The 144,179-nt window shown below is 38.6% G+C and overlaps 4 protein-coding genes and 1 non-coding gene across 7 annotated transcripts; 2 read left to right on the plus strand and 3 right to left on the minus strand.

Annotated features, from left to right (window-relative positions):
• Positions 1-35,156: 35,156 nt before the first annotated feature.
• On the minus strand, positions 35,157-35,651 carry LOC141617437 (uncharacterized). Its single transcript, XM_074434635.1, has one exon. It carries the CDS (start codon positions 35,649-35,651, stop codon positions 35,157-35,159), a length of 495 nt encoding a protein of 164 aa, XP_074290736.1.
• Positions 35,652-53,255: 17,604 nt separating this feature from the next.
• Positions 53,256-53,792, plus strand: LOC141617438 (uncharacterized). Its single transcript, XM_074434636.1, has one exon. The coding sequence runs from the start codon at positions 53,256-53,258 to the stop codon at positions 53,790-53,792; it is 537 nt and encodes a 178-aa protein (XP_074290737.1).
• Positions 53,793-77,639: 23,847 nt separating this feature from the next.
• Positions 77,640-90,281, plus strand: LOC141623329 (uncharacterized). 3 transcript variants are annotated; one of them, XM_074439442.1, is made up of 10 exons: positions 77,640-77,780; positions 82,558-82,774; positions 85,110-85,136; positions 87,062-87,091; positions 87,165-87,263; positions 87,766-87,883; positions 88,558-88,858; positions 88,964-89,018; positions 89,218-89,283; positions 89,624-89,811. In XM_074439442.1, the coding sequence occupies exons 1-9, from the start codon at positions 77,752-77,754 to the stop codon at positions 89,242-89,244; spliced, it is 903 nt and encodes a 300-aa protein (XP_074295543.1). In that variant the 5' UTR covers positions 77,640-77,751; the 3' UTR covers positions 89,245-89,283; positions 89,624-89,811. The 3 variants fall into 3 exon arrangements, with proteins under 3 accessions (XP_074295543.1, XP_074295542.1, XP_074295544.1); XM_074439441.1 differs by lacking the exon at positions 89,218-89,283 and having other exon boundaries at positions 89,624-90,281; XM_074439443.1 differs by lacking the exons at positions 77,640-77,780; positions 89,218-89,283 and having other exon boundaries at positions 82,469-82,774; positions 89,624-90,281.
• Positions 90,282-92,712: 2,431 nt separating this feature from the next.
• On the minus strand, positions 92,713-93,530 carry LOC141623331 (uncharacterized). The gene has a single exon (XM_074439444.1). The coding sequence runs from the start codon at positions 93,377-93,379 to the stop codon at positions 92,774-92,776; it is 606 nt and encodes a 201-aa protein (XP_074295545.1). The 5' UTR covers positions 93,380-93,530; the 3' UTR covers positions 92,713-92,773.
• Positions 93,531-143,121: 49,591 nt separating this feature from the next.
• On the minus strand, positions 143,122-143,228 carry LOC141624757 (small nucleolar RNA R71). Its single transcript, XR_012534562.1, has one exon. It is a non-coding gene; the product is annotated as a small nucleolar RNA R71 (small nucleolar RNA).
• Positions 143,229-144,179: the final 951 nt, after the last annotated feature.

A 144,179-nucleotide genomic window follows, 5' to 3' on the forward strand; every position in this document is an offset into this window, starting at 1 on the left:
ATAGTTGTTAGCAGTGTTAAGAGATTAGTTGTTATACATTTGTGTTTCTCAGGTGGTTAGTTGTAGTTAGTGTGGGTTAAGTGAAGATGAGTTAAACTTCGGGACGAAGTTTATTTTTAGGAGGGTGGAATGTGATACCTCGTGTTTTGAGTTTGTTTTGAGATGAATCTTCGTGTTTCGAGTTTATTTTTGTAATACATTTTATTGTGTCTAATTGGAAGGGTTGATTGTGTTTAATTGGTTATAAGTTGAAATGGAATTTATGGTACCGAGTTGTGTTGGATGTTGCTGAGGCTCTAAGTAGCATTTTTGAGCGAACTTCGGGACGAAGTTCATTTTAAGGGGGGAAGATTGTAATACCCCGTAATTTGATAATAATTTATATAAATAATTTACGTAATTCGAATAATTAATTAATCGTATTTTATTATAGTAATTGCAAATAAGACGAGAAAGGTAAATGATATATTATGAAGGAAGTACATGGGGTTGTGTGCCATGGCTTAAGGCCAGTTGGTAATTAATTAAAGAAGGGTTTATAAGTTGTGAGTCGGGAATTAATTAAGCAAGGTATCTTCTAATTAGAATAGGAGCGGGTTTCTTAATATGAGTCGGATACTAATTAAACCTAGACTATATAAAGGGACCTAGAAACCCTACACCCACATACATTGACCTAGGGTTGCCGTGGAAGAGAGGAAGAGCATTGGTCGTAGGATTCGCATATCGTCATCGGCATTCAAGCAAGGTAAGACCGTCTTAATTTATGCTTATATCGTCTTAATACTATAAGTTAATATTTGAACACCGTATGGACCACCGTGAACCGTGTCGTTACCCTAAATAGTTGTCCTTGACCGTGGGGATGCTAGTGGGACCACTCGTGGCCGTTGTCGACCACCGTGGGTGGTGGAATTCGCGTCTAAACTAGCGGCTGTCACGAATTTAACACGGAAATTGTAGCTTGTGTGTTAGTCGTATGAGCACGGGGTTTGGGTGGCTGAATAGGTCGGCTATAGGCGGTATTGGTGGTGGTATTGGGGTGGCTGCAGGAGGTGGTTGGTACGGTGAGGTGTCGGGTAGTGGTGGTTAAGACCGGTTAGGTGCTGTTTTCGTATTGTGTCGTTTTGGAGGGGTCTTGGGTGGTCGTGCGTGGTCTTGGCCAGTGATGGGACCACCGTGGGTCAATTTAGGCTACGATGGTGGCCACTGGTGGCAGGAGTGGTTGTTATTGGTGAGTGTTGCGGGTTTGTGATTATTGAGAGCGTTGAATGTTTATTGTTAGTTGTCGTTGTTGTTTGTGTCGAGGGCAGGTGTTGTGGGCCATGAGGGAGGTTGTATTGGTGGTTCTGGTGTATGGTGGTGGTAGCTAGTGGCGGTGGTGGTCGTAAATAATGGTTAAAATCGTGTCTTTTGTATACATTGCGTAGGTATCGAACGTTGTTGGTGTTAGCTGCTAGGGCATGCTTTGGCAGCCATGTGGGGTGGTTGTTGCTGGTGGTAGGGCCGTGTCTAGGTTGTGGGCAGAGGAGGCTCACGGTGGAGACCGGTGGTGGACTGGGTAGTTGTCAGGTAAGAGAGAATTTATGCGGTTTTGGGGGTTGTGTCGTGTGTAATATGTACGAGTGTTGTCGTGGGTTTTTGGGAGATGCGTAGTGTGAATATTGATTGTAAGGATTGATTATTACTCATTACACAATATTATATTATCGGTGTTGTTAGACGGTTTTGGAAACGTGTTTATTTGGGTGTTGACACGAGTTTTGAGAAGTCGGGATTTAAATATAATAATTCCGCATTTATCGTATAATTGTTTTATAATTAGTTTAATTATTTAACACAGGTTGAACATGGGTTTAGTTTGTATAGCTTGATACGGGTTTTGACCGATAATTAAGACGGGTTTTACGTAATAATTTACATGAGAACATAATTAATATAATTAAATTATAATTGATTAAAATAATGAATAATGAATATAATTTATAATTGAATAAATATTATAATTGTTTTAGGTGACGGATTTGTGAAGGATCGATAATCAGATTCGTTGCTTTATTTTCTGGACTGCTTGAACTGCTTAATCGGCTGCTGCTATCTTTGAGGTAGGGAAATACACTTGACTTATTATCGTTGTTGTTGAGTTGTGTTGACTTGTTTGTGTTTCATATGACCAAACTGTGAACGTTGACTTGATTCGTGGCTGTTGATTCATGTTATGATTCATATCCTGGAATGTGCTTGACTGAATTGATCGTATTGAGTATATTATCACAACATTCGGTAACCGGCATGATTCTATGATTTACCAGTTCAATGATATACATATTGTGTTGCATTAATTTCTTGAGCATTCATATGCATTGGAGATGGAGGATGTTGTGTTGACGTGGTGTGGTGATGATGATGTTGTGATAAGGCCCAGGCGGGTTCTGCAGGACTTGCCCTGGTGTCCTCAGCTGCGAGCTGGCAGATCGGCTACGGTCGATATATAGTCTACCGGGGATCGGTATGGCTGGGTTGTACGGGTTATGAGATATGAGTTGAGATGGAGATGGAGATGACGGAGGAGCATGCATATCATACTTTGTTGTTTCATTGTATTCCCTACTCAACCTCGTGGTTGACCCTGTGTATTCGTGAACACCTGTGATGACCCAAATATTGGCGAACAGACTTGACAGGTTTATGAGATAGGATGGGAGCTTGATGGGTGTGAGACACTGGATCAGAAGACTTAGTAGCTAGATCATCATTTAGAAGACTTTTACTTTTATTTATGTTAGTTCTTTTTAATTTGATGTAAATGACGTTTTGTAAAAAAGTTAAGTTAAAGAAATTATGTAATTTCCCTTGGAGTTTATTTTGTTATTCACTACCTCGGGAAACCGAGATGGTAACAGTCCGGTTTATTAGTGAATGTCTTGTTAAAGGCTCCTTCATAAATCGGGGTGTTACAAATACTATATCACATTTCCTTTGGCTTATATCAAAGTCTTCACTTTGATATTCCCATCACAACTAAATCGTGATTCCTTGAACTCTTTAAACTTCTTCAAAGATTTTTCTATTTACCTTATTAAGTGAACACATTAGCGTCAACTTAAATCGTTGGTAAAAGAAAATGATCAACTTATTTTGGATCGATGATTTACAACCTCGATCTCCTTTTCAACCAAAAGGCACGAGACATCTTGCTTTGAATACAAGATACGCATATACCATTAACAATCTAATGGTTTCAAGAGTACTCGATAACTCTTTGCGTTAATCATTCCAAAATTTAAGGTTTAATCTTGGGTTACCAATTTGAGTCTTGCATCATCTTCATGATATATCATTCTAGTTTGGTTTAGAATATAATCACCTTGATAATGGGCTAGCTATACATCAAATCGTGGTGTATAGGGTCACAAAAGTGAAACCTCTTTTGTATCTTAACAAGTTTGTATTCTTATTTAGAGTTTATGTACTTAATAGTCACAATTAAGTACAACTCCAAACCCTAAAACTAGATTTAGTACACAATGACTCTATCTCTCGACTTCGTTGTTGCTAGTCGTCATATTCTAATCATCCTATGTATCAAACATAATGATGAAAACCTCCACTGGTTTCTAATATTGATGAAGTGGTTCTAGCAAAATTTATGTTTAATCAAATAAACATTTAAAGAAGAAGGTCCCATTAGATGTCCCACAACTAACTTGTTGATTCTTCAATAATTTGGGGTAGTTTCCTTTCTAGTGTCCAACATTTAAGACAATGGAAACTTTATCGGTCGGGATTGATAGGTTTAGTATCGTCATTCTCAACAACTTTACCTTTAACATTACCTTGTATCAATTCCATTATAATCTTTACTTCTTGAACCTCGTCCTTATCTTAACGGTTTAAGAGAATGCTCCCACTCATTTCAATGAGTCTTTGCTTTGAGAAGCAAAATTGAATTCATGAAGATTACTCTTCATTTGTTCGTTTTAGTCTTAAAACTTTCATTGAAGTGGTTGCGTTATTTTGGTCAATTTTGATTTCCAACAAATCTAGTTACCAAAATTTGAAACAATTCATTGTAAGTAGATATGTTAGCCAAGAATCAAAAACCTGTTTGATAATGAATAACTTTAATCTATACTCTTTACAAGAGATCCTTAGCAATGGTTCATTTGAGGTTTTTAGAAGAAAATTCAAATTTTGTCTTTAGTTACGATGTTTTAATGGAGATTTGAATCGAAATGATATCGTATATGAATTGTGGTAAAGAAATAGAACAATATGATAACGGAATAGTGGAAAACTTAACATTTATCGTTTTATTAATACTTGTAAATAACAAGTAAAGCATTTACATAGTGACCTCTACCCAACTATGATAAATGATTCCAAGATCCAAATTCATATTAACTTGGGGCACGGTGTGCCGAAATACCCTTTATTAATATAACTCGGTGGATTAACTCTTTAATCGATTCTACTTTTAGAACTCTTGGTCGATAAAATTACATTAATATTTTATCTCTAGCCCGAAACACATCCGGAAATACGTCGTGAATACTTTCGTTGAGTTCAACCCAAATTTCGAATAAATGTGTCCGTGATCCAAACCCATGTCAACTTAGGGCACGGTGTGCCGAAATACCCTTTATTAACATAAATTCGGTGGATAGACATTTATCACCCCACTTCACCAACGTAACAAGGTTTGTCTTACGGTAAAGCCGGCTCAACTCCCTTGCGAAACTGATACTTCATGGGTTTCTAATTTTTGGTAAGGCTAAGTCTCAATTGTTTATTTTAGCGAGAGGTCATGTCAATTTATTATCTCGATTAAAATGACAATGCATGTTTTAGTTGTGGCGATTTAGCGATGCATGCGACATATAAATAAAATGTAAAGCATAAATAAAATAATCCTAGTATGGCCTTCCTAAAATAGAAAAACTATTTAACTATTACATATTCGGAAACCAACTCCATTGGTCCCTTGAACTTCGGTTGAGGCACGCATCTCGAGGTAACACCGTCTTTAATGGATTTCCTTCTTGAGTGACACCGTCTTCAAGGAACTCCGAAATAAATAAATTACATAATAAATTACATAATTTCCTATTATACATTTTTAATTAAAATAAAATAAATCTATTAAATTACAAAACGGTGATACGAGATCACAATAAATTACAACCGAATCGATATTCCCATACATTTCGGGTAATATCAATTAAAAAATAAGGCCATACTAAGTAAAAATTACATAATTCAAAAATTACATAAAATAAAATTATGACAATCATAAATAAAATGCAGCATTATAATATGTATGAACATGCCCAATTTTATGCTAAATCGCCTTTAAGGAGCCAATATCGTATATTACACGGTTTTTACGGATTTGCGTGATTCAACGTTTTATAATCACTAAAATTACATAAATTCATATTTATGCACAAGTTAATTACCCTAACTTCTTAGGACTCAAAAATTAGTCTCCACTAAACATTTGACCATAATTAACTCATATTTCTTATTATTGTTCATAAAAGGACTTAAAATAACAATAAAAAGCTATAAACTTCAAATAAATCACAAAATTTCAAATAAATTCAAAATTTGAAATTTAAAACTTGTGAACATTCTGGAAAAATACCATGACACTCGTAATGTTCAAAAACATAGGTTAAAATTTCGTAATAATATCGGAAAAACTATGTTGCGGTTTATCGGATTTATCAATAAAAATCATAAAAACATGAGAAAAATTATATTCACCAACTTTTCAATTTTAGATCTGAAAAAGATAATAAAATGCAACATGTGACGTTTTTCCTTAGTCATGAAGTATGTTTTAGCAATTTTTCACTAATTAAGTCACTATTTATGCTATTTTTCATCAAAAATCCATAAATCATGCATGAAGACTTCATTATAGCCTATTATTTTACACACATCTTATAAAATTGCATGTGACAACATACTAAATGTCTATGACCAGATTCTAAATATTTCTTACATTAACCTATTTTTCATTTAAATTCGATTTTTAACATGAAAAATCCATATTTCGAGCATAATAACTCATAAAATTCTAAAAATTTCCAGATCATATAAAAATAATATATGTGAAAACATATCCAAAACCCACCTGAAAATTCGAAGATTAGCTAATTTTCGTCCAAATATGACATTTTTATCATAAAAATCACATTTTAATGCCAATATTATATAAAATGAACAATAAAAATCCATAAATTAACCAAAATATCCTAAATACATTTTAGGACCAGAAACGTTAACATGCATAATAATTTCGTGATATTTCATAATAAACACAAATTTATAAGTTTTGTTTGTTAATCATATAACTCGGAAAAACAATAACCGATTTGCATGCAAACAACCTTGTGCTCATGATACCGCTTGTTGGAAATCTATATCTCATATACTACATATTCTTATATGTTTCAAATTAATTTAGTCATAAAATTAATTACTAGATCTTATGCATGCAAACTAAAACAAAAGAGATAAGAAAATCAATTTCTCACCAAATAAATTTCGGTCAAATGGGCACCAACAAGATCTCCTTCTTTTTAGTTCTTAAGCTTTCCAATATTGGATGAACATTCATGGCTTCATAATAGAAGCCCTCCAATTAGTTGCACCCAAGACCATCCCTTAATCCCACAAATAAACATGTACTAGATGTTTGTAATGTAGTTTACCTTAAAATCCATTACTAATACTCATATACTACTTCTAGTATTATTAGTGTTTGATTTAAACAAATTTGATTCACAAAAATGAATTTTGTGAAGAGCAAGAGAGAAGTTTTTATTGTTTTCTTAGAACATAAGAGAATGGTAAAAATTAGAGGAAAAACTCTCTAATAATCATCACAAAAACCGGTGGCCTCTAGTGGTAATAGACCATGATTATTTTTCTTTTTTTTTTTTGTCTTCACAAGACAAATAGGTGTAAGTCTTTTGCATTGTCATGTCACTATCATGCAATTTGGACAAATGAATAAGACAAATGGAAAAAGACAACATCTCACAATGCCCACCAATTTTGGTTTATGTGTGTAATATGGAGTCCATTTTATTTTTTTCAATTGTACAATTGTATGTCATGTGACATGTGACATGTCTTATGTCATGTTTTAATTTAAAATGCATATTTAACAAATTAAATATCATTTATAAATTAAATAAATCATATTTAACAAATTGACTAATAATATAAAATTACTTTCTCATAAAATGGTCATTTAATTACTAGTTAGTATAATTCACAATATCTTGTAATTATAACTAACTTATCATTCTCTTCTCGCGTGTTTCGCAAACACCGATTAATTTTAGTAATATAACTTCTTAAATTACTAAATAAAATCTCATTTAATCACATTATAATAAGATGTCATTTTCTCTCTTATGATAATTTGTTCAATTTTAAGGAATTAATTAATCGGTATACAATTAATTAACCTTTTCAATTAAGGGAATCGTCCTTTAGGTGTGACCTCGAGGATCAATGGTCACCACCGTCGCACGACGACAATAATGTCAAACTCTAGCCAGCCAATCATTACCGATATGTGTGGACCAGTTGACTATATATGTAATGTATCATCCCTTTCGTATTCTTGGTATGAAATTTAATAATGATATTTAAATCATGTGATCGCACTATTGTTGAGGACACATTTCCCAACAATCCTCAGTATCATCGTAAACAGAATTGCATTCAAGATAACACAAAGAGTAAGCAGAACCTGATTTATTCATATTAATGTTTGAGAAAAGTTGAAACAAAGATGCCATCTGATCAGTGGTCAGCGGCGGTAAAGGGACAGTTGTTGAGACATTTCCCAAACTACTGTTACTACTTGAGGCTAAGCTAGGAGAAATAAAGGGAGTGGGGATGACGACAGGAGGAGACTTCCTAGTGACTTCTCTAGACTCCGACTCTGACTTCGACTCTGACTCTGACTCGAATTCATCGTCTTCTGGTTCTCCTTTGAACATCACTTCTTCTCCAGTGGTGAGCTTGAAGAGTCTTCCTTGATTGTTGGTCCACTTGATTGATTTTCTCCATCCTTTCTGCTGGTTCGCGTTTGTTTCTTTGATTAACGCGGTAGGGTTGAAGTGATCGTCTTGAAGTATCATGGTAATGATCTCATCCTGCGCGGCTCTAACAAATCGATCTTCTCCAAATAGTAGACTAACAGCTTGTTCGTCTAAGCAAGGTTCTTGACGAGCTTTGGCGGTAGGAACCGTTTCTGGAGGAATGAAGTAGCAATCGTGAAAGATCTTGATTTCGGCTAGCTTCCTTTCGATATAATGCCAAGGTTCGGGAAATCCGTGAAAGAGTTCTTGATTTCCTTCCCTAACGAAGTATCCATTTAGGGTAGGAAGATATGGTCGCATTTGGACTCCTACGTGCTTACGGCTTTGAACTTGAGCAAGCATCTCGAGAACTTCCTCTTTAGTGGGTTTGTATCCTAGTCCAAGTGGTATTCTTTTTTAGTTGCCTTCCTTGTAGGGTGCGAAGGTGTTTCTTCGGGTAGGGTTCAAAGGCATTCCCGGGAAGTATCCCTGGGATTTGAGTATGTGGTTGACCACCAAGTTGGAGTAGGGATTATAGTATAGGGGTGCCAACTCACTTTCTATGACACTTATGCTTTGAAAGCCCCCAAGTTCGTATACTGGATCCGCAAGCACTTGATTATTTGACTTCTTTTCGATTATTGCCTTAATGGGCGACGAAGTGATCGTCACCACTTTGCCATTTAGTGGGATTTTGATCTTTTGGTGAAGGGTGGAGGTTACCGCTTTGGAAGCGTGAATCCAAGGTCTTCCCAGAAGTATGTTGAAGGAAGCTTCAATGTCCACTATTTGGAATTTAACCTTTCGCTCAAATGGCCCTGTGGCTATGGTTAGGTTAACGAGTCCTACTACCTTTCGTCGTGTACCATCATGTGCGCGAACACCTTGATTGGTAGGAGTCCAATCCGACTCTTTCGTGCCTAGTTTGTATGCCGTTTTCAAGGGTATGACGTTGACCGCGGAGCTATCATCTACTAAGGTCATTGGCACATTCTTCTATAAGCAAATGACAGTGATGTAAAGAGCCAAGTTGTGACTAGCGCCAAAGGGTGGCAAATCTTCATCTGAGAAAGTAATAGGATTACTTAGCTTCGATGATTCTTGGAAGACCAAGTTGACTACATCGTCGGGTGTGGAGTCATGTGCTACATTTAACTTGGCCAAAGCTTGCAGTAAAGCTTAGCGATGTGGGAATGAGCTTGCTACTAATTGCCAGACTGAAAGATCAGCCTTTGTCTTCTGTAATTACTTGAGCAAATGATCAGTAGAGTCATCTTCGTTATCATTTGGTGTGATAACGTTGGTTGGACCATTTTGAGTAGTACTTTGATATGGACGTCCCGAACGAGTCAGATGGTCTACATCTTGGTCTTCACCATTTTGGACTATTTCCTTGATTAGGGAGTGTTCAATGAGATACTCGTCCTCATCATCATCGGCCCATACTCCATTGACTGTAGCTAGTTCCCTCATTCTCATGATCTCGTCCTCTAATTGTGTGATTTGGTCGACTAGTTTATCAACCACGGCGACTATTTCTTGCATAGTAGCGTTTTGGGAAAAGATTAGTGGCGCATGTTCTTTAGGTGTTTCATTGGGGTCATGTAAAGTTGTCACCACATTTTCTAATTCCGAAACTTGCCTATCCACACTCCTTGCCCATGCGATGAAGTCGGCCATTGTAGGGGAAATGGTAGCGTAGAACCCTTCATTCTCGATCGCGTGGATCTCATCTTCGACTGGAGAAATGAGGTGTGAACAATCTAGGGTAGATTCTTCACTTGTGATCACTAGAATTCCAAGAGGATTCTGAATGTTGTTGGGCTTACCTCCCGGCGGTATTGGTAGTTGACCATCCTCAATCATGTCTTGAAGCACATTCTTCAATTTGTAGCATTTTTCTGTGTCATGCCCCTTACCCCTATGATATTCGTAGTATGAGTTCTCGTCCCAGAACTTGGATTTCTTTTCTGGTTCGGGTGTAGGGCCTATGGGTTGGAGTTTGCCTTGTTTCATTAACCTTTTTAGAGCATTGGAGTAGGTGTCCCCAAGATTTGTAAATTTCCTTGGTGGGGTACTCTTCTTGGATGGCTCGAAGAGGTTAACTTCATCGGTCTTGCTAGTGGAGCCGTAAGAAAGACTTGTTGAGCCTTGATATCCTCGACCTACCGTTTTGGACAAGAGCCCTTTACGGATGTCATCTTCGATCCTTGTTCCTAGTACGGTTAAGTCTTTGAAAGTTTTGATGTTTTGGTACCTCAAATGATTTGCATAGATGGGCTTTAGTTTGTCCACGAACTTCTCCACAAGGGTAGCTTCGTCTGGGCGTTCAACTAGTTGGGTACTAGTCTTCCTCCACCTACTTAGGAAGTCGGTGAAACCTTCTTTGTCATTTTGGGTAAGAACCTCTAAAGTGCGCATGTTAACTTGGATCTCAGCATTATCCGCATATTGCTTAGCAAATTCGATCGCGGCATCTTCCCAAGTAACGATCTTCTTGTGTTCTAGAGAGTAGAACCATTGCTTTGGGATGGTGTCAAGAGATAAAGGAAAGATCCTTAGGAACATCTCGGGTTTGATGCCTTTGATAGACATGTAGTCCTTGAAAGCACGGATGTGATTCAAAGGGTTTTCGTGCCCCTTGAATCTAGGGATATCCGTCATGTTGAAGTTGGTTGGTAACTTGCAACTCACAGCCTCATACTTGCGATTATTCTCCCTATAAATGTCATCCCCTTTAAGATACATCAATTGCTCCTCTAAGTATTGGAGTCATTTCTCAGCTGCAGTCATACCCATGAGAGGGTTTTCGTCCCTGAAGTCATTCACGAAGTCATCAACGATTTTACTTTCCCGAGGAGGCAACCTCGTTTCTACGGTATAGATCCGGCCCTCGATGGTGTCAAGGCGAGCATACACTTGGTCTTGAGTAACTTGGAGCTGAGCTAGCGCGGTTAGGATTCGATCATTACCATCCTGGAGTTGATTGAAGTTCACGTCGCTTGTTTCAGGCATCTTGGAAACTGGATAAGAGACCGACGATGAATCAAAACACGATCGACCATTCTAACACACTTACTAAGAAAGAAATATTTTGACTTGGGTAGTGGGTGTGTGCCACTTGTGTCGAGTGAGTTTTTGAAGAAATGACAAGATTTGGAAGATGTTGGTCCTAGTCAACTTTAGTGTAGTTGTAGGAGTGGACTCGAAGTGAGGTTTTGAAATGGGCTTGGGCCCGAAATTTGACTCGACAAATGGACAGAGTTTTGACTCGATTTTGCGCTAATCATTGGCCTTTTTCGAAATTTATACTTTAAAAGGAGTTTGATTTTACAAAAATCGTCATGGTTTCGTTTAAAAATGGTGATCACGTAAGGTACAAACATTTATACAAGCATTATAACGGGATGCTAAGTGCATTTAAAAGGGTTTTGGTTTAAAGGGTGGGTTGCCATACCGAACAATCAAACCCGAAGTCTGTGGAGAGGCTCGTACCAAACAAGAGTAAGGCCGATTCCTAGTTTGTTTCCTCAAGTAGTGAAAGTCCTTGATACAAACAAGAGTAAGCACCATGGTATGGATGACGTCAATCGCTATCCATCCTTAGGCCCAAATAAGAATTAGGACCGTCTAGACGGGACGATTGGTCAAATGGGCTGGGTTGGGCCTAGAAAGGCCGAATGAAACGATCTAGGAAGACCGAGTTATGAAAACCAACAATTGTCTTGTACAAACTATTCCCTAACCTTGTTCAAGTTTCACCCTTTTGGCTACACGTAAGCGTATTATCCCCAGCGGAGTCGCCAAACTGTTGACATGGGCCACGGGGACGCTTGGGAACAAGTGTTTGCATTTGTGGAGTCGCCACCAATTTATTGTGGAAAATTGGAAACCGTTCGAATACCTCGTGTCATGTCAAGACACAAAGTAGTGACATTAACACCAAGAACTCGTTACCCTTAGCATTCTATGTCTAGAATGACTCTCGTGGATGCCTATGAACACGGATGTTCACAGAGATCTGGAGTAAGGGGTGAGGGTACGTATTAGGAAGCTCTTTTGATCGAACACCTAATCCCGCCCGCCTCGATAGCGGCCTCTACTAATGATTAGGGAAATTGTCTATACTCGATATATTGTCGATTATATGCATGCAATGCAACATCCATTAGATTAATCCTAGCATGTGAAGAATTAATACTAAGTCGGTGAACACGTAATTTAATCATACAATTGGGTCGAAGTTGGAATTAAGATTCAATTACATGTGGAGACATACAAAGAAATGTAATAAAGAAAATTACAATAATAAATACAATACTTACAACGGATTAATTGATTTATGTCGAAAATACCTTTAAAACGGATAATTTGAGAAAAAAAAAAGAATAAAGTAAATAAACGAGCAGATTATTAATGATAATACGAATAATAGTAGATTAATACGTAAGCTACAACTAAGTCAAGGCAGAAAGGGAGTTCAGGGACAGAAATCAACCTGGAACAGGCGCAGCAGAGTTGTGCCTTATTCCATGAAACACAATATTACGGTAGATATTTACTTAAAATATTAATTTTAATTAGGAATAAATATCCAGAGAATTCTAGAACATTCCGAAATATTCCGACTCGGCCTTTAAACGGTTTTTTGAAAATGAAGCGGGTTTTGACCCGGACTCCAAATGAACTCTAATTACTGTCAAAACGACCAAATCGGTGCGTCGATGACGACCAAGAGGTTGACTCGAGTGTTTGAGCTATCACTTGACGATGAACTTACGGACTGTCATAAATCGTTCCGCGTATCAAACATGCGGTCCAATCATCACTGGGTGGTTGGCGGGAGGTGTAGAAATGAGGTATCTACAATCAGTCATCCCCATCAATCCACTAGTAATTTATGTAAGTTTCCTTGTATCTGTTTTTTCGAATTTGTTTGTAGTTTAAATTTTTAAATTGATGATTGCTAATGTTGTCACACAACTATGAAAACGCGGTTTACTGACGGGAAAAATTCGTCAGTAACGGCCTTTTTCCGTCAGTAATTCGCTTTCCTGACGGAAATTCCGTCGGGAATGCGCGTCAGCGATTTTCGTACTAAAATCGCGTTCCGGACGGCATTTCCGTCAACAAAAATGAATTACTAACGGACCACTGACGGATAACCTGCCGTACAGGCTCAGCACATGACTGACGGAATTTCCATCAGTACAAGCAAATAGTGACGGTTTTTCCGTCAGTATTGTGACACGTGGCAATAATGGCGGTTTAAATGAAAATTCGAAAATTTGCGCCTCTGACGGAAATTCCGTCAGAAAAGTGCTCTTAGGTTTGACTATCCTAACGGAATTTCCGTTAGGATTGTGACACGTGGTAATAATGGCGGTTTAACTGAAATTCGAAATTTTGTGCCTCTGACAGAAATTCCGTCAGGAAAGTCAACTAAGGTTTAAATTTCCTGACGAAAATTTCGTCAGGAAACTCAACTAAGGTTTAACTTTCCTGACGGAATTTCCGTCAGGAGTATTAAAGGCAGTGGCTGGAAACAGCAGCTTGCTGCCCAGCCACGATGCCTATTTGCATCGTTTCAAATACAACCAAAACCTACAAAACACATACAATCGTCGACCGCCAAGCGAGAACCATTTTCATGTCGACCACAATTGCGGGAATCAAGAGAGGCAACAAAAGAAAATTGAACGCAATTGGAAAAACAAAGTTCTTTACATAAAAAGCCAGTCAAATTCGTACAATGTCTTACTAATTAAACATAAATAAGCAATGTCTTTTCATACTCCCTACTAGACGACAATACTAACCTAAAGGCTCAACAAAACCATCACCTCCAAACCCTTGCCCGTCATCCGCATAGTCGTCTCTACCATGTGGAGGGAAACCTGAGCCCGTGTTTGGGGGTTGCGATGACTGCATATCAGCCCAAGCCTTTTGTATTGCTGCCATTTGTTCGGCATGTTGGCGAACAGTTTCTTCAAGAGCTAGTCGAGCGGCTCTCTCATCATTCATTTGGGTGGAAAGCTAGGAAATCATGCTAGGAGCATAAGAGAAAGATCGTCGACCACTTTTGTTACAAGGAGGCCTATACCACACTTTGGCCTCCTTTTCTCCGGTCCCAAATAGCCTAGACTTCCTGTCGAAGCCCTTGACAGTCTTGTAGTATGCCCGGATCTCGTCTGGAGACTGTCAAGGTGGCAATGCTTGACTCGTCTCCTCCTTGTAAGCACTCCGAAAACACAAACAAAACCGTCAGAAATGATATATATATATATATAGAGAGAGAGAGAGGTGGGATCCGGTGAGTCCACCTAAATATTTGAGTCCATGAGTCCATAAAACAATATCACGCACTATACACAACAATATCACGATTTTTTTTTTTGAAATAAAAATTTTTTTTCGAATTTTTTTTTTCGAAAATTTTTTTTTTTCAAAATTTTTTTTTTTCGAAATTTTTTTTTTTCGAAATTTTTTTTTTCAAAATTTTTTTTTAACAATTTTTTTTTTCCGTGTAAGCTGTGATATTGTTTAGTATTACTTGTGATATTGTATTACAAAACAATATCCCAAAAAAAAAATTCAAAATTTTTTTTTTCGAAACTTTTTTTTTAACTGATTTTTTTTTCGTGAAACCTGTGATATTGTTTAGTATAACGTGTGATATTGTTTAGCATAACGTGTGATATTGTATTACAAAACAATATCACGATTTTTTTTCAAATTTTTTTTTTGAAAAAGTTTTTTGTCCAGCTGTGATATTCTTTAGTATAACGTGTGATACTGTAAGCTGTGATATTGTTTAGTATAACGTGTGATATATATATATATATTACGTTCTTTCTAAGAAAAATATTACCGTTATTTTGAAAAAAATAAACATTAAATTGAATATAAAAACTTACGTCTATCTCAATAGCTCGAGGATTAATCCACTTGCCCTTCTTATTTTTCTTCGCCTTCTGAAACAACTTGTACGAAGTGGCCTCTTCACCCCGAAAGTAGCATTAAAACAAGTAAAATCAAGTATATTCGCCAATCATTTATATTAACCACTTTTTAAAAGCAATATATACAATACTTACCAATTCCTTAAAAGAATCGGAGAAACTCTTCCGACCTAGAGTGTGGGTGCCCAATGTTTTCCCCTCCGTTCTCCAAATACACAATATAGAATAAATAATTACTCCATATATGCATTCAGAGAACATTAAAGGAATTGTCATCGAACTCTTTCCTCCTTCACAAATCACAAGTACATGTTTACTACCTAAGTGACTTGAAACGTACAAAGACAGTCCCAAAACGGGGACTATTCAAAATTACCTAATATGAACAATAATTTTAACAATATTAAAAACAAAACATACAACAACTATTATCCTCATAATGTCAATTAACAAAAACTAACTAAAAATCTACATTTCAATTAACGAACATTTTACATTTTATATAGGTAATCTAATTAACAATAATTCCAATTTTTAACAACATTATTAACCCTTCACAAAATTTCACAACATACATTTAAACAAAATGGGATTCTAACCTAAGTCAACATGCATCAACAACAACAATAATTTCAACATCAATTACAACAATGACTACTATCCTAAATAAATTAAGCTTATTAAACAAAAATTAATTAAAAGGAGATTAAAAAAATACCTAATTAACTTCACAAATAATTAAAAAGGAAGAATGAGAAAGAAGGTAGCTGTGGGCGACGGCTGTAGACGGCGGAGCACAAAATAAAATGAAAACAAGAAAAGGAAAAAGAAAAAGAGAAAGGAGAGAGGAAGGAAAGACAAAAGAGATTACCTAATAGTGGCGGTGAAGGCATGAAGGTGGTAGCGGCGTAGTGGTGGTGGTGGTGGTGGCACCGGAAGTGGAGGAGTGTGGTGGTGGTGTCGGGTTTTAGAGGGTTAGGGTTAGGGGTTTAATTGATTTGCGGGAAATTGATTGGTAAAGTGTGGAGGGGAGCAGTGTTTGTGTTTGAGTTAAAGGAATGTCTGACGGAAATTCCGTAAGTTGTTTTCTAAATTTCTCGGGATCCTCACGGGTTTTCCGTTAGAATTAAGGTATTACTGACGGAAATTTCGTCAGATGTTCAATAACTGTAAACAGATGGAACCCACCACAATGTGTGGGAAATGTCTGACGGAAATTCCGTCGGTATTATTAAACTACTGTCGAATTTTTCGTCACATACTGTTGTGGACACGGCCACCCGCGCCGCGCGCTTCCGCGCCTCATGCACCTGCGGGTTGGTTTCGAGCCGGCGGCACTTCTCCCACAGAACTCTGACACGAGACCGAGGCACGTCATGGACCGTTAACAATTTAAAAGGCATTGAAACCAGTGAAAGGTTTGACAAGACAGCGTTTGTGGAGTCGCCACCAATTTTTATAGAAAATTGGAACCGTTTGAATACCTCGTGTCATGTCAAGACACAAAGTAGTGACATGAACACTAATAAATCCGTTACCCTTAGCATTCTATGTTTAGAATGACTCTCGTGATGCCAATGAACACGGATGTTCACAGAGATCTTGAGTAAGGGGTGAGGGTACGTATTAGGAAGCTCGTTTATTTGAACACCTAATCCCGCCCACCTCGACAATGGCCTCTACTAATGACCAGGAAGTTGTTTATACTCCATATGTCATCAGTTGTATGCATGCAATACAACATCCATATTTAAACCTAGCATGTGAGATTAGACTAAGTTGGTGAACAAACAATTTAGCAATCAATTTAAGGTCAAAGTGGGAATTAGATTAATTACATGTGAATTGCCAAATAAGTAAATCATACATAATGAATGAATTGCAATAAATGAATTACAATTGAATTACAATGGATAATTGAATTTACGTCACAAGTATGCTTGAAAAAGGGATTTGAAAAGAAAATAAAAGAAAAAGAATTAGAAGGAATATGAAAATATGTCGAATTAGCAGTGATAATAAGGATAATAGCAGGTAAAAACCTAATTAGAAAGCCTACGTCAAAACAAGACGAGTTCAGAGGCAGAAACCACCTCAGAACAGGCGCAGCATCTGCTGCGTCCCTTAGAAGAGGCGCATCAGTTCATGCGACTATTCTTGAGTTGGGTTCTGACTGTGAAAGTCAGACTCGTTAATTGTTATCGTTGGTTTGTTGATTAGTATTGATTATTGATATACAACTCGAGTGAAGGTGATTTAGTCAGATTATATGCATCGGAAACCGTCATAAAGCGACAAAAACGAATCAAAATGAAGTATTACAAGTTAGTTATTATGCGATGTCGGAAACGGGTTTATATACAAACTTCAAATTAGAGACGGAAATTAAAAGATAGAGCAGAATTAAAATCATATATCAAAGACGAATTCAAGGGACTTGATATGAATAAATCGAGCCTCTTAAATCCGGGTTCGAATTTAATGACGAAAACTCGCAAATATCGAAGTATAAGGGATTTAAGTCGGAAAAGATTTGAAAAGTATTTTATAAAACAAATTTGTAAATGAGAAAGAATGAAAACTGGAAAGGAATAAGAAATAAACGGAAGAAAAACCTTCAACTAAAACAATGAAGAAACACGAGGAAGAAGAAGAAGAGCAACAGTGGCTAAGCAGCCTCTGGAATAGGCAAAGCAAGTGCTGCGACTGTTCCAGAAAGCGCAACTGTTGTTCCGTTAAAAGGGTATTAAAACATGATTTTTGAAAGCGGTTTTAAGTATATTTATGACGTAAACTCGTACATTAATTGATACAAAATAAAATACAATAAATAAATTGGGATTTACACCCTCAGAATTACATGTTTGACGAAGCAAGATTAACTTAGTTGTCGTATTAGTGATTGCTCGACTCGATGTAATATGATAGTGACCTCTAAAGAGGATCTAGAAAAAGTTGATTAAGTTGATTAAAGCGTAGTGGTCAAATTGGTGTTCATGCAAACGTGACTGGTACTCAGAATGATCTGAGCTTACGTGGTCGATTGATCAAGCACGTAGGCGTTGAAAAGCAAGATTGCGGTCTTAGAATGCAAAGGGAAAAGAGAAGGGCGTGTTAGAAATCTATATCTCTTTACTTGACATATTCATATATGTGATGATTTTAATTTAGTCATAAAATTAAAAGATGATCTTATGCATGCAAACAATAAATAAAAGGAAGAAATCATCAACCCTTACATTGGAATTTCGGATTATTGGGCACAAGTAAGATCTCATTCTTACTTGTTCTTGAGCACTCCAAATGGAAGAACAAGGATTCAAGTGGAGAATCCCTCCCAAGGATTTATACCCAAGGTAAACTCTTAACAAAATTAATATTATTATTACTAAAACAATATTAATTTAACTAAAATGACCCAAAATATTTATTTTTGGCTCTCTTAATTCGGCTAAGAGAGGAAGAAGTTTGGAGTTTTTATTTCTCTAGTTTTCTTAGAGAGCTTACTAATTTCTTACACTAGAAATATTGTATGAATATAAATGATAATAGAGCAAAAACTCTCTATTTGGTCCTTCACAAAACCGGTGGGAGGAGAGAGAGAGGGAGCCAATGCATGCACAAGGTTGTCTTCACAAGAACAAGTAGGTATGCATGGCTAGTATTAGGCTAATATGATCATGTTTTCCACTAACTCAATTAACATAATATATTGCTAATACTACCCCATTATTTCGGTCCAAATAGATAAAATGGACTCCATTTTATTTTTGTCAATTTGTCAATTTGTCACATGTCATATGTCACATAAAATTGTTATGTATTTTTAACATATTAAAAATCAACGCATTAATAAAAATACGTCATATACAAAATCGACTTAGTAATTCATAATTACTTGTACCAAAATAATTTACCAATTATAAATCACAACATCTTGTATTTATAATAATTTATTCATTCAAATGCAATTGTTTCCTTAAACAATAATTTCATCTAAGTAATAAAACAATTCGATTACTTAGACTGTATCTTATTTAATCAAATTTCAATAAGACACGTAAATATTAATTCCACAATCGTCCGTCAATTTTAAGTAATTTAATTGACCCGTTTCATCATACGATCAATTAAATGATCAATTAAGAGTGTTACCCTATAGGTATGAACTAAGGGGATCAACTGGTCACCACCGTTGCACGACAGTAATGTCAAACTCTAGTCAGCCAATCATTACCGATATGTGTGGACCAGTTGACAGTAAAACAAAAAAAAAAACTTCCCAATTGTATTCTTTAAAATGAGACTTAAACATGTGATCATCATGATCAACAGTTGTGATCGCATTATTGTCGGAGGACACATATTCCAACAATCTCCCACTTGTCCTCGACAAGTGTGCGTCACCAATTCTCTTGTCCTATTACTATTTCCCACTCAATGCAAGGTGTCTTTCAGGTCGTACTTGCAAGTGATCATATCGAGAGTGGTTTCCTCGATCTGGAGAATAACTGATTGACCAGATTTATCCATCATGGATTCATTCCGAGCGTGGCCACGCATTTCCAGTTCATTACTCCTCGAGTGGCCCTGAGATATTGTTATAATCCTGACTAGGGGTGGACAATTCCTATCGCACTCATTCCCTTCGACTAGCTATAGCCATCATAACCCAAAATATGCCCATTTGACCCCATTTACAAAGGTCGTAGTAACACAAATCAAAGTTAATCTGAAACAGTGCCATCTTAGGCGAATAGTCTTTAGTCAAAAGAATCGACTCATAAGAATACTATAGTAGCTCTCGCCACGACCAGGCTATATAAATTTGCCAGAACTCTATAAGCGGTCATAAGGCCCGACAAGGTGTTCCTAACAGTCTGCCTATGTGATCGACTAGTCATTCTCATATGACTCCATGGCACTTGAACTTGTCATCAATCGCATCACACTCTAGTCACTTCGAGACGTCACCTCATACAAGTGACTATGGGCGAATACTATGTTAATCCGTGTTCACTTTAACGGTGTTCAACTTGTCACTACAACCCGTTTGGATATAACAATGTATAACGAAAAGATAAAAGACAAATTCGATTATGAACATGAACAAAAACAACACTTTTATATCATTTCAAAATCTAACATAAACTTGGTACACGTTTAAGTCCCATGGACGAAACATGTCCATCATGCTTAGCATCGATAAAGGCTTGGTGAGCGGATCGGCTATGTTGTCATCCGTCCCAACCTTACAAATCGCAATTTCCTTTCTTTCAATGAAATCTCTTATTACATGATATTTTCTAAGTATATGTCTAGATCTATTACTAGACTTTGGCTCCTTAGCTTGGAAGATCGTCCCACTATTATCACAATAGAGAGTGATGGGATCATTGGCGGTAGGTACTACTCTTAGACCTTCCGTGAATTGCCTGATCCACACACTTCCTTGGCGCTTTCGATGCCGCAATGTACTCACCTCCGTAGTTGAATCATGATCCAGACTTCCTTGAAGCTTCTCCAGCTAACGGCACCACCATTGAGCATCAAAACAAAACCAGGTTGTGATTTCATATCATCTCTATCCATTTGAAAACTCGAGTCCGTGTATCCAGTAACACGTAGCTTGGTGTCTCCTCCAAACACTAAGATAGAATCCTTAGTTCTTCTCAAGTACTTAAGGATGTTCTTGACGGCTATCCAGTGACTCTCACCTGGATTTCCTTGATATCTACTCGTCATGCTCAAGTCATACGAGACATCGGGACGTGTGCATATCATGGCGTACATGATTGATCCAACAGCGGAAGCATAAGGGATCATCTTCATGCGTTCAGCATCATGGGGTTCGGAGGGAGATTGAGTCTTGCTCAATATAGTCCCAGTTACCATAGGTACCAAACCCCTTTTTTATCTGTCCATGCTGAACCGTCGAAGAATCTTATCAATATAAGACTCTTGACTTAGTGCCAATATCCTCTTGGATCTATCTCTATGGATCCGGATACCTAATATGCGTTGTGCTTCTCCTAAATCCTTCATTTGGAAGTGGTTACCTAACCACTTCTTAATAGAAGACAACATTGGAATATCATTTCCAATGAGTAGTATGTCATCGACATACAAGATTAGGAACACAACATTGCTCCCACTAAATTTCATGTATAAACATGGTTCCTCAACACTTCGAGTGAAACCATTCTCCTTTATAACATGATTGAACCGATGATTCTAACTTCTAGATGCTTGCTTAAGACCATAAATGGATCTCTTAAGCTTGCACACTTTGTTAGGATTCTTAGAATCAACAAAACCTTCGGGTTGTATCATGTACACCTCCTCTTCTAAATGCCCATTTAGAAAAGCGGTTTTGACATCCATTTGCCATATTTCATAATCATGAAATGCGGCAATCGCTAACAAAATCCGTATGGATCTTAGCATGGCTACGGGGGCGAAGGTCTCATCATAATGGAGACCTTGGATTTGGGTAAATCCTTTTTCCACTAGCCTAGCTTTGTAGACATCATCATGTCCCTCTATGCCATTCTTGACTTTGAATATCCATTTGCATTGAAGAGGTCTTGCCCCTTTAGGCAAATCTACCAAGTCCCAAACTTGGTTTTCATGCATAGAATCCATTTCGGACTTCATGGCTTCAAGCCATAAGGAGGAATTTGGACTAGAGATTGCAGCCTTGTAGGTGGCGGGTTCGTCACTTTCTAAAAGCAACACATCGAGTGTTCCATCTTCTTCGATAAGTCCCACATATCGATCGGGATGGCGAATAACTCGGCCCGTTCTTCTAAGAGGAGGAGGAATAACCGGGTTAGACGACGAAGGAACTTCTTCTTGCGTCTCTATCTCGGTTTGTGGCTCTTGAACTTCATCAAGTTCAAAATTTCTACCACTCTGTCTCCTAGAAATAAAATCATTTTCTAGGAAGACAGCATCTCGAGACACAAACACTTTGTTCTCTTGAAGCTTATAGAAGTAATAGCCTCGTGAGGCCATGGGATAACCTACAAAAATGCATTTTTCGGATTGTGGTGCCAACTTATTATCATTTTTAATTTTGACATAAGCATCACAACCCCAAATTTTAATATGGGATAGATTTGGAACTTTTTCTCTCCATATCTCATATGGAGTCTTTTCAGTTGCTTTGGTTGGGCTTACGTTCAAAGATTTTATTGCGGTTTGAATCGCAAATCCCCAAAACGAGTTCGGTAACTCGGTTTGACTCATCATAGATCGAACCATATCAAGTAGGGTTCGATTTCTCCTTTCGGCAACACCATTAAGTTGTGGTGTTCCGGGTGGATAAGTTGTGATATAATACCACAACCTTTCAAGTGTGAATCAAATTCAAGGCTAAGATATTCTCCACCACGATCGGATCGTAGTGCCTTAATCCTTTTGTTCAATTGGTTCTCTACTTCGTTTTGAAATTCCTTGAATTTCTCAAACGCTTCACTTTTATGTTTCATCAAATAGATATACCCATATCTACTTAAGTCATCGGTGAAGGTTATGAAGTAGTCATAATTACCACGAGCGGTGATACTCATTGGTCCACACACATCGGTATGTATGAGTCCCAATAGTTCACTTGCTCGCGTCCCTTTACCACTAAAAGGATTTCGAGTCATTTTGCCAAGAAGGCAATATTTGCATGTTCCATATGATTGAAAATCAAATGGTGTAATCACATTAGTTGAAATTAATCTTTTTATGCGATTCTCGTTTATGTGACCTAATCGACAATGCCAAATGAACGATTCATTTGGGTCACTTGTTTTGAGTTTCTTTGATTGAATGTTATAGATATCATTAATTGGATTTGAGGTTTCTAAAATTTAAATGCCATTGATGGAAGAAGCTTGGCCTATAGCCAAATCATTCCTTGAGATAGTACAACGATTGTTCGTAATGACAAAACAAAATCCATCCATGTCTAGCATAGCGATAGAAATAATGTTTTTAGAGAGTGTAGGCACATAAAAACAATTATGTAAATACAACTCAAATCCATTAGGCAAAGCTAATACATAAGTTCCTTTGGATTCGGCCGCTACTCGAGCTCCATTTCCAAGGCGCAGATCCACATCTCCTTTGCTAAGCCTCTTCACGTCTCTTAAACCCTGTAAATGATTACAAAGGTGAGAACCACAACCGGTATCCAGTACCCATGTCTTAGTGGAAGTATAATTTATATCAACAACATAAATTTCCTTAGGAATTTTACCTTTTGGAACGATGATTCCTTTCCTTATATTTCGCAAATATACGGGACAATTCCTAAGCCAATGTCCCATGCCATAGCAATAATGACACTCATCATCAACTTGCTTGAAGTTTTTCATTTTCTTTCCCTTCTTCTTGAACTTTTTGCCCTTTGAAGCAAGAACTTGATTGCTTGAGCTCCCACTATTTTTGGCATCTTTATCTTCCAGAGACAAAGATCCTATAGATTGTATGAGGCGGTCTTCCTGAGACGGGCTCACACGAGATCTAGTAGTAGTAGGTGGTCTAGTAGAAGTGATGAAGTTAAGGTTTCCATCCGAACCTATCCCAAAATGAAGTTCTCTAGTGGTGTCGAAATCATTGTTGGAGCAAACGTCGTCAAAAACATTGTGGTATGACTCAATAGTTATCGGTGCGGTAGCGTTTGATGGATTCATTGTAATGAACTATAAATATGGAGGAAAAGGAAATATTAACATTTGTCTTTTTAAATCATACTTGTAAATAATTTTAACAAGATATGAACATTTATATAGTGACCTCTACCCAACTATTATAAATGATTCCAAGACCCAAATTCATATTAACTTAGGGCACGGTGTGCCGAAATACCCTTTATTAACATAACTTGGTGGATTAACCTTTTAATCGATTCTACTTTTAGAACTCTTGGTTGATAAAATTACATTAATATTTATCTCTAGCCTGAAACACATCCGGAAATCGTCGTGAATACTTTCGTTGAGTACAACCCAAATTTCGAGTAAATGCGTCCATGATCCAAACTCATATCAACTTAGGGCACGGTGTGCCGAAATACCCTTTATTAACATAAATTCGGTGGATAGACATTTATCACCCACTTCCCCTACGTAACAAGGTTTGTACCCCGGTAGGGCCGAGTGCACTCCCTCGCGAAATAGGTTTTCATGGTTTCTACTATTTGGTAAGGCTATGTCTCAATTAATTGTTTTAGCGAGAGGTCATGTCAATTTATTATCTATCACGTTTTAAGTGAACTAAAGCGGTGAACTACGATAATTCTAATTGACACGGTCGATAAACTCGATTAAAAGATAATGCATGTTTTAGTTATGGCGATTTAGCGATGCATGCAACATATAAATAAAATGCAAACATAAAAATAAATCCTAGTATGGCCTTCCTAAAATAGAAAAACTATTTAACTATTACATATTCGGAAACCAACTCCATTGATCCCTTGAACTTCGGTTATGGCACGCATCTCGAGGTAACACCACCTTTAAGTATCTCCTTCTTGAATGACACCGTCTTCAAGGAACTCCGGAATAATTAAATTACATAACAAATTACATAATTTCCTATTATACATTTGTAATTAAAATAAAATAAATCTATTAAATTACAAAACGGTGATACGAGATCACAATAAATTACAACCGAATCGATATTCCCATACATTTCGGGTAATACCAATTAAAACTAAGGCCATACTAAGTAAAAATTACATAATTCAAAAATTACATAAAATAAAAATATGACAATCATAAATAAAATGCAGTATTATAATATGTATGATCATGCCCAATATTATGCTAAATCGCCTTTAAGGAGCCAATATTGTATATTAAACGGTTTTTACGGATTTGCATGATTCAACCTTTTAAAAATCACAATAAAATACATAAATTCATATTTATGCACAAGTTAATTACCCTAACCACTTAGGACTCAAAATTAGTCTCCACTAACTATTTGACTATAATTAACTCATACTCCCTCCTATCCACCCTTTTTTTCCCCTTTGAAGTGGGCACGGAGATTAAGGGTGGGGAGTATAATATTGGTAAAAATATGAGTGGGGTTTGGTAATTGGAGAGAGGTATGAATAATTATGATTAAATATTAATAAAAGAGATGGGTGGGGTTTGGTTATTGGAGAGAGGTAGAGATAATTAGAATTAAATATTAATAAAGTATATAGTGGGGTTTGATGAGTGGAAAGAGGTAAGAGTATAATATTAATAAAAACTTTCTCAAAAAGGAAAGGGGAAGAAAACCTGAATAATCCGTTTTAGGAAATAGGGATGAAAAGAGTGGATAGGAGGGAGTATTTTTTAAAATTGTTCATTAATGGACCTAAAATTACAATAAAATCATATAAACTTCAAATAAATCACAAAAAATTCAAATAAATTAAAAATTTGAAATTTAAACTTATGAACATTCTGAAAAAATACCATGACACTCATAATATTCAAAAAAATTAGGTTAAAATTTCGAAAATTTTCCGGAAAAACTATGTTGCGGTTTATAGAGTTTATCAATTAAAATCATAAAAACATGAGAAAATGTATATTCATCAACTTTTCAATTTTAGATCTGAAAAAGATAATAAAATGCAACATGTGACGTTTTTCCTTAGTCACGGAGTATGTTTTAGCAATTATTCACTAATTAAGTCACTATTTATGCTATTTTTCATCAAAAATTCATAAATCATGCATAAAGACTTCAATATAGCCTATTATTTTACACACATCTTGTAAAATTGCATGTGACAACATACTAAATTTCTATGACTAGATTCGAAATTATCTCATATTAACCTATTTTTCTTCTAAATCCGATTTTAAACATGAAAAATCCATATTTCAAGCATAAAAACTCCAACAATTCTGAAAATTTACAAGTCATCGAAAAATAAAACATGTGATAACATATCCAAAAATCACTGGAAAATTCGAAGTTTAGCTAATTTTAGTCCGAAAATGACATTTTAACCATAAAATCACATTTTTAATGCCATTATTATATAAGATGAACAATAAAAATCCATAAATTAACCAAAATATCCTACATACATTTTAGGACCAGAAACTTTAACATGCATAATTTTATTTCGTGATATATCATAATAACACAAATTTACAAGTTTTATATGTTAATCGTAAAACTCGGAAAAACTATAACCGATTTGCATGCAAACAACCAAAGGCTCATGATACCGCTTATTAGAAATCTATATCTCTTTACATGACATATTCATATATGTGATGATTTTAATTTAGTCATAAAATTAAAAGATGATCTTATGCATGCAAACAATAAATAAAAGGAAGAAATCATCAACCCTTACATTGGAATTTCGGATTATTGGGCACAAGTAAGATCTCCTTCTTACTTGTTCTTGAGCACTCCAAATGGAAGAACAAGGATTCAAGTGGAGAATCCCTCCCAAGGATTTATACCCAAGGTAAACTCTGAACAAAATTAATATTATTATTACTAGAACAATATTAATTTAACTAAAATGACCCAAAATATTTATTTTTGGCTCTCTTAATTCGGCTAAGAGAGGAAGAAGTTTGGAGTTTTTATTTCTCTAGTTTTCTTAGAGAGCTTACTAATTTCTTACACTAGAAATATTGTATGAATATAAATGATAATAGAGCAAAACTCTCTATTTGGTCCTTCACAAAACTGGTGGGAGGAGAGAGAGAGGGAGCCAATGCATGCACAAGGTTGTCTTCACAAGAACAAGTAGGTATGCATGGCTAGTATTAGGCTAATATGATCATGTTTTACACTAACTCAATTAACATAATATATTGCTAATACTACCCCATTATTTCGGTCCAAATAGATAAAATGGACTCCATTTTATTTTTGTCAATTTGTCAATTTGTCACATGTCATATGTCACATAAAATTGTTATGTATTTTTAACATATTAAAAATCAACGCATTAATAAAAATACGTCATATACAAAATCGACTTAGTAATTCATAATTACTTGTACCAAAATAATTTACCAATTATAAATCACAACATCTTGTATTTATAATAATTTATTCATTCAAATGCAATTGTTTCCTTAAACAATAATTTCATCTAAGTAATAAAACATTTCGATTACTTAGACCGTATCTTATTTAATCAAATTTCAATAAGACACGTAAATATTACTTCCACAATCGTCCGTCAATTTTAAGTAATTTAATTGACCCGTATCGTCATACGATCAATTAAATGATCAATTAAGAGTGTTACCCTATAGGTATGACCTAAGGGGATCAACTGGTCACCACCGTCGCACGACAGTAATGTCAAACTCTAGTCAGCCAATCATTACCGATATGTGTGGACCAGTTGACAGTAAAAAAAAAAAAAAAAAAAAACTCCCCAATTGTATTCTTTAAAATGAGTCTTAAACATGTGATCATCATGATCAACAGTTGTGATCGCATTATTGTCGGAGGACACATATTCCAACAGGGCGGACACTCGCGTGAAAAATATATGAGGCGGAGGCTTCTATTTATACTAATCACACGGAGGAATTATGGAAAAGGTAGAAATAGGAAAGAAATCCGGAAGAAATATTGAAACTGGAGAAAAAGCAGCCCAAGAAGCGGCGCAGCTGGAACTGCGACCTTTCCAAGAGGCGCAATTCCTGCTGCGTTTTCTCTTGGGCAGTTTCCTCCTCAGCAAGAAAGATTTCTGCGGTTGATTTTAGGAATTAGGGAAAATGTAGGCTTCCTAATTTTGCAAGCTAGATATTTCCCTGATAATAGATGAAATTTAGGAATATTACTCCGGAAAATTCTAGAATATTCCGACTCGGGTTTTAGACGGTTTTAGAAAATGGAAGCGGTTTTTGACCCGGACTCCAAATGAAATCAAATTACTTTCAGACTGTATCGGCGCGTAGATGACGACTATGCGGTTGACTCGACTTTTTGAGCTATCACGTGTCGACGAACTTACGAAATGTCATAAATCACTCCGCATAATCAGACATGCGGCTCAATCATCACTGGGTGGTTTGCGGAAGGTGCAGAAACGAGGTGTCTACATAGCCCCCACTTTGACTGAGGCTTGGACAAGGCAAAAGTCAAGGTATAGCCTCCAGGTCAATCGAAGATTACAACCTGAAGACTATGGCGACGCGAGGCAGCTCAAGGGGTCTGAGCCAAGAACCTGTCGTCGGGAAAATTTTAGAGTCTGTCGACTATCAGGGAGGGTCGGTTAAAGTCCATTAGACTACGTAAGGAGGCTCGCCAGTCATAAGAAAAAATCATACCTGAGACATCCCTAGGTGAAACGGGACTGAAGGCGCTTCGGCAACACTCTTTTGTCTGAAGATGACTTGATGTCTGAAGGCATTAGGGGTTACAAGGCTTCTGAAGAGAACTTCTTAACTCTTCTGAAATTACTGATAGGCTTATCTCGATGCAAGAAACCGCTAGGGACTAAGGCATGACTTTCTGAGAATGCTTGCATAATAATTGAGGTGGATCTTTCCGAGAACTGATGAAGGATGATTGACTTGAATTAAAGGCGAGGCTTTCCGAGAAACGCTGAATAATAATAATTGACTTGAAGGAGGCCGATCTTTCCGAGAACTGCTGATAGATGATTGTAAATTTTGGTCGAAGAATACATGGGTTGTATAGCGGTAATAAACTTTCACTGGGGGACAAAATATTGCAACCGCTAGGGAGAATGTAGACAAAACCTTCCTTTAATTTCCTTTTAATTCTTAGAAATGATAGAACCGCTTATAAATAAAAGATCATATAGAAGCATGAAATAATAGGCTGCTTTGATCTGAATTATGAATTGAATTGGAATGGGAGGGATCATTTTGATTTGAAATGAATTTTGACTTGAATTGAATTTGGAATTTGACCTGAATTTGAATTGAACTTGGAATTTCGAATTCAATTTTGAATTTGAACTTGAATCGAATTTGAATTTTTGAATTCGAACTTGGAATTGGAATTTTGAATTTGAACTTGAATTGAATTTGAATTTTTGAATTTTTGAATTTGAGCTTGAAATTGATTTGATTTGAATTTTAAAAATTAAGTTTGGAATTTTGAATTGAACTTGAATTTTTGAACTTGATTTGAAAATTTTGAATCGAATTTGAATTGAATTGAGCTTGAAAAATTTTGATTTTGAATTTGAAATTGATTTTGGAATTTTGAATTTTGAGTAGAAATTTGGATTTGAATTTGAATTGATTTGAAATTTTTGAATTGAACTTGAGTTGAATTTGACTCGAAATTTTGAATTTGAATTTGAACTGAACTATTAATTCTTGATTTGATTTGGAAATTGAAGTTTGGAATCAAATTTGTAGAGATAGAAACGATGGATTGTTTTGATTTGATATATCATTTTGATTTGATTTGGATTAGAGATTTGAATGAAATTTTGAAATTGAATAAAGGATTACTGTAATCATTTCTGCTTTTCAGCCATGGGTATACTCGTACTTCCCTGGCTTCCCTCCCAAGAGGGTTGCGGATGTGGCAAGAGAGTATACCGTAGCCAGAGACTGGATCGTGTGTCGGCGCCAGAATAGCCAACGGTCTTCTTACGGCAACTGTAGGAGGGGTGTCAACGTTGTGCAGCTTGACAGTATAAGCATTTTTTCTAGCTTTCGATTTTTACTTGTTTTGAAACAATGTCGATCACAGGAATGACCCCTAGTATCCCTTTCAGTGGGTGTCGGGACCTTGGGAGGACTACACTGGCGCTCCAGCTTTCGTAGCCGACGTTCTCTGACCTAGGAGTTCGAGTAGGTTTCTTCTGGCGACGCCCATTGGACCTATGTGGTACCTGGGTGAGCGATTGGCTCGACAGTGCCTCCGTGACGCTTTTGTGTATCCCATCGATCCTCCACGGACGATGTTTAGGGAGCCTTCAGATGCTGAGAGGACGACGGACCTCGCAGGAGCGAGTGATGATGCTCTCTTCCTTCCCGAGCTTGAGTAATCGAAGTTTGTATGGAGGAGCCTGGCGTACTGGCCGATCGTGGTAAGTATACCTTCTTTTGACTATTTGAAATTTGAAATCACATACTCGAATATAGCTTGGAAATGACAATTTTATCTCGGCAGGAGATCGAGGTGGCGGGCGTCGAGCCCCCAGCTTTTCCCGAGACACTTGAGTACCCTGGGCCGGCTGGTACGATGTGCTGAAGGAGATTCCGTCATTTACTGAGGCGCTGACAGAGGCTGGACTCGACGAGTGGCAGCATGTCGTGAGGAGGGTACGCTCCCAGTTTAGTCTTGTTCTCTCTTTTTTTAAATAATTATGTAAGAACATGGTTTTATTCCTTGTTTTATTATTGAAATGCAGGTGGCACCATTGAGGCACGCGGAGTTGTGGCGGATGACCAATCTACTGTGGAGGCTCTTTCGAGTGGCCCGAGTCGGCAGGTATGAATCTCCCTTTTCTCTTTCTTGATATGTATGAATATTTGAAGCACTTTCGGAGTATTTGCCTTCTCTTGCTTTGTTATTTATAAATTTCCTTCCTTTCAGAGGGAGCGCGAACTCGAGGAGTCGCGTTAGGAGACGACTTGCTTGTCGAGGGAGCTGGAGGTTTGAGACGCTGACATTGCCATCCTTGAGGCGATGGTGGCTGAGTTGAGGGATCGTCTAGCTGATCATCACGGCTAGTCTTGTATTTTTGTACATTTTATGCTTTCGGGCACGAGCTCGAATTTTGTTGTACATATGAATGTTTTGTTTTGTATATGTCATGGTCTGCGAGCAATTTGTTGATGATGTTGGGTGTGAAATATGTTGGTACTTGCAGGTTAGCTTAGAAATAGGTTTGGCATTTTGACGGTTTACGCCTTCATGCTGCCGAAATTCATATAGAAAAATCAAGCATAGCACTTATAGCATGAGAATTTGGCTTTAAATAGCACAAAATGTAACTTGATCAAGTCGAAAAAAGAAGAAGATAAAAAAAAGTGCCCTATTTTAGTGAGCAAAATGAAATGACTTGACGCGCGACGGATAGTGGGAGTGCTTCTCCCTAAAAAAAAAGAAATAAAAGAAAAAAAGAGTTTAGAAAATTTTGAGACGAGTGAGGGATGTAAATGATTCCCCAAAATTAAAAAAAAAAAAGAATAAAAATGGGTGTAAGTGTGCATTTGACGAAATGTGAAATGACGATATCATCTCGAAAAGCGAACCTGCATTGAAATAGGATTTCGCAACGAGTCCGGAATAAGTAAGGAAATAAAAAATTCCGTATATATAAAAAAAGCATATTCCTATAGGAATAGAAAGTTTAAGCCAAATCCGGATTTAGGAAAGATCTTCGCGGAAATTGCAGAAAATCGAGCTCGGGAAGAGGCGCAGCATGAGCTGCGGTGTTTCCAAAGGGCACAGCATTTGCTGCGTTTTCTACCCAGGTGTTCTCTTCCCGATCGATTTTTGGAATGGCCGAATAGTATAAATAGAGGCCTCGGTTTAGCTTCTATTCTCACAATTCTCCCTTCTATTACTCTGTAATTCATCAAATATAATATTTCTCTCAAAAAAGATTTTCAAGAAGAAAAGGATGCTTTCGAATCCCGACTCAAGGAATGGACCAATGTGTTTTCAAGCGCGGAGAAGTATCACATGGGTGTTTTTGGATCCGTCATCATTTTTAAACAGGTGAAAGTGGTAAGACCGTTTCTTGATGCTTGTCTTGAATATTGGAATCTGGAGTATCATGTTTTAGCCTTTCCTAGAGGTGAAATTTGTCCTTTTCCTGAATAATTTGCAACAATTGGAGGATGGGATACAGAAAGTCTTCCGGCTTTACCATCCAGGTTCCAAGGGTAAAAGAATAAATTTAGGGATCTTCTTGATTGACCTAAGTTGAAGTTGATCGTCTTGTAACTTCCAAGGGTGTACGGATTTTCGATTTTATGGACCGCTTTATAGATAGGGAGGACCCTTCTATTTCTTATGCTACGAGGCGCAGAGCCTTCGGGGTTTTACCTTCTTCACTGTTTTGTCTTAAAGGGGCATGTTGACGCGGAAATGAGAGGTAACCCGCGATTTTTGGGTATTATCGAGCAAATGGAACTGCGACGGCTTACCTGCTATTAGGAGAGACTATCTTAGGGTTGGATAATCGGAAGGCTAATCGTGAGTTCCCATATCTTGGAAGTCCTATCATCTTACAGGTAAAATGCTCCCATTTATTTCCTTTTTGTTTCGTTTTTTTTTAAGATGGGGACATTGATGTTTGTCTCCTTTTTGCAGATTTGGCTGATGGAAAGGTTACGACTGATCGAGCCCCCAGTTGACGTGCCTGTATATCGATCGTGATGAGAACGAGGTTGTATATGGTTGATTTCACTCGGGTTTGCAACTATGGGAGAACAAACTAAAGAATGAAGGAGGTCTGCTGATTAGATGGGTTGTCCCTTGGTGGCATCTCAGGGCATTGACAGGAGTATCATCCCTGGATCCTTCTTGATCCATTCGTATCCTAGGCTTGGAGTTCATGATCCATATTTTCCCGGAGAGGCTAATGAGGCAGGTTGGCATGAGGCAGAAAATTCCCAAAGCTTGACACTGTTCCACAGGTGGCTTTGGCGCATACATCTGAGACTTGTCGTGAGTGGGCTTTGCGCTGGACTTAAAGAAACATGTGGTTTATGCCTGTCCCGGTTGGTTCGTTGTGGGTGTCAAATTCTTATTTGCAGTGGGTCAAGGCTAGAACCTTGGAAGGGCGCGAGAAGTTGAGAAAGCATGAGCCGATTGACTACAAGATCCGCGAAGTAGCGAAAGAGAACCAGAAATTCTTGACCGAAGAAGAAGAAGAAGCTGGATTCTGAGTCGTCCGCCTGAAGAAGAAACCAAAGAATGCTCCTGTTGAGAAGAAGATTGTAGATCGAAATGGAAAGACTAGGCCTCGAGAAAGACCACTGGTGATTAGGTCAGAGATAACGCAAGAGCGTCCCCCTCGATGTCAAGACAAGAAGTATGATAAAAATGACAAAGGCAAGGGGAAGATGGAAGAATAAAAATAGCCTAAGTCTTTATTTTATTTATAATTATTAATTATCATTTGTAATAAATGGCCGAATGTTTAGAATCCTAGCCTAGCATCTTATTTCTAGCAATTTTATATTATTTGGCGTATTATTAATAGATGAATAAACCGATTGTTTTCAGTTAGGAACTTAAAATCAATTCCCTTTTTATTCTTTCGAATTCCAAGTGCCAAAGCAAATGTCCTTCTATTTACATTTTTTTGATTAGAAATTGATTAGGTTGTATCCTGTGAAGGATTGCCTACGTATTCATTGAAAATGAAATCAAACCCAAAACGTAGTTCGAAATAGAAAATGTAAAAGAATAAATATTCGAAGCAAGAGCTTGTAGTGAACATAGGGAATAAGAATGGTGCTTTACATACTCTTAAAAACGCAATTAAGTCATGTTGATGATACTGAAGATGAAATAAAGAAAATGCCAAAACGCAAGAGCGAGGTGGCATGAATCTCGAGGTTTGGCCGGTGCCATGTATTTCTTGTCGCAAGAGCGGCATGTGGATCCCGCATGGCGCATTTCTAACTTTATTCTAAGGGTAATATCGCTTGAATTGGTCTAGATTAGTTGGATTTGAAAACTCATTCCCGTCTAAGTCTGTAATTCTAACAACACCCCCTGAGAACATAGATTTGACTAAATAAGGACCATCCCAATTAGGTTTGAATTTTCCCCTTGGGTCGACTGGTAGAAGAGCTCGGACAGATTTAAGCAATAGATCTCCCTCTTTGATGTTCCGAGGTTTGAGTTTCTTGTTGAAGGCTCTCCTAATTCGTGCTTGATATGTTTGAACATTATGCAAGGCACGTAGTCTTCGTTCGTCCAAGAGGACGAGTTCTTCATATATGTCCCTATTCCATTCTGCTTCCGGAATTTGGCTTTCGAGTAAAATTCATAGAGACGGGATATCTAGCTCTACTGGTTATACGGCTTCCATGCCATAGGTTAGATAGAAAGGCGTAGCCCCAGTGGGCGTCCTGACTGAGGTTCGATATCCCTATAATGCGAAGGGTATCTTGCTAGGCTAGTCTCGATAATTATCGATCATTTTCTTGAGGATCGTGATGACATTTTTATTTGATGCTTCTACTGCACCATTAGTCTGAGTTCGGTAGGGCGAGGAATGATGATGCTTTATTTTGTACTTGGCCAACAACTATTCAGTTTCGGCTTGAAAATGGGACCCGTTGTCACTGATTATCTAATGTGGACACCCATATCGACAAACGATATTGGTTTGTATGAACTTAGCCATATGCTTGGATGTCAAAGCATTATATGATGCTGATTCGACCCATTTTGTGAAGTCGATGGCTACCAAAATGAAACAAGGATCACCCGTCCCAGCTAGAGTGATCTTCCCGATGATGTCAATTCCCCACGTGGAAAACGGCCAAGGAGATGTCATTGTGTATAGTAGATATGGTGGAACGTGTTGCACATTCCTAAAGATCTGGCAATTGTGTCAATGCCTTACGTATTTGATGCAATATGTCTCCATCGTTGTCCAATAGTATCCTAAACGCATGATTTTCTTTGCTATTATTGGTCCACTCATATGAGGACCGCATTCTCCATCATGAACTTCTTCCATAACTTTCTTTGCTTTTGAATGATCAAGACAAAGCAAAATGACGCCGTGTGGCATTCTTTTGTATAACTCCCCTTGATTTAGGACATATTGAGATGCTAATAGGCGAATAGCTCGTTGTCCCCCCTTATCCATATCGGGTGGGTATATGTCGTTGAGCTTGTAGTTCAGAATGGCTTGATACCAAGAATCCTCTTGATTTTCGTTTTCATCGATGAGAAAATGCACATAGACTGGTTCAGACCGTCATTCAATACATAACGGCATCTCTATCATGCTATCAAGCATGTTGATCAAGAATGCAAGTTTCGCAAGAGCGTCTGCAAACTGATTTTCCTCTCGAGGTAGATGTAAGTAAATGACTTGGTCAAAGAATTGAGCCACTAGATCTATCTTGGCTTAATATGGCGCAAGACTTTCACTTCGTATTTTCCAAGACCCAATGATCTGATTGATGATTAAAGATGAGTCGCCGTAGACTCGAAGTCTCTTGATGCCTAAACCAACTGCTGCTTGTAGACCGATGAGGCAGGCCTCATATTCTGCCGCCTTATTAGTTACCTCGAAGTCGATTTTGAAAGAAATTGGTGTATGCTCGCCTTTAGGAGAAATGATCAACACTCTTATACCGTGTCCTCTTAGATTGGAATCCCCATCAAAATAGAGATCCCACGATTCTGCATCGGTGTGCAAATTGTCTTCATCTGGAAATGACCATTTATCTATTACTTGGGTGTCATGGATGAGATTGTCTGCGAAGAATTCGGCTACCGCTCGTCCTTTGATGACCTTCAGAGGTAGGTATTTGAGATCGAAATCTGAGAGCATCAAAGTCCACCTTCCTAGACGCCCATTTAAGACAGGCTTCTCAAAAATGTATTTGACAGGATCCATCTTCGAATACACCTTGACGGAATGGCTAAGCATATAATGGCGTAGCTTTTTGGTTGCCCACACAAGAGCGAGGCATGTCTTCTCAAGTGGTGTATACTTAGTCTCATATTCCAAGAACTTCTTACTAAGGTAGTAGATAGCTCTTTCTTCCTTCCCGATGACTTGCGCGAGCATAGCCCCCATGGTTGTCTCTGTGACTGTAAGATACAGAGATAAGGGTTGATCTTTTTTTGGTGGCATTAGAATTGGCGGTTTAGCCAATATTTTCTTGATTATGTTAAATGGCTTTTGACAATCGTCGTCCCACATGGTGTGGTCTGTTTTCTTGAGCTTCTTGAATATATGCTCCCAAATCATAGTGAGCTTTGAAATAAAACGACTATATTGTACTTTGCCCAGGAAACCCCGAACTTCCTTTTCTGTCTGTGGTTGTGGCATCTCGATCAGAGCCTTGATCTTGAATGGATCAATATCTATACCTCTTTGACTGACTACATACCCCAGTAGCTTGCCGGAAGTGACTCCAAATGAACATTTCTAAGGATTAAGCCGTATGTTGTACTTGGGCAATCTGAGAAAGAACTTGCGAAGGTTGGCGATGTGACCTTGCCTATGTTTGGACTTAACAATCATGTCATCGACATATACTTCTACGTCTTTGTGCATCATGTCATGTTACAGGGTAGTCGCGGTGCGTTAATACATTGCTCCAGCATTGATTAATCCGAAGGGCATAACAGTGTAGCAGTAAGTACCCCATTGAGTGACGAACGCTGTTTTATTCATATATTCTTCAGCCATTTTGATTTGGTTATACCCCGCATATCCGTCCATATAAGAGAGGAGTGCGTGATCCGTTGTATTATCTACCAATATATCGATGTGTGGGAGTTGAAAATCGTCTTTCGGACTGGCCTTGTTTAGGTCCCTGAAATCAACACAAACTCGGATTCGCCCACCCTTTTTGGGTACGGGGACTATATTAGCCACCCAGTCTGAGTACTCGTAAACTTTGATGAACCCGGCTTTGAATTTTTTGTCCACTTCCTCATTGATCTTTAGAGCCCATTATGTTCTCATTCGACGAAGCTTCTGTTTTACGGGTTTGAAACCTGATTTGATTGGGATTCGATGTTCTGCAATATCCCTGTCTATCCCTGGCATGTCCTTGTAGGACCAAGGGAAGACGTCTTTGAATTCGTGAAGAATGTCGATGAAGTGAGCTCTTTTATTTAGGTCCAGGGTCGTCCCTATCCTAAGTTCTTGGGGTTCTACATCTGTCCCTACGTTGATAGGTTCAGTATTCTCCATAACGGGTGCCCCTTTACCCTCCTCTAGTATTTCTTTAATTATGTAGGGAGGTAGTTCGATTGAGTCTAGGTCAGGATTATCCTCAATATCTTTATAAACAGAATTGCAATCAAGGTAACACGAAGAGTAAGCAGAATCGGATTTCTTCATATTAATGTTTGAAAATAGCTGAAACAAAGAAGCCATTTGTCCTGTAGTCAGTGGCGGTAAAGAGACAGTTGTTGGGGCATTCTCCGAACTATTGTTACTAGACGATGCTAAGCTAGGAGAAACAAGGGGATGGGGAGTGACAACAGGAAGAGACTCTCTAATGACTTCCCTAGACTTAGACTCAGTTTCTAACTCTGACTCTGACTCAGATTCGAACTCGTCGTCTTCTGGTTCCCCTTTGAACATTTATCCTTCTTCAGTTGTGAGCTTAAAGAGCCTTCCTTGATTGTTGGTCCATTTGATTGACCTTCTCCATCCTTTCTGCTGATCGGCTGGGTTCGCATCTGTGATGAGTGTTGCGGTATTGAAATGGTCATCCCGAAGTATCATGGTAATAATCTCGTCCTGGGCTGCCTTAACGAATCGATCTTCTTCGAATAAAAGGCTGACGGCTTGCCCGTCGAGATAAGGTGTCTGACGATTTCTGACGGTAGGAACCGTTTCCTGGGGAATGGAATAGCAATCATGGAACACTTCGATTCCAGCTAGTTTGTTGCCTTTGAACATCAAGGTTTGGGAAATCCGTGAAAAGATTCATGGTCTACTTCCTTGACGAAGTATCCATTCAGCGTAAAGTGATATGGTCGCATTTGTATTTCTCGATTTTTGCGATCGTGGACTTGAGTAAGCATTTAGACGGCTTCGGATACGGTAGGCTTGTATCCTAAACCTAGTGGTATCTTCTGGGAATGGCATTCTTTGAATGGTGGGAAGGCGTTATTCCGGATAGGGTTTCGTGGCATTCCTGGGAAGTATCTCTTGGATTTGAGTATGTGGTTGGCCCCTAAGTTGGAGTAGGGGTTGAAGTATAGAGGTGCCAATTCACTTTCCACAAGGTTGATGATTTGAAATCCTCGCAATTCGTGTACTGGATCCGACACGACCTGATTGTTGGACATCTTTTCGATGACTGCTTTGATAGGTGACGAAGTGATCGTCACTATTCAACCATCTAGAGGGATTTTGATCTTTTGATGAAGCGTGGATGTCATAGCTTTAGAAGCGTGAATCCATGGTCTTCCTAGAAGTATGTTAAAGGATGCCTCAATGTCTACTATTTGGAAGTTGATCTTTCTTTTGATTGGTCCAGTGGCTATAGTAAGATTGATGAGACCTATCACTTTGCGTCATGTCCCATCGTATGTGTGAACACCTTGATTAGTTGGAGTCCAGTCCGACCCCTTCATGCCTAGCTTGTAATCTGTCTTTAGTGGTATGACGTTGACTGCGGAACCATTATCCACTAGTGTTATGGGTACATTATTTTTGAGACATGTGACCGTAATGTATAAAGCTAGATTATGAGTGACACCAAAAGACGGCAAATCTTCATCTGAGAAAGTAACTGGGTTACTTAGTTTGATTGAGTCCTGGAGGACTAGGTTGACAACATCATCTGAAGTAGAATCGTGTGCTACGTTGAGTTTTGCCAATGCTTGTAGCAAAGCTTGGCGATATGGAAATGAGCTAACAACTAGTTGCCAGACTGAAAGATCATCCTTCGTCTTCTGTAGTTACTTCATCAAGTGGTCAGTAACTGAGTCTTCTTTGTTTTCTATTAGAGATATGACATTCCCATTTATAGCTGAATTATTTGTTTGCACTGGAGGGACATTTTGATATAGGCGACCAGATCAAGTTACGTGATCTATGTCAAGATTTTCCAAAGTTTTGACCAAGGGATGTTCTTTGAGGTAGACATCTTCATCATCTTCGTCCCAAACGCCATTGATAGTATTGAGCTCTTTGAGGTATAGGATTTCGGATTCCAGATGGATAATCTGTTGAACCAAATAATCAACTACCGTGATGACTTCTTGCATTATAGACTCACAGGATAGGGTAATGGCCATTTGCGTGGCTCTTGGTGTTGAGAGTTTTGACGTTCGCAAAGATGACACGACATCTTCTAGTTCAGCGACCTCATTTCTTGCCCATGTGACAAAATCTGCAATAGTTGGTGCAATGGTGGAGTAGGCTTCTCCATAGTCGACCATATTGATCTCATCTTCGACTGGAGAGATAAGGTGTGAGTAATCCAAGGTGGATTCCTCATCTGAGATCATTAGAATTCCAAGAGGATTCTTTGTATTGTTAGGCTTACTTGCGGGAGGGATAGGCAAACGTCCATATTCAATCATGTCTTGGAGAGCATGCTTTAGCCTGTAACAGTTTTCTATGTCATGTCCTTTGCCACTGTGATACTCCCAATAAGCATTATCGTCCAAGAATTTGGTCTTCTTTTATGGGTCAGGTGTAGGTCCTATTGGTTGGATTCTTCCTTGCTTGATCAACCTCTTCATTGCATTCGTGTATGTGTCAGCGATGTCGGTGAACTTCCTTGGTGTAATATTTTTCTTGGATGGCTCGACAAGGTTGACATCGTCGGTCTTGCAAGTGAATCCATAGGAATGACTTCCAGTTGATGTTGAGCGTTGATATCCGTGTCCTACGGTTTTGGACAAGAGCCCTTTGCGAATATCGTCTTCGATTCTCGTACCTAATACTGTTAAGTCTTTGAAAGACATGATGTTTTGGTACAGCAAATGATTTGCATATATAGGCCTTAGATTGTCCACGAACTTTTCCACAAGAGTGGTCTAGTCTGGACGCTAAACAAGTTGGGTGCTAGTCTTCCTCCACCTACTTAGGAAGTCGGTAAACCCTTCCTTTTCATTTTGGGTAAGAACCTCTAAGGTGCGCATGTTGACATGAATTTCGGCGTTATCTGCGTATTGCTTAGTGAATTTGATGGCAGCATCGTCCCACGTAGAGATCTTCTTGTGGTCTAGAGAGTAGAACCACTGTTTGTGAATAGTGTCGAAAGATGAAGGAAAGATCCTTAAGAACATCTCTGGCTTGATGCCTTTGATAGACATGTAATCGTTGAAAGCACGAACGTGGTTTAGAGGGTTTTCGTGCCCCTTGAATTTTGGGATGTCAGTCATGTTGAAGTTGGTTGGTAGTTGGGCATTTACTGCTTCATACTTTCGGCTATTTTCCATGTAAATGTCATCCCCTTTGAGGTACATCAATTTCTCTTCTAAATATTGGAGACGCTTTTCAGCTTCGGTGAGGATTGGGGAAGAATCATTTATGAATGGTGGAGCGTCGTCATTGTTGAGAATAGGTTCCTCCGTAGGAGAGAGCTTTGCTTTTACAGCCACTATGCGATTTTCGATCATTGGGAGGCAAGCATAGGCGACGTCTTGACTACGCTGAAGACAGAGTAGCGTGGCCAGGATTTGACTATTACCATTTCCTTCGGGATCATGGATGCTTGATGCGCTTTCATTTGTTCTGACCATCTTTGGCTGAATATAGGAACCGATGACGAATCAAGACACATTTGACTATTTTGCACACTTACTCAGACAAGACTCGTGGATTGACTAAAAAAAGAGAATAAGAAAAGACACGTGTGTGTCACGTGAGTTGGAAGAAAGTTGATTTTGAAATGTTGTCCTAAACAATCATTGTGTTGTCGTAGGAGTGTTGACTTTGAAGTTTAAATTTTTTTTTTTGATTTTTTTTTTTTTGAAATGGTTGAGACATTTTTGATATTTTGACAGAGTTTTCGACTTGATTTTGTTGATTTTGAGCTTTTTAGGCCATTTGAAAGATTTGCATTTTTGTATTTTGAAGAAAGATGTTTTTGAAAATTTCGTCAGAGTTTTGTTTATGAAAGGTGATAACATACAAGTTATAAACATAAACATGAGCACTATAACGGTATGCTGAGCGCTTTTAGAAGGTTTTGGTTAAAAGGGTGGGTTGCCATACCAAGCCCTCATACCATGGTCTGTGGAGGGGATCGTGCCAAACAAGAGTCGGGTCGATTCATAGTCCATTCGCATGAGTAGTGAAAGCTCTTGATACAAACATGAGTAAGAATCGTGGTATGGTTGACGTCAATCGTTATCCATCTTTAGATGTAAATAGGAATTTGCACCGTCCAGACGGGACGATTGGGCGAATGGGTTGAGTTAAGCCTAAGAAGGCTGGCTAAATGACCTAAGAAGATCGAGTAATGAAAACTGCCAACTGTCTCATATAAACTATTCCCTAACCTTGTTCAAGTTTCACCCTAGGGAACACTAGACTTAGTCTAAGTGTATCATCCTCGGCGGAGTCGCCAAACTCTGGACACAGCCACTCGCGCCGCGCGTATCCGCGCATTGGTTTTGAGGCGGCGGCACTTCTCCCGCAGAACTCCGGCGCGACGCCGAAGCACGTCATGGGCCATTACCGATTTGAAAGGCATTGAAACCGGTGAAAGGTTTGACAAGCCTGCATTTGTGGAGTCGCCACCAATTTTAATGGAAAATTGGAACCGTTCGAATACCTCGTGTCATGTCAAGATACAAAGTAGTGACATGAACACTAAGAAATCAGTTACCCTTAGCATTCTATGTCTAGAATGACTCTCGTGATGCCAATGAACACGGATGTTCACAGAGATCTTGAGTAAGGGGTGAGGGTACGTATTAGGAAGCGCATTTATTCGAACACCTAATCCCGCCCGCCTCGATAGCGGCCTCTATTAATGATCAGGGAAGTTGTTTATATTCGATATATCATCAGTTGTATGCATGCAATGCAACATCAATGTTTTAAACCTAGCATGTGAGATTAGACTAAATTGGCGAACAAACAATTTAGCAATCAATTGAAGGTCGAAGTGGGAATTAGATTGATTACATGTGAATTGCCAAATAGGTAAATCATACATAATGAATGAATTGCAATAAATGAATTACAAGAAATAAATTACAATTGAATTACAATGGATAATTGAATTTACGTCACAAGTATGATCGAAAAAGGGATTTGAAAAGAAAATAAAAGAAAAAGAATTAGAAGGAATATGAAAATATGTTGAATTAGCGGTTATAATAAGGACTATAGCCGGTAAAAACCTAAATAAAAATCCTACGCCAAAACAAGACGAGTTCAGAGGTAGAAACCACCTCGGAATAGGCGCAGCTTCTGCTGCGTCCCTTAGAAGAGGCGCATCAGTTCATGCGACTGTTCTTGAGTTGGGTTCTGACTGTGAAAGTTAGACTCATTAATTGTTATCGTTGGTTAGTTGATTATTATTGATTATTGATATACGACTTGAGTAAAGGTGATTTAGTAAGATTATATGCATCGGGAACCGTCATAAAGAGACAAAAATGAATCGAAACGAAGTATTACAAGTTAGTTATTATGCGTTGTCGGAAACGGGTTTATATACAAATTTCAAATTAGAGACGGAAATTAAAAGATAGAGCAGAATTAAAATCATATATCAAAGACAAATTCAAGGTACTTGATATGAACAAATCGAGCCTCTTAAATCCGGGTTCGAATTTAATGACGAAAACCCGCAAATATAGAATTATAATGGATTTAAGTCAGAAAAAATTTGAAAACTATTTTATAAAACAAATTTCTAAATGTGAAAGAATGAAAACCTGAAAGGAATAAGGAATAAATGAAAGAAAAACCTTCGAATAAAACAATGAAGAAACACGAGGAAGAAGAAGAAGAAGAAGAGCAACAGTGGCTAAGTAGCCTCTCGAATTGGCACAACAAGTGTTGAGACTGTTCCAGAAGGCGCAACAGCTGTTGCGTTTCTTATCGACGGTGTCTCTCTGCTGTTCCGTCAAAAGGGTTTTAAAACATGATTTTTGAAAGTGGTTTTAAGTATATTTATGACGTAAACTCGTACATTAATTGATACAAAATAAAATACAATAAATAAATTGGGATTTACACCCTCAGACTTACATTTTTGACGAAGCGAGATTAACTAAGTTGTCGTATTAGTGATTGCTCAACTCGATGTTATATGAAAGTGCCGTCTAAAGAGGATCTAGAAAAAGTTGATTAAAGTGCAGTGGTCAAATTGGTCGGTCATGAAAATGTGACTGGTACTCAGAATGATCTGAGCTTACGTGGTCGATTAATCAAGCACGTAGGCGTCGAAAATCAAGAGCGCGGTCTTAGAATGAAAAGGGAGAATAGAAGGGCGGACACTCGTGAGAAAAATATGTGAGGCGGAGGCCTCTATTTATAATAATCACACGGAGGAATTATGAAAAGGGTAGAAATATGAAAGAAATCCGGAGGAAATCTGAAAACTGGAGAAAAAGCAGCCCAGGAAGAGGCGCAGCATGAACTGCGACCTTTCCAAGAGGCGCAGTACCTGCTGCATTTTCTCTTGGGCAGTTTCCTCCTCAACAAGAAAGATTTCCGCGGTTGATTTTAGGAATTAGGGAAGATGTAGGCTTCCTTATTCCGCAAGGTAGATATTTCCGTGATAATAGATTAAATTTAGGAATATTACTCCGGACAATTACAGAATATTCCGACTAGGGTTTTAGACGGTTTTAAAAAATGGAAGCAGTTTTTGACCCGGACTCCAAATGAACTCTAATTACTATCAAAACGACTGTATCGGTACGTAGATGACGATCATGAGATTGACTCGACTGTTTGGCTATCTCATGCCGATGAACTTACGAAATGTCATAAATCGCTCCGCATAATCAGTCATGCGGCCCAATCATCACTGGGTGGTTAGCGGGAGGTGCCGAAACGAGGTGTCTACAACCTTTTAGGGCCATTGACTTTGTCAACGCGCCAATTTTATCGACGGTTTCTGACGGATGAATTGTCAGGACACCTTACTGACAGTAATTCCGTCAGAATTCCGTCAGTTTCCCGTGTTATCTGACGGCTCTTTTTTCTGTCAGATTTTTTGTCACTATCGCGAGTTATCCTAGTAGTGTCAAATTGATTTGTAATGTTTTATAATTGATTGTTAACCTAATTTCTGGGTTTTCCATTTATGTGTTTGTAATTGCTTGGCATTAAACTAGGTTAAATTTGGGGATAGACTTACCTTGAGGATGAGGAGGTCTACAAACCAAATTGGGGAAGATGAGTGTAGATACCCGTATCCGTTGACATTGAAATTTACAGAAATCCCGACAAAACACCCGATGATGATAGGACACGTGTTTACTTACATCGCTCGTTAGCGGATTTCGTTTTGTGATGCGGGACAAGCGTTATTTGTCGGTTTTATAATTTAAATGAAATTTAAATTATTTCGAAATAAATAAAATTTATTTTATCGTTTAAATATTTTCGAGTTTATTTAAAATTTAAAGCTTTTATAATTTATTTGAAAAATAAATTATTCTTCAATGTTTTTATTTTGAATTTATTTGAAATGAAATGTGTGACGGTTTCGTGTTTTATCGCTTTATTTAATTTGAAAAGTTAGATTTTTCAAGCGGTTTAAACGAGGTTTTTGAGACGGTTTTAAGCTCGATTTTTGAACGGTTTTGAGCACGAGTTTTGAGATTTAGCTTTGGTGCAAACCCTTCCCCATAGTCCCGGGTTCGATTCCCCATACCACTACCCATCCCCCTCCTTTTTCTTCCCCAAACCCGACACCCAAACAACCCACCTACAACACCCCTTCCCCTGTTTTTCGAGCCCAAACCCGACACCCAAACCACCACCTAACCCAGCCTAGACCACACCACCACCTAGCCCACTAACCCAACATCTATCCTAACCCAAACCCACACCAAAACCCGCACCAAACCCGCAACCCCTTCCCCCAACCCGTACCCTGTTTTGCCGCGTCAAAACAGGAGGCAACCCGTCCCAATTTCGACCCCCATCCAAGACCATTCCCTTCCCTCATTTCTCTTACTTATTCCCCAAGTAAGAGAAGATATTTACCCCATCCAAACAACTCACGAAATCTCTCCAAAAACCGAACATAATCTCCTTCCACATTTCTTTTCAAAACCAACATTATCTCTTCCACCTTCCATATTTCGACCAAAGTCTCTTACCCCTTCCATAAGCCAACTCCTAAGCAGCCAAATAACCTAACCCTAGCACCCTAATCCCGTTTCCTATATAAACACACACATACACACCAAAAAAAGGGACGAAAGGACACGGTTTTGAGAGCACTCGAAACCCTAGAAATTTCCCTCCTTTCTCACGTTACAAAGCACCCCTAAACTCCTCTCATACCCAGAAACAAAGCACAAAGTTCACACAAAACATTAGACGAACATTAGAGCATCGATTTGCTCTCTTATTCGTATTCTCTCGCGTTCTGGACAGCTCCTGTTCTCGTCCGTTTTGAGTCATTTTACATTCGTTTTTGGTCTGGTTTTTTGTTAAAACTCAAATCTTTGGAGTTTAAGGATTCGATAATATCTTTTGGATTTAAATTTGAGTAAGCAACGAAGTCACAATCTTCATTTAAAAACCGCTGCACAAAGTGCTTTTTACACGAGAAATTGCATTTGTTTTTCGAAATTGATTTTGTTGAATTGTTTCGATATTTGTTTTACAATCGTCAAAGACGCGCCTTATAAGAAACACTTGTATATGGGATCCCGAGTTGTGTCCAAGTCTACATGTAAGTTGAGGGTGCACAAAATCCCGTCTCAATTCCTTCCTTTTTCTCGTGTATGCCGCGGCCTAAGGCCCTTTTTGTTTTTTTTTATCGTGTTTTAATTATCGTCTCATGTTAGTTAATATGTTTCATAATTATGATGCTAATAATGGTTTAATTGTTGTTTAGGATTTGTTAATCCCATGCTTAGTCTTTCAATTTATGACTATAACATGTTTAGTTAGAATAATTATCATGTTTGATATCATATATGAAATAGTTTGCAATTGTATGACGATAACATGTTCTAAATTAATTAAAATGAAATTTTAGTTAGCTTAATTCATTTTTACATGATGTGCATTTGCCTAATTTTAATTACGAAGTAATTAGATCGTATTCACATGTTAGATTTGATTTATTTAATTTATGATGCATGTATGTTTATTTGTATCGTTATCATTGTTAAATCGTAACTTGGCCAAGTTAATATGTAGAATGCATGTTAAATGAATTAGACATTCATAGGTCATACAAAACCCGACATAAGATTTAAATGATTTTCTTTAAAGAATTTAATGAATTCATCTCTTCTTATGACGATTTCTCGCTAGTTGAATTTCGCATGCTTAGCGTCCGATTCATGACACTCGATGATTAGAATAGTCAATTTTGACCACCCGTTTTGGCCGTGTGATGCCTCGGCCTCCGTGCCCTTTTTATCTCGGCCTTTGCGCCACTTTGGTTCGGTTAGTTTTGTTTTATTTATTTATTGCGGTTTTATTTCAATTGTTATTGTTATTTAATCGTTGTAATTATTTCGTTATCATTTTAAGCAATGTAATTTGTACTTTAAATATGGGTCTAGTTAGTCCTTTATTTTGAGTCAAAATGATTTTATAAAACATTTGTTTTAGTTGGTTAAATTGAAGTATTTAACTAATTAAATCGAATTGAGAGCACAAAATGATGATGAGGCCAAGGATGAAGTCCATGTGAGCCATGGCCTGGCCATATGGCACAAATTTCGAGGCCTAAGTATTTATCTAATTAAATCGTGTGTCAAGTATCATGTTTAGCAATTGTATTTATATCAAGTTGTATCTTTAATTCAATTGTTTGCAAATTGAGTCGACAAGAATCGTCTGGGTTGAAATAGCTTAGCTCCCCAATGGCTCCCCCACTCCCATCTAAGCCATGTTTGTGAATGCCTGTTAGCATAGCTCAAATCAATCTCACATGCTAAATCACTGGACAAAGTAGATTAAATTCATTAAACGATTAGAAACCAAGATCACAAGATAGGTTTAAAATGGTGTTTTGCACTCTCATACAACAACCGTAGTCTTGTCCAATTAGCCATCATAGTCCCAAGTAGAGGTCGTTATTGCAACGGGCGGGGGTGGGTGTTTTATTAATGAACTTCCCGTCACGTACTTTCAACAACGAACTCAAATCTCATTTTCAAAAATGGTTCCCAAATTTCCTTCAATTTGGTGGCGACTCCAAACGATTTTCAATCTCGTGGATACATGAAATCCCCACATCCACATTTTGGCGACTCCGCTGGCGAGTTGTAACTTGAAAAGGAAAATGATGGTGAATAGGACTAACACTATGATTCGTTTTGCATACATACATTACCCATTTGAGACTTTAGGAGGACCACCTCACCCATTGGGTCGATTTCAATGGTTAGGAGGTGACGTCAACTATGCCGATTTAAGAATCAAGATGGTACCGCCGAGATCTTTAAGTACTTGCTCTTACCATGTTGCACACTTCTGCTTATGGGAGGCTTGACTTTCTTTGATAAGGTGGATCATTGACATAGACCCAATTAGAGGAGTGACCGAGACTTAGAAGAGTCTAGGTTCATGCACGATTAATATGCGAATGCTTATGTGCTATGTGATCGTCCTCCATGCTTTTTTCGAAAATTTCAAATTGTTTTGTCAAACCATTTTTTTTTTCGAAAACCGTCTTCAAATCAAACATGTTTTCAAACTCCAAATGCTGCCGAAATAGATGTAGGTTTCTCGACCAAAATGAGCTTTTTATAGCCAGTATGTTGCCAATTTAGAATCTCATTTTTCAAATCATCCTTTTTCAAATCAATTCCGAAATGATTTTTCACCGTTCCTGAGCATAGAATATGTTTCGAGTCAAGTCAAATCATGTCGTAGGTTCAAGTGAACCGTGTCTAATACATGACCCTAGTGGGTCACACAATTCACCTCTTGGGTCCAAGTCAACCGTGTTGACCATTTGGTCAAAGTCAAACCACCAAACGTCCAATTTAGGCCACCTAGGACGTTTTCCACAGGCCCATGAACCATGTTTGGTTCAATCACGGGTTAGTCACCCCGAGTCGGTGTCAAGTCTAAGTCAAGAAGTTAGTTGAGTCGAGTCATAGCCCTTGTTAGGTCTAGAACCCTCTCCCGTGTGACCAATTTACAAGTGAGCCATTTAGCTCATTTCCTGGGTCTAGTTCTGTGAGTCGAGTCCTTATTTGTGCAGGGGATTTTGATTCGAGTATTGATTGGTTCAAGGTTTTTCTTGTAGAAAGGCCACCTCAGACTCGAAAGAAAGCAATGGAAGCCGCCTTCACTAAGCTGAGTGAAACTGTGGAGTTGATGATAGCTCGATTGGATGTTATTGCTGAAACGATGAGTGGGAAAAAGTTGTACCCGCCCCATCGGAAATATCTGAACTTGAGAAATGAATAGAGCTCACGCAAAGTTGACTAAAACTCTCGGAAAGTATCCGCTATGACCCTCCGGCCCAGGACCACCATCGGTCCAAAAATCTCTTTGAAGGAAAAGTACTTGTGGGTTGCCCAGAGTACCTTCCAAGCCCGAAGAACGAGTTCGATTTGGGTATTTCGGTATCGACTGCACACCATACATTCACCGGAGCGGGAATGAAATCCATGGAATTTGGGATGATAATGAAGATGATATCTACCTTACCAAAGGAGCGATTGTCCTATGAACCCGAGATGAAATCTTGAAGTTAAGGAAGAATGTCCTTGAATCCAATCATTTGACTCGATCTGGGGGCCCCTATCGAGTTGAGAAGGCAAGCCATACTTCTATCGCCAAGGATGTTCTAGATAATGGACCCCCAAAAAAACCTACTTTAGTCGAGGCCCTTAGTGAAGGGTCAACCTCAAAGGCTTTCCTCATTAAGCAGCTCCAAAAGACTAAGGCTGATGTCTCCATTTGGCAACTAATCTTAGCTCATTTGAACACCGTCAAGCCTTGATGCAAGCACTAATGAACATGACCATATCCCCAAGTACCACTCCAGGATATATGGTGGCTAACGATATGACCCAACCGTGGCTCACTAATGCCATGACCTTTTCAGATGAAGACTTACCTCCATTTGGGCCAAAGCACTGTTTGTCCATGTATTATGCGGTGCTGTGCCTCCAAAAACACATCCCAATGACCCTTGTCGATGATGGGTCAGCTGTCAATGTCCTACCATTAAGAACTGCCCACGTGTTGGGCCTGGGAAGAAAGACTTCGCTTCAACTAACCAATCGGTTCGGGCATTTGACGGGACGATCCGTCGGGTATCCGGAATCATCGACTTGGTAATTCAAACATGATCCATTGAAAGGAAGGTGGGTTTCCAAATTATCGATGTAGCCTCATCATTCAATCTGTTATTGGGAAGGTCGTGGATCCATGCAGTAAGGGTCGTGTCCTCCACCCTATACCGAAAGATCAAGATCCCTTTCAAAGATGGAACCATCACCATTGACGCCACACCCATCGTGGTGGCCGGAGGGCATGATCGAACCTAACCCCAAGTTAGGAAACATATATCTATACACAAGAAGTCGCGTTTGTGAGACAATTCTCAAGACGGGAAAGTACTTCGGGTTTTTTATGTACCCCCGAAGGGAGGAAACGTTCGTGCTAAAACCAGTCGTCTCAAAAGGAACAACATTTGGGCTTGGATATGAGGCCGTTGAAAAAGATCTTTTGGCAAAGAAGAAGAAATCGGTCGAACACCGAGAAATCGAGATGGAGCCATACCTATTGACGCTAAATGGGTATTTCGTGAGGGCCGGAGAAGATGAACCATTTTTGGACTTTCCCGAACCCATTTACGATTGGAAGAATAAAAGGATGGTTCCTGGAATTGAAATATTCCAAGACTATTACTGCATCCTCGAAGACGTACTAGCCGTAGTACCAGAAAAGAATGATTCGACCCCTATCAAAGATGGGAGGGCACTGAGTCTCCTCTTCGGAGAAGAAAGAAAGAGGGTAACGCCGAGCGAAGATTTGGTTAACATGATCCTTCAAAGTGACAGGTTTGATCCATCTACCCTCATCACTGATGTAGATCCTAAGAGGACTATTTCAGGATGGCGGAAAACTATTAAATGGACCGATAATAGAGGACTCCTCTTCAAGTTGACTACGGGAGAAGGAGAAATGTTTAAGTTGGATGATGCTTCTGAGTCTGAGTCTGAGTCTGAGTCCGAGTCCGAGTCCGAGTCTAATAAGAGTCATAAGTTTGAGTCTAAGGAGTCGGGTGTCGAAGCCCTCCCCTCCCAAGTCTTTTCTTCCAATGCATCCTTTTTTAATTCTGGTATCCTGGGGCCTGTCCCGGGTACCTATTTTGTCTCGCCATTGACCTCTGATCAGTTGGCTCAAATTTTAGGGCACTTCACGCAGTTTCAAATTAATAATAATAAGATGAACTGGTTTGCTTACGACTTGTTTTATTTACATTGCAATTCAATTTTTGAAAATAATTGTTATAGTAGTGACATTGAGAATGAGGCCGAAGGCGAACAGGTTGAAGAAGAGGAAGAGGAGGTAGAACCACCTCCACAATTGGGTAAAGGGTTAGAATAATATGACCAAACAAACTCGAAGATCGAAGATACCGAAACTATCAACGTGGGAACCACCCTAGAACCACAGGAGCTTAAGATAGGAACTACCTTAGATCCCGTAGAGAGACAAGGGTCCGTTGACCTTTTGGGTGAGTTCAAAGATGTTTTTGCTTGGTCTTACAGAGACATGCCGGGAATTGATAGGGAAATTGCAGAGCACAGGATCCCGATTAAACCAGGGTTCAAACAAGTAAAGCAGAAGCTACACAGAATGCGTTCGGAGTGGTCTTTAAAGGTTAAAGAAGAAATTGATAAACAACTTAAATCCGGGTTCATCAAGGTGTCAGAATATTCGGATTGGGTTGGCAATGTAGTGCTAGTACCGAAAAAAGATGGTAAGGTTTGCGTGTGCGTGGACTTTCGGGATCTGAACAAAGCTAGTCCGAAGGACGACTTTCCATTACCTCACATCGATATCTTGGTTGACAATACCGCTAATCATGCATTACTATCTTTCATGGATGGATATGTCGGTTATAATCAAATTAAGATGGGAAGGAAGATATGAATAAGACAACGTTTACGTCACAATGGGAACCTATTATTACACAGTAATGCCTTTCGGTTTGATAAATGTCGGGGCGACGTACCAGAGAACCGCAACGACGTTGCTACACGATATGATGCACAAAGAAGTTGAATTTTATCTCTATGACATGATATTCAAGTCAAAGGAACCTAGTGGTCATCTTAGGGCGCTACGAAAATTCTTTCAAAAATTGCGAAAGTACAACATGAGACTGAATCCGCAAAAGTGTGCTTTCGGAGTCACCTCTGGCAAACTGTTGGGTCATATCGTTAGCCATCGTGGCATCGAATTAGACCCATCAAAGATAAAAGCCATTATGAAAATGCCCCATCCCGAGACGGAAAAAGAAATTCGAGGTTTCCCGGGAAGAGTTCAATACATAAGCCGTTTCGTCGCGAAGTTGACGATGATTCGTGAGCCGATCTTTAAGAAATTGAAGGTCGAAGAACACGTTATGTGGGATGACCAGTGTCAGGCCGTGTTCGATAAAATAAAGGAAGTGTTGTCTTCTCCACCAGTTTTAAGCCCACCAGTAGCCGGCCTACCGTTATCACTATATCTAACTATTACGGATACAGTAATGGGGGCTAAGTTAGCCCAAATAGTTGACAAAGAAGAAAGAGCTATTTACTACATCAGCAAAAAATTCTTAGACTATGAAGTAAAGTATACACCTCTTTAAAAGACATGTTTGGCCCTAGTGTGGGCGACGAAGAAATTAAGACATTACATGCTTAGCTACAGTGTGAGTGTCTATTCCAAAATGGATCCGATAAAGTACTTGTTTGAAAATTAATGAAAAACCAGTGCTAAATGGAAGAATGTTGAGATGGACCCTCATGTTATCAGAGTTCGATCTAAAGTATGTACCTTTGAAGGTGATCAAGGAAAGGGCGGTTGCCGATTTCCTCGCCGACAATCCAATCGAAGAAACATAAGTCGTTGACACTTGGTCATTTCCCGACGAAGACGTGGTTCACGTCGAGAATGACGTATGGGATTTGTATTTCGATGGAGCATCGAACTATATGGGATATGGAGTGGGCATTCTCCTTATCTCGCCAACAGATGAACACGTGCCCGTGTCCATCAACTTGGATTTCAATGTCACGAACGCCGCTGAATATGAAGCATGTTTGCTTGGTTTACGCAGTGCTCTTGACTTAGGTGTGAAGAAGTTATTAGTACATGAGACTCGTCCCTAGTGATCAATTAAGTGGGTGGGTCATGGAAAATTAAGAGCCGAATTTTGGCCCTATATCAAACCAGAATCGAAGAATTGGAAAAGTATTTCGAGCATATCCGATATGTTCACCTCCCGACAGAGGAAAATCAGTTTGCAGATTTGTTGTCTAAGCTAGCTGCCCTGATCAACATTCCCAACCACATAGATAGTATGCCAATATGTGTCGAACGAAGATCGTCACCTGCCTATGTGAATGTAATCGATGATGTCGAGGAAGGTAAAATCGAACCCTGGTACACAGCCATTTTAAAATTCAAGGAAACAGGAGAGTATCCTCCCGACCTTGGAACGCGTGGGAAGCATGCTCTGCGAAGGTTATCAGCCCAATTCATAAAGACCGATAACGGGAAATTGTATAAGAAGACGACTCAAGGTGTTTTGTTGCGATGCATCAATAAACCGACAGCTGAAAAGGTTATGGAGGAAGTCCATGACAGTGAATGTGTGCTGCACATAAATGCCCATATGTTAGTCCGTAAGATCATAAGGCTTGGTTACTATTGGACAACGATGGAAACAGATTGTTGCAAATATTTCAGGCACTGTCACAATTGTCAGATATTCGCAAATGTACAGCATGTGGCACCTTCTATGTTATACACAATGACGTCACCCTGTCCATTTTCAACCTGGGGAATCGAAATCATTGGAAAAGTAAACCCATCAGGAACTGGAGGGCATTGTTTTATCCTTGTTGCAATTGACTACTTCATGAAGTGGGTAGAGGCTAAGTCTTACAAAGTGCTAAAAGTAAAGCAAGCAGCACAATTCATTCAGAACGACATCATTTGCCGGTAGGGAGTACCACATGAGTTCATCAGCGATCACAGAACTCATTTCCAAGCCGAGACCGCAGTTATACTTGAAAAGTATAAGATCAAACACCACAAGTCATCAACTTGCCGCCCTTAAACAAATGGCGCAGTAGAAGCTGCTAATAAAACAATCACGGCCACCTAAACAAGATGTCTGAAAACTATAGAGAGTGGCAAGAGAAGATACCCTTCGCGTTATGGGGGTATAGAACTTCGATTAGAACAGCAACGAGTGCAACGCCGTATTACTTGGTATATGGAATGGAAATGGTTCAACCAATTGAGCTGGAAGTACCATCTCTAAGGATCCTACTAGAAAGCCAGGTTCCAGAAGCAGATAGGGTTCAAGCAAGATATGATTCACTAGTCATGCTCGATGAGCGACGTTTGATGCGCGATGAGCGACGTTTGAACGCATTGCAACATGTCCAACTCTACCAGAAAAGGATAGAGAGAGCTTTCAACAAAAAGGTGAAACCAACGGGAATTAGCGAAGGAGACTTAGTTCTCAAATCGGTTAGAGCTCTGTTACCTATTGACCCGAGGGGTAAGTTTAAACCAAATTGGGCAGGCCCTTATTTGATAAAGACGATTTTGTCAGGAGGCGTTGTTCGGTTAACAGATTTGGATGGGAAAGACTTCACAAATCCTATAAATTTGGACCAGCTGAAGAAATTCAATCCTTGATGACCTCATTCTAAAATGTTATGAAATAATTTTTGAATTGCAAATGTTTTTAGAATAAGTTGTGAGTTATTTGTCAACACTGCATGAAATATTTTACGTGAGAACTACGCACTCAGTTTGATTCTGTTGCAAAGCAGATACGTAGGCAACTCTTAGTAAAGAGTACAACCGAAACATGTAAAACCAAAAATGAAATTTTTGATGCAGAAACTAGGGATTTCTAATAAATAAAAAGTTTTTATTTATTCTAAATTCTGGGCGAAGCCCCTTACAATATTTTTTTCCAGGTGAAGCCCATCACACATAACTAAAAAAGAAAAGGACACAAACAGTAATAGTAATAGTAGATAGTAATGTCGAAGACTACTCTTTGCTACCCTCAGCAGGGCCGCATGCCCCATCACGACGAGACGAATTCTCACCCATCATCATGCGGGCTCTTTTCTTCGGAGGAATCATCAATTCTTCACGAGGGCCCAGTCTGTCTTTCACACTAGGTCGAGGACCAAGTCTTTCAGCAAGTGTCAACCCACTTTCACTCCTCGAACCTAACCTCTTCCACACATCTGAAACCAAAGAGTCAGTCCTAGGAGTCGAGTCAGTCTCTGTTTCGGTCCTAGATGAAATCGGGGTCGTCCCAGTAAAGAATTCTCGGTTCTTCTCCCCTTCCTTGTGATATTTGTAGTCAACAGCTTCATCCTTGTAAATTTCCCTCCGGGCCTTGAAAGAGGGCTCGATAGTCCATTGCAAATAAGAGGGTGACACCCAACTAGAGGCAAACGGCTTAGAAATATGCCAAATAGTACTCCGAGTCCAGGACTCCAACCATGCGTTACACCTCGCGAGAGTCACTTCCTTGACTTGGCCTCGAACAGGCTCAATGGCAGGAATCCGTTGTTGACGACCGACCTATCAAAGAACACGGTCGGGGTAGATATATGTGGACCACTCCAAGCCCAAGAGAGTGAGATGTCTGGTTCTATCAGTTTCAGACAAACCAGCAACTGCAGTAAGGCGGAGCCAAGGTAAGGCCCATCTAACATGTAAACCAGCATTAGTAGAAAGCTGTTGTCGCCAGAAAGGCTTCTTCTTCCCAGTAGCAAACCAACGGTAACGAGAAGTAAAGCTTCTCACCTCATATATATCCGGAGCCTTCGCTGGATCAACCAACGCGAGTCTCTCACATAGGCAGATTTGTGAAAAAGGGCCGAGAAAATGAATCAAACTACATAAAATGATGTCAAACCCACTGAAAAGAAAGGAGGTGGGCAAAAAAAAAAAAGAAAAAAAAGAAAAAAGAGAAAACGAAAAAAAGAAAAAAAAACGAAAAAAAGAAAAAAAGAAAAAAAGAAAAAAAACGCTGCAAAAGAAAAAGAGAAACAGCAGAAAAGACATACCTGTAGAACACGTGTTGACCCAGTATAAGCCAGGTTTGGGTTGGCCTTCCGAGCATCTAACCCGGCAATAATTTCAGCGAGAATGAGCCAAGCTGGGCTCCTACGTTGCTTCATCTGTTTAACAATTCGAATGAATTCCGCTTTACCGTAACAAGTTGGTACCTCAATATGCCCTTCAAAAGCATAAAGATGAAGCATAATCAATCCAAAAGCTATGCGACGGGACGCCGTAGGAATCAATGGGTCGTCAGCACGAACAAATTTCTGAGCAATGACGAGTAAGTTTACTCGTTCCCCATCGATGAAGGCACGTGTCTCATCACGTGACAAACCAAGTGTGGACATGGGCCACCTGCGCGCCAAGCCAATCTGTGGACATGCAGCAGTCGGAAAGTCATGCTCGGTGGCATAAAAATGCTTTCGACCGGATCGCTTTAGATCGGTCGGTTTCGTCTCGGCAAGGGTCTCGAAACGATGCAAGAGATGTTCGGAGTCGCCACCAAGCATTTGTGGGATGCTTGGAACTCGTTCGAATCCACTTTATACCTAGGTCAACCAAGGAAAAAAGCTGTGTTTGACATAGGTACTAAAGATACGGAGTCGTCCCTCTTTAGCATCCTATCTCTAGAATGACTCTCGTACGCCCTGGATAAAGTCGTCCACTCTCCAAAGTTTTTGAGTAAGAGGTGAAGGTACATATTGGGAAGCCCTTTAATCGGACACCCAATCCCGTTCGTGGTAGCGGCCTCTACTGATCGATCTTGGTTGGTTAAATGCAAAAGTTGATAAAACGGGTAAATGCATGAATGCGCATCCACAAGGTTGAACCTAACATGTGAGCTTTCTATGTCGGTTGTTTATGTTGGAGTATGTGTCCTCAACAATAGTGTGATCACATGATTTAAAATCATAATTAAATCTCATAATAAGAATACGTAAGGGATGATTCATTATATAGTCAACTGATCAACATTAATCGGTAACGATTGGCTTGCTAGAGTTTGACGTTACTGTCGTACGACGGTGGTGGTGAGTTAATCCCTTAAGGTCAGACTTATAGGATGATGCCCAAATCAGTAAAGTTGATTAGTTGTATATTGATACAAGTTAATTAATTCCTTAAATTTGAACAATTCATTTGTGAGTGAGAATATTTATATCCCCTATTTACTAAATGAATAGGCAACCTCACAATTTTTCCCTCCAAAAAGCATCTTTCTAAATAAGGTAACTAATAACACTTATGTATACATTAACTAAGTAAGGTAACTAATAATCATAATAATTTATTTCATTAACATATTATCTTTTCATTAAAATTAATCTTTTCATCAAATTATATTTTTTTGACTAAACTATAATCTATAATCTTTTAATTAAAATATTTTAATAAAAAAATTGTATCAAACTATGATTATTAAATATTTTACTAATTCTATTATTTGAAAATGATTTGACTCATATACTATGTATAAAACAAAATTATAAACCTTTTTAATTACTTTCGAGACAAAAAAAAATGAGAAAATTTATAAATTGGAATCATTTAACTTTGCGTTATAAAAAAAGATATTATGTACAAAAATACATTTCAACATGCTACTCAATTCTTTTAATTAATTTTCAGTTTCAACTTTTTATTTCTCAAAGCAAAATGCAATGATGAGAAAAATGAACAACTAATGAGATATCACTATCATATATCTAATTTAGTAAAAAAAAATTATAAGTCGTGTATAAAATTAAATGCACGGGGTTTAACCTAATTATGTAATATAAAAATAAAAATTCTATAAATACCGCGTATTTATTGCGCGGGATTTAAACTAGTTTATTATAATTTGATTAAATAAGATTTATTTTAGTAATAAAAGATTTTATTACTAAAATTGATTTTTGTTTATGAAGCAATAGAGATAAGAATGAATGGTTAATTATAATTACAAAATGTTGTGAATTATAATTATATGACCCATTTTATTTATGTGATCAAGTATTACTAGACAATTTGTTATATGTAATTTGATTAATGTAAATAATGATATTTAATATGTTAAATATGCATTAGAATTAATTAAAGACATGTTACCTGTTACATGTGACACATTGTGTGACAAATGACAAATTGACAAAATAAAATGGATGTCCATTTTATGAATGGACCGAAATGGTGGAGGAAATAAGGGTTAGTGGGTTGTTTATTTATTGAGACTAAATAAGCAAAATAATTACCTAGTCTAATAGGCATGCATACCTATCACATTGATTAGAACAATTGTGAGAATATATGTGCATAGGTCCCCCAAAAGGGACTCCTCCCCACAGGTTTTCCCATTCTCTTTTGAAGAGAATTTGTTCTCTTATTTTGCTCATACATTCACATGCAAAACCTCTCTCTCATTCATAGTTTTCTTTCTCTAAAACTTGAGAAGTTTTAATCTTGATTGTTCAATGATACTACTAATATTATTAATGTAATATATGAGTATTAGTAGACTACTAAATAAATATCTAACAAGTATTATTTAGTAGTGATATGGGCTAATCTTGGGTGCATCTCTTGAGGAGGGTTTCTACTTTGAGACCAAGGTTGGAGGATCTTCCATTGACATTTAAGCTCAAGAACAAGTGAAGGTAGGAGACCTTACTTGTGCCCATTTAGAATCATTTAACAATGTAAGAAACATTGTTTTCTTATTTTATCTCTTATTTAGTTATACATGCACTAGATCCTTAGAACACAAATTAATATATTAATTAGTTCACCATTAGAAGAGTCTAATAATAGGTATATGAACCTAACAGTTTATCCAAATATCAAGTAATTGATGTCAAGTTGGATTTAGTGTTGATTTGCATGCAAGACGGAAATTAAACATCCATTTACCGAGTTAGGTTTATGGTGCATAACGTGATCCATTTGTCTTAGAAAGGCATTTTGCAAATACAATGTAAAAGAGGCAGATTTGTCATCTGATCCGTCCTGTATTCGGGTTAACCGAAGTCGGGATCGTCCTAGACAAGTGCTGGAAAGGAACCAGGGTCTGCATCAGGCTGCCTATTGAGGCACGAGCCGTCAGGCGATGCAAGCAGGCTAGTCCTGGTTTGAAAACTTGAAAATGATTGGCCTGTTTAGGCGCGAGTCAGCAGACTGTCCAAGAGACGTCTTCTGGCTGTTAAAATATTTGTAAAATAGTTTGTAAAGGCGGTGTTTGAACCCGTCTTTGTTTGAAAAGGTCGTTTAGACCGCTTTTGTGTTAATATGAGGAACGGGACTTGAATAATCATCATTGTTTTGACAATATTCGATGTCGGGTTCGGTTTTGCAAGCTTGACATGAATAGTTTTGAAAAATGATTATGAACTAATTGTATTACGTTCATTTGTTTGTAATTAGTCAATGTTTTTCATCATACTTGGGTTAAAAACCGACATGGTATGTAGAACCAAAGATGACTTTGTATTTATGACTAATATGTTTGTTTTGAAATGTAAAGAAATGAAATAAAAGGTTTTAAAATACCTTTTAAAAGTGTAATTAACCAAATATTATCACCGAAACACGGATTTAACCGTCATGGTATGAGGAACCAAGGGTGAAAATGTTTTATGGTTAAAGGTTTATCACGAAAATGATTTGAAATATTTGAAATTGTAAAAACCGATTACAAATAGGAGATGAAATAAAGAGGAAATATGAGAGCAAACACGGCTGAATTAAGGCCTGAGAGGGCATAAAGGCGCGAGTCCCCCTGCTACGCAACCAGCCCCTCTCTCCGGCCAAAATCCGGTTTTGGCTCATCTAACCTATATTTGAATCATGTTATGCATGTTTTAGCATGTTATAGTCATAAAATAGATAAAAACATGAAAGAAAAGGATTTTTTACACCCTCATACTTACATGCTAGGCTTGAGACGAGAAATCGACGAAAGTGTAACAACTTGTTAGGTCGGAAAACTCGGTTGAAAACCGTTTTAGCAATGTAAAGAGTGTTTTGTTAAGTTTAGTGATGGTGTAGTTGGTCGAGATGGTCGGTCAAGTGATTTAATGCACGATGACGGTACCAAACAATGTGTATGGCTTGTATTTTCGATCGCTAGGTCAAAAATACATGTCGGTTTGTGACTTAAAAAGTCGAGTCGGGAATTTTAAGGGAGATGTGAGGAGGCGGACACTCGCGTACCTTCAAATGGTGGCATTTGAGGGGTATTTATCGGAAAATGGGTGGTTGTGTGCGTTTTGAGCGACGTGACCGCATGGGCTACTCGAAGAGGCGCGAGCCATTTTGCGGGTCTTCGAGCTGTCTTGTCACTATCACGCAATTGAAATCATGATCTATTCTATCCTATGTTTTGGATGACATGATTTATACTTGACCATTTGAGTATTCCGAGAATACTTAACATGGAAGTTTTGAGAAGTTTGTTTTTTGTGTTTGACTCGTTGTTGGAGTCGGGATTTGAATTTTTTAGTCGGTTTTTGGTTCGGTGTCGGTTTTGACTCTAGTTAGTGTCATTGCGACCCCATCGTCGTGCATTAAACACTCCAGGTACTTTTGAAAAGTTTTGAAATGTTTTGTTTTCGAAATCGTTTTGAGTTTTTCGACGTATAGTTATATAAAACTGTCGATTAAACGCTGCGATTCCTAAGCATGTTGTAGTCCGATAATCATCGGGTGTTTCTTGGAGACTCGACAGATACTGAGTATCTACAGAGCCGCCACTTTTATTGAGGCTTGGATTGGGTGAAAGTCAAAGTATAGCCCCCAGGTCAATCGAAGATTACAACCTGGAGACCGAAGCGACGTCGAGGCGGCTCGAAAGGGTTCGGGATAAGGACTTACCGTCGGGAAGGGCGACGCCAAGGTGACTCGGTGATACGAGTCAGGGACCTATCATCGGGAACAATTTAGAGTCTGTCGACTTCCCGTGTGGGTCGTTTAAAGTCCGTTAGACTGCGTACGAAAGCTCGCCAGACATAAGAAAGAGTCATACCTGAGGTATCTTCAGGATATGTCCTTGAACTGTTTCTTGCTTGCGGGCAAAGGCTCGCCAGCCGGGTTGCGGATATGATGGGGCTCGCTAGCCGCATTGAAGGTGTGCGTTGTGAGGCTCACCAGCCATGTTGAATGTGCGTTATGAGGCTCGCCAGCCATGTTGAATGTGCGTTGTGAGCCTCGCCAGCCATGTTGAATGTGCATTGTGAGGCTCGCCAGCCATGTTGAATGTGCGTTGTGAGGCTCGCCAACCATGTTGAATGTGCGTTGAGAGGCTCGCCAACCATGTTGATGTTACGTTTTGAGGCTCGCCAGCCATGTTAAATGTGCATTGTGAGGCTCGCCAGCCATGTTGATGATGCGTTTTGAGGCTCGCCAGCCATGTTGAATGTGCGTTGTGAGGCTCGCCAACCATGTTGATGATGCATTTTGAGGCTCGCCAGCCATGTTAGATGGTGGTGCGTTTTGAGGCTCGCCAACCATGTTGAAGGTCGAATGATCAACTTGTGGGAAATAGTCGTGTTAGACGGGCTTATTTCGAGAGGTTGTTGAGTTAGTGGGCTCTGTGAGGAGGTGTCTGATATGCTGCTGGGGAATTTCGGTGTTTATATTGGATGTTTGTAGTGCCGGAAAGAGATGGGCTTGTGAGCCTGGCTCCTGCGGACGGCGGTGATTTTGAATCTCGAAGAGAGGTAACGGTTTTTATGGCCGTTTGTTGGAAGCTTGTAGAAAAGGGCAGATGTGTGTTCTGCTATTTGATGTGTGTTTGGGGGACAACGGTTTAGATTCCGTCTTTCGGTGATTTAAAATTTGTAAGGAATAGTGGATTTGAATTTCACTTTCCATTTGAAGGTGTGACGGTTTTTAATGCCGTTCATTTGAAATTTGAAAATAGCGAATTTGAATTTCACTATTTGTTTTTGTGATTTGAAAATGTTGGTGAAAATTTTGTGAAAATAGTGAATTTGAATTTCACTATTTAGTATTTTTGCTTGAAAATGACGGTTTTTAATGCCGTCGTTGAAAATTTGAAATTTGTGGAAGTAGCGAATTTGAATTTCACTATTTTGTATTTGTGATTTGAAAAATGATGGTTTTTACTTCCGTCGTTCTTGGAAATTGTGGATGTGGTGTGGGAATTAGGCCAAAGCCCAAAAGTCCGCTGAATAAGCAGGGAACACCTCATTGAGGCGCGAGCCTTCCTGCGAGGGAAGGGGCTTCCCTTTTTCTGTAAAAAGACGCGAGAAGGCTTTGCTCTTCATTTCCTTCATCTTCTTCGTCACAAACCCGATTTCGACCAAAAAAACGCCATTTTTTATCTCTTTCCTTGCTTGCTTTCATGCTACAAACATCATGTCATCTCAAGGTATGTCAATCCTCTCGAATCCATTTGAATTTGTTTGTCTTTTTGTTGATTGAATTAGGGCGAAACCCTAACCCTTCGAAAATCAAATTGGGCGTTTTTGTTTAGCCCGTTTTTGAGTGAAATTGATGATTGCCTTAGGTTAGAAACCTGTTTAGGAGAATAGGGGTGCTTTTAGTTTGCATTTTGGTCCCCGTTACCGCTCCCTAGGCTCGAAAAACGTGAATGAGACGGAAAATCGTCTTATTTCACAATGTCGTGTTTGTTTGCTTGAGTTGTGTACCCCACTAGGTTGCGTTGTAGTTGGGGGAGACCGTCATTGCTATATTGAACCTTCGTTGGGCGTTGTGGGCAAAATTTGAATTTTTGCATTTGTGAGACGGTCTTATGTTATATTGAACCTTCGTTGGGCGTTGTGGTCGTATTTTGAATTTTTTACCTGTTTGTGCCCGAATTGGCGTAAAATTGCCTTTTTGAGCTGTGAAAAATACCCAGTTGAGTCGGGAATTTTTGTTGTTTATTTTTGCGGACCTTGTGTGGGTCTTGAGGTGTTGGATGATTTTTATGATTTTGTCATTGTTTTGACTCGTCTTTTGCTTGAAAAGAAGGGCGAGTCGTTTTTTGTGCGATTTTGTGAAGTGTTTTGCTGGATGGGTTTGGGCGGGTTTGCCCTTGTTTTGTTTTGTACTTGCAGGTGGTTTGTTTTTATGGATTTTGTCCATTTTATGCCGTCGTAATGCCGAAATTTCGGTTGACGTTTTTGTTTTGTCCTGATTGTAGGTGAGTGTTCTGGGCCCACTGGATCTGTTGCTGAGGCTTTAGAGCATGAGGATGATCCTGGAGGAGGAGAGACAGTTATTGCCTTGTCCTTGTCGAGTTGTGTTTCTTCCTGTAGGCCTTTGTCCAGCCTTTGATCACATGTTGATCATTGGCTGTTGTCTGCAGAAATTTGGACATCTGATGGTTGGGGGTTAACACCAGTGTGTCGTTCTACGTTGTCGTTTTCAGTCGTCATTGAATTCTGATGATTGGGTTTCAACATCGGGGTGGCACCCTAAGTTATGGCTCCTCTTCATTGTTGAATTCCGACGATTGGGGGTTAACGTCGGAGCGATGCACTAAGTCACATTTCCTGATTGTCACGGCATCCGAAGTCTGCCAGGCATTTTCTCCTTTTTTTGTCACGGAGTAGGAACGAGGTATTACCGTCATGGTAACCACCTATGCTTCCGTTGTTGCTCCTTTCTTTCCCGTGTTGCTCCCTTTCTTTTCCGATCAGAAGGGTACGGAGTGCTTAGTTCGGTAGGTGGCGGATAGCCCCCAGTTCATTGTTTTAGGCCAGTGTCTGTATGATAAATACTTGTACTGGATCTTGTTTGTATGGTCACTCGTTTGTATCAAACATGTGTCGATCTATTTTGCGTGAGGTGGTTTGTATATATATATGTTTTTGGTTTGTAGTTTGTTTATGTTTGGCTTTTTTGTGTTGTGTTTTGGAGAAGCACGGTCAGCGGATGATTCCCCTTTACTTTGCATTTGTTCCTGCATCGTTAGTGTAGAAAACAGGCAACAGGTAGTAGGTATGCACACACGTAAACACGCAAAAGCGTTTGATGAGAACAAAAATAACCACAATGACTCGAAGTTGAAAATTGAAATTGAAATTTTGAAAATTCAGCGACAAGTCATCACGTTTGGATTTTTCGAAATAAATTGTTTTGATATTTCGAGAAATTAATTCGTGTTTGAATTAAATTGCGTCGAATTTTACCGAAAAATGATTTGCGACTCGAAAAACTAAAACTCAAACCATCGCGGATGAATTTTAAAAGAGATTTTGCGAGTGTATTTGATTTGATATTTGTAAAATCAAGACTCGGATTTGTAAGAGTTTGAATTTTTGAAGAAAATTGATGTCGTGTTATCAATTCTCGATTTTTGTGGAAAATGCGAAAAAGCGAAAAAAATTCGAAATTTTCGACTAACATGGAAACGATCCGTTTCGGATCGGACGACTTGCCCTTCCCCCTTAAAAAAAGAGGAGAAAAACACGTATGTTTAAAGCTGCGTCATGGAAACCGTGCCGGATTTCGTAAAACGCGAAAACAAGGAAATGTGAGCGTGAGAAAACACAAAAATTCCCGGATAGGCCCGAAGAGGCGCGAGCCTTGAGGCGAGAAAAACTAGGTGTCAGGAAGAAACACAACTTGATAGGGACAAATCAAGGTGCGGATCCTGAGAAGCAGCCCATTGAGGCGCGAGGCTATAGGCGATGGAAATGAGCTTCCCCCTTTTTCGGAAAAAAGCGCTAATTGTTTTGTATAAATAGGGACGTTTCTGCTTCATTGTTTCATCATCCGAAATACGAAAAACATCTCTACGAAAACCTTTCTTCTTCTTCCACAAAATAATTCATGGATACTTTCGAAAATAGGTTGCGACATTGGTGTCGGGATTTATCGCCTTCCGAGAAGTATCAACTCGTTGTAATGGGAGTTGGTCAATTGTTGGTGCTTCGTCAAGTCAAGGTGCAATCCTCGTTCCTTGAAGCATGCTCTCGGTTTTGGGATTCGAAACATCATGTTTTCGTTTTCACGAAGGGTGAAATTTGCCCTCTTGCCGAAGAAGTGGGTGCCATTGGTGGATGGCCGGGTTGTACTCCAGTGCTTCCTCCGACTCGGTTGTGTTACAAAGAGAAGTTCCGTTCAATATTGGGCTTATCAACAAGCCAAGTGAACTTTCTCCTTGCTCCCCATGGTGTGGATATGCTGGCTCTCATCAACATTTTCTAAAACCGGTTGGATGTTAATGTCTCGAAGATGGCTAGGAGAAGGGCTCTTGCCTTTTGCCTAGTGCATGCATACCTCCTTATCGATGCCTTGAAGAAGGAGGGGTCAAAGTGGTATGGTAGTATGACCCTTGTGCATATAGTTGAGCAAATGGAACACGGTTGGGATCCATCATGGTTGGTGCTTGGCGAGGTCATCCAAGCTTAGGATAAGAAAGGCTTTTGTGGAGAAGCTCCTTTGTTTGGGTCCCCAAGGATCCACCAAGTGTGGCTCTTGGAGAGGTTAATGTATGTAGAGCCTCCTGCCGATTCTTCTTCTTACTCCTTCTGTCACCTTACTATGGGGAAGAAGTTGTACTCGGATAGTTTTGCATCCACCGAGGCCTATTGGACCTCAAGATTAATGGAGGAGGGTGGTCCTCATATCCGTTGGGTGGCGCCATGGTGGCACTTGAGGTCCTTCACGGGGTTGCCCGCTTTGGCCGCTTGTTCTTGTTCTTTGATGGTGGTGGGCTTGAAGGTTGCTTCCTTCATTTATCCCGAAAGGCTTATGAGGCAAATGGGGCGTCAACAAAAGGTTCCCGCTCAAGATACTCTCGTCCAAGAGAGTGTTTTTCGAAACTCGGAGCTTGTGGAGGTCTTCGAAAGGTGGTGGGCCACTCGGCCGATTTGGGAGGTACCAAACCCCGTTGCCACGACATGAGGTGACTCCTGCTTATGTCAAGTGGTCAAGAGCTCAAACCTTAGAAGAAAGGTCCAAGTCTCGTAAAGACGAGGTTGTTGACTTGAAGTATAGGGAGGTCGGCAAGGCCAACCGTGCCTTCTTTGACGATTTTGCCGATGATGTTAGCCCGGATATAATAAGGCCACCGAAGAGGAGAAGCTCGGGTCCCAAAGAGGTAATGGGCTGTGTTTGGGCTCGACTTAGGCCGATTATAGGGTCTTGCAAGAGACCGGAGGCCGTCGCCGTTGTAGATCCGTTGAGGATCCGTTTTGGAGAAGAAGTCCAAGCGAGGCGGGCCAACAAGAAGAACAAAGGGAAGATGTACCCCGAGGGCAAAGGCAAGGGTAGAATGGAATAATGAAGACCTCCATTACCCGTTTTATTATTATGTTGTAGTAGTGTTGTGAGTTTTTATTATGTTGTACTAGCTATGTATTGTGTATTTTGTGCTAGCTTTACTATGTGAGATATCTTAGTCGACATTCTAGCTTTGACAAGTTGTAGACTTGCTTAGCTTTGTTTGTTGTCAAATTTATAATCCTTCTCGTTATTAATTAAATAAGAGGATTGTTTGTGTTAAAAGAAATTGTGAACGCTTGTTATTTCTTCCATCCATCTTGTAAAAGGGTAATTCGGTTTGAATCATCCTAAACATTGCACTTGTGAAAGGGAATTTTTGTGGGAAGGGAGAAAGGCTTCTTTTTGTATTTTGTGTGGAAAAGGGAATGTTTTTCCTTTTCTTTTCTTTTTTTGAGGTTGATATGGGTGATTTTTTTGTATGGGGATGGTTGTATCCTTCTTGTGTAAGAAAGGACTGCCTACGTATCCGCCTGAAAAGGCGAAATCAAACCATGCTCGTAGTTCGAAAAGTTTTGTAAATTTTGTTTGGGTGTTGTGGTTGTATCCCTCTTGTGTAAGAAAGGACTGCCTACGTATCCACCCGAAGAGGTGAAATCAAACCATGCTCGTAGTTCAAGTTTTGTTAATTTTGTTTGGGTGTTGTGGTTGTATCCTTCTTGTGTAAGAAAGGACTGCCTACGTATCCACCTGAAGAGGTGAAATCAAACCATGCTCGTAGTTCAGGTGTTTTGTTTGAGTGCAAATGGATGTCGCCGATCAAAGGCTGTTTGAAACATGGCAAGGTGTCGTAACTTAGACTCGGTGAAACATGCAATTTCAAATCTGAATGCGTTGAGGAATTGAATTGAAAAGGATATTGTGGTCACTAGTTGTGAAACTAGGGAAAGGTTTGTGGTTACTAGGGTTCAAGGGTAGTATTTCTTGAGTTGGTCCAGGTTGGTCGGGTTTGTGAAATCCTTCCCGTCTAGGTCACTCAGTCTCACTGCGCCCCCTGAAAGTATTTTCTTGACCAGGTATGGCCTGGCCCAATTGGGTTTGAATTTCCCCCTCGGATCGACGGGTAAGGGTGTTGGAACCGACTTGAGGACTAAGTCGCCCTCTCTAATGTTCCTGGGTTTAACTTTTTTGTTGAATGCTCGTTGTATACGTCGTTGGTATAGATGGACATTGTGCAAGGCGTTGAGTCGCCGTTCGTCTAGAAGCGTGAGTGTTCGAACCTTTGACGAGTCCATTCCGCCTCAAGAACTTGACTATCCAGTAGGTGCGCAGAGATGGGACCTCCAACTCTACTGGTTGAACCGCCTCCATACCGTATGCTAGGTAGAAGGGTGTGGCTCCTGTTGGTGTTCGAATGGAGGTTCGTTATCCCCAAAGTGCGAATGGGAGTTTGCTCGGCCATTCGCGGTAATTGTCTTGCATCTTTTTGATAATGGTGACAAGAGTTTTGTTTGCTGCCTCAACCGCTCCGTTGGTGTGGGGACGATCGGTGTCGCTTGATTTTGTATTTGTCCAACAAGGCTTGTGTTTCCGCCCGGAAGTGGGAGCCTTGGTCGCTGATGATTTCATGGGGTACCCCATATCTGTAGATGATGTTGTCCTGGATGAACTTGGCCACTTGTTTGGCGGTCAAGACTGCATAGGATTGTGCTTCCACCTATTTGGTGAAGTAGTCGATGGCGACGAGGAAGAAGCAATGCCCTTTGGTGCCTATCGGATTAACTTTCCCGATGATGTCGATGCCCAAGGTCGAGAAAGGCCAGGGTGATGTCATGGTGTATAAGAGGGATGGTGGTATGTGTTGTATGTTGGCGAAGATTTGGCAATTGTGGCAATGTTTGACGTAGTTTCTGCAATCGGCTTCCATAGTGGTCCAGTAGTAGCCTAACTTCATGATTTTTCGGGCTAGCATCATTGCGCTCATGTGAGGGCCGCATTCTTCGTCGTTGACCTCCTCCATGACTTTTTTGGTTTTGTGGTGATCAATGCAAAGGAGAAGAATCCCTTGGGGTGTTCTTTTGTATAGTTGTCCTTGGTTTACCAAGAATTGTGATGCAAGTAAACGAATGGCTCTTTGTTCTCTTGTATCAGAGTTAGGAAGGAATTAGTTTTTGGTTTTATAGTTGAGGATGGCTTGGTACCAAGGTTCGACATGGTTCTCCTCGTCGTTGTTGATGGCGCAGATGTGAGCTGGCTCGCTCCTTCTTTCGACACAAAGAAGTTTAAAAAGGTGCCTTAAAAAAGGATTTTGTTTTGAAAATATGTTGAAAATATGTTAATTAAAACATGTTGATTGATGAATTGAGTTGGTCAAACGGGTCGGTCGAATGCACGGCGACGGTACAAAACAAAATGTGTAAGGCTTGTGTTTACGATCGGTAGGTCATAAACACGTGTCGATTTTGTGACTTAGGAAGTCGGGTCTATAAGTTTAAGGGAGAAGGAGGGGGCGGACTCTCGTGTGAGTATTGTGTTGTATGAAGGGTGGTATTTATAGAGAAATGTGGGGAGGTAGGTTGGTTGAGTTTGCTTAGAGGCTAAGCAGACACCCTAAAGAGGCGCGAGCTACCTTGTGATACAAATGGGTGTATTGTCCCTTTCAATTTGGACGTGGCCTTTCCTCCATCCATTTTTTGGTTAGTAGTATTGAAATGAGATATCGTGTAACAATATGGGCATCTAATAAGATGATTTTGGTGTTACTTGGGGTAGGTAATTTGTGTGCTTGACTCGGGTTTGACCCGTATGAGTCGGGATTTGAATTTCGAGTCGGTTTTTGGCTCGGTGTCGGTTTTGACTCTAATTAGGGTCATTTTAATGGAAATGACATGATAAAGACATTTATGGCACTATTTTCAACATTCGAGAATTGGTTTGACTCGGTTTGACTTAGGTTGACTCGAGTTGCGGGTTTTTGAGTCGGTTTTTGGCTCGGTGTCGGTTTTGACTCTAATTAGGGTCATTTTAATGGAAATGACATGATAATGGCATTCATGGCATCATTTTTTACATTCAGGATTTGATTTGACTCAGGTTGACTCGAGTTGCGGGTTTCTGAGTCGGTTTTGGGTCCGAAGACTATTTTAACTCTAAATAGTGTTATTTTAATGCAAATGAAGTTAGAAAACTTTTGAAACCATTTTTCATATCCGAGTAGTGCATTAAACCGTCTCATGTATAGCCAATCCACGCACGCATATCAAAAACACGTTACAGTCCGATCATCATCGGGTGGTTTTTGGAAGGTGCGGATACTGGGTATCTACACAAAGGTCTCGAAACGATGCAAGAGATGTTCGGAGTCGCCACCAAGCATTTGTGGGATGCTTGGAACCCGTTCGAATCCACTTTATACCTAGGTCAACCAAGGCAAAAAGTGGTGTTTGACATAGGTACTAAAGATAAGGAGTCGTCCCTCTTTAGCATCCTATCTCTAGAATGATTCTCGTACGCCCTGGATAAGGTCGTCCACTATCCAAAGTTTCTGAGTAAGAGGTGAAGGTATGTATTAGGAAGCCCTTTAATCTAACACCCAATCCCGCCCGCGGTAGCGGCCTCTACTGATTGATCTTGGTTGGTTAAATGCAAAAGTTGATCAAACGGGTAAATGCATAAATGCGCATCTAAAAGTTTGAACCTAACATGTGAGCTTTCTATGTCGGTTGTTTATCCAAATATCAAGTAATTGATGTCAAGTTGGATTTAGTGTTGATTTGTATGTAAGACGGAAATTAACATCTATTTACCGAGTTAGGTTTATGGTGCATAACGTGATCCATTTGTCTTAGAAAGGCATTTTGCAAATACAATGTAAAAGAGGCAGATTTGTCATCTGATCCATCCTGTATTCGGATTAACCGAAGTCACGATCGTCCTAGACAAGTGTTGGAAAGGAAGCAAGGTCTGCATCAGGCTGCTTATTGAGGCGCGAGCCGTCAGGCGATGCAAGCAGGCCTGTCCTGGTTTGAAAACTTGAAAATGATTGGCCTGTTTAGGCGTGAGTCAGCAGACTGTCCAAGGGACATCTTCTGGCTGTTAAAATGTTAGTAAAATGGTTTCTAAATGGGGTGTTTGAACCCGTCTTTGTTTGAAAAGGTCGTTTAGACCGCTTTTGTGTTAATATGAGGAACGGGACTTGAATAATCATCATTGTTTCGACAATATTCGATGTCGGGTTCGGTTTTGCAAGCTTGGCATGAATAGTTTTGAAAAACGATTATGAACTAATTGTATTAAGTTTATTTGTTTGTAATTAGCCAATGTTTATCATCGTACTCGGGTTAAAAACCTACATGGTATGTAGAACCAAGGATGACTTTGTATTTATGACTAATATGTTTGTTTTGAAATGTAAAGAAATGAAATAAAAGGTTTTAAAATACCTTTTAAAAATGTAATTAACCAAATATTATCATCGAAACACGGATTAAACTGTCATGGTATGAGGAACCAAGGGTGAAAATGTTTTATGGTTAAAAGTTTATCATGAAAATGATTTGAAAGATTTGAAATGGTAAAACCGATTACAAATAGGAGATGAAATAAAGAGGAAAGATGAGAGCAAACACAACTGGATTAAGGCCTGAGAGGGCATAAAGGCGCGAGCCCCCTGCTACGCAAGTAGCCCCTGTCTCCGGCCAAAATCCGGTTTTGGCTCATCTAACCTATATTTGAATCATGTTATGAATGTTTTAGCATGTTATAGTCATAAAACAGATGAAAAACATGAAAGAAGAGGATTTTTAAACCCTCATACTTACATACTAGGCTTAAGACGAGAAATCGACGAAAGTGTAACAACTTGTTAGGTCGGAAAACTCGGTTGAAAACCATTTTAGCACTGTAAAGTGTGTTTTGTTAAGTTTAGTGATGGTGTAGTTGGTCGAGATGGTCGGTCAAGTTATTTAATGCACGATGACGGTACCAAATAATGTGTGTGGCTTGTATTTTCGATCGGTAGGTCGAAAATACATGTCGGTTTGTGACTTAAGAAGTCGGGTCGAGAATTTTAAGGGAGAGATGAGGGGGCGGACACTCGCGTACCTTCAAATGGTGGCATTTGAGGGGTATTTATAGGAAAATGGGTGGTTGTGTGCGTTTTGAGCGACGTGGCCGCATGGGCTACTCGAAGAGGCGCGAGCCATTTCCCGGGTCTTCGAGCTGTCTTGTCACTATCACGCAATTGAAATCATGATTTGTTCTATCCTATGTTTTGGATGACATGATTTGTACTTGACCGTTCAAGTATTCCGTGAATACTTAACATGGAAGTTTTGAGAAGTTTGTTTTTTGTGTTTGACTTGGTTTGACTCGTTGATGGAGTCGGGACTTGAATTTTTGAGTCGGTTTTTGGTTCGGTGTCGGTTTTGACTCTAGTTAGTGTCATTGCGACCCTGTTGTCGTGCATTAAACACTCCAGGTACTTTTGAAATGTTTTGTTTTCGAAATCGTTTTGAGTTTTTCGACGTATAGTTATACAAAACTGTCGATTAAACGCTGTGATTCCTAAGCATGTTGTAGTCCGATAATCATCGGATGTTTGTTGGAGACTCGATAGATACTGGGTATCTACACCAAGGAAATCACGGTACTTTTTAGCCCATCCCTTCTAAAAGTCGAGAATAACAGGAGTTAGCCCAATCTTCCAACCTCCTAGAATGGCAATTTCTTCCGGAAAGGGACAAATCTCTCCTTCTGGAAAGGCAAAAACATGATGGGTAGGGTCCCAGAATTTTAAGCGCTCGTTAAGAAAAAACAATTTCTGGCAAGACCTGCCTCAGCGGGACTAGTTGTTTCAATCCCGTATCAGCAAGTATTTGAGATTCCAATCCTTTGAAATCTGAGGCCCAAGATGACATGGTTTTTCGAAGAGAATTAATGTTTAACAAGAAGTTTTTATGAAGAAAAGAATATGAAGTGATGGTTTACCTCTTATTATGATCTCCTTATATAGGAAAAATAAGGGGAGAGTTTTAACAAGGGTTTTAGGAAACCCTTGCTTGCCGCCCAAGTAACACGGCCGAGGGCCTTAGGGCGCGGGCCTCCGGGCTTCCTCATCACCCTTTATGGCTTGTTGCGCCAAAGTTCGTTGTCACGGGCTTTCTTTGTGTTTCGCGGGCCAGAATGGCCAATCTACATTTTTTTATCCCTAGCGAGTCCATGCTTGAATTAAAAAAACCGTACACACTTACGGATTTTTTTTTTTATGTTTTACGGATTATGTCTTGCCCATATAATTTACGGGTCAATCCCCGAGTCAGAAACTCGAAGCATATCTGCCCATCTTTTCTATGAAATTTCGGAAACGTCAAGTCCGGGTGAAGCCCATTTTCAAAAAAAAATGAAATTTTAGCTCTGGGCGAAGACCATGTTCAAATGAAATGTTCTGGGCGAAGCCCGTCACCATATTTTAGCTACGGGCGAAGCCCGTTTTCGAATGAAGTGGTTTCGGGTGAAGCCCGTTTTCAAATATCAGTTCCGGGAGAAGCCCATTTTCAAAATAAAATGTCAATCCCTGGCGAAGCCCATCTTCATATGTCAAATCGGGTCAGAAAGACAATTCAATGTTTTAGTTCTGGCCTCAAGCCCATCCAAATTTTAGCCATGGTTTCCGAAAGTTCGGGATAGCATTATGTGATTTCTGTAATGATATATGTCCAAGTTTTAGCAGGTACGCTTCAGCTAGGCGCCCTAAAGTCAGAAACTTTAGACCCAATGCAACTGGGGGCTCTGTCGCTTTCCAGCTCCAGAGACCGCCATAATGATGAACGGAGAAGTCTCCACCAAGTAAAGTAATTCGTGTTGGGTTGCTAAAATGAAAATATTCCCCGGCAGAATGCAACCAATGATATTACAACAACGTTGCTCAGATGTTGGGCACTAATGATGAAGAATCGCAGCTCAAGTGAGCTAATGCACATGCAACTCAAACAGTATATACATCATGGAGAGGTATCTCCAAAGTATGACGACAACCTCCTTTCAGAAAGCTCCGTTTTGGGCCGAGACTGCAGAATGCCAAGGCTAAGGTATGCCTAACTACGATGCGGGTTTGATTCTGTCACAACGGATACGTAGGCGCCTAAGGATAAGACTCAATTCACCATATATGCAAGTTTATGGGTCAACGACCAATGATGACAATTTGACGCAACAGAAGCAAGAGTTAATCCCCAACAAAGTTTCGGGTATGATCTCTTCTTATAGCTGGCGAGCTTACATACGCAAGTCTAATGGACTCTAAACGTCCCGCGGAATCCTCAAGTCGAGAGGGACCTGAGGTATGCTTTGACTTTCGCCTTGTCCAAGCCTCAGTCAAAGTGGGGGCTCTGTAGATACCCGTAATCGTCGATATTGGAATTTATAGAAATCCCGAAAAAACACCCGATGATGATAGGACACATGTTTACTTACATGGCTCGTTAGCGGATTTCGTTTTGTGATGTGGGACAAGCGTTATTTGACGGTTTTATAATTTAAATGAAATTTAAATTATTTCGAAATAAATGAAATTTATTTCATCGGTTTTCATATTTTCGAGTTTATTTAAAATTTAAAGCTTTTATAATTTATTTGAAAAATAAATTATTCTTCAAAGTTTTTATTTTGAATTTATTTGAAATGAAATGTGTGACGGTTTCGTGTTTTATCGCTTTATTTAATTTGAAAAATTAGATTTTTCAAGCGGTTTTAAACGGGGTTTTTGAGACGGTTTTAAGATCGATTTTGTAAATTTTTAAAAAGTTATAAGAAGTATTTGGTAAAAAGCACGTCCCAAAGTAGAAATTAAAGAAAAAAAGAGTGATAATATAAAAATAGACAAAAAAGAGAAGTGGTGTGATAATTAAAAAATATTCGTAACAATTGATTATGAGAAAATTAAAATATATACAAATCATTACAAAAAAAAAAATAAACATTTCTCGAAGAAATATTAGGAGTGCTAGAAGAAAATATTTGATGGAAAATAAAAAATGATTTAAAGGCTTGAAAGCATTCAAAGTTGAAACAATGGTTTGGAGAATGATCATCGGATTCCAATCAAAAACCATGCAAAATATTTACTTTGATCCACATTAAAAGATCCAATTTATATCCCTGGAGCATATAACTTCAACACTTCCATTAAGACATTTGATTTATAATCTGTTTGTTGACTAAGATATTTGATTTATAATCTGATTGACAAAATACAAGTTGAAGAGTACATGGAAAACTAATAAAGTGCACGAAAGGGTGTAAGACAATTTAGTACAATTTATTAAATTTGTCAATTAATATTCCAAGGGTTGAAATATATAATGTAACATGTCACCAATAATTAGATATTCATACTAAAATTTGATATTGCGCATACACCATAATAATAATAATAAAAAAAAAAAAACTCAATAAAAATGAAAACTATATTCAAGTCAAAAGATAATTGCAAAGAAGTTCCATAACCATTATTTCCAGATTTCATGCAATGTTTTGATATGTGAGTATGCCATCCTCCTGCAATTTTAATACAAACCCAACAATAATAATTAAATATAATTCTAACTCTTAATTAATTCAAAACACAATAAGAAAAAAAAAAAAGCTAAATAATTCAATTGGTTATATATGCATACTTTACCCACCAACTTTTTAGATGAAAATAAAAAATAGAATTGTTGTAATATTTATATAAGAATTTTTTTGTAATTAATTATCTAATTAATTTCAATAATTTATTTGATAGAAGAAGAATATTTTGTGAACTAAGGGGGAGATAAAAAATTATGGTGAAATAAATACAAAGAGTAATAATTGTGAGTAAAAACCAAAAGACCATCTGTTAAATAGAAGAAATAAAAATTAAATGAATAGGTAGATTGATACCAAATTTATGAGAGGAAAATAAAGAGTATGTATTAATTTGTTTTTTGTGTTTGCAACTAATATTTGTTATTTTGTTTGTATTTTATAAGTATGTAACACATGGTATTTAGAGATTACTTTTAATTAGATAATCAAGTAATTAATATAATTGAATTATTATTAACCAATAGAAAAATTACATAAAAATAATAATTAAATATGATTCTAACTCTTAATTAATTCAAAACATAATAAGAATAAAAAAATTTAAATAATTCAATTGGTTATATATGTATACTTTACCTACCAACTTTATGGATATAAATGAAAAGGAGGATTGTTGTAATATTTATGTAAGAAAATTTATATAATTAATTATCTAATTAATTTCAAGAATTTATTTGCTAGAAGAAGAATGTTTTGTGAACTAAGGGGGAGATAAAAAAATTATGGTGAAATAAAGACAAAGTATAATAGTTGTGATGAAAAACCAAAAGACCATTTATTAAATAAAAGAAATATAAATTAAATGAATAGGTAGATTGATACAAATTTATGAGAGGAAAATAAAAAGTTTGTATTAATTTATTTTTTGTGTTTGCAACTAATATTTTTTATTTTGTTTGTATTTTATAAGTATGTAACACATGGTATTTATAGATTACTTTTAGTTAGATAATCAAGTAATTAATATAATTGAATTATTATTAGCCAATAGAAAAATTACACGTGGATTAAAATTAAACGTTTTAAGTAGGCTTTTAACTATATTGTATAGATATGATGAAATAGTTTGCAATTGTATGACGATAACATGTTCTAAATTAATTAAAATGAAATTTTAGTTAGTTTAATTCATTCTCACATGATTTGCATTTGCCTAATTTTAATTACGAACGAAGTAATTAGATCGTATTCACATGTTAGATTTGATTTATGATGCATGTATGTTTATTTGTATCGTTATCATTGTTAAATCGTAACTTGGCCAAATTAATATGTAGAATGCATGTTAAATGAATTAGACATTCATAGGTCATACAAAACCTGACATAGGATTTAAATGATTTTCTTTAAAGAATTTAATGAATTCATCTCATCTTATGACGATTTCTCGCTAGTTGAATTTCGCATGCTTAGCATCCGATTCATGACACTCGATGACTAGAATAGTCAATTTTGACCACCCGTTTTGGCCGTGTGATGCCTCGGCCTCCGTGCCCTTTTGTCTCGGCCTTTGTGCCACTTTGGTTCGGTTTGTTTTATTTTATTTATTTATTGCGGTTTATTTCAATTGTTATTGTTATTTAATCGTTGTAATTATTTCATTATCATTTTAAGCAATGTAATTTGTACTTTAAATATGGGTCTAGTTAGTCCTTTATTTTGAGTCAAAATGATTTTATAAAACATTTGTTTTAGTTGGTTAAATTGAAGTATTTAACTAATTAAATCGAAGTGAGTGTGCAAAATGATGATGAGGCCAAGGACGAAGTCCATGTGAGCCATGACCTCACCATATGGCACGAATTTCGAGGCCTAAGTAGGCTAGTTTGTGTCGTGTGTCAAGTGTCATGTTTAGCAATTGTATTTAGATCGAGTTGTATCTTTAATTCAATTGTTTGCAAATCGAGTCGACGAGAATCGTCTGGGTTGTAATAGCTTAGCTCCCCAATGGTTCCCCCACTCCCATCTAAGCCATGTTTGTGAATGCTTGTTAGCATAGCTCAAATCATTCTCACATGCTAAATCACTTGGACCAAGTAGATTAAATGCATTAAACGATTAGAAACCAAGATCACATGATAGGTTTAAAATGGTGTTTTGCACTCTCATACAACAATCGTAGTCTTGTCCAATTAGCCATCATAGTCCCAAGTAGAGGTCGTTATTGCAACGGGCAGGGGTGGGTGTTTTATTAACGAACTTCCCATCACGTACTTTCAACAACGAACTCAAATCTCATTTTCAAAAATGGTTCCCAAATTTCCATAAATTTGATGGCGACTCCAAACAATTTTCAACCCCGTGGATACATCAAATCCTCACATCCACAATGAGGGAGAAAGATATAGATGAGAATGAATGAGGAGATGAAACAAGCTGAGAAGTATGTTAAATAAAAGAAAAAAGGAGGGGCAAAATCGTCATAAATTTAATGGCTTAAAGGAAAAAAAAAATTGAATTTTGACGGAAATATGGCCTGAAACGGATTTTGGTTGCAAAATATAATCTGAGCAATTAATTTGGGTGTAAATTTTTTTAAAAAAATTGGCGTGGGAGTAATTGTAAAAAAGTGGATTAAGTGGGGTTGTAATTGATAATTTACTCTTATTATTATTATTATTATTGTTGTTGTTGTTGTTGTTGTTGTTGTTGTTGTTGTTGTTGTTGTTGTTGTTGTTGTTATTATTATTATTATTTTTTTTTGGTCCAAAGTGCATTATTATTATTATTATTATTATTATTATTATTATTATTTTATTATTACTATTATTGTTATTACTATTATTATTATTATTATTATTAGATATCTATAAAAAAAATATAGCTTGAAACACAAGCAAAGATAATGAAATACTTCCTTTATATAAATTACTATGTTCTTACACATTGCCTAATACATAAAAATAAAAAGTAAATCACATATTACTTTTTTTTTTCTAATCACATAGTTCCATATTTTCATTTTCCTCGTCACTTTCTTCATCTTCATTTAAGCTCACCTCGTCAAATCCATTGCCTCACCAAATGGTTTTAACTTTTAACTATGTTATTTCGCACCTTGTACATAGCTTTTTTCCGCTTCTTATCAAATAATGTTTTTTTTAAATAAAAATAAAATAAAAATTTAGAATAATAACTAAGCTCGTATTGTTTATACAACCTATTTGAATGAAAGTCGTATTTACTCGACAATATTATGAAACTTCTAATTTTGTTTAACTTTTAGAGCTTAATTTTTCTAAACAGAACTTAATTTTACTGAATTTAATTTTGCTGAACTTAACTTAACTTATAGAAGCTGAACTTTTCTGAATTAAACTTTAATTTTGCTGAACTTAACTTAAAATTTTGCTGAACTTAACTTAGGCTGTGTTTGGCCTAGCTTGTAAAAGTGTTTTTGGACTCAAAAACACTTTTTGGCTAAACACATCATTTTCTAAAAGTTAAATAAAAAATTCTCAAAAGCTAAAAATCCATATCTTTGCGCATAGAAATAGAAGCAGCAATTTGTTACTTCTGCTTTTGAATAACACTTTTGAAAAATTAAGCTTGAAAAACAAAAATTCATTTTTGAGAATCGAGGCCAAACATGCTCTTAAATAGGGTGACTTTTAAGTCCAAAAAAACCGGGCCTAAATTAGTCTTATAACCGATTCGAAGAAAAAAGCATGAAGATGACAACATACTTACATACTTCACCCAATTCAAACGTTTACACTCCTGAAAAGCCCAAATCCACTGAGAAGTCTTTCACGAGTTCATGACCTCGACCCGAAGAAAACCATATAGGTGTTATGAAATATTATTATATGGATGTCCATATCTTAGAATACTCTAGAATATATTGTCTTATAGAAACCTTCTCCCATTGTATTGTATATATATACCCTTCATAATGGAATAAGAAGACAGCTTTGTCTCTACTTTCTCCTCCCTAACTTCTCTCTACTATTCTCCATTCTCGTTATTTCACAACACGTTATCAGCACGAGTCTTAACCGCCTGAGCAAAAAGGGATCTATACTCTCATCTAAGATATGATAATTAGGAGGCTCGTAGCAGGTCTTATTTTATTATTTACCCTAATTCAAGCATGTATTCCTTTTCCCCGAAAGGTACGTATCCATATATACATAGTCATATTTACCTTGTGACTTTTCTTTATATTCATGAAGTATTGTAGTCCGGCGGCCACTTTTGTTTGCATTAAATTTCTTAAACTTGATAAAGAAGTTTACCGTGTCCTTATTTTAGTTTAATACAGTGAGTTATGTCTTTATACATGTGTGGGATGTTTTATGAATTAAATCATCAAATAATGCTATATCACTATATGGTTGCCGCATCATTATATTGAGATTGAGGCTGGCTTGTTATAACTTGGTTTGGATAATTTAATATGACCATATGAGTTGGGACTTGGGATAAATAATTTGATATTTTGAACGTGTATTTTGTTTCTTCATATATTGAATTACAGTCGGTCAATTTATAGTTGTGGTTGTTCTAAATTTTAGCAAAAGTGTGGTCTTGAATTAATACAAGAAGGAGAAATTCATTATAATGCATAATAAAGGTACTTACCAAATATTGATTGTGATTTGTTCGGTTATTGAGAGGATACTCACCTGTCACCTAAGTTTAACTTTCGGAATAGAGAAAAAAAAAGAGTTGAACAATCATAAAGACAGATTAGTCCAACAAAACAAAGTACCACTACAACATAAATACTAATCTCGGGTACTTCCTTTTGCTATTAAAATTCATGATTTCATGGCATCTGGTTTTGGGGTTTCATAATTGTTTCACCAATTGGCAAATCAATAGATAGACATGGTTTGAGATTTGTAATTCGTGATTATATGAATTATTAGTATTAGTTAACCTATGCCTAATACTGACAGTGTATTTGAATTCTGATAGATGCACATGTTCTATGATTGGATTACATGATTGGAAAATAATAATTTCTATATGTGATTTATGGTTTAATTGACGGTCATGTAAATTTGATGCGTATAGCGTGCAATAACATTAATTATGATGGTATGGTATTGAATTATTCAATCTTACATTAATACACGACGTTGATACTTTGTATCCAGTACAATATATTCATATTATATAAGTGTAAGTGGCCAGAAGTCCATGTCTATGAGTATATGAACCGGCTGTTCAATTTAAAGCGGTCTTTATGAAAGACAAATTTATTTGCGAATTAATTCTTATTCACCTGAAATTGAACAGTATAATGAGATATGAAATATAATGAGATTGAGATATGAAATTTGATTCATTCTTTGAAGTGAATGTGACATCTCATAAAGACTCTATCTGTAGCAGATATCGAGAATATGGCGTTATGATAAGCCTAGCATTGCGGCCTTAATTGAGCCTAATAATGTGGCATTTGATGAGCCAAGTAAAGAAGCCTTAATTGAGCTTAATGATGTGGCCTTATTGAGCCAAATTCGTTCATTGAAAGAAATGAAAATATCTCATAAAAATGAATATCTCATGAAAAGTCATGTGAGAATATGAGACTCGTATATGCAAGAGTTTCATATGAGAAAAGAAAAAATGATATGCAGCACATTGAAACACGCGTTGTGATAAGCATGCATATGTCATAATTGTATATGTTGACGATTATAATTGTTGGTCATATGAAAATACTCAAAGAGTAATATATTCGCTATTGGAATATTGACGAGTCTTGCTTACTTATATGAGACACTTATTGTGTCCTATGTCAGATGTCACATCATTTATCTGGCCGGATTCTTAGAAATTGACATGAAATAATTCAGATGTGACATAGTAAGGCCATCCGGGTTCTTATTATACCCGTTTTGATAAACCTGAAGTTTATCTTAAGAAAAATATAAGTGCTGAAACTCTCTCGTGTAAATTTATTAAAGGCAAGACATTACACGAAGACTGAGTATATTTAATATTGGAGATCACAGTTTGATTATTATATGGAATCGTTAGTCTCCGAATTGGGCATTGTGATTCAAAGACACTTAAAATCCAATCGCATTATATGTTACTCCCCAAAAGATTTTGTTAATGTACAAAAATGCCCATATAAATTCTTATCGGTGATATGAGAAATTAAGGTCTAAGGTGGTTATGGTTTTTACCACCTTAGGGGGAGAATGATAAGGAAAAGCTGGTAAAAACAAACAAGTAAATTATCCCCAGTTGAACCTGAAGTTCAGTGGTTTGTTTTCAATATGAAATACATCAAGTAGAGGTTCACGGAATTAGAAATGATGTTATTCATTTGATTATGAAGATGTATTATGATACCACTTTTATCACCTTATCAAAATGTGATATGTTACATTAAAATCTATGATTTAATTATAGACAGTTTAACCCTATATGTGGTATAGCGAGCTATATATTAGTCATAGAAAATATATGTAATGAAAATTTAGATTCTTGCCAAATTGAACAATAAAACACACGTGAAATATAGTGTGAGAGTCATATCGGTTCACATATTTATAGTAATAAGAAAATGGCAAGTTTGGCAGTTGGTACTCCTATGGAGTAAATAAATTTGGATGTCCCAAAAGTGACATAAATATCTGAATGATAATAGATGGCCTATATAGAAAAGGAATGGTACCAAATATATTCAGATATCACTGATTCAGTACTGACAATATCACGAGATGTTGAAATTATATATCGATATATTTAAGGAACCGATATGCATTTGCGCGCGGAATATAATGGACTGGATAATGGGGATCTTATAAATAAGTCCAATTTTGTTGTCGACACATAATCAATGATTATGAATGAGCTCATGGACCTGAAGTCCATTCATTGACATGGAGTCAATCGAAATTATGAATATTGGAAAGGAAACTGTATAGTTTGCATTATCGAGTCATTATCATGTGCATATAGAGAGTAAGTTTATCATTGCATATTAGTTTTAATATTTAATTTATTATTATTGCATATTTGTTAGCATATGTCATTTAGAACTTAGTTTCATATCATATATGCATGCACATGTTTCATAATATATAATTTTGAATGGATAATGATGGAAAGGAGAAATATATTTTACTCCTATGAGGATAGCTCCCTGTAGGAGCCTCTTATAAATGATCATCAATTTTTAATGGTTGATCAATTGAGTTATTGAAAACTCATGATATATAAACCTCTACTATACGATTGAAAGATATCGTGATTAATTCCAAAATGGAACATCAAAATTCCTATAGAGTTTATTTGAAAAGTTATTGTCTCAACCTGAAGTTTGAGATATTGAATGAGCTTTTTGCTAAGCATGTGAAATTAGTTTATGGTCCAGAAGTACCATAACGATTAGAATAATGTAGTGGAAATTTACAATGGAAAATGTCAATCCATACATATATGGTTTAGCAAATAAAATCGCTCAAAAGTATTGGATGATTTATTCAATAAATATTGGATTGATTTTTCTTAAGACAAGGATTAAGGAATGATGGCTACACTCTTTTTCCCTTCGACTAGGTTTTTTGTCCCAATGGGTTTTTCCTAGCAAGGTTTTTAACGAGGTAGCACTATAAGCGCATTATTACGCTATAGTCATGATCATCATTATTGATTGAGATGACAAATTGTTTTAGACATATAATGTTATGTCGTTTGTTGAGGAGCAACTATATCACTATTGCGGAAGTATCAATTGAAATGAAGATCCAAGAGATAATGAAATGATTATATCCAGACTGTGAAATCTTAAAGAAATATGATATCGAAGCGGTCATGGATTTCTATTGAGTGAAGATTCAAGTTTATCAACCACAATGGGTACTACTTCAACGATCATCAAGAAGCAATGTCAAAGCATGAATCATTTTTAAGATACACCAAGTTATGTAATCATCAGGGGGAGTAAACACGCGCTGTACTCTTTTTCCTTATCCATGGTTTTGTCCCACTGGGTTTTCAATGGAAAGGTTTTAACGAGGCAGCTATTATTATGCGTGTTTGAAGATTATTGTACTCTTTTCCTTTCTACTTCCTCCATTCAACTCCACTCTACCTATTTCACTAATGTGCACTATTCACGATTGTGTATTCAATTTCGATTTTCTCTCGATACGTAAGTGGAAATATATTCATGTGGTATCTTGTTTGATTCGTCTTTACGAGTACATTAAAAATATCTAACTTTTATAATTTTTGCAAATACGTAGCTAACGATATTTAGCGCGTAAAACACGCATTGGCAAACGTGAAAAAAGAAAGTGGTAGAGTGGAGTTGAATGGAGGAAGTAGTATTTTTTCCCACAGGGTTTTCCTAGTAAGGTTTTTAACGAGGCATGTTCTTCAGTAATGGACATCCAAGGGGAGTGTTATGAAATATTATTATATGGATGTCCATATCTTAGAATACTCTAGAATATATTGTCTTATGGAAACCTTCTCCCATTGTATTGTATATATATATACCCTTCATAATGGAATAAGAAGACAGCTTTGTCTCTACTTTCTCCTCCCTAACTTCTCTCTACTATTCTCCATTCTCGTTATTTCACAACAATAGGAAAGAAATACTTTCGCAAGACTCAGGATTCAGGAACAATGCGCTCTTAGCTATTTGGGGTTTTCATTTGTGTTTACCAATAATAATTAGGAAAATGCAAGTAATACCCAGATTCCGATATTTGTTATTTGCACGAAATTCCCTTAATTTTTCACAAGTTTCTTCATTCCATTCTACTCCAATTTGCTACGACAAAAGGAAGAAAAAATCGAATTCTGTAAGTTTTTCTATTCTAAGTTCTTTTTGGATTTTAATTTTGAGCATTTTAGCTTTTTTTAATGCTATAAATAGTTTTTTGATTGCTTAGTACTTTAAATTTAATCAGAAGATGAAAAAGTTGGGATCTTTATGTTACATGAAGGATTGTGAAATCGTTAATCAGTGATGAGGTGATCACCATTAATGAAGAGGATCGCCATTGTTAGAGCTTGAAGCTAAGGTGTTTGTTGAAGTGTTTAGTGAGAGAAAGTAGTGAGATATTGATGACACAGAAAAGGTAAATAAAATGAGTTGTTATTGATGAATAATTAGCTGTACAATAGTCAGACTGTTTATATACATACAAAGAGTCAACTATACAATGAGTCAATGTAGTAAACTAACTACCTTAATCTTCATAAGGATTTAGCTATCTGGGTATTAATTATTGGAGTTATTGTACAGTTATTGGGTGATTTGTATTGCATTAGATTTAACTGGGTAAAATTTGATTAATTTCAATTGTTGTGGATGCTGTAATCAACTTTTAGGCTGCTTAGCTTCTTAATTGGTTGAGTAAAGGATTGTGATATTATCGATATTAGTTACTCCCTCCGATTCTTTGGAATTGTTCCGTTTACTTTTGCACAAATATTAAGGAATGTAAACTGGTGTGAGTCGTAGTGGGACTCACCATGGCAACATTGAGCTTTAGCCGCGCAAAACATGCTCAAAATAAAATTCGAACAATTCCTCAAACGACTGAAAGTAGAAATGGGGTAATTCCTAAGAGTTAGAGGGAGTTCCATGGAGTTTGAATTTCATGTGATTGCGAGATAGATTTAGTTTAAGCAAAAGAGTGGAGTTTTACTGTGTTGGTTTTATTTTTAGTTTGAGGTTGGCATATGAAATCTTTTTTTGTAGGATATACTGTTTTTGGTTCCTTAGTTCATGAAAAGATTGTGTCAACTTTTAATGGACTAGTATAAGTGAGGAAATTCTAAATTCATTCGTTGTTAGAAGTTTCGTGTTTGAACATCCAATTTTGTTAACAGTTGTGGATGACTATTGGATTAAGAGTTGTATTAGCTGGTGTCTGCTGTGAAATTTGGAACATTAGGATAGCATGTGTGTACCTGTATTTTTATTCAACTGCTTTGCTTGGTAGAAGTTGGTCTTTGGTCCTCTTGTTGAGAGCTGTCTTTGATGCTGTGGAAGATGGCTTTCCTTGTTTCTCTTTACTTGTGAGGCATCTTGTGTTCTTAACGTGTAGCACACAAGCTTTCTATTGAATATCTAACTACCTGTTTGGTGCTGAAACAAGATCCGAAATTGTATGTTATTCTTACAATGGAACTTCATGAGAAGAAATATGGTATTGGAGATGGTGGTGTGGTGGGAAAAGATAATGTTGATGACTGGACTTGAATTTAATGTTAGTATTGTGTGATTCTTTGTAACATTTGTCTTTTCATCTGAATCTCTTATTTCTGATCTCTTCCAAGGATTTGAATTACATTTTCCGCTTGATTTTTCTTCACACTCTTTTTTTGCCTTTTGCTTCCTCTCTTCACACAATTTTTTTTCCTTATCTTGCTTCGTTATACTCCATTGTTTTCCCTCCAGTTTTTCTTTATTCCCCGTCTCACACTAATGGTTGTATAAGCCAGTTCATATTGGCCAACTCCAAATCATTTTGTGACTAGTGTTTTATTTTTACAAAGTTTTGGCTATAACCAGTTGGCAACCCTACGTTTTTATTTATCATCTATTTTCTCTAATTGCTTATTAAAATCCAATTCTAGGAGAGCCCAAGATTTACTACTATCTGGTTTTTGAATATGATGGAATAAAAAAAAGCGACTCACTTACAGGTCACTCTTGCGTAGTAGTCAGTCGACTCCCTCAATTTGCGACACCATTTTTGTTAATGGCTGTCCAAAAACAGCTATTGTGTGTTTTTAACACTAGGGTAAGGCTCTGTACATCTGGTCTCCTTACCTCGACATGAGCGGGAACCTTCAAGGCACTTGGGTAATGGTGTTGTTGCTGCTGCTTGTCTAAGCTCCCCTGTTCGTGTGCAATATAGGAGTGTGTACTTTGTTAAAATTTGAAATTTTGTTTGCTGTTTTCCCTCTTCCAAATCAGTTTTTGAGTTTCATCTAAACGTTTGTGTTGTTATGCTAAATGTTTGATAAAAGTAATTGAACTATTCCTGGTGCCTATATTGTCTTCTGTATGGTTCCTTTTTTGCGTTATTGCTTGTGCAGTTTTGGTGAATTATATTCTCTATTATAAGATATTGGAAAAAAGACGTTTTGACTAGTGTGTATTTTTGTTCTCCGTCATTCCAGGGTAAAGGACCCCAGGTGCCCTCAAAGGTATGTGACTTCACACTTGGTTTTCATTTGATTCCTGTTGATTGCTAACGTGCACATGTTTTATTATAATCCAAAATCACGCCAAATTTTAACGTACTAGTATAAGTGAGGAAATTCTACATCCATTCGTTGTCAGAGGTTTCGTGTTTAAACATCCAATTTCGATAGCGGTTGTGGATGACCATTCGATTAAGAGTTGCATTAGCTGGTGTCTGCTGTGAAATTTGAACATTAGGATAGCATGTGTACAGTGTACCTGTATTTTTATTCAACTGCGTTGCTTGGTAGAAGTTGGTATTTGGTCCTCTTGTTAGAGCTATCTTTGATTCTTTGATGTTGTGGAATAGGGTTTTCCTTGTTTCTCTTTACTTGTGACATCTTGTGTTCTTCATGTGGAACACATGAGCTTTCTATTGAATATCTAACAGCCTGTTTGGTGCTAAAACAAGGTCGGAAACTGTATGTTATTTTTACAATGAGATTTCATGAGAAGAAATATGGTATTGGAGATGGCGGCATGGTGGAAAAAAGATTTTTGTTGATGACGGGACTTGACGTTAATTTTAGTATTATGTGATTCTTTGTAATATTTTTGTTTTCATTTAAATCTCTTATTTCTGATCTCTTCTAAGGACTTGAATTACATTTTCCGCTTAATTTTCTTCACACTTTTTTTTTTTTTGTTTGCTTTTGCTTCCTCTCTTCACACAAATTATTTCCTTATCTTGCTTCGTTTTACTCCATTTTTTCCCTCCACTTTCTTTTATTATTCCCCGCCTCACACTAATGGTTGCATAAGCCAGTTCATATTAGCCAACACAAATTATTTTTGGACTAGTGCTTTGTTTTTAGTATTTGATGTTATTTGAAATATTTAGTGTGTTTATTTAATTTTTAAAAATTTATTTGTTCTTTTCGGATTTATTACACCTTTTTACCAAAAACATTCTTATATATTAATACTTGGTTCACTTTTAAGGTATTCCGGACCCTTAAATTTTACTTCGGTTTTCAAAATTGTTTTAATCTTTATTCTTGATTTAAATTCTAAGTTTTTATAAAAGAAATCCGAACTTCGATTTTAAAACCTATAAGTTTACCTTGGTTTTTGTATTATGTTTCACTCCCTTTTTGTTTTTCACTTTTCCTTTTCTATATTTTCGCATTTTAAGGTGTGCATTCAACCATGAACGGTTCTAAAGGATGATTCATGTCAGCCGACCCCAAATCATTTTGGGATTAAGGCTCTGTTGTTGTTGTTGTTGCTGCTGCTGCAAAGATTTGGCTATAACCAGTTGGCAACCGTGTGTTTTTGTTTATTATCTATTTTTTTTAATTGCTTATATAATAAATGCCAATTCTACTAGAGCCGAAGATTGACTACTATTTGGTTTTTGAGTATGATCGAATAAAGCAATGTGACTCTCTTACGGGTCACTCTTGTGACATAGTAGACTCAAATCACGACACACATTTTGTTTATAGTCATCCAAAATTTATTTTGCGTTTTAAATACTAGGGTAAGGCTCTGTATTCTGTACATTCAGCCCCCTTACCTCGACATGGGCGGGAACCTTCTAGGCACTTGGGTAATGTTGTTGATGCTGCTTATTTAAGCTCCCCTGTTCATGTCCAATATCGGATTGTGTACTTTCTAAAAATTTGAAATTTTTGTTGCTGTTTTCTCTCTTACAAAGCAGTTTTTGAGCTTCATCTTAAAGTCCGTTTTTCTATGCTAAATGTTTGATAAGTAATTGAACTATTCATGGTACCTATATTGTCTTCTGTATGGTTTCTTTTTTCATACATTCTTATTTGCATTATTACTTGTGCAGTTTTGGTGAATTATAATCTCTATTACTATTATAAGATATTGGGAAAACGACGTTTTGACTAGTGTGTGTTTTTGTTCTCCCTCATGCTAGGATTTTAACGGAGCTAAGGTGTCCCCAAAGGTATGTGATTCACATTTGGTTTCATTTGATTCATGTTGATTGCTAATGTGCACATGTTTTTATTATAATCCAGAATCACACCAAATTTGTGACTCGTCTAAAGCGTGCTGATAATAAGAGAGCCCTTAAAAGTCTCTTCTCTCTTTATGCAGATCCAGGGACCACTTTTCAGGTACTGCTCTTCAGGTTGTTAATTGTTGTTTCTCCAAGGATTTATTTTTAGGACTAAGATCAAGACAGTTGCTATTTCTTTATCTCCGCTGTATACACAATGTGATGCATTTATGTACTTCTATTACTAACATCTCTGCTAGTTGCGAGTCTAAGCAGGTTTGTTGTGTTTATATTCCTCATATTAGTGAAGTTTTTTTTTTAATCCATGATGCTTTTAGGATTTAATTCTTATGATTGGTAAGTTCTGCTTTGGATTTCTTCTCTCAACTTTCTGCTACGAAATGAAAAATTCATAATGATTTAGTTCACTTGTTATTATTTCAGCTCTGCGACTATTTACTGTTGAAGTGTTGATACATTTTACATAACAATTCTCATTATCGGTCATTGGAAAATACTCTTTTATTTTAACATAGGGTTAATGTTGCTTATATCCAACCCCTCTTACCTCGCCATAGTTGGGAGCCATTGGGTCACTAAATCTGGTCATTCTCTTTCAGAATGACGATCCGTGGAAGATGCGTGGTAGAATAAGCTGTGACACAGACTCTACTAAAAAAAGGCGGCCGAAATCAGAGCAGGAACGCGCTGAAAAGATCCATAACCAGAGGATGAGGCGTAAGATATACTGCTTCAGTTTCTTCATTTCGTCTTTTGTGCCTAGCACCATCCAACAAGTGCAATTGTATTTATTTCTCTCTTCAATGTGTTGTTGGGCCCGTTTACTGTTTTTCCAGTAGTTTATTAATGGCCAAAGCCACTAGAGGAAGGCATATGCCAACAAACAAAACTGAATGAGAAAACCAAACAATAAAGCCCGACAACCTAACTCATAAATCATAATCAAAGACTCGTCCAAACACAACAAAAACCAATTATAACGACCCAAAAGAGAACAAATACAACTTCTTCTCAAGGCTCTACAAACCAGCTGAAGATGTACAAGTATAACATGTCAGTGACTGCCAGCCTTCTTAGCCAATGTCCTTGTTATATTTCATATATTGACATCAAAATGGTGTTAAACATCGGCTGCAATAGCGCATAACGACTTATTTATGGGTATCGTTAGCTCATATTAAGTCACTATCGGCTGCACTTATCGCAGAACGACCAAGATTAAGCGGTGACGACTGATTCTAAGATCAATTATCAAACTGAGATTTTATGCCGTGCTTCATGGTTCTTTTCTGCAACTTTGCACGTCGTGCCCAATCCTTGTTTTGTTAAGATACATATGTGAATTACTTTATGGAAAGAAAGTTTATTTTGATAAGTTTGATGCTACATAGGCAAGTTCCGGAAAAAATATCATGGTGAAGATGATGATCCTGAAACCATCTTTGAAGCAACTTTGGGAGGTAGATTTTATACATGGTCTTTTGAATCCAGCAATGGATCTTCTCGACGTTCAAGTCCTCGATTTGACTGGAGAGATGCCTTTCGTGATACTAATGCCAGTGATAAAGGATGGGATACATTTAATGAACCTGATTATAAAGAGAAAACATGCAATGTAGGATTACCCAAGGATAGAGCATTGCTTGGTCTATCACCTAAGGGTCCTCTTCAGATGAAAGATGTGAAAAATGCGTATGACCTTTTCTGCTTTGTATGGCAATACAAGGAATTTCGAGTCATGAATGATTAAACCTACCCGCAACTCTAACCAGTTTTGCCTATCTTCCTTTCTTGCAGTTTTCACCTGTCAGCGTTAAAATGGCATCCTGATAAGCATCAAGGACCTACACAGGTTAGCATTTAAATGTCTAATAGGCTCTGTAACAACCTCCCAATTATATTCTCCTCATTAGATAATAATTGTCACCCGGTGTCAACTTTGACCAACATTTTCTCACTACCGCTACAACTATGAAAATGATCTTATGAAAATAGTAGTTTTGATAAGTCGAACATGATGAATTTTACATTGAAACTTTACAAATATGTAGATATTGGTCAAGTTTGACATCTTTTGACCACCAAAGTCAAATGAGGACAATACAAATGGGATGAAGGTAATATTTAGCTTTAGAGTTCGAGCTTGGCTCCCTATTTTTTTTACTAAAGATGTGTACCTCAAATTTATCTCTTTGTTCTTTGGTGTTAAATAGTAGCCATTTGATGCAGTTTTCAACGCTATTTTAGTTAAGGGTCATCCTTTAACCTGCCCTTTCTGGAGCCTTTTAAGTTTTAAGTCGGTGGGTGTAATGTCCTTGTTGGTTTCTAGGATATCACTTCACGATCTCAAAGTTACAATGCATCTCCTCTGTGATTCTTAACTTGTACATCAAATCTAAGACTTGGGACATAGGTTTCTGATCTCCGAAAGGTGACTGACTACTTTGGTGAGTGCAGGCAGCAGCTGAAGAAAAGTTCAAACTGTGCGTCAATGCCTACAACTCTTTGTGCAGTGCATTGTCCGAAGCCTGACTTCATTATTCAGTAAAGTAGTTGAAGACGTTTGACCTGGAAAATTTCGTAGGTACGCTTGATCTACCATGGTATTGTGCTATCTTACACCCCAGCTAATAAGAAAAACAAAAGTGTAGAACTTGGGACGCTTGGTTGTCTACAAACTAAAGATGTCTTAGCCTAATGTTTCTTATTAGCTAGTGTTTACACAATACCTATGAATTTTCTAAAGGCACATGTATCTTAAATAACAACTAGTCTTGCTATAGACGGATATATCCGTCTATAGCAAGAGACGGGTCAAATACCCTTAAAGTGGTGACATTTTTGGGTCCCACTACGCAAGTTGTTGTTTGTCTTATGCGTAATATGGTATGTTACTTGACCCGTCTTTAGTTATAGACGGATAGTTCCCGTCTATAATGAGATTTTGTGCTTAAATAATTTATTTCGAGTTCTTTCATGTATTGTTTCTGGGAAGCTAGAAAAGAACATGAAAGAGGATCTACAAGGGCCCTACCGTGAGCACTCAAGAAGTATTGGCGAGGTTGAGTTGCATTTTTTTTTTTCTATTTAAAAGAAAAAAAAGATTGATGCTTCATTTAGGAGTTTTTATGTGCTTCAAACGATATCCGTACTTTTTTATTGAACTGCTGACCCAAAGCCAAACTGGAGCCTGTTACTTAGGCCTGAAACTTCCGTGTATTATTTCGTACTCGTAAGTTTATATTTGCTCCTCTGTTCCTCGGTCAGGACATTTAAACACTTGTAAATGTTAAGAGATTCGGACTCCACCGCCCGTCTTGATGCTTCTCAGGAAAGGCCCAAGGAGACTCTTTGTATATTAAGCACTCCAATCTACAATGGTTACACACATGCTAACATAATCTATGCTAGACAGAAGTATTCTCCCCATCCTGGCTATTTGTTATCTTTGATTTTGGCACAAAGACTAAGGAAAGAGGAGGATGCCAATTATTAGATGAGAACTTGAGAAGTGGACCAAATTGAGAGTGTCATTGTGAATGATCAAATTGTCCATCAAAGACATTTCTTAAATAGAAAGGTAAATAATTGACTGAGATACCCCAAATGGAATCAACATTTTATTTTGAAGACTATACACTGTATTAGTCTAGATTACGATAAAACAAAATAAAATGATTTACAAAATTTGAATGTGATTCTTTTTATTTTGAAGTATGCAATTCTCAACTTAGCCTGTTATCCGGAGAAAGTCTGGATGTTAATGTGAACATAAGCTATACTCAACCCCTCTTTAACTCACGATATGTGAAATTCCTGAGGCATTAGAGTAATGTATATTAAGTTTAGAATCATGCGTGTGGAGGGTTGGGAGGCCAGATATAGTGTCGTAATAGTCTCTACCATCCCGAAGCTATGAATGCTCTAAAGAAAAGTACTTGTATGAATTGTTCAAAATCGTACTCGTAGTTGAGAGTAACAGGTTGGGATGACAATGGTTTGAGTCGAGGTAAAATTGTCAGATGCTAAACCCGTGTGTGACCTGAAAGGGTCCAATATGTGTGTGTCACAAAACCCCTTTGAAATAGTTAAATTTGATGAATGTTTGTAGCTGGCATTCTTTGTCTAAATGCAAGTAAAGTTGAACTAGTTGGACAGAGTTAAAGGTGAAGACAATTGATAATTTGTTAGCATGTTGAGTAAACGTAAGAGTTCCAAAACTAATATCACCATCAACCAGCCTAATAAAATTTTGTGTCAATGTAAGGTCCCACTTACTCCCACTAGATTACATTATTACTGCCGGAAACTAGAAAACAAGTAGAAATAAGCGTTCCCCTAGTTTTACCCTAGTCATGGGCAGAAAGGTAAATAGTTGAAAAAGATTTACAAAGAAAGCTTTTAAATAACTATTCTTGAGAATTGAAGATGGATCTCGTTGTGCTGAGTGCTGACATAATTCGACTTTTATTACTTTGTGTAATTAAAAAGGAGTACAGTTTAGTTTAACAGAGTGGAGTGGTCAAAGCAGTCAGAACTCAGAAGAGAAGATGCCATAGGATGCAATTCAATGGTTGCTACAACATTTACTCCTATTACACAGTACTTACTTACTTTTCCATCCTGAGTATTACTTCTATTGAATATTGATTGTAAAATTGACAACAGCTATCAATTACTCAGGCTTTCAGTCTTTACACACATGCTCTTCTCGTCAAACCTCTTTCTTTTACGCACAGTACTTGTACTTCTTTCCTATTTTCAAGTACCCCCTCTTTAATACTTCTAGACAAAGGAGTAAATGCCAATGTTTAACTCACTTATTTAGGAGCTAGAAACATGGAGATTTTAACGATTTTTTCACATTATTAATTACGTAGTTACGTTACTAAATAATCCTTATAAAACCATTATATAAACGAGCCTTAAAAAGTTAGAGCGAAACTGAGAGTTAATTTGTTGTTTTGTTTCCACACTTTAATAATTTAGTGTATGCATAACCTAAATTATTTACCAAGGTGAAAGAGTAACTTTTTTTGGTCGTTTATACAAAGTCCCAAACATGCCTTCAAAATACTTGAACAAGGTAAATTAATTCACAATTGAAGACAAATTACACACAAGACTATAGAAATGGACGCCATCTTATCTTACTATCTCATCTTTTTCTACAAGGAGTGTTTCTGGAGAGACCATTTCCTTTCGGTGGTCCAAATCGTATTCTGGTATCATCGAACGGCTCAAAATTTATGTGTAAAAATAAAGAAATAATGAAGTTTGGTGGGAAAAATATTATTAAATAATCCTTATAAAACCATTAGATAAACGAGCCTTAAATTATAAATTATACCAAACGAGAGGAAATGGATAGAGAAATGGAGAGGATCCATTATCTTTTTCTACCAAACGAGAAACTCAACAATTATACTCCATACTTAGTTCTGGGCCATGGGTCTAATGGCCGCCCTGTACTTAGTAGTTAGTTCCGTCCCTGATCACATTAATCACATTACACTACAACTACAATCATGAACATGGCAAAAATGTAGTATAAAAAATTAAACTCATTACTTAAAAGATAAATATTTACAAAATTTAATTAAAAAATCAAAAACAAAGGATAACAACAGAAGAAGAAACCATAACAGCATAAATCAAAATCAAAAACCCAAAATAAAGACCCCAATTCCTCTTAAACTTGCCAAAATAACTCTCATGTGGTTCTTGATAATTAATCTCATAATCCTCCCCATTAACATAAACCACCTCATTACTATTACCATTATTAATATTACCACCATCTTCTCCGTCAACATAAAAGCGTCCCAATTTAAGTTGACGGAGTTTATCCGTCGCAAGCCCAAGCGTCAGTTTATGACAACGCCGCTGATACTTAAGCCCATTAATGCACCTCAGGGTTTGCGCCACGGACACGTAAAAGATCAAGTGAGCTAACGAGAGAATCGCGATTGGGACCCAACAATGGCGGCATTGTAGACGTGGGCTTAGTGATTGAGCTGCGAAAACTACCGCAAGAAATAAGAAAAAGTGGTTGAAAAGCTTCCAGAGTTGTTTCTTTTGAAGGTCTACAGCTCGTTTTTTTTCGAGGGTTTTTTCGAAGTGGAGTTGGATGATTGTGTTTAGGGTTTGAAGTGCGGTTTCTTTTGGGATTATTGTTGTGTGGTGTTGGGGTTGGGGTTCGTAGTCCGCCATTAATGGAGGAAAAGAAGGGAGAGAGAGAGAGAGAGAGAAAATGAGGGTGTAGAGTGAAGTGTGGGTATGTAAAAGAGTAGAGAGGAGGCAAGTGAGTGAGACTGTGTGAGAGTTGGTGTGATTTGTGGGAAAATGTTTGAGTGTTTTGTTTTGAGAGTTTGGGATAATAGAATCCAACGGCTATAAATGTTGGGATCACCGTTTTGTGGGCTCCGCATTCTTGTCATCTCACTATTTTCGGTGCAAATTAATCTTAAACCCATCATCTTTTACCGTAAATTAATAATTACACCTTTTATATAGAGTACTAATTTTCTAAAAAAAAATAAAACTACATTTTATAAACTTTTTAACAAGTTATTCCCCTCAAATATTCTTAGGTCAAAAATTACACCCATTTTCACATTTTAGTGACATATTCCGTCAAAATTTAAATTTCCTGTTTTAAACCCTAATTTTATGACGAAATTGCCCTTCAAATATTTTTATATACTTAACTCTTCTCTCTCCCTCGTACCCTTCAATTCATTCATCAACTTCAATTCTCACCTCAAAACTCTCCCCTCTTCTCATATATTCCCCCAGTTAAGGTAATGTTCATTTTTAGTGGGTTTTTTCACTTTCTTTTGTGGTGATAATCTTAAGAAATTAAATTAATGATTGACTTAAGCAACTAACAAGAGAAAAACGAAGGCTGGACTTTTAATAAATTCCTAACAATGTGGAACGAATGTGGATGGTCGACATTTTATGTATTAAACAGCCTGTTTTACAAGATAAAATGAGGAGCATAATTGCAAAATTCTAAAGCACAAATGACAACAAGTGGACCCTCTTTTGTCTCTTAAAGAAGTCAAGACAGTTAAAGAGCAAGACAACTTCACAAGGTTGTTGCCTCACGCCTCAATTGCTGCCCAGGAGTCCTTTTGGACTCTTGTGACTACTTTTTAGGGCTTGCTTGGAATGTGAGTAATTATTAAGGGAGTAATAGAGCTAAAATGAACTATAAAACGGAGGGAAAGAATGAGAGTTGGAGATAGAAATAGATAGAAATGGGGAATATAGTGTAATAGTCACTTTATTAAGGGAGTAATTGTTCCCTACCTCTTCCCCCAAGTAATACATTACCTCCATATGGAGGTAATAATTCCTCTCTCACCTCCTCTTTCCACCCTCCATAACCACCACAAAGCACCAATCTCCTCTTATTTCTTCTTATTATAACTCTCATTACTCCTTTAATAATTACTCCAATTCCAAGCAAGCCTTTAGGTGTAACTTTCAGCTTTGTATTTTTGTTTTGTTGTCCTTTTAATTGTATCCCTTGGATTTGCTTTAAAATGAAGGGTCAAGATGTATTTAGAGCCTCTATATAAAGAGCTCATATCCCTTGTAACATTTCAGATTTGAATGAATGAAAATAGGAGGTTTTTGAAAACCCCAAGTCTTTGCTTAGTGCTTAGACATTTCATCTTTGCTTAGTACGAGAGAACCTCCATTTGCTTAGTGCTTTGGAGCGGAGTTGAGTCCTTGCTTCGTGATCTTGGACGAAACTACTCCTAGGCTTAAACTTGCTTCGTATTCTTGTTTAAGTCATATCCTTCTATCTTTCATTTTATGTTGCATAAAACTCACACAAATAAACCCCCAAAACAACGCCCTCAAAACTGAAACAACACTACACAAAAACAGCCTGTTTTCGACCCTATTTTTGTTGTATTGTTGCACCGTGTTAGTTGGGTTTGTTGTTGGTCGTAGCTCCTCCTCCGTTTATCGAGCGCTCATGCTAACGGGAGGGAGAGGACAAGATAAACAGTTTTCGGGACTGTTCTATCCTTAGCTTGGTTTTAGGTTTCTTTTGATCTTGTTTTTTTGTCATTTGTAACGGTCTCGGGTAAGGTTGCAATTGTTTCAGTTTTTGTTGTCCATTGGTGGTTGTTTCGAACTCCTTTTCGGACCATCTAGGAGGGCTTCGCCGTTTTAGTCCACAATGGAAAGGGTATGTTTGGGATTTGAGATTTTATTATCGTATCCCCAATTTGCAATCCCACATCTGTTTGTTATGCCGCAATGGTAGACTATTCTGTTTACTCTCTTGAATGATCTCACCAAATTTGATGTATGATCAGATTTGATGTTTGATCAGATTTGATATGAGCCTCCTATTTCAAAATAAACAGAATGTTTCAGAACCCAAAAAAGTTTGACAAATTTTTGGGTATCGTTTGTTTAGAAAAGAACCAGGGTTACCAAATTATTTTGTTTAATAGTTGAAAAACATTCAATTGAAGTATTAGTGTGGACAAGGCCCTCGGGAACTGCGTCCGCGGGATCCACACTAGGCATAATCGACTCGAGGTTCTTTCGAATCGAATTAAGCATTATTAGAGTCGCCACCAAGTTTTATGGGAACTTGGAACCGTTCAAGTCAACTTTACACCTTTCATCGAAAAGCATAAAACCAATCGACTACGAGTGATTAAAGATAAAGACTTGTACCCTATATCACTCGATTTGAATGACTCTCGTAATCCAATGGTATTTAGACGGATCCACAAACCATAGATCTTGAGTAAGGGGTGAGGGTACGTGTTGGGAAGCCCATAAGGACACCCAACCCCGCCCGTCAATAACGGCCTCTACTAAGTCAAGTATCGGATTTCAAACAAGGTCATAGCTACTACGATATATGAGATGCAAACATCGTTTTAACCCTAACATGTGAAGTTTCTATGTCGATTTAGATGCAACTAAACTAACTTTGTCAAAGTTGTAATTTAGCATGTGGGTTGATTGATCTAAGCAACATATAAACGAAAGCAAACAAGGCTTAGGGGGAATGGGGGAGCCGTTGGGATCTATCCTATTACAACCCAGGCATTTCATGCCGACACAACGAGAAATAAATTACAACTCAATCTAATTACAACAACTATCGTAATTACTTTGACTCAGATTACAATACAAACTAACAAAATACAACTTAAATTATTAAGTCTTAATAAACGAAACAAATGTAAACAAAAAAAGCTAAAGCTAAGTTAGACTAATTAAAGATGTTAGCCGAATTATTAGTTAATAAACAAATTAGATTAGAATTAAACTAATTAAATTAAAATAAATAAGTATAAAGGCTTGAAATAAATTAGGTACAACTTATTAATTAAATTGAACCCAACTTATTAAAATTATTCACCAATCCATATTTATTAAAATAGGATTAGTAAACAATTAAAGAAACAAAAGAAGAAAAGAAACTAAAACTGGCAGACCCGTGCAGTGCACGGATCAAAAGTCAGACAGACCCGTGCAAGGCACGGTTTTTGTAGAAAAGCAAAGTTAATTATGTTTTAATTACGAAATCAGTAAAATAAATTACGAAAAAATTCATTAAATTAAATTTACAGATTTTGAACCATAAAAGATAATTAAAACGACTTTTAAAAAATTAGAAATAAATAAAACAAATTAAAGGTTAATTAATTACAAATTGAATTAAATAAATAGGAACTAGGTTAGGTACAATTCTAAATCGTCAACGAGTGCAAATGGAAAGGTGTTAAGCACGCACTTCCATGCTAGCGAGAAAATTAGTGAAAGGGAAGATGAATTCAATTAAGTTACAGAATCGTTAGTTGATTTTAAAGCTTATGTCGAAGCCACCTATCGTGTCTAATTAGGTTATTAAATTGATCTAATGTCATCTAAATAAGTTATATGTTAACAATCAGAAGTCATACTAACATGAAACGGGTCCTAAGGTGGGTCGAATTGGCCGAGACAAACAAAGGGTCAAAAACGAGGAGCGAAGTTAGAAATTCGTTTTATTTATGCCCTACCTTGAACACGAGGATATGTAAATGAGACGGGGGTGTACGACCGACTGATGTAGCGGTTTCTTTTCCCATCTCAAGTCAACGCGGGTGTTCATGGCGGTACTTTAACTCATACTCGGACTAAACTAGTTTCATAGTTAATTTAAACGATAAATAAAAAGCGATAAACAAACAAAACAAACAATAAGAAAAACAAACATAAAAACGAAATAAAAAAGGAGAAAGAGGAGGATTTGATGCACCCTCAACCTACATGTATCGTTGACACCGTCTTGGGTCGTAATCGATGGTAGATTTTATTTCGAGAGGCCGTCGTCGACGAACAAACAAAGCAAACACGCGTTTTTGGCAAATCTGGACAGCAACTTTCAAACGATGATTTCTCCCTCGTTTCACGATGAAAATTCGATTTAAAAGATGTTTTGAAAACTAGAAAGAGAGGAGAACAGAGATCTTAAAGCAACCCCTGCTCGTTTTGGGATATTGGGCACGAAAAACGAGCACAAACAGAATCGACAGATAAGAACAAATCACGAAAACAGAGTGTATAACACTCTGTTTTTCGAGGGATTTCGTGTACTCTCAAGGGCAATTTGGCTTGTAAATCTTTGTCTAATGTGTAGATGGATGTTATGTGGTTAATTAGGAACAAGAAAATCGAGTTTTGATGGAGGTTTGAGGGAGGAACGAATTGTTTTTCGAGGAGGACACACAAACAGTTTCAGTTTGTATGTCGGTTTTGTGGAGGGATTTTGAGAGGCAATTAGGGTTCGTTTCTGAGGTTTAAAGCTTGTGAGTGATGGTAGGATGTGGGGAGAACTTAGAGGAATGAATGTATGGTGAAGGGGTGGTATTTATAAGGAGTTAAAGTAGGGCAAAAGGGGGGAGAGAGGCAGACGGGCCTGCTGAGCATAGCTGCTGTCCAGCAGCTTTGGGGGGTTTGAGAGGGGTTTTCTTGGTGATTAAGCTAGGATAATATGGGTAGGATACTAGGGTATGGGTTAGGGTTAATGGGTACGGGTTTTGGTGGTGTTTGGAGCGGGTTTTGGGCTCGGGATTGAGCTGCCAAAACAGGGGGGCTGCTCGTGTATTGCGGGCTGTTTGGGGATGATTTGGGATGGAATTTTGGGCCGTGGATAGGGGGTTCGAATTGGGGTGGATGGGTATTGGTCTAGGTTGGTTAATGTACTCGAGATTCGTGCCAATTCGTAAAGAAAACGGGCTCAAAAATCGAGCTAAAATCGAGCTCAAAAAACATGTTTAAAACGAGTTTTCTTCGCTTTTCAAATCGATTTTTCAAATCAATTAACCCATTAAAATAAATGACTTTTCAAATCAAATATACTCATAAAATGATTTTTCAAATCAAATATTATTTTATTTTCAATAAAATAAACTTAAGAAAATAAATTCAAAATAAAATAAAATAAATTGAAATCACCTAAAAAACTTTAATTTAAATATCATTTAAATTAAAATACTCCGTCGACAACGCTCATTCTACATCGTAAAACGAACCCAAATAAATGACAATGACAACTAAAAAAATACATGTGTCCTATCATCATCGGGTGTTTGTCGGGTTCTCTATAAATTCCAATATCGACGGATACGGGTATCTACAATTAGTTTGGGTATTTTGGAATGAGGTTGACAGGTATTGAAATTCCTGTGAAAACACAGTGTTTTAGAACCCAGAAAGTTTGACAAATGGGAAAGAAGATATGAATTTACACAGGGGCAAAACGGTCCTAAAAAAAGATTTTTCACCTGAAAATATAAATTGGTGCAATTTTTTAGGGGAGTAATTTATTAAAAGTTTATAAAAGGGAGTTTTTTTTTAGAAAAGTGGTATATAAAATGGTGCAATTTATTAATTTACTCTTTACTTAATCTAGTCTAAGTGGCCCCTTTCCCCTTCCTTTTTTTCCTTTAAAAAGAGTTGAATTGAACTGAATATATTAGAGCTGAATTGATCTAAATTGAAGTAAGAGTACGTTCTGTTTTTTCTGGCTTATTAGAGCTGAGCTGAACTGAATTGTATAAAGTTGAACTGAACTAAATTGAATGAAACTGAATGAACTAAGGTAGTGTTTGGCAAATAAGAATTCATTTTGTTTACATAAATATAATTCCAGAAAGTTGAAATGGAGATATTCAATTCCAATTCCCAAAAGTTGTTTGGTTATCCCATGGTATTCAATTATAGATTTCAATTCCATACTAGTGTTTGGAAGACCCTTGGAATTCATTTGTTTTTCGAAAATACAAGCATTAATCTTTAACTCTAGTATTAATCCACAGCAATCTCACAAATTTATCCGAGTCAAATTTTAAATCCTACAAACTTAGAGGTACATAGTTCAACACGAAAGCTTAAAGCTGATTGAGAACTGGAACAATTTCATTGAATTAAGAACCCTAATATCATCTCAGTATGCACCCCCATAAAATCCAAATTCCACAGCTAATCGACTAATCATTAATCATAAGAGTGTCAACAAATTAACAAATTAACAGATACGACTACGAATCAAATTAACAGATACGACTACGAATCAAAGCAATTGATGATATTCCTTCATAAATTCAAAAAAAAAATAATAAAATGAAGAATCATGGACTAAAAACGTTCAATATCGGAACTACTTGATTAGCACTATGTTCATTGGAAAATAATCATACACACAGTCACAAAAGTGTGAAAATAACAGCTAATTGATTGTGTGAACGATAATCAACATGATCGATAATAATAAGGCGAAAATGAAAAAGAAATTGATTCATACCTGATGCGAAATCAGCAAGAAATCGTAAAGATTAGGGAAGAAATAGGAAAAATTAGGGTTTCTGATAATTAGGGAAGAAATCGGCAGAGAGATGTGAGAGTTTTAGAGAGAGGCGGTGTGGAAATGAAATGACGTGGGTATGGACGGGATTTGAGAGGGCTTCTATTTACTCTGGGCTGGAATTAAGTGGGATTTGGGCTAATTCCATTTCCAATTCTTTGGGACAGCTAAACATTAGAATTGGGCCATTTCCTAAATTTAATTCCAAATGAGAGTTCCCAAACACAGCATAAGTTAATGAGAGCTGAGTTAAACTGTAATAATAATAATAATAATAATAATAATAATAATAATAATAATAATAATATTAATATTAATATTAATCACCGTGTTTAAAATTGACATGTTTTCATTGAGATGATAATGGTGAATTTATAAGAATTTGAACTTGAAAGTCGTGACTTATTCGTGCATGGTAGTATGTTCTAATCAATTGAAACAATTCATATGAGCAAAAGTCCATCATTTTGAAAGTATTTTTGTTGATGAATTGTTTATAGCATGCTAATTGTTGATTAGCCACATTTTCGGTTTCTTGGTGATTTAATTGGTGTCTATTACTCTCTCAAATTCAGTAAAGAAGAGTAAACAAAGTGTTCAGATACATTCTCTGAATGTATACAAATACTCCCCGTTCCGGTCATTTTTATCCTTTAATTTTGGGCTTTTGGCACAAAGACCAAGGAAAGAGAAGATAGCCAATTACTAAATGACATGTGGATGAAATTGAGTTTGAATGATCAAATTGTTCATCAAATGCAATCCTAAAATAGAAAGGACAACAATTGACTGAGACAACCAAAAATGAAAAAGGACACCAAAAAACCGGGACGGAAGAGGTAGAATTTAAACTATAAGGAGTGAAGTATCATTCAAGGGTAAGCATAGAAACTCTGTATTCCTCGACGAGGTATCTCACTGGATATAAAGGGATTGCATTGAAACTTAGTATTACTACATTGCCTCTATGAACACAAGTAGTTCGATTGATCCGGCACTGAAACACACTCAAAAAAACAGGATTGAACCATGGGCGGATCTAGTGGGAGGAGGGGGGGCCACCATGAACTTTTAGGGATAAATTATTTATAACTAACAAAAATAGGCAATAGATTTATGTGGTTCAGTTGGTAAGTTCTTTAGTTGACTGTTGGAAGGTCCCAGGTTCGATCCCTGGTGCCTTAAGTTTTTGTTAAATAATTTTTGGTTAAACTGTGTAATGATCTCAAGGCCCATCTCGTTAGTAAGCTTCAATTTATATGTAAAAAATGTTCCTCCTAGGATTTGAACCCTTGACCTCGAGGTTACATAACATCTTCTCTACCATTAAACCACTTATGTTTAATGTTCTTTTAAATAGGAGATATTATTCATTATTAATTCTGATGGGGCATATTCTGCACCCGCTGACCGAGTCAACATATTGAGCAAGGTCAAAGATATCTACAAGCAAGTCAACGACTTAGACAACCTAACCGACGCAACCCGTCGGCCTGTCTCTTGGGTCTCGGCTGGGACAACTAGCCAGCCGGGACACATATCCGCGTACTCATATCCAAGACCCCTCGGCGGCGAGTCAACAGGGCCCGCCGGCCTGCCATGGGTCCCTCGGCCGAGGGTAGATCAGTCTTTCCACCTGCTAGCCACTTGGCCACTTGGCCACTACGTGACAAAAGGTGAAAGTCTATAAATACTCCTCAACCCTCATTGAGGAAAGGATCCACAATTTAACCTAAGAATCACTATTCATCTGGTAATATCTTCCTTATCTCTCTACAAAATATACTTCGCCAAGTAACAACAACTTATCTCTTTAAGTCTACTGACTTGAGCGTCGGAGTGAGTACGCTCGGCCAAAGCCGAGCCCTCAGTTTGTTCATTGTTTCAGGAGACCGAAAGGAGGATTCAATCAAGGACGTCATTCTACAAGCACGGGTGGTAACAAGTAACTGCTCTGGAATTACACCCAGAACAATTGGCGCCGTCTGTGGGGAAAGATACTAGAAGCTAGTCACATTCATTCCCAAACAAAAAAAAAAAACAACACAAAACAAAAACCCACCCAAAAAGCTAAGAAGATGTCGAAACAACAAGAAGTATTCGTGACCGACGAAACCGAATTCTGCCAAGATGATACCGTCCACAGTGCAGGGTTGCGCAGACCCTCCACCGCCGAGTAATTCAACCGGAGTACGGGATGCCAATAATACAGACACGCCGCACGCCCGCCGACCAAGTCACCATCATGGGACATGTGGTTGATGCAACTAAAGCGAAGCTACTCTGGACCTAATAGGTAGCACGCCGGCTCACACTGTCACTCCGACAAGAGCGGCGGCACCCGTCCGGGAGACCAGGGCCAGAATGTGACTCGAGAGACTTGAACGACCTTTGGAAGAAGCCGGCCTGTCAAGACGCAGGGGAGCCCCAGTGCTAGTGGTAGACACGAGTCCTTCCCGCACTCGCGGGAGGACGGCGTCGCCGCGGCAAGACCGACGAGGCATGCCCCGGAGGAGTGAAAGAAGTCCGACTCACCGAGTCGAAGAAGGAGTCCGACTCGCGCAGTCGGGAAGAAGCCCTTCCCGCCACGGGGAGAGGAGCCGGACTAGGGATGCGAGGAGCCGATCGCCGCGTGTCATTCGACACGTGGTCGACGACCCCTCAACCCCTACGTCCTAGAGGTCCCGTGCCGACTAAGCTAAAGTTGCCACCCATATCGTACAAAGGAGAAAGCGACCCAACCGACCACGCCGAGGCTTTCGAGTCTTACATGTCGGTATGGGAGCGACTGATGAGGTTTGGTGCCGAGTCTTCCCAACGACCCGGCATGGGATGGCACAAAGTCGGGTACAAGGGGTCGCCCAATGGGTCGATATCTTGCTACGGCGACCTAAGGGACATATTTTTGGCCCATTATTCCTGCAATAAGAGGAGGGCCGTCGAGACATCGGATCTCGGCTATCAAACGGGAGGGAGGCGAGTCTCTCCGAAGCTATGTGAAGAGGTTCGACGCCAAGGTTCAGCAGATTCGTGAGTGAATAGCGAGTGGCGGCCTTCGCAGCGATGAAAGGCCTCCCAAGAGGGGACTTAAAAACGAGCTCATCAAGTGCGGAGGCTCCGAACTTAGACTCGCCGGGAAGATGGCCGACCAAGCCATTAAGGTGGAGGATAACCACAAAACACGGGTAGGCCCCGGCGAGGCGGGCACTCGAGAGTAAGAGCGCCGGGAGGACAACTCGGATGAAAGACGCCGTGACAACAATAGGTCACGGTCCCGACAGTCCGCCGGGAAATGAGAACTCGGCGGGACGGGGAGTTCGGGGACCGTACTACCAAAAACGGTACAATGATCACACCCCCCTTGGTTGTATCTGCCGAGGTCTTCGCCCCGAGCAAGAACGAGGGTCGAAGTGGGAAAGGCCCCCGGCCGAGGGGGACGGTGACACGAGCCGATCGTGAGTACCACGGCCACACCGGTCACCTAACCGACAAGCTAGAGCATCGAAGAATGCCATTGAAGAGCGATCCGGAAGGGAGCCTCGGCAAATATGTTGCCAAAGCCCAAAAGGCGATGCGGCGGCTCAAATAAAAATCTGTCTTTGAACGGATAGGAGTAATCCATGTTGTCATCGGGGCAACGAGAACGGTGGGTCCGCTCATGGGCACAAACGGCACCTGAACGAGCTGTATCAGGCCATCAACTTTGTGCCCAAAACAGCGATCCCCGCTTCCAACATCCCCGATATGACTATTGGGAAGAAGGACTACGAGGGAGTCATCGCCCCTCACAGCGACCCACTCGTAGTCCACTTGGACATAGCCAACCACTGGTCAAAAGGTGCACGATTGACACGGGCGCCTACACGAACATCATGTTCAGAGAGTGCTTTCTCAACCTCGGTTTGAAGGTTGTGGACTTGAGCCCCTGCACCAATCCGTTGTACAGTTTTTCCGGGGCCGGCCTGGTACCCCTGGGGTCAATCAGGCTGCCAGTGATGTTCGGCGAGGGGAATGCGGCTAAGAATGTCCTAGCTGAGTTCGTGGTCATTGACGGCTCGTCCGCCTACAACGTTCTCATAGGCCGAGTCACTCTGAGCGAGGCCGATGCGGTAATGTCCATCCGGGCCACGACAACGATGTATGTCTCGGACCGGGGAAGCGCATAAGCTCGTCTCAAAGGACGAGAAGGACGAGGTGGTCAACGTCCGGATATCCGCGAGGGTGCAACATGCAATCCCTCAAAGTGGCAAAGAAGTCCGAGAAGGGAAAGAGCCCATCCTTACAACAGGAGGGCGACCACATGGATGCAAATCGCGTCGGCATGGTCGAGGGAGCCGAGGCGAAGAGGTGGAAATTGACCCAGGGCGCACCGTAACTATCGGTGTCAACCTGGAGCCAAAATTCAGGGCCGCTCTCCTAGACCTGCTGAGGAGGAACAAAGGCGTCTTCGCCTACTCACCATTGGAGAAAGCATTGGAAAAATTTGAGCAATCCGGCAGGCTCATCAAATGGGCAGTAGAGCTATCCGGCTTCGGCATTCAATACAAGCCGAGGCCCTCGATAAAGGGGCAGGCACTTGCAGACTTCCTTGCCGAGTGCACTTACCAAGAAGAATCACACCCCGGGGCATGGGAAGTATACACCGACGGGTCCTCCACGGCGAACAGCTCAGGAGCCGGCATCCTTATCATCAGCCCAAACGGGGACGAGTTTGAGTATGCCTTGAAATTTACCTTCTCGGCCTCAAACAACGAGTCCGAGTACGAGGCGGTGATAACTGGAGTCGAGTTAGCTAGAGCCGCCGGCGCAGAACACATCATTTTGAAAATAGATTCACTTTTAGTGGCTAATCAAATCAGGGGAGAGTACGAGACTCGAGACGACGGGATGGTAAGATACCTGGAAAGGGTAAAAGCTGACACTTCTAAGTTGAAATCTTTTGAGATACACAATGCATTCAGTGTCCGAGAACAACCGAGCCGACGCTCTCTCAAAGCTTGCCGATTCGACCATCAAGAATGTCACCGAACCGTCTTTGGTGGACATCGGGAATGCCAAGAGCATCACTGAGGCCGTCGGCATGGTGGGCAACATAGAGACCGAGACGACGTGGATGACTCCGATAATGAAATACAAATTGACAAATGAATTACCGGAGGACCGCAGTCTCTCGCAGAAGATAAAGAGGATCGCAGCAAGGTACTCGGTGTTTGAAGGAGAATTATACAGGAGGTCCGTGACAAGGCCACTCTTGAAATGTGTCGGCCCGGTACCGACGCGGAGCTATATGTGAGAAATTCACGAAGGCATCTGCGGCCATCACATGGGGGCAAGAACACTAGCCCACAAAGCTCTCCGAGCCGGCTACTTCTGGCCCACCATGCTTGCGGATTCAAGAGCCAAAACCAAAAAGTGCAACAACTGTCAAATGCATGCTCCGGTGATACATGCGCCATCCCGAGACTGCGGCCGGTACTTAATCCCCTTCCTTTTGCACGAGTGGGGATGGATCTACTAGAGCCATTTCCAACGGCATCCCGCGGAAGAAAGTTCTTGATTGTCGCCGTTGACTACTTCACCAAATGGGTTGAAGGCGTAGCGATACTGCGAAGACGCGGCCGTAAGAAAGGTAATGCTGGGAAAATGTCATAACTCGTTTTGGGTTACCCCAAGTCATGGTATTCGACCACGGCCGAGAGTTTTGGAGTGACACAATAATGACTCGGGGTTTGGAGGGACTTGGTATCAAATTTGCATACTCCTCCGTCTGCCACCCACAGAGCAACGGACGGCGGAGGCGACCAATAAAACAATCCTCAGCGGTTTGAAGAAGACAGTTGAAGACCTAAAGGGAAGATGGGCCGATGAACTACCCGGCGTCTGTGGTCCCCTGTGAACCACGGAGAAAGAAGCAAGTGCAGTCCATTCCACTTAGTCTACGGGTCCGAAGCGATCCCGCAATTGAAGCAACGGTGCCGAGCATTCGAACGGCTACCTTTAACCGGTTGAAAATGAGGAAGGTTTAAGAACCTCCCTATACCTGGTCGAAGAAAGCCGAGATACAGCACGCCTCAACTTGGCAGTATACCAAAACCGAATGAGAAGAGCCTACAACCGGAGAGTCCACAAGAGGGATTTGAAAGTAGAGGATCTAGTCCTAAGAAAGTCGGCCGCCACCAACAAAGGAAACATTCATGGTAAATTGACGGCCAACTGGGAGGGTCCTTACAAAGTGGTTGAAGAAATGAGGCCGGGTACATACCGGCTGACAGACATGGAGGGTGTGCCTTTGATGAGCCATTGGAACACTGACAATCTAAGGAAATACTTTGTATAGCGGCGGAGGTGTCCAAAGCAATTGTTGGCACCCCGACGCACGTTTATATCTAATGAAGAATCATCCAAGTTTTCCATCAAAGTGTTTATCCCCTCCGTAGTCATATCGAGGTAGACGCCACGGCCCAAGCCGGGCAGCCATCCCAAGAAGTAGACGCTACGGCAGTCACTACCAGCGCAGTTGATACTCGCGAAAGCGACCAACATGCCTTAGGAACGTATAAGTACAGTTGAGACGCAATTCTAGCCGCCTCGGCCAACCGAAGGCCTGGTAGAGGAAGCGATCAATATGTCTATAGATACGACATTTGTCGCGCCAGTAACCTCTAGCCGCCTCGGCCAACCGAAGGCCTGGCAGGGGACACAACGGTCGATACGCTAACATGTTCACAGCGGCGGTTGGGAATCGCAAATCTGACGCCTCGGCCAGACCGAGAGTGAAAGAGGAAGCGACCAACATGCCAACATGTTTTAAAAAAAAAAAACGTTAAACACAGTTGAGATACGCATTCTAAACTGCTTCGGCCAGGCCGAGGTAGAAACAAAAGAAGCGCTCAATTAATAACGTAAGAAGACAACTCAGACGAAGACAAGAAAAGACCTCGGCCAAGCCAGAGGCAAAATAAACAAACTCTTATTAAAAACGTTAACAGATTACAAGTGAGGAGAATACAGACGACGGCCGTCCCCATAGGGATAAGCCAAAACACAACCTACCAAAGTTTACAAAAAACAAGGAAAAGAAGAGCAAAAGGTTACAGACATATCATTTAAGCGCCAAAAGATGGCAGGGAGGAAAGGCTTAATAATTGGCCCCCGAACAACTGAAGCTATCCGAGATGCCGGGGGAACCTGGTGACAACCGCCCGTCTCCCTATGCCTTCTTGCTTTGTTGCTCGCCATCAGCGACGTTAGCAGCATCATCCTTGGTAGGCGACCCAGAAGCCGTCTTGGAAGCTTCAGCCTTAGCAGCCTCAGCTGCCTTCAGTCTCTCAGCCTCCTCCTTGGCCGCCTTAGCCTTCTCAGCGAGGGCTGCCTTCTCCGCGGCCACCTCTTCCTCCTTCTTCACCCCTGGCCTCCTCTTTGGCCTTCTCCTTGTGGCCTTCTCCTTGGCGTCAAGCTTGTCATCAAGCATCTCGTCAAATTTTGGCCACGGAAAGGAGCCATCAAGAGGAAAGAGCTCCCCAATCACTTCCCTGGCGGCTTCCTCGGCCGGTCCGTGTGGGCACACATGTTGGGAAGAATCTCGCGTTGGAGCGTCTCAATGTCCTCCACCCTGCGGGCGATGATAGCGTCCTTATTAGGACCACCTTCCCCGGGCCGAAACACGGACCTCCACTCTTCCCTCCGCTTGGCATTAAAGTTGGCGACTTTTCGAAGGTGGTCACGCTCCCAGCGCCTTAGCGGCTTGGCCGCCGCGGCCTCGGCCTTGGCTCTCTCGGCGAGGATCGCCTTTTCAGCGTCCTCCCTAAGTTTTCTCTCAGCACGGACTGCCTCTTGACCTCGGCCTTGGCCCTCTCGGCTTCCTTGTTTGCGTCGAGTTCGAGCTGAGCCGCTCGAGCTGCGGGGCGGCTTCAAGAATGGCCTTCTCTTGCTCCACAATAAGAGCACCGGCCGTATCGGCCCATTTCGACAAACATCCTGGCCAAGCTTAGGCCCTCCGACCTAACCTGGATGAGGGTAGGCCGAGGAAGGAGGTGACGACGGTGGCATCTTGACCACTTGCCGCGCGAGTTTTCTTCTCGACGCCGTTCAACAGTGTGCCGGTAGACGACGGCGGTTGATCTACAAAAAATTCAATCAAAGCATCCGTGTCAACATACATGGACATACCGAAGAGCTGTCGTCATCGGAACGCCTAATGAACCAGGTTAAGTCGAGCCACGGGATATATCTGTACCATGCTTGGCCTTCTTGCTCGGAGGACGCATTTCCTTGCGCGCGATAGTGGCAGCAGAAAGCGAAGCATTAACGGCGGCGGTAGGCTCTTTCCTCTTACGGAAGAGAGGGTTTCCCCGCCAAGGTGACCATCTCCTCGGCGGTAATATCAACGACCTCGCCGTCTCTTTCGGGATGAAGGGATGGGAGGTGGGCGATGTCGACGCCGTCGCCGCCGAAGACTTTGTCTTCGCGTTCGGCGCGGCATGTTACCAAAGCAACCTTTGCCTGGGCCACCGCCACATTTAAGCCCTTGGCCGATCCATGAGATCATTCGGCGACGTTCTGCGATCACGAGCCAGGGCCTTTGGATGCAAATCAACGACTGTCTTGTCCTTGGCAAGCCCCATTCTCCGGAGGATATCCTCAGACAGGTCCGGGCCAAAATGGTCTGCAAAGGAAACGAAACAAGAGTTAAGTGAAAGACCAGAAACATTGAAAGCAGAAATGGGCCTCACACCGACCCCACTCACCTGTGCTAGGGCGGTATGTGGCCGGCGTGGCGCAGCGACTCATCCGAAGAATGATCTGCGTCGGGGAATCCATCTCTTGGCACCCCATTCTTCTCCGCCTCAAACAGCCTCATCGCTTGACTTCTCATCCGCATTAAGAGGGACCTTCTTTGGCGTCCATCTTAAGCTTACTCCGGGTGACCCATTTGTCATGCTCTGCCTTACTCTCGCACCGCAAATTAACTTGGTCTTTGGAAGGACCGGGGGCGTGGATAGTCATCCAAGCACCTCAACGTACACCCACCGCTCTTTCCGGTCCTTGCGGGAGGAAAGCTTATCAACGGAGACGTAACCCGCCTCCGTCTGCACGCTATACCACCCAACGCGACCAGGAAACGACGGCCGAAGGTGATGAAGCCGACGGAATAAATTAACCGTCGGGACCTCCCCTTGAAGAGGCGAGCCACACAAAGCCGACTATGGTCCTAATAGCCAACGGGTGCGGTGGGCCACGGCGGCGTTCATGGCTCTAATGATGGCCATAACGTATTCATTCGGCGGAAACCGGAGCCCGTACTCAGTGTGGGATGTATACGCCGGTGCAACCGGGAGGGCAGCGTGACGGCTGACCCTCCTCGGGGATAACAATTTTGTATCCCCTGCCGAAGTAGAAATGGCCCTCGAAAAGTGTTTCACGGAGCAGTGGCGAACTTATGGGTCCGGCACGGTCGGGCGGAGACCTTACAGGCGTCACCGTGATCCATGATGTACTGCCTCCTCTCATTAGGACGAGTCCTTCCAACATCATCACCGTCATCATCAACATCATCATCATCCTCCCAATCCTCCAAAGCTTTTGGATCAACTTCGGGAGAAGGAGACCTAGGGCCCCCAGACCTTATCGGGATGGCGTCTAGTATCTCCTCCTCATCAAGACGCGACGGGGAACCCCCCGACGTACGGTTACTAGGACCGGCATCAGCAGAAGACATGTTCACAACAAAAACTTAAAAGTTAAAAGTTGAAAAATTTGTTTGTTTACCTTGAAGGAAAGTGATGCGCCGAAGTAACAATTCTGATAACTAGAGAGAAGTTTTCGTCAAAGAGGGCTAGAAAGAAGAAATTTTTTGAGAAAATGAATTTGGAAGGCCAAATTCAAGGGCTAACTCTCCTATTTATAGGGCAAAGCCCACTCAATCCGACCAATCAGTGCAAAGCCCATGAAGCGTCAACCAATCAGCAACGGGACACATGTCAAGCATGCAGCCATGGAAGGTCAATCGACAAATAGTTACAAAACTTCTTCAACACGCTCCTTGACAGAATGCCAATCGACGTATCTTTTTCAACACACCCCTTGGTATCTACTTGCCAAACGGCCCGCTGATTCAACCAAGCTTGGCAGCACCGGCTGGGGGCAATCAAAAGCACACGGCACTCACAACCTCGGTCCCGGCCAGCGCCACTTTCTTTTCCACATCTGATGTCCATTACACATCCATGTGGAGGGGGGATATGGTACGGCCTAAGCAGAACCAAGCCGAGGTAGACAAAGCCGGGGCAGAAAATTTTTACATGCGCAGAATATAAGCTCAACACACATCGGAGCCCATACCACGGCATAGACTACGCTGGGGGCAAATTGATGGGGCATATTCTGCACCCGCTGACCGAGTCAACATATTGAGCAAGGTCAAAGATATCTACAAGCAAGTCAACGACTTAGACAGCCTAACCGACGCAACCCGTCGGCCTGTCTCTTGGGTCTCATTTGGACAACAACTAGCCAGCCGGGGCACATATCCGCGTACTCATATCCAAGACCCCTCGGCGGCGAGTCAACAGGGCCCGCCGGCCTGCCATGGGTCCCTCGGCCGAGGGTAGATCAGTCTTTCCACCTGCTAGCCACTTGGCCACTTGGCCACTACGTGATAAAAGGTGAAAGTCTATAAATACTCCTCAACCCTCATTGAGGAAAGGATCCACAATTTAACCTAAGAATCACTATTCATCTGGTAATATCTTCCTTATCTCTCTATAAAATATACTTCGCCAAGTAACAACAACTTATCTCTTTAAGTCTACTGACTTGAGCGTCGGAGTGAGTACGCTCGGCCAAAGCCGAGCCCTCAGTTTGTTCATTGTTTCAGGAGACCGAAAGGAGGATTCAATCAAGGACGTCATTCTACAAGCACGGGTGGTAACAAGTAACTGCTCTGGAATTACACGCGGAACAAATTCCAAAGTACATTTATTTCAAATTTTAATATTTCAGAAGAAAGTTCAAAATAAAATACTAATTTTTAAACTAAAAAATTATTAAATTTAATTATTTTTCAATTTTTTGGGAGGAAAAAAAATCCGTAATAACAAAATGCGGTTTAAAATAAAAAATAATGTATCGGAAAAAAAATTGTGCCCCCTTTCGATGAATTCCTGCGTCTGCTCCTGGATTGAACGACTCGGTGAAATTATAAAGGGTAATTTGATAACTTTTACCTTGAATAACTTAAATTTTCAAATATTATACCTAAGATAACTTTTTTTCAAAACTTATACCAAAAATCTTATTTTCTTCCAAACTTAATACCAAATCCCAAAAAATAACTTGAAAAAACGGTTTTACCCTTACTAATTAGTCCACCCATCCTTTATCCACCCCCTTTATCCTTTAACACCCACATCCACCATAGCCAACACCACAACACAACTTTCTTCCCCGCCGGCACCGCCACCAGCCCCATTGGCAGCGCCCCATCATTGCCAGCGAACCCCTCTAGCTCCACCCTCATCCCGTCGAACACCCTATCCCCACAAACAATCTTCTTCTTCTTCGATAATTATTAGGTGTACAATAGATTTATAACTCTATGTTATGTGAGTGTTGCTGCAAATTATTATGGGGACCAATTAGCCAACGTATGTGCAATAATGAGCGTAATTAGTTGTGTGCTTAATTATTATTGATGCATTGGTGAAGTATGACGGTCGATTAGATTGCCATATTTGAATAGTGCAATAATTTGCTAATTAGTTGCAATTAAAGCCTCCTTTACCAACAAATAAATTACTCCGTACCTTTTAGTCTGGCTGTAAATAACTCTTACGGAACAGATATTGGCGTATCCAAATGGTTCATATGACAACATGCCATATAGGGTGTTCAACGGGATTGAGGGTAGAGCTAGAGGAGGCTGCCGGCAGGTGAGTAGTGACAGGCCGCCGTCGATGGGGTTGGTGGCGGTGGCGGTGCGGGCGAGGAAAAAATTGGTGTCGTGGTGTTTGCTATGGTGGATGTGGGTGTTATTTGTGTAATGGGTAAAAGGGGTTGGAGAAATGGTGGGTGGACTGATTAGTAACGGGTAAAACTGTCTTTTCAAGTTTTTTTTTTGAGATATGGTATTAAGTTTGGAAGAAAATAAGATTTTTGGTATAAATTTTGAAAAATAATTATGTTAGGTATAAGATTTGAAAAATTGAGTTATTTACGATATAAGTTATCAAATTACCCAATTATAAATGATGATTGATACTAATAACCCAAGTTTAAAGTGTACCATTATTACAACCGCCCTTATAACCCCCTTTATGCAAAAAAAAAAGGTTGCCTACCGAGCAAACTGGTGTCAATGTTACAGAATCGTACTACTACTTGATTTTACAGATTTGAAGTATGGAACTATGAAAAACAAAAATAATGCTCTGCACATTGTGTTTTGTGTATCATAGTTGTCAAATTGTAAGAACTTTACTTGAATTCAGCTAGTGTTTTTCACGATGGCTGAAAAATTTAAGTGTGCTAAAATACTACGGAGTAACATTGACAACGTGTGGAATCACGCATCTAAAACAAACCTCGTGAAAAAATGTAATACGCGTCTCTGAATGCTGAAGATTCCATATTTCCATACGTGTTGCTTCAGTTGCTGCCCCTGGTCCATTATCAAACAGGTGAAAAAGTTGAAACTTATATCTAATGTGCATTTCAAATGGGAAGAACAAAGCAGCTAAGAGCAACTATAACCTCATAAAGTGTCTCCAATGTAAAGAATGAATATGATTTGTACGGAGTATTGAATAAGATGATTAGAAGAGTTAGAGGAGACCAGTATATATACAATAAGTAGGTGCTATATCTAAGCTAACTAATTACTAGAAACTAGGTAATAAATTTACAATATAGGAGATACATTTGACTATTAACAAAAGATAATAACAAGGAGATTATCAAGGCTTCAGTTGAGGAGTTTGACTCCGAAGACATGACTCGGTTTGAGACGATAGTATATTCTTAACAGGCTCCCGCAAGATAGACGGCCGAAGAGAGAGTCAAATCTTGGATGCAAGTGAGACAAACCGTGGACGAGCTAATGGTTTTGTTAAAGTATCAGGAAGCTGATCATCACCATAAATATGTTGACTACGGATAGTACCCTTGTGAACTTGTTCTCGGACAAAATGAAAAGCCAATGCAAGATGTTTCATCCGAGAATGAAAAATTGGATTGGTCGAGTAGTTTGTAGCACCGAGATTATCGCAAAATATAACAGGAACACTGGGCAATGTAACGTGCAATAATTCAGATAGTAACGATTTTAACCAAAGCATCTCGGACGTGGTATCTGCAATAGCTCGAAATTCAGCCTCTTTAAAGGACCGTGACAAGACGCACTGCTTTTTCGATGACCACGAACTAGGATGTTGACCAATAAAAACAATAAAACCAGTGGTAGATAAAAAATCAACACGATCATTGGCCCAGTCGGCATCACAATAAGCATGAAAATTAAAGGGATTTTGCCTGCGTAAATGAATGCCATGATGTATAGTACCTTTTAGAAAACGAAGAAGACACTTTAGAGAACACCAATGATTAGAGGTCGGATGAGTAAGAAATTGAGCCAATTTGTTGACGGGGAATGCAATATCCAGCCGCGTGAGCGACAAGTACTATAAGCTGCCTACAACAGCTCGATAATTCGTGGCATCAACAACGGGTAAATCATCTTAACGGATAAGCGGAGGATGAGAGAGCATGGGAGTCGTTGATAGACTACAGTCAAGCATGTCGAAGCGAGCAAGAATATCAGAAACATACTTGGACTGATTAATATGAAAACCAGTCGAGGTGGGTGTAACTTCCATGCCGAGAAAGTATGATAGAGGACCTAAATCTTTCAGCGAGAAATGGGTTGAAATAGCCTGTATAAAACTGGCTACTTCAGTTGAGTTCAGACCTGTAATTATAATATCGTCAACATAGACAAGAGCAAACAAGCGAGTGTCAGTGCGATCATAAATAAATAGCGAGGAATTATAGATAGAGATTTGAAATCCATAGGAAAGAAAATAATTCTTCAACTCAGTATACCAAGCATGCGGTGCTTGTTTTAAACCGTAAATAGTTTTACTCAATTTAAAAACATGATTGGGAGTATCGGTATTTGCAAAACTCGGGGGTTGAACCATGCTCCTTGGAGAAAGACATTATCAATGTCAATTTGACGCATGGACCAACCGTTTGAGACAGCAAGTGAGAGGATGAGTCATATGGTAGGAGGCTTAATAACTAGGCTAAAGGTTTCGGTGTAGTCAAGGCCGAGGCGTTGGTGAAAACCCTTGGCTACAAGACGGGCCTTATGTTGCTTTAAAGAACCATCGGGATTATATTTGATACGAAAAATCCATTTGCACCCAATAATATTTTGAGCTTGATCAGGGGGAACAAGAGTCCATGTTGTGTTGCGTAGGAGAGCATCATATTCAGCTTGCATAGCAGCTCTCCAACGAGGATCAACAAGGGCTTGTTTGACTGTATTTGGGGTAACATAGGTGGAGGGAACAGTTGAAAGTTTGGCGTATTTTAGGTTTGACTTTCAGATGTTATTGGAAAGGCGGGTGTTGTGTTGGGGAGGAGGAGCAGTAGATGTAGTGATGACAGGAGGAGTTGAGGAAGGGGCGGCAGAGGAGGGGGAGTTCGTCTCGGGTGATGGGGTGTCATCAGGGGAGGTAGAGGACGGAGAAGGGGAGGAAACAGAGGAAGAGGGGGCTATGGTGGTGATAACGGGAACAAGCAGAGGGCACCAGTCGGAGGGAGTCATGGAGGAAGGAGCATGAGATATTTTTAATAGGTCAGGATAGGGAAATTGATCGTCAATAACCCGAACATGACGAGAGGTGTAAACACGGGAGGTGAGGGGGTCAAGACACAGATAAGCACTCTGGGTTTGAGAATACCCAAGAAAAACACATTAAACGGATCGAGGTTCGAGTTTATGACGAGTGTAGGGTCGTAACCACGGGAAACATAGGCAACCAAAGCTTTGTAACTTGTGAATATTCGGTTCTTTGTGGAATAAGACGGAGTATGGCGAACAATTATGAAGGGTGGGTGTAGGGAGGCGATTAATTAGATAGACGACTGTAGAAAAGGCGTAAGGCCATAAAGAGGTCGGGAGATGAGTATGAGTAAGCAGCGATAGACCCGTTTCAACAATGTGACGGTGTCTTCGCTCAGTAAATCCGTTATGCTTAGGAGTATGGGGAGGGGAGGTGAGAAAATTTATGCCGTTAGTATGTAGATGTTGGGTGAGTTTAACAAATTCTCCGCCATTATCGGAGTAAAATTTTCGGATTAGTTTATTGCAATTTTTTTCTATAATAGCACGAAATTTGATAAATGTTGGAGCAGTGTCGGATTTTTGTTTAATCGGATAAAGCCAAATGTAGTGGGCAAAGTGATTGACGAATACGATATAGTATTTAAATGACTCGGGTGAAAGGATGGGAGATGTCTAAAGTCGGAAAAAATTAAATCGAGAGGAGCAGACGATTGTAAAGAAGATACTGAAAAGGAGAGTTTATGACTTTTATTTATATGACATGAAATACACTGATCGGAATTGGAAATACATAAATTGAACCTAGAATTTAGAAATTGCATAGTTGTATTGGAGGGATGACCTAGACGATGATGCCATGAAGCTTGACCAGGTGTGATGGCTATGTGTGTGTGAGGCAGAAGAGGGATCCAGACGTACATTCCGTCAATTAGATGCCCTTGAACAAGAACCGCTCCCGTCTGAATGTCATGAAGAGCAAAAGAATCGGGTAAGAATTTAGCAAAAACATTGTTATCGTGACAAAACTGAGCTATGGAAAATAATTTGCGAGATATTGTCGGAACAACAAGAACATTAGAAAATAAAAGTCATCAGGGCCTTCATAAGGATTGTGGATCGATAGAGTATTTAAGTCATTGGTGATATGATGAGATGCACCACTATCGAAAATCCAAGAGCGCGGGGGCTGAGCATTGGAATGAGTGGCAGTGTGTGCTTGAGGACGAGAACCTTTGTTTTGGAGGGTGGGAAATACAACATTCGAGTATAGTTTTTAAAGAGAGGGCAGTCCGAGGCCACATGCCCAACCTCATCACAGAAGTGACAACGGCCCCGGTGCAGCTTGGGATAGGATGGGGCTTGAGTCGTTGATTGCTGAGCAGACCGATTATGGTTGTTGTTATAGGCGGGTTTTCGTTGATAGGAGAGATTCTAGTTTTAGTTGCGGGAGTGAGAGGATACATGAGCGGAGGGCTGAAAGTTGGTGTTAACGGGTTCATTTTTGGCACGGAGTTCATGTTGAATGAGTTTTTCATGAAGGGCTCAAAGGATATCGGTGTATCCCTTGCACGAACGGCTTCAATGACTGATCGATATTTGTTTTGATCAAGGCCATTAAGAATAGTGTTTTTGATGTCCTCAGCATCCATCGAGTGCTCAAGTTGAGCGAGATCATCGGTGCAAGCTTTGATGGATGTCATATAGTCGATAATGGTCACGTTGTCGGTGTGATAAATGTTGGCAAGACAGTCTTTTATTTGGAGTTGGTGACCACTAGAGGAGTTGACAAAGGTCCGAGTAAGTGTGGACTATACCTCGTGTGATGTGGTGTCATTGACAATGAGGCCAACAATGGGGGACGAGAGAGTGCTTGTGAGGGCACCAAGGATAAGTTGGTCTTGACAATACCAGGTTGAGTAAGCCGTATTGGGTTGGATGATCGTGTTAGCGGCAGGAGGTACGAGTGCAACAATGATGGTTTTAGGTGGTGTCGGGTTTGTACCATCAAGGTAGGAGAACAGGTGGAGTCCGTTCATGATGACACGCACTTGAAAATGCCATTCTCGGAAGGTCATCGTATCCTTAAGTTGGATACAATTTGGAAGAGTGACAAGGGTTAAAGGTGATTGGGCTCGGCTGCATTGATGAGTTGAAGATGATGGTTGGCCATGGTTGAAGAGAGAAGGGACTGAACAATTAACCGAGAGAACGAATACGAGGTCGAGATCGGGAATTGTTTTATGATCGTGAGGATTGGAAGACTTGTGATACCATGTAAACATTGAATATGATTTGTATTGAATAAGATGATTAAAAGAGTTACAGGAGACTAGTATTTATACAATAAGTAGGTGCTATATCTATGCTAACTAATTACTAGAAACTAAGTAACAAATCTATAATATAGGAGATTGATACTGAGTTTGTCGTACTCCTCGATATGCAAAAAATATTTATAAACTCAATACCAGACTAATGAATATAGTAGGGTAAGGAGGTCGATCCACATAATAGATGGTGTGTTAGAAATGGGTTATAAGTCTCGGTCTTTGTTTTAGTCTAGTCGGTCAAGAAGATTGAAGTGATTTCTATGCTAAATTCTAAGCTAAGAACATGAAATAAATGAACAAGTAAGTTAAACACAATGAGAAGAGACTACGGAGTCTGGGTCACCCAAGTAGGAGGGGTCTAGTCTAAGTCGATATATAAGATAGAAAGAAGGATGAAATATAGGTGTGTCTCTATCTCTCGTTACGAGACGGTCCGTGGGTCAAGCCTAGTTGAACTCTCGCCCTAACTCGTCCTAACCCACTTATCTAGTGCGGTCTAAGTAGCCTAGACTCTCGTCTTAGACGAGTTAAACCTAGCAAGGAAGAGGCCAAACTCTCGTTTAAACCATTCTCCCAAACATGCTCAATACACAAGACAAGAGGCAAACATCCAACAATAAACACTATCAAAAGAAGCTAAGAATATAGGTGGTTGTCTAGAGAGAGTCTTGACCTCTCGGTCTAAGAAATACCTTGGATCAGATCTAGCAAGCTCTCGCTCTTTATTAGATCGATTCCTAATAAAAATAAGCAATCAATTAGCCAATCCCAAGCTCTCGCTTAAAAGGATAGCCAATATGGAGAGTAGAAGACTCAAATTCTCACTTAAGCATTTCTACAAACACTTGGCATGCATGAGATTATAGACAAGTTACCCATAACGAGTAGCATCCAAATATAACTCAAATCCAACCCATTAATCCCACAAGAGCTTCCCCTTAACCCTAGACATACACTACTCAAACATATTAATGAAAAGGGAAGCAAAAGATGGACACTTTAACATGTGAATAACAAGAGGAAACTTAATATAGAAACAAGTAATTGAGCAAACCATAAACATGTAAACAATTGAACAAAGTAAATTAAGATAAGGATTATACCAATGATGAATAAAGGAGGAAACTTGGTTGAAAATACTAAGGAATGAATCTCTTCCTCCTTCAAATTACAACCCACTAATCTAAATATAAACTATTGATAATTGTAGAACTTGCATAAACTAAAGAGGAATTAAAGATTAATTAAATAAAGATTAAAGCTTGATTAAAGGAGGAATTGATAGATTAGATAAATTAATTAGGGTTCTTACATATTTGAGAGAATAATAGAGAGACTAATTATCTAATCTAATGGAGTGTCTAATGTAAGGTGGTGTTGTGTATTGGAATAATAAGAGTGTGTTCTTTATACTAGTCTAATAATCTAATAATAATAATAATAATATAATAACAATAATAATCTAATAATAATAATAATACTAATACTCTCCCTAAAACAAGAAGACATGAGGACACACCCATCTTCACTCAATTATAAAACAAAATAAAGGCAAAAAGGTAAAATGGCGAAAAACAGCAAGGGCCGCTAAGCCGGTCCTCCGGCCATCGGTGCTATGGCCGGCTGGGGATCTCCTGCAAGGTTGAGTGATTTATTGGTGGTGTGGGAGCTGTTGGAGGTGTCGGCAGCCAGTAATCCGTCTCGAAGTGCACTTGTGATACGAGATGTGTTGCGAGCCGGTTGGCTGGCCACCGGTGACAAGGCCGACTGGGAGTTCTCTTGAAAATGAAGGGTGTTTTATATGTATTCCCAACCGGTGGTGAGGGCGGCAGTCGGTGGGCCGTCTGGGAGAGCAATATTAATTTCCAAATAACTTGGTTTTGATTCCGAGTTCGAAGATGTGTGAATTCGATGGTGGTTGTCGATGTTGCTGCTGCTTGTGATGGTGATTGAATACATCGACCATGGTGGTGAATGGAGTTGCAGGTTGCTGATGGTGGTTGATGGTTATATATACACGGTGAAGGACAAAATGTTGGTGTTTGTGGTTGAATTGATGGTGATGAATCATGATGACGATGGTGAGTGTGGTGATGAGGTGTGTGGGGCATGGTGGTTGCTGCTCATGGTACGGAGTGTAGGTGCAGGTGGTTAATGGCGGTCTGAAGTCGAGCTGCTGCTGGTGTTTGGAGGATGGTGGAGCTGCTGGTTGTTTAATAGGTGCGCAGGTGGACGAAATTGGTGAATTGTTGTGGTTGATTAATTGTGGTGAAGACGTGAGGCGAACTCGGGTTTTAATTCCAAGTCCGGGATTGAAGATGGAGATGAAATGGTGTTAATGGTGAATGATGAAATATGGTGTATATAGTGGGTGATGAACAGAGGATCTGCGAATTGGTGATGGGGATGATGATGGCCAATTGCCAAGTCAATGGTTGACTTTTCGTCTGGTTTTCTTGCCTTGACCCGTCCTTCAATTTCGTCTGGACTCAACTTGGCTCGTGCTTCCGTCTCATTATTCCGTTAAACCTACAATTCATAATTAATGAATTAATAATTATACTTATATTATAAAAACCCGACTAATTATTAAATATAACTAAGACGACTAATTATTACAAATTAGTAATTAAATGAGCTATTTAAACATTTAATCACGCAAAATCGAGTCGGAATAAAGTAATAGGACGGGGCTAAATCGTCCTAAATTCGGACGATATCAGAGATACATTTGACTATTAACAAAAGATAATAACAAGGAGATTATCAAGGCTTCAGTTGAGGAGTTTGACTGCGAAGACTTGACTCGGTTTGAGACGATAGTATACTCTTAACATCCAAATTCTCATCACTAAGCATATAAAAAGTGCAGACCTCAGTACAATATCTTTGGTAATCGATTACCACATGAAAGCATCTCACAAGTCTTACAATCTATATCTATATCTCTATAATAACATAAAAATCCTATCTTGAGCACCATATTGTGACACGTGGCGGTCTTAGGATCTCCAAGAAATAAGTTATTTTTAGCATTTTATTTAATCCTACAATTAATAATTAATTAAGACGTCATAATCAATTTTACTTTTTATGTCTCAAATCCCTAACTCTTCAACTGTCTAGCTATTTATCAATAATTATTTCTTTTCCAAACATTAAACGTATTGTACAAGTGAAATAATGGGTGGAGTTAAAGCTTTGGTTAAACGAAGAGTCATCTGTACAATAATATAAAAAGGCTAGATTGAGCAGCTAACTAAACGACACGCGACGGTGTTGGAATATGTGTCCTCCGACAATAATGCGATCACAACTGTTGATCATGATGATCACATGTTTAAATCTCATTTTAAAGAATATAATTGGGAAGTAATATTTTACTGTCAACTGGTCCACACATATCGGTAATGATTGGCTGACTAGAGTTTGACATTACTGTCGTGCGACGGTGGTGATCAGTTGATCCCCTTAGGTCATACCTAAAGGGTAACACACTTAATTGATCATTTAATTGATCGTATGGCTATACGGGTCAATTAAATTACTTAAAATTGACGGACAATTTTGGAAGTAATATTTACGTGTCTCATTGTAATTTGATTAAATAAGATACAGTCTAAGTAATCGAATTGTTTTAATTACTTAGATGAAATTATTGTTTAAGGAAACAATTGCATTTGAATGAATAAATTATTATAAATACAAGATGTTGTGATTTATAATTGGTAAAATATTTTGGTACAAGTAATTATGAATTACTAAGTCAATTTTTTTGTATATGACGTATTTTTATTAATACGTTGATTTTTAATATGTTAAAAATACATAACAAATTTTATGTGACATGTGACATGTGACATATGACAAATTGACAAAGATAAAATGGAGTCCATTTTATCCATGTTAGCCGAAATAATGGGAGGATTAAGGAAAGATTATGTTTATTGTGTGAGTGGTAAGCATAATGATTTCCCTAATACTAGCCATGCAAACCTAGTGGTCATTGTGAAGACAAACTTGTGCATGCATTGGGCACTTCCTCCTCCTTCCACCCGATTTTGCATGAGGAGAATGGCATGAGTTTTTCTTCTTATTTTTACCAAATATACACTACAAAATACTCTAGTGTATTATTCATTCACAATCCATCTAAAATTAGAGTTTTAGAAAAATAAAAACTTCCTTCTCCTCCTTCTCTCTTGACCGAAATAATAGAGAGACCAAATAATATTTTTGGGTCAATTTTTATACAAAAATTAGTATTATTCTAGTAATAATAATATTAATTTTATTAAGTTGTTATCTTGGGTATAAAACTTTGGGAGAGATTCTCTACTTGAATCCTAGTTCATCCATTAAAGGAAGCTCAAGAACAAGAGAGTAGGAGAACCCTCTTGTGCCCATATAAACCGAAAACTCAATGTATGATGAAGTTTTCTTCCTTATTTTACTTATTGTTTGCATGCATAAGATCACCTTTTAATTTTATGACTAAATTAAAATTATAACATTATGAATATGTTGAGTATAGAGATATAGATTTCTAATAAGCGGTATCATGAGCCTTGGTTGTTTGCATGCAAATCGGTTATTGTTTTTCCGAGTTATACGATTAACATATAAAACTTGTTAAATTTGTGTTATTATGATATACCACGAAAATAATTATGCATGTTAAAGTTTCTGGTCCTAAAATGTTTTTAGGATATTTTGGTTAATTTATGGATTTTTATTGTTCATCTTATATAATAATGGCATTAAAAATATGATTTTATGATTAAAATGTCATTTTCGGACTAAAATTAGCTAAACTTGGAATTTTCCAGTGATTTTCGGATATGTTATCACATATATTATTTTGAGATGACCTGTAAATTTTCAAAATTTTTGGAGTTTTTATGCTCGAAATATGGATTTTTTCATGTTTAAAATCGGATTTAGAAGAAAAATAGGTTAATATGAGATAAATTTCGAATCTGGTCATAGAAATTTAGTATGTTGTCACATGAAATTTTACAAGATGTGTGTAAAATAATAGGCTATATTAAAGTCTTTATGCATGATTTATGGATTTTTGATGAAAAATAGCATAAATAGTGACCTAGTAAATAATTGCTAAAACATACCCCATGACTAAGGAAAAACGTCACATGTTGCATTTTATTACTTTTTTCAGATCTAAAATTAAAAAGTTGATGAATATAATTTTTCTCATGTTTTTATGTTTTATTGATAAATCCGATAAACCGCAACATAGTTTTTCCAATAATTTTACGAAATTTTAACCTAAGTTTTTGAACATTATGAGTGTCATGGTATTTTTACAGAATGTTCATAAGTTTAAATTTCAAATTTTGAATTTATTTGGAATTTTGTGATTTATTTGAAGTTTGTAGCATTTTTAGTGTATTTTTAGGTCTATTAATGAACAATTTTAAGAAATATGAGTTAATTATAGTCAAATAGTTAGTGGAGACTAATTTTGAGTCCTAAGAGGTAAGGGTAATTAACTTGTGCATAAATATGAATTTATGAAATTATCGTGATTATAAAACGTTGAATCACGCAAATCCGTAAAAACCGTGTAATATACGATATTGGCTCCTTAAAGGCGATTTAGCATAAAATTGGGCATGTTCATACATATTATAATGCTGCATTTTATTTATGATTGTCATAATTTTACTTTATGTAATTTTTGAATTATGTAGTTTTACTTAGTATGGCCTTAGTTTTAATTGGTATTACCCGAAATGTATGGCAATATCGATTCGGTTGTAATTTTTTGTGATCTCGTATCACCGTTTTGTAATTTAATAGATTTATTTTATTTTAATTACAAATGTATAATAGGAAATTATGTAATTTGCTATGTAATTTATTTATTCCGGAGTTCCTTGAAGACGGTGTCACTCAAGAAGGCGATACATAAAGACGGTGTTACCTCGAGATGCGTGCCATAATCGAAGTTCAAGGGACCAATGGAGTTGGTTTCCGAATATATAGTAGTTAATTAGATTTTCTATTTTAGGAAGGCCATAGTAGGATTTATTTTATGCTTTGCATTTTATTTATATGTTGCATGCATCGCTAAATCGCCATAACTAAAACATGCATTGTCATTTTAATCGAGTATATCGACCGTGTCAATTAAAATTATCGTAATTCACCGCTTTAGTTCACTTAAAACGTGATAGATAATAAATTGACATGACCTCTTGCTAAAAATAAACAATTGAGACATAGCCTTACCAAAAAGTAGAAACCATGAAAACCTATTTCGTGAGGGAGTGCACTCGGCCATCCCGGGGTACAAACCTTGTTACGTAGGGGAAGTGGGTGATAAATGTCTATCCACCGAATTCGTGTTGATGAGGGTTTCATCGGCCATCCCGTGCCCAAATTAATGTGAATTTGGATCATGGACACATTTATTCGAAATTTGGATTGACCTCAACGGAAGTATTCGTGACCGTAGTCGCATGTGTTCCGGGCTATAGATAAACATTAGAGTAATTTTATCGACCAAGAGTTCTAAAAGTAGAATCGATTAAAAGTTAATCTACCGAGTTATATTAATAAGGGTTTCATCGTCTATCCCGTGCCTAAGTTGATATGAATTTGGGTCTTGGAATCATTTATCTAAGTTGGGTAGAGGTCACTAGATAAATGTCATAAACTTGTTTAAATTAAAATTTTTACGAGTATTATTATTAAAACGACATATGTTTTATTCCTTCCATATTTTGTTTTGTAGACCGATCTTATTTCTCATAACAAATGGCAAATCCAAACACCAACGCCACGCCTCTCACTAATACTTCATGGCTCCGATCCTTCAAGGATCGATGTAAACTTGAAAAGAATGGGTCAAATTTCTCCGATTGGGATGCCCAACTCAAATTAGCCGCCCAAGGTGACGACAAGCTTCGTACCTTACCGAGGCCTCTCCACCCGAACCTAATACTAGGTCGACCGCCGCCACTAGGGAAGCATATGAGGCTTACCATAAGAAGTCCGCCGCAATGAAAAACGTGTTGATCTTTGCGATGGAGGCGGATCTCCAAAGGAGAGCCTTTAAGATGGGCACCGCTAATGAGATTTACTCCAAGCTTGTGACAATGTTTTCACAAACTCCGCGGATCGTCCAATATGAGGCGGCCGCGGCATTCTTTGATCTCGACTTCAAAGAGGGCCAAAAGGTTAGCCCTCATGTGCTCAAATTAATGGAGCTAGTCGAGACCTTGAAAATTCAAAAGGTTGAAATCCCCAAAGAACTCATTGTAGATAGGATTCTACACTCCTTATCCAAAGTCAAGGCATATGTTCAATTCCGGGTGAATTTTAACATGCAAGACAAGGACGTGTCTCTTGAAGAATTGCACAAGTTACTTGTGCAAGCCGAAAGAGACATGGGGTTAAATGTCAACCCACCTAAGGATGTGCTTAACATTAGCACCAAAAGCAAGGGGAAGTTCAAGAAGAATGGAAAGAGGGGTAAGAAGCAAGCTCCCACTTTCACCAAAGCTAAGACTTATGAAGCTAGCACTTCCAAAATCAAGAAGGGTCCTCTTGATAAATGCCATTATTGTAATGGTGTTGGACATTGGAAAAGAAATTGTTCCAAATACCTTGGTGATATTAAGGCTGGAAAGATCACTCCAGTAGGTAAATGACTATCCTTTCTTTTATGTTTCTAATTCAACTATGGTATTGTGATACAAAGTTGTGATAATGTATCCCCTTTTTATTGTAAATAGGGCCTCCACCAAGCAAGGACAAGGGAAAAGACAAGCAAGCTTGAGAAACCATCGAGAAGCTAGGAATAGCTTCCATGAAGCTTCGCTTTTTATTGTCTTATTTTAATTATGTTTTGGATTTTAGAACCTTTTGATTTTCGTGTTTGACATGGAAATGTATTTTGGATAATTGGTTGTATTTTGGATAATGGTGGCTTGGTTTGCAACCTAAGTCACCCGTTTTGTCATTTTTATCCTTGTTCTAAAATTCGTCTATACATGCTTGCTCATAGAAACATATGATTATTCACTTAAAGTGATCTAATTAACAACAATAATGATGGGATTCATTATATGACCACAAGCTAAAGACTTGTGTATGATCATTTACAAAGTGAGATTGAGTTAATGAACTCTCTCAAAGGAAAGTTAATCACCAAGTACACTTACAAAATTTAAAACAATTAGTCAACCTATGAGATAGTCCTCCTTATACTTCAAAAATCATTATTTGTGTCTCATATGCTATCTTTGAATCTATAGTGTATTTATTCTAAAGATAGAGTGGGAGAAAAATGAGGACACAACATCAAAAGAAATTTGTGTACTTGTGTAAATGAAATCTATGCAAGGGAGAATGATTTGAATTAAGGTATATCTATTTATATAGTATGCCCAATAGATGAGATCTATGGTCTCGAATAGATCTACGTGACAAAAGAGACCAAGTGAATTAATCAAAAGAATATTTTCTCAAGATAACTACACGAGGAGACCAAAAGAAAGTTTTGGAAGAAAAAAGACTAATGTAAAGTCTTAACAAGAGTTTTGACTAGTTTATGATAAATTTTGACCAATAGTTTCAACATTGATATTTACTTAAGAGCCTAAATGAATCAAAGTTACATCCTAGAAAATAAATGAGATTTATGACTAGAAGTTGCAAAGATTGATATACCGATATCTTCAATAGCTAAGTTAAGTATTAACCACTCAAATGTCATTACTTAACCTCATTATGAAAATGAAATGGTTAAACCTCCTTCCGAAAAGGGTATTTTTGAAGGACGTGTATTAGATATTATTTATATTTAAATAATGACATTGCTACGCATCATTATGATATGAATGAGTTAGAGATTAAAATCTCTTTCCATAAGGTTAAGATGAGCCCACTTCAAAATAGGTATTTTGAAAGGATATGATGGGAACATATATGGTTTTATCTCAAATAACTTAAACAAAGCAATATATATTTCAATTCTTGAAATGTCTCAATTGAGGAGTCAATTGCGAATTATGTGGAATTAAGTGGGAGTTGGAAGTTATCATGTGAAGACATGGAATTTAGTGGGATCAATCATCTTGTAAAAATTTATAACTCATCACTCATTGAAGAATGACGAGCTAATACCTTCCTTCACAAAGGAGTATTTGAGTTTTCAATTCTGGATGAAAATGGACTATGATGAATCCAATCACATCATGAGATGTTGGATAAGTATTGAGACATACACATCGAATCAACGAGAAACGTAGGTTATTCATGTAAATGAAAATGGAATTGCCATTAGCAGTCATGGTCGTTCCTTGAACCTAAGAATAGTTGATGACATGATTAAAGGTTACTAATGTTTCCGCCATTAGAATAATCATGCACATATCCAAAATAAATCATATGCATAAGAGCATGATGGATCATTGGGAAGCCATAGAAGAAATGTCATGAATTCTCGAGGAGAATCCGATGAGCGATTTCAGTGTTTGGCAGAAGACTCTATTGTGTGTCAAGAGGTTGCACATATTGCAGTGCGAACACATGTAAGGATTTATGAAAATCCTAAGCTTTTCAAGCTAAAAGGAGAAATAAGAAGTTTGGAAAGATACTTAGTTGAATAAGAAATTACTCAAAACTAATCTTTCCTAATATGCTAGGACTTGTGAGAAGTGCTAGGCTAATCATCTTGACAATTGTTGCAAGATTCTACAAAACATATACCTAGTGCATTGTGTGTGGGTGAAGTACTTGATCAGTACAAGTTATATCATTCACCACAAATTCGTTTATTATGTGATAATCGACAAAGAAGTTCTTTCAAGAAAAAGAGCCGAAACCGAGGTTGTGAACCTAGATGCGTACTTGGTAAGGTTCATGCTATGATAGATAACATGAACGTAAAGGAAAATGCGATAAAAAGGGAGTTTGAACACATGGATACATAATATGTTAAACTTCTATGGCAATCAACAAGTGTTTACATACTTGCAATATGCATCACAAGGTTGTAATATGGTATTGACTACCCGAGTGTGATGTCGACATTTGTCGTTTGAGTTATTATTAACTCATATTATACTTTGTTACATCCAACGGGTTGTAGAGACAATTGAACCCCGTTAAAGTGAACACAGATTAGCATTGTATTCGCCCATAGTCAGTTACATGAGGTGACGTCTCGAAGTGACTAGAATGTGATGCGATTGATGGCAAGTTCAAGTGCCATAGAGTCATATGAGAATGACTAGTCGATCACATAAGCAGACTGTTAGGAACATTTTGTCGGGCCTTATGACCACTTATAGAGTTCTGGCAAATTTATATAGCTTGGTCGTGGCGAGAGCTACTATAGTATTCTAATGAGTCGATTCTTTTGACTAAAGACTATTCGCCTAAGATGGCACAGTTTCAGATTAACTTTGATTTGTGTTACTACGACCTTCGTAAATGGGGTCAAATGGGCATATTTTGGGTTATGATGGCTGTGGCTAGTCGAAGGGAATGAGTGCGATAGGAATTGTCCACTCCTATTCAGGGTTATAACAATATCTCAGGGCCACTCGAGGATTAATGAACTGGAAATGCGTGGCCACGCTCGGAATGAATCCATGGTGGATAAATCCGGTCAATCAGTTATTCTCCAAGATCGAGGAAACTACTCTCGATATGATCACTTGCAAGTACGACCTGAAAGACACCTTGCATTGAGTGGGAGATAGTAATAGGACAAGAGAATTGGTGACGCACACTTGTCGAGGACAAGTGGGAGATTGTTGGAATATGTGTCCTCCGACAATAATGCGATCACTGCGTTGATCATGATGATCACATGTTTAAATCTCATTTTAAAGAATATAATTGGGAAGTAATATTTCTTTGTCAATTGGTCCACACATATCGGTAATGATTGGCTGACTAGAGTTTGACATTACTGTCGTGCGACGGTGGTGATCAGTTGATCCCCTTAGGTCATACCTAAAGGGTAACACACTTAATTGATCATTTAATTGATCGTATGGCTATACGGGTCAATTAAATTACTTAAAATTGACGGACAATTTTGGAAGTAATATTTACGTGTCTCATTGTAATTTGATTAAATAAGATACGGTCTAAGTAATCGAATTGTTTTAATTACTTAGATGAAATTATTGTTTAAGGAAACAATTGCATTTATTTGAATGAATAAATTATTATAAATACAAGATGTTGTGATTTATAATTGGTAAAATATTTTGGTACAAGTAATTATGAATTACTAAGTCGATTTTTTTTGTATATGACGTATTTTTATTAATACGTTGATTTTTAATATGTTAAAAATACATAACAAATTTTATGTGACATGTGACATATGACAAATTGACAATTTAACAAAGATAAAATGGAGTCCATTTTATCCATGTTAGCCGAAATAATGGGAGCATTAAGGAAAGATTATGTTTGTTGTGTGAGTGGTAAGCATAATGATTTCCCTAATACTAGCCATGCAAACCTAGTGGTCATTGTGAAGACAAACTTGTGCATGCATTGGGCACTTCCTCCTCCTTCCACCCAGTTTTGCATGAGGAGAATGGCATGAGTTTTTCTTCTTATTTTTACCTAATATACACTACAAAATACTCTAGTGTATTATTCATTCACAATCCATCTAAAATTAGAGTTTTAGAAAGATAAAAACTTCCTCCTCCTCCTTCTCTCTTGACCGAAATAATAGAGAGACCAAATAATATTTTTGGGTCAATTTTTATACAAAAATTAGTATTATTCTAGTAATAATAATATTAATTTTATTAAGTTGTTATCTTGGGTATAAAACCTTGGGAGGGATTCTCTACTTGAATCCTAGTTCATCCATTAAAGGAAGCTCAAGAACAAGAGAGTAGGAGAACGCTCTTGTGCCCATATAAACCGAAAACTCAATGTATGATGAAGTTTTCTTCCTTATTTTACTTATTGTTTGCATGCATAAGATCACCTTTTAATTTTATGACTAAATTAAAATTATAACATTATGAATATGTTGAGTATAGAGATATAGATTTCTAACAGACGGAATAAAATGACATGGTAATTTAATTTTTTTCTAAAAAAAATTAAAATAGAACACGAAAAGGCAAAGTAGTAATCGACAATCGTACGTAAACATTCATCTCCATATTGTTACTCCACTTCATAATCACAATATTTATCTCTCTTTAGTGCAAAACTTTTCATATTCTATAATTATGAAAATTCAACAGATTTTTCATCTCCTTATTGTTACTAAAGAGGAATTAAAGATTAATTAAATAAAGATTAAAGCTTGATTAAAGGAGGAGTTGATAGATTAGATAAATTAATTAGGGTTCTTACATATTTGAGAGAATAATAGAGAGACTAATTATCTAATCTAATGGATTGTCTAATGTAAGGTGGTGTTGTGTATTGGAATAATAAGAGTGTGTTCTTTATACTAGTCTAATAATCTAATAATAATAATAATAATAATAATAATAATAATAATAATAATAATAATAATAATAATAATAATAATAATAATAATAATATAATAACAATAATAATCTAATAATAATCTAATAATAATAATAATAATAATAATAATAATAATAATAATAATAATAATAATAATAATAATAATAATAATAATACTCTCCCTAAAAAAAGAAGACACGAGGACACACCCATCTTCACTCAATTATAAAACAAAATAAAGGCAAAAGGGTAAAATGGTAAAAAATAGCAAGGGGCGCTAAGCCGGTCCTCCGGCCATCGGTGCTATGGCCGGCTGGGGATCTCCTGCAAGGTTGAGTGATTTATTGGTGGTGTGGGAGCCGATGGAGATGTCGGCAGCCGGTAACCCGTCTGGGAGTGCACTTGTGATGCGAGATGTGTTGCGAGCCGGTTGGCCGGCCACCGGTGACAAGGCCGGCTGGGAGTTCTCTTGAAAATGAAGGGTGTTTTGTATGTATTCCCAACCGGTGGCGAGGGCGGTAGTCGGTGGGCCGTCTGGGAGAGCAATATTAATTTCCAAATAACTTGGTTTCGATTCCGAGTTCGAAGATGTGTGAATTCGATGGTGGTTGTCGATGTTGCTGATGCTTGTGATGGTGATTGAATACATCGACCATGGTGGTGAATGGAGTTGCAGGTTGCTGATGGTGGTTGATGGTTATATATACACGGTGAAGGACAAAATGTTGGTGTTTTGGTTGAATTGATGGTGATGAATCATGATGACGATGGTGAGTGTGGTGATGAGGTGTGTGGGGCATGGTGGTTGCTGCTCGTGGTACGGAGTGCAGGTGCAGGTGGTTAATGGTGGTCTGAAGTCGAGTTGCTGCTGGTGTTTGGAGGATGGAGAAGCTGCTGGTTGTTGAATAGGTGCGCAGGTGGACGGAAATGGTGAATTGTTGTGGTTGATTAATTGTGGTGAAGACGTGAGGCGAACTCGGGTTTTAATTCCGAGTTCGGGATTGAAGATGGAGATGAAATGGTGTTAATGGTAAATGATGAAATATGGTGTATATGGTGGGTGATGAACAGAGGATCTGCGAAATGGTGATGGGGATGATGATGGCCAATTGCCAAGTCAATGGTTGACTCTTCGTCCGGTTTTCTTGCCTTGACCCGTCCTTCAATTCCGTCTTGACTCAACTTGGCTCGTGCTTCCGCCTCATTATTCCGTTTCACCTACAAATCATAATCAATGAATTAATAATAATACTAATATTATAAAAACCCGACTAATTATTAAATATAACTAAGACGACTAATTATTACAAATTAGTAATTAAATGAGCTATTTAAACATTTAATCACGCAAAATCGAGTCGGAATAAGATAATAGGACGGGGCTAAATCGTCCTAAATTAGGACGATATGAAATCTCCCCACACTTAAAACTTACTCGTCCTCGAGTAAGCTCATTTAAACTAAACCGTGACCCATAATATAAAGGACTAGCTAAACTAATAATATCCGACGAAAGGCAATTAACGAGCCTTCTCCGTCCCTTCAACTCACATTGGAATACAATGAGGTATGCATTCCGATGCAAGGCAAGTGGGGGCTTGCGGAAAATTGGACACATCTTGACATGAAGCACATAACAAATAATAAGATGCATCAACAAAAGGAATAGCCACTTCCTCATCAAGTGGCGGAGTCAACTAAAAGGGAACAAATTTAAGAGCATATACTCCGTCACAAACACTAGTTCAACAAATCACTGAGGCTAAGAGGATGGCACTAAATCACCTCCAAATGGTGTTAAACTAGACTACTTTCGTCCTTAATTTCCAAATACTTTCGTCAAGAGCGATCAGATGGTGTGGAATGATGATCCCCATGATGCTAGTAGCATATGACATGATAAGTCTCGAGTTCTCCACAAAAGTAAAGGTCATGGATCGTCCCAAGCTCGACAAAGTGGCTTGACAAAAAGGATTTTTTTTTTGGGAATGAAATGCTCAAATCATTGTAGAAAAAAGGTGGATATGACTAGCATTCAAAATTTGACCTCACTTGACTTTCACATTTCAAAATTAGATATGGGGTTTGTCCCTTCCGTGCTAATGTCCTTTGCTTTTGCCAATCGCTTATTAGGCAACCGGTTAACCTCTAGACAGTAGCTTTTCGGGGTGATAGTCACTCTGTCTTTCAGCGGTTGAATTCACAACCGTGTGGGGGCCCAATTCAATGGATCCCTCTCCAAAACACATCGAAGTGGTACGCCTCCATCAAAATGACAAAAATTCTCAACATTTCAAAATTTCAGAACATTTGAGGTTTCTTTGGCAATAAAAAATGTTTCCACATAACAAAATCTTTAAAATGAGCACTTCAAACTTATTGATAGACAATATTTTTGGGTTGCCATACCACAAAGTCAATCAAGGTCACCTAGACAAGTTAACCAAGCCCATATCGCATCACGGGGTTGGATAGGTGACTCACATGCAAACCCTTGACTAGGCTTTTGGTCATGGGTCGAAAGACACTAGTATGACACAATCTAGGGTGTTTTACATCCATTCTAGTAGGCGAAGTCTTAAGTTGAAAAAGTATTTGTAATGGCCTAATTGCTCTTGTCAAAGTTCCCAATTAGGCACTTTTCAAAACATTTAATCTAAATGCAACTATATGCCATGGATGCAACTAGTATATACATGTTATAATGCAAGTGCAACTATCAAGCTATATGTTAAGTAAACTAATGCAATCTAATCCTAGCAACACATAGGCACATATCCATCAAGTCCCAAAATATGGAACATCCTCCTCAACATACAAAGCCCAACCTCCTCAATTATAAATAAGAGAAAAGAGAGGGAGAAAGGAGAAGATAGAGGAGCGATTATACCAAGCGTCTTCTAACTCCTTATCATATGCCTCCGATATTCCAAATTTACCTATGCATTTTATTACACAAACAACGATATATACAAGACATGTTAGGGGAGTTTCCTCCCACACTTATTCGTTTACATAAGGAAATGCAAATAAATGAATGCATGTTTTTGTAATTTTTGGAAATTTTCAATTTTTTTGGATTTTAAGGAATAAATCCCCTTCCCACACTTAAAATGTACATTGTCCTCGATGGACCAAGTGTAAGAAGGGGGATTAAAATCAAATAACATTTTTTTATATTTTTCAAATATTTCTAAAGAAATAAAAGTAAATATATGCATAAAAGCATGGGTTGCCTCCCAAGAAGCGCGGTTTTAAGGAAACCGCTAAACCTAAGCTTGGTCCCATAAGCTATCCGGGATCCCACAATCGGTAAACAAGGCCACTCGTTGCCTTCACTTTATCAAAGTAGCTCACATCTTTGAGCCTCTTCCAAATTTCTCGGTTTTGTTCATTCTCCTCACTAAGTTCAAATTCAACAATATGAAATATGTCCTCCTTCATCGGAGGAGAATGATCAAAACCGATAACTAAAGGACAATCAACAAGATAAGAGACTAGACTAGTCTCCTTGTCTTTCACTTCATTTTCCCCCTTCCATTTCAAACACAGATTTCTCAAAAATGGAAGGAAATACATCACAATTATCAAGTTTATAAGGGAGGGGGGTTTCAACCGACTCACCCATGCAAGCATAATTGATGTGATCAATATGTGAGCATATTTAGTCCCCGAATTAGCTTTGTTCCTATGCTTTTTAGCGCATATTTGGATCATTGACTATCTTTAGTCCTTTGTTTTGCATATTCTTTGAGGTTTTGTTTCCTTGGTAGGAGAGGAGTGAAAACCTTGCCTTTTCATGGCAAAATAGAGCTAAATTGATCGAATCTAATGACCAAGCATCAAAGATAAGACAAGACTAAAAGGCCTTTGTACATAATGTAGTAGATGGGCAATGATGAAGAAGATCCTTGCATCCCTGACAAAATCCCGGAGGATTGTTGGAAGAAGAAATGAAGAAATGAAAGCTGAGCCAAGATCCGAGCGTCTCACCCTTCGGGACGCCCGTCCAGCAGTTCCCCAGGACGCTTGTCCAAACCACCAGGCCGCTCGTCCAGAAGCTCCCCAATCCCCCCGTCCCGACCCTTGGACGCTCGGATTGTCCTCCAGAGAGACACATCCTCTTCTTCCTCCATTCGAGATGCGCATATTTTTGGAAGACTAGCTAAAAGGAGACCCGCATCTTTTCTTGAGAGGAGCGATTCCTCAAGGACTTAATCGTTATTTAAGCCCTTAGTAACCCTAATTTGTGCACCTAATCCCCACTATAAATACCCCATTAGTCTAATTAGATTATCATGTTCTTCTTATCAATCTTTAGTGTAGTTTATATTATTCTAATCTCTCTTTAATCTTGTAATCAACTTCTACTCAAGTATTAATACAAATCTCATTTCCTTAATTTCTCTATTGTTCATCTTTTATTTTGGGTAATTGAAGAGTATTTGGGTTTATTGGGAGATTGACAACCTTCCATCAATCATCAAGTACTTCTATTATTCTTTGCATTATTATTTTGGAATCATCATTAGGTATAATTCTCTTAATCCCTTTTTAATTATTGTTAATCATCTTCATTTATTCATCATGTTTTGCTTTATTAATATGATTGACAACCTTGTTAACATGTTAAACTTGATAATGAGTGAGTAGTTTCCTTAACTAGGGTTAATGGGTAATTAGGGGAAACCAACATGGGGGATTATTCATGCCTAATTTAATATGTTTTCATAATTTATTTGCTTGCTTGTTGTGATCTCAACTTATGCACATGTTATGTTTGATGAAATGCGAGCCTATGAATCCTTGCATTTTTTTACCCATCACTTACCTTTTCAATGAGAGTTGTAAGACATAAACCAACTCGAGTCTTATTAGACCATGCATATAGTTGAGTAGGGTGGATTAAGTCGACTTGTAGGTGTTGTACAATCTAATCGATTCGGCTCCGGGACCCAAACCTTCCTAGGATTGTAAGAAATAAACCAACTCGATCCTATCACAACAATAATTGCTTGCTTATAATTTGAGAATATGTTTATATGATCAATTCATATGAACCCATGACACCCTAGTGCTTTTAATCAATTGTTTACATCTCATTTTAGTCATTTTGCTTGTTTACTTTTATTGTTATTTAGTTTAGTGATCTTCTTATCTCAACCCAAATTGTGACACCCCTAGACACCACTACTTGCAATCGAAAATCCTACATCAATACCCGTCCCTTGGGATTCGACCTTTACTTGCCTCTTTACTAGTAGTAGAGTTGTTTGTTAAGTTATAAATATTGTTTTGGTCTAGGTGCTCCTAACGACAAGTAACCGAAATCTAAGCTCAAAGCGGACCGACCAAACAATGGCGCCGTTGCCGGGGACGGTGTTAACTTGATTTGATTTTCTTTGATTGTTATTAGTTGTGTCTTTCTTTGCCTTGGGGAAGTAAAACTCTTCAAGGTTTGTTCTAATTATTTTCGAGTTGTTTGATATTTTGCATGTCTAGAAGATCACAAGGTAACTTGTTACCCGTTGATCACGAAATTGAAAGGACTTTGACAACCAATAGAAGACTTGCAAGAAATACTTTGAGAGGTATTGGTGAGGTTGTAGATATTCAACCAAACACTATTGAGTTCATCAACCCTTTTGCAAGAGAAGGTGAGGAGAACCTAACACAAAATCAATTACACAATCAACCCACAATGCCTAAGTTTTCATCACATTCCGTACCAACCGAGGAGAACCTACCCAATTGAACTCCCACACCACAACACTTAACCGGAAATTTCATTGCAAAATCCGCATTTTTCCAATTAGTCGAAAGAAGCCAATTTGGGGGGATGCTGTAACACCCCCTCATACCAAGGTACCTTACCAGGACTACCCCAGCATGAATGGTTGTTACCATCTCGGTTGCCCGAGGTTAGTATATATCAAAAGCAACAGTCCAAACACATTTATTAATGTACGTAATTATAAAAGTTACATAGTCTCCAAAATCTAATAAACGAATTATCCAAATGGCAACAACTACCAAAACAATAACTAAGGCTCATGATGGTGTCATCTAATCCAGCGTGGTGACTCTCCCATGACTGCCCCAAGCTCAATAAATGTATCACCTGTCACAATCTGCTCACCATCCCCGAATGGATCACCGCAGGTTTTACAAAACAACAACACGGGGTCAGTACTACTCAATCAATATAAGACAACAAACAATACAACCCGGTGATCATCGATCTCACACGAAGAATCGACTACACACCGAAGGGTGAAGCCTGCCCAGATTACCCATCGCAACAGGTAATCCTCGCCGCCAGTGGGTGACCGCAGCCCATCCCCACCTAGTCCAGCTCATCAACGAGCGACTAACAATCCCTGTCCCTTAATGTGCACATCCCCTCCCGTGACGGGTTCCACGGAGGGCGAACTAGGGTGTGAAGCCACTCCCGCAAGTGACTCCACCACAATCACACACACACAACATCACAGCTGTCACAACACCACAACCGTCACAACATAACCACACCAACACAGTCTCCACAACACCCATCCTCCGATGATCAGCAGATAACAACAATTATGAACATATGCAATCTCAATCAATTAACAGTACTGAGTAGGAGAAACCCTACCTTTTCGCATTCCGCTATGCTACAATCAATCATACAATATGCATAACAATTACCACATCGTCACCTACAACAATGATAATCAACAATCACATAACGCAAACACTATATGCAAAACCCCATTTCCCCCAAATTCATAATCAAAGACAAACCCTAGAACAATCATCAACAAACATGGGGATAAAGACTTACCGACGGAGGAATAAAGGATCGAATGCGATTGCTACGATTATCCACACACACATAGGAGAGATTCGGAGTGATTAGAGCGTCGTACGATGATTAGGTTTTGTAAATTATGTTTTAGGAAACTGCTTAACGAAATATATATCATTCTAATTACTTCCGAATCAAACCGCTGGAATATTACTCGCCAGACCGGATACTCGGTCGAGTAAAGTGTATACTCGGCCGAATATCCTCTACTCGGTCGAGTATTCTTCATACTCGGCCGAGTATTCCTCGGCAGAACCAAAACAGACTACACCATTGACACTACTCGACCGAGTAGGCTCTACTCGGTCGAGTACTTAGCTTATAAAAATCCGTAGTATTACAATCTTCCCCCCTTAAAAAGAACTTCGTCCCCGAAGTTCCAACCCAACCTATAAAACATGGACACTTGACACCAACTCCACAAACCACTCTTCCTTCCACAACATGGCTCACGATATCGTCTCAACTATAGCATAGGCTCCCAATACTGACTCCATAACATTACCCAATAACCACAATATAACCACAATATAATGTTGCCAACCTTGTATCACTTCCATAACACTCAATAGGACTAAATCCACAAAAGAAGATCAACCATCAAAACGGAATGTTACATTATACCATCCTTAAAACGAACTTCGTCCTTGAAGTTTACTCAAACACATAAACATCCTCTTCCAACTGTCAAAACTATCGGACTCATAATCATCATCATTCAACTGTCAACACTATTGAAATATTCTCTCATTCCTAAACATAGAACTACTACAAGCACGATCATGACCTTTAATAAAATCAACACAAATATCCGTCCTTTATGCTACACCAACACTCTACTTCCAATTATACTACCATATGCACAACCATCAAAATCTCTTTTATCGCATCCTACTCCTCTTAAGATAAATGTTACGTCCTCGTAACTCGCTAATACTAAATCCTAGCTATATATTCTCATTATCCCCATCACCACCGCATGTCAAAGATAACCACTTATAATCTGAACAGTCGCCATGCATATATCTTAGGCTCTCTTACTTAAACAACTCTCATCCTTCAATTCACTCGTCACACCCCCTAACCTATACCTCAAAATCTTTAACTTAACCCAAGACTTCAACTCTTCCACATTACCGCAACATGACACACATCTTTATATAAAATATATAAAACTCATATCACCAAAAGCATAACTCACACTCCACACTTGTTACGTACACTCACACTAGATCCTCAAGTTCCTTTCTTTCATTACCGCAAGACTCATACATAACTTAACACGACACTAATTACCCAACACCCTACACTCACTGTCTCAACAAAGGATTATGAACCACCTGCATATATCAGATCATTACCACACATGTTCTACGAATCACTTGCCATTACCATGTCTACCAAAGCCTCATCTAGAACAAGATCAAAATTACTGTAACAACCTATCCCAACTATGTCCCATCAACAGAATATCACTATACCATGACAACAACGAAAACATGTACAACTCTCTTTCATATCATACTCTACCCTCATTCTTAAACCGAAAGGCTAAGGTAAGACACATCAACAAACAAAACAACAGTCTACATGTCTAACCAAAACTCACAAGAAACAACAGCAACAAAACAACAATCTGTGCATAACTGGTCTGTACTTTCGAAACTCAAATCGTAACCACCTCGTATACTCCACCACAACCGGTGACGACATCGCAACACCGCCACCAACAGCCGCACCGCGCCGCGAAAAATGCCCGCATCACAACACGAAGTACCGTGCCCGGATCACCACCCGAGGCACAACAACCACATCGATAAACATTACACCCCCATATAATTTCCACAAACACTGACTCAGTATAACTCTCCGGACAAGAAAACTTACTCAAAACTGCTTTACTCAATCTTAACACAACATTTTATACGGAATAGACATACAAGAATCTCATGCATATCATCCATACCTTTTCACGGAATAAAATATGTATCATCAATACACATACGATTTTAACTATCCATGCCAGATCAATCAAATTATTACTTTTTGAACCTTATTCCATTAGATTGTCGTACCCAACATATATCACAAACATTCATATAACAACTTTATGACTATCACACCATACCGCTTCTCGTGAGGTCAGAACCTCACACAAACATTTATACACATCATAGACCCATAACCACATCCAACTAGTCAATCCTGATCACGTAAGTTACCACCCGATAAAAGTTACCTCTCACCTGAGCTTAACTCGTACACCTCTCATAACATATTCTCCCATTCACATAACCATCACCCCCTGCCAAGTGTAACCATACCATTAATACTCAACTACTAACAACCGCCTCATATAACCACATCTTATACTCTCTCACAACCATACATATCAATCTGGTCTCTACAAAATCAACCTCATTAGAACAACTAGCTTCCCTAAAGTAACATCATCCTCAACCACTAGTGACAATACTATGACACCAACATCCTTCATGTGACTACTCTCTTACTATCACTTCTTAATATCACAATCCGTTTTCTCTCTTTGGTTATCATCCCAAATAACAAACATCCAATCCATCAACACAATTTACCTCAACATTATTCCCAATTCTATCCTTTATCATATCGTTACCTAACTCTCCACCAAAATCTCAGATCGTGCAAACACTCTACAAGCTTCTTATTCCCTTAATATCTCGAAACCCACGGCTAACATGTCGTCCTTCTCTCCTATATAACCATTAACTCACACCCTCTAGTGAGGCTATCGTACATTTCCATAATTTCCTACCTTCATGCTCTTTAACTCCGGTCAACGTTCTCTCAACTTCCATCCATCCATCTTTCCCCCTTTTTACTCAATGATACCAATTAATAATTCATCTCCTTTCTCTTTCTACCTAACTTTTTAGTAAACTGTTTATTTTCCCATAGCTCCACAACTCTAATTCCATTAATTCATATCAATATCTTATCATTCTTCTTATCATTTATCCTCTCTCATCTTGTTTCTCACTCACCCTTGTCACCATCAACTCCACACTCTACAGTTACTATTCAATTAGTCGTATCTCCCTTTCGTATCTCTAGAAAACCAAAAATTAATCTCATACCGTTAATCGCCCAAAGAATTACACACTAGGCTCACCTCTTGATATTCCAAATTCCCAAACTTGGTCAGTATTTACAAATCCACGTCACGACATAACTCTATCTAAGTTCATTATATACCCCTCGTCTCCATCCCTCTAAAGCAACCTTTCATTACATATATCCTTAAGCAACACAATGCTAACCGTCTCCCTCTATAAGTCCTTACACATCCCGAAATGTCACTATTCGTATCCCTCATCTCAATCTTTCATTCTCACGTTTCTTTAAACTCACATTACTTTTGCTCATATATACTTACTTTTATATTACTCAACACACGACTATATCACTCACCATATCTCACAAAACATGCTATTTACCTCGACTAGCTCATCATTCTTCCCTTTCCTTTTTCCAATATTTCTCACAACCACATTAACACATGTCTTCCTTATCCAACACTTATTTCTCATAAGCCGGCATTCTCCCTATCATAGCATTTGGTAACTTACGTATCAAGACCATCGCATATATAAAAGAATACTTTAAGACTCAAAACATACATGTGTATATACCCTACGACTCAAAACAATGTAAAAACATAGCCACCGGCTCAAAACAAAAGTAAGAACATAGCCACCGACTCAAAACAAAAGTAAGAACATAGCCACCGACTCAAAGTGGCCGCCCAATGAGGTACTCAGTCGAGTACATAACATACTAGGTCGAGTACAAGGTACTCGGTCGAGTAAATATATTACTCGGTCGAGTTTTCGACTCCAGAAGCAAACTCAATTGTCGCAGAAGGATTACTCGGTCGAGTATTGGGAATACTCGGCCGAGTAGACCTTACTCGGTCGAGTATGAGACTACTCGGCCGAGTTCACGACTCCAGGCACGCTAAACAAGTATTATCACGGAGAGATTACTCGGCCGAATATGGAATACTCGGTCGAGTATAAAAGATACTCGGCCGAGTAGGGACTACTCGGTCGAGTATCGGCGCAGTTCTCAGCACCGTCCAGTTTTCGTAAAACAGTCATATCTCACTCGTTACTTGGTCATTTTGGGCGTGTGACCTATCGTTAGAATCGTAAGAGGACAAACTATCACCTCAACTTGGAATTACAGCAATATCATTTCTAGAACTCGACTTATGACAGTTTTAAGACAACCCTTCCGTAATCGTTCTTTCTACAAATCAAGTTTTCTCAACCAAAACAATTTGTACATGCATAAGACAACAACAACAACTCAATACTTCAAGAAACCAGTACATAGAGGCACTTTTATCATACTCACATTAAAATTAACACGACATTCACATATATAGATGCATGACCTCAATCACATGCTTCTACCAACAATCAAGCATTAAAATCATCATGTTCATATGCACATGTACCACTACCATACTTCATGTTCAACATTGTATTAAACAGGTAACATGATCACATTCTTCATGCTCAATATCAACCAGATACAATTTCACAATTCACCTTTCATATTTTACCATGTTCCAACACTTAACATGCCAACATATTCATGCTCAAAGTTTAACATCAACAATCCTCGATGCATCTTTCAACAACTATCACATTCCACTTCTTTCATCATTTCATCCAACTATGCACAAGATTCAAACTATATATATCACACTCACATGACTCAAACATACAACAGTTCCCCCCCATGTGACCGGCTTGAGATCGTAAGGGCCTTAATGCGACTTCGGGACGTCTCCCAGTCCTTGCGGCGACTCAAACAACTCTCCCGGGTTCATTTTATTTAGACTCCCTAAGTTAATTGGGTTCATTTGTTTTAGGTGCCGGAATCGTCGGCTCTGATACCACTTTGTAACACCCCCTCATACCAAGGTACCTTACCAGGACTACCCCAGCATGAAAGGTTGTTACCATCTCGGTTGCCCGAGGTTAGTATATATCAAAAGCAACAGTCCAAACACATTTATTAATGTACGTAATTATAAAAGTTACATAGTCTCCAAAATCTAATAAACGAATTATCCAAATGGCAACAACTACCAAAACAATAACTAAGGCTCATGATGGTGTCATCTAATCCAGCGTGGTGACTCTCCCATGCCTGCCCCAAGCTCAATAAATGTATCATCTGTCACAATCGCTCACCATCCCCGAATGGATCACCGCAGTTTTACAAAACAACAACACGGGGTCGATTACTACTCAATCAATATAAGACAACAAACAATACAACCGGCTGATCATCGATCTCACATGAAGAATCGACTACACACCGAAGGGTGAAGCCTGCCGGATTACCCATCGCAACGGGTAATCCTCGCCGCGATGGGTGACCGCAGACCCATCCCCACCTAGTCCGGCTCATCAACGAGCGACTAACAATCCCCGTCCCTTAATGTGCACATCCCCTCCCGTGACGGGTTCCACGGAGGGCGAACTAGGGTGTGAAGCCACTCCCGCAAGTGACTCCACCACAATCACACACACACAAACATCACGGTTTGTCACAACACCACAACCGTCGAACACAACCACACCAACACAGTCTCCACAACACCCATCCTCCGATGATCGAGATAACAACAATTATGAACATATGCAATCTCAATCAATTAACGATCGAGTAGGAGAAACCCTACCTTTTCGCAATCCGCTATCTCGCAATCAATCATACAATATGCATAACAATTACCACATCGTCACCTACAACAATGATAATCAACAATCACATAACGCAAACACTATATGCAAAACCCCATTTCCCCCAAATTCATAATCAAAGACAAACCCTAGAACAATCATCAACAAACATGGGGATAAAGACTTACCGACGGAGGAATAAAGGATCGAATGCGATTGCTACGATTATCCACACACACATAGGAGAGATTCGGAGTGATTAGAGCGTCGTACGATGATTAGGTTTTGTAAATTATGTTTTAGGAAACTGCTTAACGAAATATATATCATTCTAATTACTTAGAATCAAACCACGGAATATTACTCGCCTTGGACCAGGATACTCGGTCGAGTAAAGTGTATACTCGGCCGAGTATCCTCTACTCGGTCGAGTATTCTTCATACTCGGCCGAGTATTCCTCGGCAGAACCAAAACAGACTACACCATTGACACTACTCGGCCGAGTAGGCTCTACTCGGTCGAGTACTTAGCTTATAAAAATCCATAGTATTACAGATGCCTAGTGAAGACCCTCATTCCCACATGGAAACTTTTTGTGACTATTGTGATGCGATTTCACAAACCGGAGTGACTCAACACCAATTTCGATGGGTCTTATTTCCTTTTTCTCTAATTGGCACCGCAAAACAATGGTTGAAAAGCCTTGATAAGGCTACTCTTGGAATTGACTCTTGGAAGAAGTTGGCTCTAGCTTTCTACAAAAAATTCTACCCTCCGGAAAAGACTAACATGCTAAGAGCTCAAATTACGGGTTTTAAGCAAAGGGACGAAGAATCTTTGTATGAAGCTTGGGAGCGATTCAAAGGAATTTGTCGCTCATGTCCTTATCACGGACTTAGCGAGTGGTTCTTGGTACAACAATTATGGAATGGTCTTTATGAAGACTCAAGAAACATTCTCAACATGGGATCAAATGGCATGTTCACCGAAGTTGACGATAATCAAACTTGGAACAAGATTGAGGAAATGGCGGTCCATAATTCACAATATAGTAAGGCTACTAGAGGAGGAAAGCATGAAGTAGGCTCTATTAATCAATTGGGTGCTCAACTTAGTGCTCATATTGATACCATCAACTTGAAGTTTGAGAAGGCTATGGCTAAGCTTGAAGAAGCCTCAAAATCACCAAAGCATCATGTTAATGCCATGGTGGCATCTTCATCAATCCCAAGTGGGATATTTGAGAATTGTGGAACTTTGGGATATGACCAAAGTGAATGTAGGGGAAAAAATGAGCAAGTGGCTGCTTTTCAAGCATACAAAAGTGGTACCCCTTATTCCAACTATTACAATGAAAACACCAAATTCCACCCAAATCTCTCATACAAAAGCCAAAATGTTCAAAACCCTCAACCAACATACACCCCACCTCCCATGAGAAACCAAAATCAAAGACCCTTTTCAACCAAAACCAAGGTTATCAAAATCAAACTCCATATAATCAACAAAATGACTAAGGTTTTGATGTTCAAAAAGCGGTCCTCTAAATGCAAAAGAATCAACAAGAATTTTTCACTCAAATGCAAAAAGATAGCCAAGCAAAAGACATCACCATCAACAACATCCTAGCCCACACAAAAATGATGGAAACTCAAATGACCCAACTAGCATCTTCAAGCTCTCAAAGACAAAAGGGGAAATTACCACCTCAAAGTAATCCCCCAAGACATGAAACGGTTAGTGTCATTCACTTGAGAAGTGGTACGAGATATGATGGACCAAAGAAGCAAGTTGAGGATGAAGTTGTGGAAACTAGTGACAAGGAAAGAGTTGTGCAAAACTCTAGG

Source organism: Silene latifolia, chromosome X (genome assembly GCF_048544455.1).
Source record: "Silene latifolia isolate original U9 population chromosome X, ASM4854445v1, whole genome shotgun sequence".
NCBI lineage: Eukaryota > Viridiplantae > Streptophyta > Magnoliopsida > Caryophyllales > Caryophyllaceae > Silene > Silene latifolia.

Coding starts and splice junctions, on each gene's coding strand:
- LOC141617437 (XM_074434635.1), bottom strand. CDS start 35,651: ATGGATCCTGTCAAATACATTTTTGAGAAGCCTGTCTTAAATGGGCGT.
- LOC141617438 (XM_074434636.1), top strand. CDS start 53,256: ATGTCTGAAAACTATAGAGAGTGGCAAGAGAAGATACCCTTCGCGTTA.
- LOC141623329 (XM_074439441.1), top strand. CDS start 77,752: ATGACCTCGACCCGAAGAAAACCATATAG. Junction 87,092..87,164: donor GAGCTAAGGTGTCCCCAAAG/GTATGTGATTCA, acceptor ATTATAATCCAG/AATCACACCAAATTTGTGAC. Junction 88,859..88,963: donor ATGAAAGATGTGAAAAATGC/GTATGACCTTTT, acceptor CCTTTCTTGCAG/TTTTCACCTGTCAGCGTTAA.
- LOC141623331 (XM_074439444.1), bottom strand. CDS start 93,379: ATGGCGGACTACGAACCCCAACCCCAACACCACACAACAATAATCCCA.